The following is a 136,349-nucleotide window of genomic DNA, read 5'->3' as shown; positions in this document are numbered from 1 at the left end:
TGAAAATTCAGGGCTATAACGTATAGATGAAGCACTAACAGGAGGCTTTAAAATTTTCATTCTAGTGTCCTTCGTTTGGGAGAAAAATGCAAAGGTACAATACAGCTTTTCCTTGCCGATATCTCTCTTTTGCAAAGAGATAGGCATTGGAAAATTCAGGGCTATAACGTGTAGATGAAGCACTAATAGGAGGCTTTAAAATTTTCATTCTAGTGTCCTTCGTTTGGGAGAAAAATGCAAAGGTACAATACAGCTTTTCCTTGCCGATATCTCTCTTTTGCAAAGAGATAGGCATTGGAAAATTCAGGGCTATAACGTGTAGATGAAGCACTAACAGGAGGCTTTAAAATTTTCATTCTAGTGTCTTTCGTTTGGGAGAAAAATGCAAAGGTACAATACAGCTTTTCCTTGCCGATATCTCTCTTTTGCAAAGAGCTAGGCATTGGAAAATTCAGGGCTATAACGTGTAGATGAAGCACTAACAGGAGGCTTTAAATTTTTCATTCTAGTGTCCTTCGTTTGGGAGAAAAATGCAAAGGTACAATACAGCTTTTCCTTGCCGATATCTCTCTTTTGCAAAGAGATAGGCATTGGAAAATTCAGGGCTATAACGTGTAGATGAAGCACTAACAGGAGGCTTTAAAATTTTCATTCTAGTGTCTTTCGTTTGGGAGAAAAATGCAAAGGTACAATACAGCTTTTCCTTGCCGATATCTCTCTTTTGCAAAGAGATAGGCATTGGAAAATTCAGGGCTATAACGTGTAGATGAAGCACTAACAGGAGGCTTTAAATTTTTCATTCTAGTGTCCTTCGTTTGGGAGAAAAATGCAAAGGTACAATACAGCTTTTCCTTGCCGATATCTCTCTTTTGCAAAGAGATAGGCATTGGAAAATTCAGGGCTATAACGTGTAGATGAAGCACTAACAGGAGGCTTTAAAATTTTCATTCTAGTGTCTTTCGTTTGGGAGAAAAATGCAAAAGTACAATGCAGCTTTTCCTTGCCGATATCTCTCTTTTGCAAAGAGATAGGCATTGGAAAATGCAGGGCTATAACGTGTAGATGAAGCACTAACAGGAGGCTTTAACATTTTCATTCTAGTGTACTTCGTTTGGGAGAAAAATGCAAAGGTACAATACAGCTTTTCCTTGCCGATATCTCTCTTTTGCAAAGAGATAGGCATTGGAAAATTCAGGGCTATAACGTGTAGATGAAGCACTAATAGGAGGTTATAAAATTTTCATGCTAGTGTCCTTCGTTTGGGAGAAAAATGCAAAGGTACAATACAGCTTTTCCTTGCCGATATCTCTCTTTTGCAAAGAGATAGGCATTGGAAAATTCAGGGCTATAACGTGTAGATGAAGCACTAACAGGAGGCTTTAAAATTTTCATTCTAGTGTCTTTCGTTTGGGAGAAAAATGCAAAGGTACAATACAGCTTTTCCTTGCCGATATCTCTCTTTTGCAAAGAGCTAGGCATTGGAAAATTCAGGGCTATAACGTGTAGAAGAAGCACTAACAGGAGGCTTTAAAATTTTCATTCTAGTGTCTTTCGTTTGGGAGAAAAATGCAAAGGTACAATACAGCTTTTCCTTGCCGATATCTCTCTTTTGCAAAGAGATAGGCATTGGAAAATTCAGGGCTATAACGTGTATATGAAGCACTAACAGGAGGCTTTAAAATTTTCATTCTAGTGTCTTTCGTTTGGGAGAAAAATGCAAAGGTACAATACAGCTTTTCCTTGCCGATATCTCTCTTTTGCAAAGAGATAGGCATTGGAAAATTCAGGGCTATAACGTGTAGATGAAGCACTAACAGTAGACTTTAAAATTTTCATTCTAGTGTCTTTCGTTTGGGAGAAAAATGCAAAGGTACAATACAGCTTTTCCTTGCCAATATCTCTCTTTTGCAAAGAGCTAGGCATTGGAAAATTCAGGGCTATAACGTGTAGATGAAGCACTAACAGGAGGCTTTAAAATTTTCATTCTAGTGTCTTTCGTTTGGGAGAAAAATGCAAAGGTACAATACAGCTTTTCCTTGCCGATATCTCTCTTTTGCAAAGAGATAGGCATTGGAAAATTCAGGGCTATAACGTGTAGATGAAGCACTAACAGTAGACTTTAAAATTTTCATTCTAGTGTCTTTCGTTTGGGAGAAAAATGCAAAGGTACAATACAGCTTTTCCTTGCCAATATCTCTCTTTTGCAAAGAGCTAGGCATTGGAAAATTCAGGGCTATAACGTGTAGATGAAGCACTAACAGGAGGCTTTAAAATTTTCATTCTAGTGTCTTTCGTTCGGGAGAAAAATGCAAAGGTACAATACAGTTTTTCCTTGCCGATATCTCTCTTTTGCAAAGAGATAGGCATTGGAAAATTCAGGGCTATAACGTGTAGATGAAGCACTAACAGGAGGCTTTAAAATTTTCATTCTAGTGTCCTTCGTTTGGGAGAAAAATGCAAAGGTACAATACAGCTTTTCCTTGCCAATATCTCTCTTTTGCAAAGAGTAAGGCATTGGAAAATTCAGGGCTATAACGTGTAGATGAAGCACTAACAGGAGGCTTTAAAATTTTCATTCTAGTGTCTTTCGTTTGGGAGAAAAATGCAAAGGTACAATACAGCATTTCCTTGCCGATATCTCTCTTTTGCAAAGAGATAGGCATTGGAAAATTCAGGGCTATTACGTGTAGATGAAGCACTAAAAGGAGGCTTTAAAATTTTCATTCTAGTGTCTTTCGTTTGGGAGAAAAATGTAAAAGTACAATGCAGCTTTTCCTTGCCGATATCTCTCTTTTGCAAAGAGATAGGCATTGGAAAATTCAGGGCTATAACGTGTAGATGAAGCACTAACAGGAGGCTTTAAAATTTTCATTCTAGTGTCTTTCGTTTGGGAGAAAAATGTAAAAGTACAATGCAGCTTTTCCTTGCCGATATCTCTCTTTTGCAAAGAGATAGGCATTGGAAAATTCAGGGCTATAACGTGTATATGAAGCACTAACAGGAGGCTTTAAAATTTTCATTCTAGTGTCTTTCGTTTGGGAGAAAAATGCAAAGGTACAATACAGCTTTTCTTTGCCGATATCTCTCTTTTGCTAAGAGATAGGCATTGGAAAATTCAGGGCTATAACGTGTAGATGAAGCACTAAAAGGAGGCTTTAAAATTTTCATTCTAGTGTCCTTCGTTTGGGAGAAAAATGCAAAGGTACAATACAGCTTTTCCTTGCCGATATCTCTCTTTTGCAAAGAGATAGGCATTGGAAAATTCAGGGCTATAACGTGTAGATGAAGCACTAATAGGAGGCTTTAAAATTTTCATTCTAGTGTCCTTCGTTTGGGAGAAAAATGCAAAGGTACAATACAGCTTTTCCTTGCCGATATCTCTCTTTTGCAAAGAGATAGGCATTGGAAAATTCAGGGCTATAACGTGTAGATGAAGCACTAACAGGAGGCTTTAAAATTTTCATTCTAGTGTCTTTCGTTTGGGAGAAAAATGCAAAGGTACAATACAGCTTTTCCTTGCCGATATCTCTCTTTTGCAAAGAGCTAGGCATTGGAAAATTCAGGGCTATAACGTGTAGATGAAGCACTAACAGGAGGCTTTAAAATTTTCATTCTAGTGTCTCTCGTTTGGGAGAAAAATGCAAAGGTACAATACAGCATTTCCTTGCCGATATCTCTCTTTTGCAAAGAGATAGGCATTGGAAAATTCAGGGCTATTACGTGTAGATGAAGCACTAAAAGGAGGCTTTAAAATTTTCATTCTAGTGTCTTTCGTTTGGGAGAAAAATGTAAAAGTACAATGCAGCTTTTCCTTGCCGATATCTCTCTTTTGCAAAGAGATAGGCATTGGAAAATTCAGGGCTATAACGTGTAGATGAAGCACTAATAGGAGGCTTTAAAATTTTCATTCTAGTGTCCTTCGTTTGGGAGAAAAATGCAAAGGTACAATACAGTTTTTCCTTGCCGATATCTCTCTTTTGCAAAGAGATAGGCATTGGAAAATTCAGGGCTATAACGTGTAGATGAAGCACTAACAGGAGGCTTTAAAATTTTCATTCTAGTGTCTTTCGTTTGAGAGAAAAATGCAAAGGTACAATACAGCTTTTCCTTGCCGATATCTCTCTTTTGCAAAGAGATAGGCATTTGAAAATTCAGGGCTATAACGTGTAGATGAAGCACTAACAGGAGGCTTTAAAATTTTCATTCTAGTGTCCTTCGTTTGGGAGAAAAATGCAAAGGTACAATACAGCTTTTCCTTGCCGATATCTCTCTTTTGCAAAGAGATAGGCATTGGAAAATTCAGGGCTATAACGTGTAGATGAAGCACTAATAGGAGGCTTTAAAATTTTCATTCTAGTGTCCTTCGTTTGGGAGAAACATGCAAAGGTACAATACAGCTTTTCCTTGCCGATATCTCTCTTTTGCAAAGAGATAGGCATTGGAAAATTCAGGGCTATAACGTGTAGATGAAGCACTAACAGGAGGCTTTAAAATTTTCATTCTAGTGTCTTTCGTTTGGGAGAAAAATGCAAAGGTACAATACAGCTTTTCCTTGCCGATATCTCTCTTTTGCAAAGAGCTAGGCATTGGAAAATTCAGGGCTATAACGTGTAGATGAAGCACTAATAGGAGGCTTTAAAATTTTCATTCTAGTGTCTTTCGTTTGGGAGAAAAATGCAAAAGTACAATGCTGCTTTTCCTTGCCGATATCTCTCTTTTGCAAAGAGATAGGCATTGGAAAATTCAGGGCTATAACGTGTAGATGAAGCACTAACAGGAGGCTTTAAAATTTTCATTCTAGTGTCCTTCGTTTGGGAGAAAAATGCAAAGGTACATTACAGCTTTTCCTTGCCAATATCTCTCTTTTGCAAAGAGCTAGGCATTGGAAAATTCAGGGCTATAACGTGTAGATGAAGCACTAACAGGAGGCTTTAAAATTTTCATTCTAGTGTCTTTCGTTTGGGAGAAAAATGCAAAGGTACAATACAGCTTTTCCTTGCCGATATCTCTCTTTTGCAAAGAGATAGGCATTGGAAAATTCAGGGCTATAACGTGTAGATGAAGCACTAACAGGAGGCTTTAAAATTTTCATTCTAGTGTCCTTCGTTTGGGAGAAAAATGCAAAGGTACAATACAGCTTTTCCTTGCCGATATCTCTCTTTTGCAAAGAGATAGGCATTGGACAATTCAGGGCTATAACGTGTAGATGAAGCACTAACAGGAGGCTTTAAAATTTTCATTCTAGTGTCTTTCGTTTGGGAGAAAAATGCAAAGGTACAATACAGCTTTTCCTTGCCGATATCTCTCTTTTGCAAAGAGCTAGGCATTGGAAAATTCAGGGCTATAACGTGTAGATGAAGCACTAACAGGAGGCTTTAAAATTTTCATTCTAGTGTCTTTCGTTTGGGAGAAAAATGCAAAGGTACAATACAGCTTTTCCTTGCCAATATCTCTCTTTTGCAAAGAGCTAGGCATTGGAAAATTCAGGGCTATAACGTGTAGATGAAGCACTAACAGGAGGCTTTAAAATTTTCATTCTAGTGTCTTTCGTTTGGGAGAAAAATGCAAAGGTACAATACAGCTTTTCCTTGCCAATATCTCTCTTTTGCAAAGAGCTAGGCATTGGAAAATTCAGGGCTATAACGTGTAGATGAAGCACTAACAGGAGGCTTTAAAATTTTCATTCTAGTGTCTTTCGTTTGGGAGAAAAATGCAAAGGTACAATACAGTTTTTCCTTGCCGATATCTCTCTTTTGCAAAGAGATAGGCATTGGAAAATTCAGGGCTATAACGTGTAGATGAAGCACTAACAGGAGGCTTTAAAATTTTCATTCTAGTGTCCTTCGTTTGGGAGAAAAATGCAAAGGTACAATACAGCTTTTCCTTGCCAATATCTCTCTTTTGCAAAGAGCTAGGCATTGGACAATTCAGGGCTATAACGTGTAGATGAAGCACTAACAGGAGGCTTTAAAATTTTCATTCTAGTGTCTTTCGTTTGGAAGAAAAATGCAAAGGTACAATACAGCTTTTCCTTGCCGATATCTCTCTTTTGCAAAGAGCTAGGCATTGGAAAATTCAGGGCTATAACGTGTAGATGAAGCACTAACAGGAGGCTTTAAAATTTTCATTCTAGTGTCTTTCGTTTGGGAGAAAAATGCAAAGGTACAATACAGCTTTTCCTTGCCAATATCTCTCTTTTGCAAAGAGCTAGGCATTGGAAAATTCAGGGCTATAACGTGTAGATGAAGCACTAACAGGAGGCTTTAAAATTTTCATTCTAGTGTCTTTCGTTTGGGAGAAAAATGCAAAGGTACAATACAGCTTTTCCTTGCCAATATCTCTCTTTTGCAAAGAGCTAGGCATTGGAAAATTCAGGGCTATAACGTGTAGATGAAGAACTAACAGGAGGCTTTAAAATTTTCATTCTAGTGTCTTTCGCTTGGGAGAAAAATGCAAAGGTACAATACAGTTTTTCCTTGCCGATATCTCTCTTTTGCAAAGAGATAGGCATTGGAAAATTCAGGGCTATAACGTGTAGATGAAGCACTAACAGGAGGCTTTTACATTTTCATTCTAGTGTCCTTTGTTTGGGAGAAAAATGCAAAGGTACAATACAGCTTTTCCTTGCCGATATCTCTCTTTTGCAAAGAGATAGGCATTGGAAAATTCAGGGCTATAACGTGTAGATGAAGCACTAACAGGAGGCTTTAAAATTTTCATTCTAGTGTCTTTCGTTTGGGAGAAAAATGCAAAGGTACAATACAGCTTTTCCTTGCCGATATTGCTCTTTTGCAAAGAGATAGGCATTTGAAAATTCAGGGCTATAACGTATAGATGAAGCACTAACAGGAGGCTTTAAAATTTTCATTCTAGTGTCCTTCGTTTGGGAGAAAAATGCAAAGGTACAATACAGCTTTTCCTTGCCGATATCTCTCTTTTGCAAAGAGATAGGCATTGGAAAATTCAGGGCTATAACGTGTAGATGAAGCACTAATAGGAGGCTTTAAAATTTTCATTCTAGTGTCCTTCGTTTGGGAGAAAAATGCAAAGGTACAATACAGCTTTTCCTTGCCGATATCTCTCTTTTGCAAAGAGATAGGCATTGGAAAATTCAGGGCTATAACGTGTAGATGAAGCACTAACAGGAGGCTTTAAAATTTTCATTCTAGTGTCTTTCGTTTGGGAGAAAAATGCAAAGGTACAATACAGCTTTTCCTTGCCGATATCTCTCTTTTGCAAAGAGCTAGGCATTGGAAAATTCAGGGCTATAACGTGTAGATGAAGCACTAACAGGAGGCTTTAAATTTTTCATTCTAGTGTCCTTCGTTTGGGAGAAAAATGCAAAGGTACAATACAGCTTTTCCTTGCCGATATCTCTCTTTTGCAAAGAGATAGGCATTGGAAAATTCAGGGCTATAACGTGTAGATGAAGCACTAACAGGAGGCTTTAAAATTTTCATTCTAGTGTCTTTCGTTTGGGAGAAAAATGCAAAGGTACAATACAGCTTTTCCTTGCCGATATCTCTCTTTTGCAAAGAGATAGGCATTGGAAAATTCAGGGCTATAACGTGTAGATGAAGCACTAACAGGAGGCTTTAAATTTTTCATTCTAGTGTCCTTCGTTTGGGAGAAAAATGCAAAGGTACAATACAGCTTTTCCTTGCCGATATCTCTCTTTTGCAAAGAGATAGGCATTGGAAAATTCAGGGCTATAACGTGTAGATGAAGCACTAACAGGAGGCTTTAAAATTTTCATTCTAGTGTCTTTCGTTTGGGAGAAAAATGCAAAAGTACAATGCAGCTTTTCCTTGCCGATATCTCTCTTTTGCAAAGAGATAGGCATTGGAAAATGCAGGGCTATAACGTGTAGATGAAGCACTAACAGGAGGCTTTAACATTTTCATTCTAGTGTACTTCGTTTGGGAGAAAAATGCAAAGGTACAATACAGCTTTTCCTTGCCGATATCTCTCTTTTGCAAAGAGATAGGCATTGGAAAATTCAGGGCTATAACGTGTAGATGAAGCACTAATAGGAGGTTATAAAATTTTCATTCTAGTGTCCTTCGTTTGGGAGAAAAATGCAAAGGTACAATACAGCTTTTCCTTGCCGATATCTCTCTTTTGCAAAGAGATAGGCATTGGAAAATTCAGGGCTATAACGTGTAGATGAAGCACTAACAGGAGGCTTTAAAATTTTCATTCTAGTGTCTTTCGTTTGGGAGAAAAATGCAAAGGTACAATACAGCTTTTCCTTGCCGATATCTCTCTTTTGCAAAGAGCTAGGCATTGGAAAATTCAGGGCTATAACGTGTAGAAGAAGCACTAACAGGAGGCTTTAAAATTTTCATTCTAGTGTCTTTCGTTTGGGAGAAAAATGCAAAGGTACAATACAGCTTTTCCTTGCCGATATCTCTCTTTTGCAAAGAGATAGGCATTGGAAAATTCAGGGCTATAACGTGTATATGAAGCACTAACAGGAGGCTTTAAAATTTTCATTCTAGTGTCTTTCGTTTGGGAGAAAAATGCAAAGGTACAATACAGCTTTTCCTTGCCGATATCTCTCTTTTGCAAAGAGATAGGCATTGGAAAATTCAGGGCTATAACGTGTAGATGAAGCACTAACAGTAGACTTTAAAATTTTCATTCTAGTGTCTTTCGTTTGGGAGAAAAATGTAAAGGTACAATACAGCTTTGCCTTGCCAATATCTCTCTTTTGCAAAGAGCTAGGCATTGGAAAATTCAGGGCTATAACGTGTAGATGAAGCACTAACAGGAGGCTTTAAAATTTTCATTCTAGTGTCTTTCGTTCGGGAGAAAAATGCAAAGGTACAATACAGTTTTTCCTTGCCGATATCTCTCTTTTGCAAAGAGATAGGCATTGGAAAATTCAGGGCTATAACGTGTAGATGAAGCACTAACAGGAGGCTTTAAAATTTTCATTCTAGTGTCCTTCGTTTGGGAGAAAAATGCAAAGGTACAATACAGCTTTTCCTTGCCAATATCTCTCTTTTGCAAAGAGCTAGGCATTGGAAAATTCAGGGCTATAACGTGTAGATGAAGCACTAACAGGAGGCTTTAAAATTTTCATTCTAGTGTCTTTCGTTTGGGAGAAAAATGCAAAGGTACAATACAGCATTTCCTTGCCGATATCTCTCTTTTGCAAAGAGATAGGCATTGGAAAATTCAGGGCTATTACGTGTAGATGAAGCACTAAAAGGAGGCTTTAAAATTTTCATTCTAGTGTCTTTCGTTTGGGAGAAAAATGTAAAAGTACAATGCAGCTTTTCCTTGCCGATATCTCTCTTTTGCAAAGAGATAGGCATTGGAAAATTCAGGGCTATAACGTGTAGATGAAGCACTAACAGGAGGCTTTAAAATTTTCATTCTAGTGTCTTTCGTTTGGGAGAAAAATGTAAAAGTACAATGCAGCTTTTCCTTGCCGATATCTCTCTTTTGCAAAGAGATAGGCATTGGAAAATTCAGGGCTATAACGTGTATATGAAGCACTAACAGGAGGCTTTAAAATTTTCATTCTAGTGTCTTTCGTTTGGGAGAAAAATGCAAAGGTACAATACAGCTTTTCCTTGCCGATATCTCTCTTTTGCTAAGAGATAGGCATTGGAAAATTCAGGGCTATAACGTGTAGATGAAGCACTAAAAGGAGGCTTTAAAATTTTCATTCTAGTGTCCTTCGTTTGGGAGAAAAATGCAAAGGTACAATACAGCTTTTCCTTGCCGATATCTCTCTTTTGCAAAGAGATAGGCATTGGAAAATTCAGGGCTATAACGTGTAGATGAAGCACTAATAGGAGGCTTTAAAATTTTCATTCTAGTGTCCTTCGTTTGGGAGAAAAATGCAAAGGTACAATACAGCTTTTCCTTGCCGATATCTCTCTTTTGCAAAGAGATAGGCATTGGAAAATTCAGGGCTATAACGTGTAGATGAAGCACTAACAGGAGGCTTTAAAATTTTCATTCTAGTGTCTTTCGTTTGGGAGAAAAATGCAAAGGTACAATACAGCTTTTCCTTGCCGATATCTCTCTTTTGCAAAGAGCTAGGCATTGGAAAATTCAGGGCTATAACGTGTAGATGAAGCACTAACAGGAGGCTTTAAAATTTTCATTCTAGTGTCTTTCGTTTGGGAGAAAAATGCAAAGGTACAATACAGCTTTGCCTTGCCAATATCTCTCTTTTGCAAAGAGCTAGGCATTGGAAAATTCAGGGCTATAACGTGTAGATGAAGCACTAACAGGAGGCTTTAAAATTTTCATTCTAGTGTCTTTCGTTCGGGAGAAAAATGCAAAGGTACAATACAGTTTTTCCTTGCCGATATCTCTCTTTTGCAAAGAGATAGGCATTGGAAAATTCAGGGCTATAACGTGTAGATGAAGCACTAACAGGATGCTTTAAAATTTTCATTCTAGTGTCCTTCGTTTGGGAGAAAAATGCAAAGGTACAATACAGCTTTTCCTTGCCAATATCTCTCTTTTGCAAAGAGCTAGGCATTGGAAAATTCAGGGCTATAACGTGTAGATGAAGCACTAACAGGAGGCTTTAAAATTTTCATTCTAGTGTCTTTCGTTTGGGAGAAAAATGCAAAGGTACAATACAGCATTTCCTTGCCGATATCTCTCTTTTGCAAAGAGATAGGCATTGGAAAATTCAGGGCTATTACGTGTAGATGAAGCACTAAAAGGAGGCTTTAAAATTTTCATTCTAGTGTCTTTCGTTTGGGAGAAAAATGTAAAAGTACAATGCAGCTTTTCCTTGCCGATATCTCTCTTTTGCAAAGAGATAGGCATTGGAAAATTCAGGGCTATAACGTGTAGATGAAGCACTAACAGGAGGCTTTAAAATTTTCATTCTAGTGTCTTTCGTTTGGGAGAAAAATGTAAAAGTACAATGCAGCTTTTCCTTGCCGATATCTCTCTTTTGCAAAGAGATAGGCATTGGAAAATTCAGGGCTATAACGTGTATATGAAGCACTAACAGGAGGCTTTAAAATTTTCATTCTAGTGTCTTTCGTTTGGGAGAAAAATGCAAAGGTACAATACAGCTTTTCCTTGCCGATATCTCTCTTTTGCTAAGAGATAGGCATTGGAAAATTCAGGGCTATAACGTGTAGATGAAGCACTAAAAGGAGGCTTTAAAATTTTCATTCTAGTGTCCTTCGTTTGGGAGAAAAATGCAAAGGTACAATACAGCTTTTCCTTGCCGATATCTCTCTTTTGCAAAGAGATAGGCATTGGAAAATTCAGGGCTATAACGTGTAGATGAAGCACTAATAGGAGGCTTTAAAATTTTCATTCTAGTGTCCTTCGTTTGGGAGAAAAATGCAAAGGTACAATACAGCTTTTCCTTGCCGATATCTCTCTTTTGCAAAGAGATAGGTATTGGAAAATTCAGGGCTATAACGTGTAGATGAAGCACTAACAGGAGGCTTTAAAATTTTCATTCTAGTGTCTTTCGTTTGGGAGAAAAATGCAAAGGTACAATACAGCTTTTCCTTGCCGATATCTCTCTTTTGCAAAGAGCTAGGCATTGGAAAATTCAGGGCTATAACGTGTAGATGAAGCACTAACAGGAGGCTTTAAAATTTTCATTCTAGTGTCTCTCGTTTGGGAGAAAAATGCAAAGGTACAATACAGCATTTCCTTGCCGATATCTCTCTTTTGCAAAGAGATAGGCATTGGAAAATTCAGGGCTATTACGTGTAGATGAAGCACTAAAAGGAGGCTTTAAAATTTTCATTCTAGTGTCTTTCGTTTGGGAGAAAAATGTAAAAGTACAATGCAGCTTTTCCTTGCCGATATCTCTCTTTTGCAAAGAGATAGGCATTGGAAAATTCAGGGCTATAACGTGTAGATGAAGCACTAACAGTAGACTTTAAAATTTTCATTCTAGTGTCTTTCGTTTGGGAGAAAAATGCAAAGGTACAATACAGCTTTTCCTTGCCAATATCTCTCTTTTGCAAAGAGCTAGGCATTGGAAAATTCAGGGCTATAACGTGTAGATGAAGCACTAACAGGAGGCTTTAAAATTTTCATTCTAGTGTCTTTCGTTCGGGAGAAAAATGCAAAGGTACAATACAGTTTTTCCTTGCCGATATCTCTCTTTTGCAAAGAGATAGGCATTGGAAAATTCAGGGCTATAACGTGTAGATGAAGCACTAACAGGAGGCTTTAAAATTTTCATTCTAGTGTCCTTCGTTTGGGAGAAAAATGCAAAGGTACAATACAGCTTTTCCTTGCCAATATCTCTCTTTTGCAAAGAGCTAGGCATTGGAAAATTCAGGGCTATAACGTGTAGATGAAGCACTAACAGGAGGCTTTAAAATTTTCATTCTAGTGTCTTTCGTTTGGGAGAAAAATGCAAAGGTACAATACAGCATTTCCTTGCCGATATCTCTCTTTTGCAAAGAGATAGGCATTGGAAAATTCAGGGCTATTACGTGTAGATGAAGCACTAAAAGGAGGCTTTAAAATTTTCATTCTAGTGTCTTTCGTTTGGGAGAAAAATGTAAAAGTACAATGCAGCTTTTCCTTGCCGATATCTCTCTTTTGCAAAGAGATAGGCATTGGAAAATTCAGGGCTATAACGTGTAGATGAAGCACTAACAGGAGGCTTTAAAATTTTCATTCTAGTGTCTTTCGTTTGGGAGAAAAATGTAAAAGTACAATGCAGCTTTTCCTTGCCGATATCTCTCTTTTGCAAAGAGATAGGCATTGGAAAATTCAGGGCTATAACGTGTATATGAAGCACTAACAGGAGGCTTTAAAATTTTCATTCTAGTGTCTTTCGTTTGGGAGAAAAATGCAAAGGTACAATACAGCTTTTCCTTGCCGATATCTCTCTTTTGCTAAGAGATAGGCATTGGAAAATTCAGGGCTATAACGTGTAGATGAAGCACTAAAAGGAGGCTTTAAAATTTTCATTCTAGTGTCCTTCGTTTGGGAGAAAAATGCAAAGGTACAATACAGCTTTTCCTTGCCGATATCTCTCTTTTGCAAAGAGATAGGCATTGGAAAATTCAGGGCTATAACGTGTAGATGAAGCACTAATAGGAGGCTTTAAAATTTTCATTCTAGTGTCCTTCGTTTGGGAGAAAAATGCAAAGGTACAATACAGCTTTTCCTTGCCGATATCTCTCTTTTGCAAAGAGATAGGCATTGGAAAATTCAGGGCTATAACGTGTAGATGAAGCACTAACAGGAGGCTTTAAAATTTTCATTCTAGTGTCTTTCGTTTGGGAGAAAAATGCAAAGGTACAATACAGCTTTTCCTTGCCGATATCTCTCTTTTGCAAAGAGCTAGGCATTGGAAAATTCAGGGCTATAACGTGTAGATGAAGCACTAACAGAAGGCTTTAAAATTTTCATTCTAGTGTCTCTCGTTTGGGAGAAAAATGCAAAGGTACAATACAGCATTTCCTTGCCGATATCTCTCTTTTGCAAAGAGATAGGCATTGGAAAATTCAGGGCTATTACGTGTAGATGAAGCACTAAAAGGAGGCTTTAAAATTTTCATTCTAGTGTCTTTCGTTTGGGAGAAAAATGTAAAAGTACAATGCAGCTTTTCCTTGCCGATATCTCTCTTTTGCAAAGAGATAGGCATTGGAAAATTCAGGGCTATAACGTGTAGATGAAGCACTAATAGGAGGCTTTAAAATTTTCATTCTAGTGTCCTTCGTTTGGGAGAAAAATGCAAAGGTACAATACAGTTTTTCCTTGCCGATATCTCTCTTTTGCAAAGAGATAGGCATTGGAAAATTCAGGGCTATAACGTGTAGATGAAGCACTAACAGGAGGCTTTAAAATTTTCATTCTAGTGTCTTTCGTTTGGGAGAAAAATGCAAAGGTACAATACAGCTTTTCCTTGCCGATATCTCTCTTTTGCAAAGAGATAGGCATTTGAAAATTCAGGGCTATAACGTGTAGATGAAGCACTAACAGGAGGCTTTAAAATTTTCATTCTAGTGTCCTTCGTTTGGGAGAAAAATGCAAAGGTACAATACAGCTTTTCCTTGCCGATATCTCTCTTTTGCAAAGAGATAGGCATTGGAAAATTCAGGGCTATAACGTGTAGATGAAGCACTAATAGGAGGCTTTAAAATTTTCATTCTAGTGTCCTTCGTTTGGGAGAAACATGCAAAGGTACAATACAGCTTTTCCTTGCCGATATCTCTCTTTTGCAAAGAGATAGGCATTGGAAAATTCAGGGCTATAACGTGTAGATGAAGCACTAACAGGAGGCTTTAAAATTTTCATTCTAGTGTCTTTCGTTTGGGAGAAAAATGCAAAGGTACAATACAGCTTTTCCTTGCCGATATCTCTCTTTTGCAAAGAGCTAGGCATTGGAAAATTCAGGGCTATAACGTGTAGATGAAGCACTAATAGGAGGCTTTAAAATTTTCATTCTAGTGTCTTTCGTTTGGGAGAAAAATGCAAAAGTACAATGCTGCTTTTCCTTGCCGATATCTCTCTTTTGCAAAGAGATAGGCATTGGAAAATTCAGGGCTATAACGTGTAGATGAAGCACTAACAGGAGGCTTTAAAATTTTCATTCTAGTGTCCTTCGTTTGGGAGAAAAATGCAAAGGTACATTACAGCTTTTCCTTGCCAATATCTCTCTTTTGCAAAGAGCTAGGCATTGGAAAATTCAGGGCTATAACGTGTAGATGAAGCACCAACAGGAGGCTTTAAAATTTTCATTCTAGTGTCTTTCGTTTGGGAGAAAAATGCAAAGGTACAATACAGCATTTCCTTGCCGATATCTCTCTTTTGCAAAGAGATAGGCATTGGAAAATTCAGGGCTATTACGTGTAGATGAAGCACTAAAAGGAGGCTTTAAAATTTTCATTCTAGTGTCTTTCGTTTGGGAGAAAAATGTAAAAGTACAATGCAGCTTTTCCTTGCCGATATCTCTCTTTTGCAAAGAGATAGGCATTGGAAAATTCAGGGCTATAACGTGTAGATGAAGCACTAATAGGAGGCTTTAAAATTTTCATTCTAGTGTCTTTCGTTTGGGAGAAAAATGTAAAAGTACAATGCAGCTTTTCCTTGCCGATATCTCTCTTTTGCAAAGAGATAGGCATGAGAAAATTCAGGGCTATAAAGTGTATATGAAGCACTAACAGGAGGCTTTAAAATTGTCATTCTAGTGTCTTTCGTTTGGGAGAAAAATGCAAAGGTACAATACAGCTTTTCCTTGCCGATATCTCTCTTTTGCTAAGAGATAGGCATTGGAAAATTCTGGGCTATAACGTGTAGATGAAGCACTAACAGGAGGCTTTAAAATTTTCATTCTAGTGTCCTTCGTTTGGGAGAAAAATGCAAAGGTACAATACAGCTTTTCCTTGCCGATATCTCTCTTTTGCAAAGAGATAGGCATTGGAAAATTCAGGGCTATAACGTGTAGATGAAGCACTAATAGGAGGCTTTAAAATTTTCATTCTAGTGTCCTTCGTTTGGGAGAAAAATGCAAAGGTACAATACAGCTTTTCCTTGCCGATATCTCTCTTTTGCAAAGAGATAGGCATTGGAAAATTCAGGGCTATAACGTGTAGATGAAGCACTAACAGGAGGCTTTAAAATTTTCATTCTAGTGTCTTTCGTTTGGGAGAAAAATGCAAAGGTACAATACAGCTTTTCCTTGCCGATATCTCTCTTTTGCAAAGAGCTAGGCATTGGAAAATTCAGGGCTATAACGTGTAGATGAAGCACTAACAGGAGGCTTTAAAATTTTCATTCTAGTGTCTTTCGTTTGGGAGAAAAATGCAAAGGTACAATACAGTTTTTCCTTGCCGATATCTCTCTTTTGCAAAGAGATAGGCATTGGAAAATTCAGGGCTATAACGTTTAGATGAAGCACTAACAGGAGGCTTTAAAATTTTCATTCTAGTGTCCTTCGTTTGGGAGAAAAATGCAAAGGTACAATACAGCTTTTCCTTGCCAATATCTCTCTTTTGCAAAGAGCTAGGCATTGGAAAATTCAGGGCTATAACGTGTAGATGAAGCACTAACAGGAGGCTTTAAAATTTTCATTCTAGTGTCTTTCGTTTGGGAGAAAAATGCAAAGGTACAATACAGCATTTCCTTGCCGATATCTCTCTTTTGCAAAGAGATAGGCATTGGAAAATTCAGGGCTATTACGTGTAGATGAAGCACTAAAAGGAGGCTTTAAAATTTTCATTCTAGTGTCTTTCGTTTGGGAGAAAAATGTAAAAGTACAATGCAGCTTTTCCTTGCCGATATCTCTCTTTTGCAAAGAGATAGGCATTGGAAAATTCAGGGCTATAACGTGTAGATGAAGCACTAACAGGAGGCTTTAAAATTTTCATTCTAGTGTCTTTCATTTGGGAGAAAAATGTAAAAGTACAATGCAGCTTTTCCTTGCCGATATCTCTCTTTTGCAAAGAGATAGGCATTGGAAAATTCAGGGCTATAACGTGTATATGAAGCACTAACAGGAGGCTTTAAAATTTTCATTCTAGTGTCTTTCGTTTGGGAGAAAAATGCAAAGGTACAATACAGCTTTTCCTTGCCGATATCTCTCTTTTGCTAAGAGATAGGCATTGGAAAATTCAGGGCTATAACGTGTAGATGAAGCACTAAAAGGAGGCTTTAAAATTTTCATTCTAGTGTCCTTCGTTTGGGAGAAAAATGCAAAGGTACAATACAGCTTTTCCTTGCCGATATCTCTCTTTTGCAAAGAGATAGGCATTGGAAAATTCAGGGCTATAACGTGTAGATGAAGCACTAACAGGAGGCTTTAAAATTTTCATTCTAGTGTCTTTCGTTTGGGAGAAAAATGCAAAGGTACAATACAGCATTTCCTTGCCGATATCTCTCTTTTGCAAAGAGATAGGCATTGGAAAATTCAGGGCTATTACGTGTAGATGAAGCACTAAAAGGAGGCTTTAAAATTTTCATTCTAGTGTCTTTCGTTTGGGAGAAAAATGTAAAAGTACAATGCAGCTTTTCCTTGCCGATATCTCTCTTTTGCAAAGAGATAGGCATTGGAAAATTCAGGGCTATAACGTGTAGATGAAGCACTAACAGGAGGCTTTAAAATTTTCATTCTAGTGTCTTTCATTTGGGAGAAAAATGTAAAAGTACAATGCAGCTTTTCCTTGCCGATATCTCTCTTTTGCAAAGAGATAGGCATTGGAAAATTCAGGGCTATAACGTGTATATGAAGCACTAACAGGAGGCTTTAAAATTTTCATTCTAGTGTCTTTCGTTTGGGAGAAAAATGCAAAGGTACAATACAGCATTTCCTTGCCGATATCTCTCTTTTGCAAAGAGATAGGCATTGGAAAATTCAGGGCTATTACGTGTAGATGAAGCACTAAAAGGAGGCTTTAAAATTTTCATTCTAGTGTCTTTCGTTTGGGAGAAAAATGTAAAAGTACAATGCAGCTTTTCCTTGCCGATATCTCTCTTTTGCAAAGAGATAGGCATTGGAAAATTCAGGGCTATAACGTGTAGATGAAGCACTAACAGGAGGCTTTAAAATTTTCATTCTAGTGTCTTTCATTTGGGAGAAAAATGTAAAAGTACAATGCAGCTTTTCCTTGCCGATATCTCTCTTTTGCAAAGAGATAGGCATTGGAAAATTCAGGGCTATAACGTGTATATGAAGCACTAACAGGAGGCTTTAAAATTTTCATTCTAGTGTCTTTCGTTTGGGAGAAAAATGCAAAGGTACAATACAGCTTTTCCTTGCCGATATCTCTCTTTTGCTAAGAGATAGGCATTGGAAAATTCAGGGCTATAACGTGTAGATGAAGCACTAAAAGGAGGCTTTAAAATTTTCATTCTAGTGTCCTTCGTTTGGGAGAAAAATGCAAAGGTACAATACAGCTTTTCCTTGCCGATATCTCTCTTTTGCAAAGAGATAGGCATTGGAAAATTCAGGGCTATAACGTGTAGATGAAGCACTAACAGGAGGCTTTAAAATTTTCATTCTAGTGTCTTTCGTTTGGGAGAAAAATGCAAAGGTACAATACAGCATTTCCTTGCCGATATCTCTCTTTTGCAAAGAGATAGGCATTGGAAAATTCAGGGCTATTACGTGTAGATGAAGCACTAAAAGGAGGCTTTAAAATTTTCATTCTAGTGTCTTTCGTTTGGGAGAAAAATGTAAAAGTACAATGCAGCTTTTCCTTGCCGATATCTCTCTTTTGCAAAGAGATAGGCATTGGAAAATTCAGGGCTATAACGTGTAGATGAAGCACTAACAGGAGGCTTTAAAATTTTCATTCTAGTGTCTTTCATTTGGGAGAAAAATGTAAAAGTACAATGCAGCTTTTCCTTGCCGATATCTCTCTTTTGCAAAGAGATAGGCATTGGAAAATTCAGGGCTATAACGTGTATATGAAGCACTAACAGGAGGCTTTAAAATTTTCATTCTAGTGTCTTTCGTTTGGGAGAAAAATGCAAAGGTACAATACAGCTTTTCCTTGCCGATATCTCTCTTTTGCTAAGAGATAGGCATTGGAAAATTCAGGGCTATAACGTGTAGATGAAGCACTAAAAGGAGGCTTTAAAATTTTCATTCTAGTGTCCTTCGTTTGGGAGAAAAATGCAAAGGTACAATACAGCTTTTCCTTGCCGATATCTCTCTTTTGCAAAGAGATAGGCATTGGAAAATTCAGGGCTATAACGTGTAGATGAAGCACTAACAGGAGGCTTTAAAATTTTCATTCTAGTGTCTTTCGTTTGGGAGAAAAATGCAAAGGTACAATACAGCATTTCCTTGCCGATATCTCTCTTTTGCAAAGAGATAGGCATTGGAAAATTCAGGTGTATTACGTGTAGATGAAGCACTAAAAGGGGGCTTTAAAATTTTCATTCTAGTGTCTTTCGTTTGGGAGAAAAATGTAAAAGTACAATGCAGCTTTTCCTTGCCGATATCTCTCTTTTGCAAAGAGATAGGCATTGGAAAATTCAGGGCTATAACGTGTAGATGAAGCACTAACAGGAGGCTTTAAAATTTTCATTCTAGTGTCTTTCGTTTGGGAGAAAAATGTAAAAGTACAATGCAGCTTTTCCTTGCCGATATCTCTCTTTTGCAAAGAGATAGGCATTGGAAAATTCAGGGCTATAACGTGTATATGAAGCACTAACAGGAGGCTTTAAAATTTTCATTCTAGTGTCTTTCGTTTGGGAGAAAAATGCAAAGGTACAATACAGCTTTTCCTTGCCGATATCTCTCTTTTGCAAAGAGATAGGCATTGGAAAATTCAGGGCTATAACGTGTAGATGAAGCACTAACAGGAGGCTTTAAAATTTTCATTCTAGTGTCTTTCGTTTGGGAGAAAAATGCAAAGGTACAATACAGCTTTTCCTTGCCGATATCTCTCTTTTGCAAAGAGCTAGGCATTTGAAAATTCAGGGCTATAACGTGTAGATGAAGCACTAACAGAAGACTTTAAAATTTTCATTCTAGTGTCTTTCGTTTGGGAGAAAAATGCAAAGGTACAATACAGCTTTTCCTTGCCGATATCTCTCTTTTGCTAAGAGATAGGCATTGGAAAATTCAGGGCTATAACGTGTAGATGAAGCACTAAAAGGAGGCTTTAAAATTTTCATTCTAGTGTCCTTCGTTTGGGAGAAAAATGCAAAGGTACAATACAGCTTTTCCTTGCCGATATCTCTCTTTTGCAAAGAGATAGGCATTGGAAAATTCAGGGCTATTACGTGTAGATGAAGCACTAAAAGGAGGCTTTAAAATTTTCATTCTAGTGTCTTTCGTTTGGGAGAAAAATGTAAAAGTACAATGCAGCTTTTCCTTGCCGATATCTCTCTTTTGCAAAGAGATAGGCATTGGAAAATTCAGGGCTATAACGTGTAGATGAAGCACTAACAGGAGGCTTTAAAATTTTCATTCTAGTGTCTTTCGTTTGGGAGAAAAATGTAAAAGTACAATGCAGCTTTTCCTTGCCGATATCTCTCTTTTGCAAAGAGATAGGCATTGGAAAATTCAGGGCTATAACGTGTATATGAAGCACTAACAGGAGGCTTTAAAATTTTCATTCTAGTGTCTTTCGTTTGGGAGAAAAATGCAAAGGTACAATACAGCTTTTCCTTGCCGATATCTCTCTTTTGCTAAGAGATAGGCATTGGAAAATTCAGGGCTATAACGTGTAGATGAAGCACTAAAAGGAGGCTTTAAAATTTTCATTCTAGTGTCCTTCGTTTGGGAGAAAAATGCAAAGGTACAATACAGCTTTTCCTTGCCGATATCTCTCTTTTGCAAAGAGATAGGCATTGGAAAATTCAGGGCTATAACGTGTAGATGAAGCACTAATAGGAGGCTTTAAAATTTTCATTCTAGTGTCCTTCGTTTGGGAGAAAAATGCAAAGGTACAATACAGCTTTTCCTTGCCGATATCTCTCTTTTGCAAAGAGATAGGCATTGGAAAATTCAGGGCTATAACGTGTAGATGAAGCACTAACAGGAGGCTTTAAAATTTTCATTCTAGTGTCTTTCGTTTGGGAGAAAAATGCAAAGGTACAATACAGCTTTTCCTTGCCGATATCTCTCTTTTGCAAAGAGCTAGGCATTGGAAAATTCAGGGCTATAACGTGTAGATGAAGCACTAACAGTAGACTTTAAAATTTTCATTCTAGTGTCTTTCGTTTGGGAGAAAAATGCAAAGGTACAATACAGCTTTTCCTTGCCAATATCTCTCTTTTGCAAAGAGCTAGGCATTGGAAAATTCAGGGCTATAACGTGTAGATGAAGCACTAACAGGAGGCTTTAAAATTTTCATTCTAGTGTCTTTCGTTTGGGAGAAAAATGCAAAGGTACAATACAGTTTTCCTTGCCGATATCTCTCTTTTGCAAAGAGATAGGCATTGGAAAATTCAGGGCTATAACGTGTAGATGAAGCACTAACAGGAGGCTTTAAAATTTTCATTCTAGTGTCTTTCGTTTGGGAGAAAAATGCAAAGGTACAATACAGCTTTTCCTTGCCGATATCTCTCTTTTGCAAAGAGATAGGCATTTGAAAATTCAGGGCTATAACGTGTAGATGAAGCACTAACAGAAGGCTTTAAAATTTTCATTCTAGTGTCCTTCGTTTGGGAGAAAAATGCAAAGGTACAATACAGCTTTTCCTTGCCGATATCTCTCTTTTGCAAAGAGATAGGCATTGAAAAATTCAGGGCTATAACGTGTAGATGAAGCACTAATAGGAGGCTTTAAAATTTTCATTCTAGTGTCCTTCGTTTGGGAGAAACATGCAAAGGTACAATACAGCTTTTCCTTGCCGATATCTCTCTTTTGCAAAGAGATAGGCATTGGAAAATTCAGGGCTATAACGTGTAGATGAAGCACTAACAGGAGGCTTTAACATTTTCATTCTAGTGTCTTTCGTTTGGGAGAAAAATGCAAAGGTACAATACAGCTTTTCCTTGCCGATATCTCTCTTTTGCAAAGAGCTAGGCATTGGAAAATTCAGGGCTATAACGTGTAGATGAAGCACTAATAGGAGGCTTTAAAATTTTCATTCTAGTGTCTTTCGTTTGGGAGAAAAATGCAAAAGTACAATGCTGCTTTTCCTTGCCGATATCTCTCTTTTGCAAAGAGATAGGCATTGGAAAATTCAGGGCTATTACGTGTAGATGAAGCACTAACAGGAGGCTTTAAAATTTTCATTCTAGTGTCCTTCGTTTGGGAGAAAAATGCAAAGGTACAATACAGCTTTTCCTTGCCAATATCTCTCTTTTGCAAAGAGCTAGGCATTGGAAAATTCAGGGCTATTACGTGTAGATGAAGCACTAACAGGAGGCTTTAAAATTTTCATTCTAGTGTCTTTCGTTTGGGAGAAAAATGCAAAGGTACAATACAGCATTTCCTTGCCGATATCTCTCTTTTGCAAAGAGATAGGCATTGGAAAATTCAGGGCTATTACGTGTAGATGAAGCACTAAAAGGAGGCTTTAAAATTTTCATTCTAGTGTCTTTCGTTTGGGAGAAAAATGTAAAAGTACAATGCAGCTTTTCCTTGCCGATATCTCTCTTTTGCAAAGAGATAGGCATTGGAAAATTCAGGGCTATAACGTGTAGATGAAGCACTAACAGGAGGCTTTAAAATTTTCATTCTAGTGTCTTTCGTTTGGGAGAAAAATGTAAAAGTACAATGCAGCTTTTCCTTGCCGATATCTCTCTTTTGCAAAGAGATAGGCATGAGAAAATTCAGGGCTATAACGTGTATATGAAGCACTAACAGGAGGCTTTAAAATTTTCATTCTAGTGTCTTTCGTTTGGGAGAAAAATGCAAAGGTACAATACAGCTTTTCCTTGCCGATATCTCTCTTTTGCTAAGAGATAGGCATTGGAAAATTCAGGGCTATAACGTGTAGATGAAGCACTAACAGGAGGCTTTAAAATTTTCATTCTAGTGTCCTTCGTTTGGGAGAAAAATGCAAAGGTACAATACAGCTTTTCCTTGCCGATATCTCTCTTTTGCAAAGAGATAGGCATTGGAAAATTCAGGGCTATAACGTGTAGATGAAGCACTAATAGGAGGCTTTAAAATTTTCATTCTAGTGTCCTTCGTTTGGGAGAAAAATGCAAAGGTACAATACAGCTTTTCCTTGCCGATATCTCTCTTTTGCAAAGAGATAGGCATTGGAAAATTCAGGGCTATAACGTGTAGATGAAGCACTAACAGGAGGCTTTAAAATTTTCATTCTAGTGTCTTTCGTTTGGGAGAAAAATGCAAAGGTACAATACAGCTTTTCCTTGCCGATATCTCTCTTTTGCAAAGAGCTAGGCATTGGAAAATTCAGGGCTATAACGTGTAGATGAAGCACTAACAGTAGACTTTAAAATTTTCATTCTAGTGTCTTTCGTTTGGGAGAAAAATGCAAAGGTACAATACAGCTTTTCCTTGCCAATATCTCTCTTTTGCAAAGAGCTAGGCATTGGAAAATTCAGGGCTATAACGTGTAGATGAAGCACTAACAGGAGGCTTTAAAATTTTCATTCTAGTGTCTTTCGTTTGGGAGAAAAATGCAAAGGTACAATACAGTTTTTCCTTGCCGATATCTCTCTTTTGCAAAGAGATAGGCATTGGAAAATTCAGGGCTATAACGTTTAGATGAAGCACTAACAGGAGGCTTTAAAATTTTCATTCTAGTGTCTTTCGTTTGGGAGAAAAATGCAAAGGTACAATACAGCTTTTCCTTGCCGATATCTCTCTTTTGCAAAGAGATAGGCATTTGAAAATTCAGGGCTATAACGTGTAGATGAAGCACTAACAGGAGGCTTTAAAATTTTCATTCTAGTGTCCTTCGTTTGGGAGAAAAATGCAAAGGTACATTACAGCTTTTCCTTGCCGATATCTCTCTTTTGCAAAGAGATAGGCATTGGAAAATTCAGGGCTATAACGTGTAGATGAAGCACTAACAGGAGGCTTTAAAATTTTCATTCTAGTGTCTTTCGTTTGGGAGAAAAATGCAAAGGTACAATACAGCTTTTCCTTGCCAATATCTCTCTTTTGCAAAGAGCTAGGCATTGGAAAATTCAGGGCTATAACGTGTAGATGAAGCACTAACAGGAGGCGAACATCCCCAAAGGGGAGTTCCTAAGATTAAAGAGGAACTGTTCGGATGAGGCAACCTACCGACACAAAAGTGAGGAGGTAGCGGCCCGTCTCAAGGAACTAGGCTACAGCAATAGATCCATTAAAAAGCCACGGAACTCCCTTTTGAAAACAACTAGGAATTCCCTCATCTTCCAAGAAAAGAAAGTGAAGGATCAAGATGACCTGAGATTTGTGGGAGACTTCTGTCAGGAGTGGAGACAACTTAAAGAAGGTATACAAAAACACTGGCATGTTCTGTTGTCTGACTCAGACCTAGCAACTAGCCTGGGAGACAAGGTCTCGATGAGCTGGAGAAGGTCACCCAACCTAAAGGACTATTGGGTACAAAGTCATTACCAACGACTCCCTTCCGTCTCTCCTTCAGTAAGAGGCACATACCCTTGTGGGACCTGCAGGGCCTGTGACTATATGAAGCCAACACAAGAAATCACAGACAAATTTGGTAACCAACACAGGATCTCCGATTACTTCAACTGCAAAACAACCAATGTGGTGTATTGCCTACAGTGCCTGTGTGGCAAAAGATATGTGGGAATAACCACACGGATGTTTAAACAACGGATTTTGGAACATGCAGGAACAATCCGAAACGTGGATAGGGATATGCAGAACTTCCGACAAATAACCACGGTGGCCAGACATTTTCATCTCCACCATAATGACAACACCCATCGAATGCAAGCTTTTGGCCTGGAAAAGGTCAAACTTGGAATCAGAGGGGGCGATGTAATGCAGGAACTACTCAAAAAGGAGAGCCAGTGGACCTACCTATTGGGAAGTTTAGCTCCATCAGGTCTCAACGAACACATAAACTATACGGTGTTCCTATGATGATTATTTACATGTGATATTGAGACACGCCATTTAGATCTCGATGGCGCCAATGTATGCGCTCTCTCTCTTTCTCTCTTTCCCCTTTCTTAACTCAACCTTTCCTTAGGCTCCAACAAATTCGTGCTACCCCGGCCTGCAAGACCTATTTTCATTACATGCTGTGTATCAGGCCACTTTTCATTAGATGTATCAACATAATAATTGCAATAGCAAATTAAATCACCAGTATATTTCAACAATATACAACTATTACCCCAATTTTTAACCTACTCCCCCCTTGGTGTCCTCCTTGACTCACCGTCCTTTCCCTTTCCTCCCCACTTTTCACCAGTTCTATTATTATCATTATTTTTATTTCTATAATTCTTACACATTCTGTACTCACTAGTATTCTTATTATTTGAATATACACACTCTTTAGACCGTTTTGAACAACAACTAGGTACACTTTTTGACATTACCTATCAAGGTAACATCTTTATCACCCACAAACATTTGTTTTGTGTTTTCTCACATGTGCACTTTTAATTTTGTGTTTAATGTCACTTTTTTCAATTTTGTCACTTTTATTCACATATTTTTCATCTCTGATACCACAACCATCAGGTCACAATTACATCTGCTCGATGATTTTTCGAGCAGACCTACACATAGAACCTAAATTAATCACCTGCAGTCAATTTCTACACAATCAGGTTTCATAACATTCACAATACAGAGCACCAACACTAATGATACACAACAACCAAACAAGCCTCCCCTGCACTGTAGTCACCCATTTCCCATTATTTAACCCTTTTTTTCCCCATTCTGTCATCCCTTCCCCCTCCCCTTCCAATTTTCCCTTCCCTCAATTACACCCCCCTTTTCTCCTCCCCCTTTTGTTTTCACTTCCCTCCCCCCCCCTCCCCCTTTCCCCCCTCTTTTTCCCCCCTCCCCCCCCCCTCCCTTTTCCTCCCCCCCCCCCTCCCCCGCTTTTTTCCCCCTGGTCCCTCCATACCCATTTCCCCCCCCCCCCTCCCAAACCCCCGCCCCCCCCACCCCCCTTTTATAAAAAAAAAAAATTTTTATATTTATATTTATCTTTATAATCTCTAATCCTTAATTTTCATGTTTCATTTTTAATTTCTAATTTTATATTTATATTTATTCTTATTTTTACATTCTTTATATTTATTTTTATTTTACAGTTATATTTATTGTCTTATCTATACCTATCTCATACCCATTTACATTTATCATTATTATTACTATTATTTTCAAATTTATACTCATTTTTATTCTTATTTATTATTTTTTATTATTATCATTATTACTTTTATTTATTTTGCATTTTTCTCTCCTCCGTATTTCCCCAAATTTCAACTTCGTATTCATCAGTGCATAATTTTACTCTATACGGACTTTGGCGGGAAAGCCTAAACTTTAAGGTTATATTATCAAAGATGAATATTCGGCGAGGATAATGCACAATATTTCCATCTCCAGAACAAGATTTGTTCCTCTAAATAGAGTTTTATTTATTTATTATTTATCATAACCGTCTATTAATTAGTAAATTACAGTCACTTTTATCTTACTTACGACGATTGGGTCACCAACCTCTGTCACTGGCATATTTTGATTAACAGGTCGGTCATGTTTATATCTATTTTCATTATTTTTTATTATTATTTCCTATTATCCCTATTATGATTATTACTTTTATTTTGATATCACTATTATTATTAGTATTATCACAGGAGATATTTCCTCTTACTAATCAATTAATTTCTGCATTAAGAATGTCATAGCTTAAATCTCCTGAAACATATTGTCGATTCTAATTATGTTAAATGTATGTTTAGAAAACGCACATTGTCTTTAATCTTATTTTTCTGTTGGATTTTCAGCTTATATAACTGTGATTTGATTAACCATTATCCTCCATAAAAAAATTCTGTTTATTAATTAAACCGTTATTCGATATTTTTGATCTAACACACCATACGCTTTGAACATTACTTTAATTGATTCCATTGTGATCCACATATATTAACTTTCATTTATGGAGGTTTAATAGAATAAGCACTGCCTGGTGGATAGAATTGTTTAACAAAAATTATGCCATAATTAGTGGTCTACGTATATTAACTATTACTTATGGAGCTTCAATAGAATAAGCACAGCCAGGTGGATGGAAGCGCTGAACAAACCTATGCCATAATTAGGCAATTAAGAACTCAGGAAAGGGATTGGTTGATGATCCCCTTTTTAAATGCACCATCTGAACACCACCATAGGCTGCCAGGTGAGCAAGCCCAGGTGGTGAAACGTACGTCCAACTAACGGCCTCACGCACGGACTCCTCACTGCAGGAGGAGCCGTGACCAACAGCAGTCATTCAGAACGGCTGAGCGGCAATGATCCATCGAGTTCGGGGAGATCGCGAGTGGTAATGTACAATAACCTACGGGTCAGACTCACTCACCCGACACTCCCCACACACTCTCTCTCTTCCTGTCAACTTTCACTTTCACGGACAGACACCCGGTCTCCGGTGGCGCATCCGGACCCTGCAAGGCAAGTGGCAACAGGGTCCGCCTAACACCACATACGGCTTCTCAGGCTGCCGTCCGCTGCCTTTCTTTCCACGGCACAACCCACGATCCCACTCTCATCTGTCCTCCGCTCCAATGATGAGGTCAGACAGCAGATGGGATCAGTGAACTGGAGTGCCGACTATCCTTTGCCCTCAGAGTTACAGTCTCACACTTGACCAGTTACCTGCAGGTAATTTTGATAAAATAACAAGTACCAACGCATACAAAAACATGGCAATAAACAAGGCGCAATTATTGGGGATATAAACACCTGTGATTTTGTTTTAACTTGTGCCTATTAAGATAATATCAATTGTTACCTAGCAACAGCAATGTTTTTTATTAGGAGCAGGTCTGTTTTGTGCAATCTCATTGCACAATAAATGTTGTTAAATGATGCAGTGTTATTAACACAATTGTGATTTAGTCTATTACTGTGGGCCTTTTTATTTCATTTTCGGACTCTGGCTCAGACCCAAGTGGCGCATTTAGGACCCTGCAAGGCTCATAAGCATCAGGGCCCATCTAACACCACGTTGGGGTCTCTAGCCAGTGTGCCAGTTCTATCTTTTTTCTGTGACACAGTCGACGGTCCTACTCTCATCTTTCCTCCGCTCATGAATGAGGTTAGACAGCAGATGGGACTAGCAGACTAGAGTGTCACTATCTAATTTTCTACTATCCATGCCAGCATAATCTTGTTTTTTCTTTATTTGCATTTGTTACATACCTGACAAACAACACTAATGTGTCAGTTTTTCATTCAAGATACAAATGAATCATTTTGGAGACAGAATGTTGCAGTAAAACCCAATTGTAACTATGTATTCTCTAACAGACATGGATATTATTTTCTCTTTAACATGGAAGAGATGTTAAAACACAGATTTACTCTGTGAAATATGGGGAGAAGCTGATCTCACATACACAGCAGTATTTTTCTGCAAGGTGTAATTAATTATATCACCAATATCATCTCTGCTGCTCACAGGATATTTTTGATAGATTACTATCATTTTTTGTCATTAATTTCTGTGATTACTGCTGTTCATTGGATAAGTTTGATAGATTACTATCATTTTTCTTATCATCCATTGTTGAGCAAAATATACAAATAATTTTAAGATGATGATATTTGCTCTTTTTTGAATTATTCATATTTTTACCACTGTTTAAAAGGGGAATAAGTAATTGATACGTCTAATATACCCCTGTTATTTTATTTTAGTTGAGTATTGGATAAATAAAAGCTAAGTTTTAATTATAGACAGTTTTCATCTTTTTCACATCATTAATCATCAAAAGAGTGCTCCAAATATAGGAATTTCTTCTATTTGGTAAGATGTGGGCTCTTCCACACCCACCAAATCATTCTGTATCTGGTACACTATTCCTGGGAGCACCTCCAACGTCAGAATAGTTGCCCACTTGGGCTTGATATATTTTTTCTGTTTAGTTGGTTGTTTGAGATTTAGTCATTCAATTATAACCAGTCTGGTGCAGGGTAAACCAAGTTTTGCCACAAAAGTCAATACTGACAAAGGCTAATAATCATTCATCTAGAACGTTTCCTAGAAAAACTTTAAAAAGTCAATAATCTGGAGAATTTTTGTAAGAAACACATTGGTACTTTCCCATGATGAGTGAGTGCTTCAGGATTTCTTGCACTTACATGGGCTATTAACCAAAAGGTTGGTGGTTCAATCCCACCCAGGGATGTAATTGACCTTGTCATCAGATTTTGGTGATCTTTAAGTAGACAAGTCAAAATTTCAAACCCCCTCTTATGGTGTAGGGTACCTGGCCTTCTCTGACGTAATCAGAGTTAGATTTAATTAAGTGATTTTATAAAAAACAGCTAGGAAGCACAATTTAGCAGTGGGTTGCAGAGAAAACAATAACATTTTAAACCTACCGGTAATTTTTTTTTTCTCGTAGTCCGTAGAGGATGATGGGGACTCCGTAAGGACCATGGGGGATAGACGGGCTCCGCAGCAGACATGGGCACTTTAAGAAAGACTTTAGATCTGGGTGTGCACTGGCTCCTCCCTCTATGCCCCTCCTCCATACCTCAGTTAGAGAAACTGTGCCCAGAGGAGACGGACAGTACGAGGAAAGGATTTTTGTTAATCCAAGGTCAAGATTCATACCAGCCACACCAATCACACCGTATAACTTGTGATATACTACCCAGTTAACAGTATGAATCAAATCTAACTCTGATTACATCAGAGAAGGCCAGGTACCCTACACCATAGCAGGGGTTTTCGAAATTTTGACTTGTCTACTTAAAGATCAACAAAATCTGATAATAAGTTCAATTACATCCCTGGGTGGGATTGAACCACCAACCTTTTGGTTAATAGCCGTATACACTAACTGATTGCGCCACAGCGAAACTTTGCAAAAGTACATACTGACAAAGGCTAATAAGCATTCATCTAGAACGTTTCCTATAAAAACTTTAAATAGTCAATAATCTGGAGAGTTTTTGTAAGATGTTTCTTCCATCAACCAATGAAGAAACACATTGGTACTTTCCCATGATGAGTGAGTGCTTCAGGATCTCTTGCACTTACATGTGCAGCAGAGTACTGTAATGGAAGCATGCTGGGTCCATAACCCAGAGGTAGGCAGATTGAAACTATCCTCTGCTATATGACTTGTCTACTTAAATATTACCAAAATTTGATCACAAGGTCAATTACGTCCCTGGATGGGATTGAACCACCAACCTTTTGATTAATAGCTGAACACACTAACCGATTGCGCCACAGAGAAACTTTGCAAAAAGTACATACTGACAAAGACTAATAAGCATTCATCTAGAACGTTTCCTAGAAAAACTTTAAAAAGTCAATAACCTGGAGAGTTTTTGTAAGATGTTTCTTCCAGCAACCAATGAAGAAACACATTGGTACTTTCCCATGATGAGTGAGTGCTTCAGGATCTCTTGCACTTACATGTGCAGCAGAGTACTGCAATGGAAGCATGCTGGGCCCATAACCCAGAGGTAGGCAGATTGATACTATCCTTTGCTATATGCATTTTTTTTGTTCATTAAAGTAATCCAAAACTGGGATTGATATTTTAGCTTTTATTTTTACTTAAAGTACAATAACTTTTACCATTTTAATTTGTTTTAATAGTATATTGACAGTGTTGTTTTCTTTCAAAAATCCAATTAATTTTCTTTACCCGATTATTAAAATGGTAAGTGACAAAAACAAACTACATTGTCACCAGAAGAGCAATACAAAATGTACAAGTGATATATTAAAATCATCTTTCCAGCTTGAATTTCAATGATGCATTGGGGCAACGATTTTGTGAGAAACATCTTCACCCTTAAATAAAGATTTTCTTAATTCCTTACCTGTGTGCTAATTAGATATCACCTTGTTTTCACATTAAACAGACTTCCACATGAGAAAGCAGCAAGGATGCAGTGGCGTTAATGTTTCCTGGTGTCAACCTGTATTATTTCAGTAGATATTGAAATGAGGATGCATCTTGCTGCCTTTCCAATGAAGCAAGTTTAATTTAGTAATAGGTGAAAAACCATCCCTACAAATATGTTAATCAGATACTTGGCTTTGTGGACACTTTTTAGAGAACAAATTAGTTAGCATAAAAATAAAGCCAGAAAATGAAGAGCTGTTTAATCACTCAATTGGATTTTTCTGCCAGCATATTTCTTTTTCTCTGCAACCCACTGCTAAATTGTGCTTCCTAGCTGTTTTTTTTATAAAATCACTGATTCAAATCTAACTCTGATTACATCAGAGTAGGCCAGGTACCCTACACCATAAGAAGGGGGTTTGAAATTTTGACTTGTCTACTTAAAGATCACCAAAATCTGATAACAAGGTCAATTACATCGCTGGGTGGGATTGAACCACCAACCCTTTGATTAATAACCAAACACACTAACCGATTGCGCCACAGAGACACTTTACAAACATACATACTGACAAAGGCTAATAAGCATTCATCTAGAACGTTTCCTAGAAAAACTTTAAAAAGTCAATAATCTGGAGAGTTTTTGTAAGATGTTTCTTCCATCAACCAACGAAGAAACACATTGGTACTTTCCCATGATGAGTGAGTGCTTCAGGATCTCTTGCACTTACATGTGCAGCAGAGTACTGCAATGGAAACATGCTGGGCCCATAACCCAGAGGTAGGCAGATTGAAACTATCCTCTGCTATATGCATTTTTTTTTGTTAATTAAAGTAATCCAAAACTGGGATTGATATTTTTGCTCTTTTATTTTTACTTAAAGTACAATAACTTTTACCATTTTAATTTGTTTTAATAGTATATTGACAGTATTGTTTTCTTTCAAAAATCCACTTAATTTTCTTTACCCTATTATTAAAATGGTAATTGACAAAAACAAACTACATTGTCACCAGAAGAGCAATACAAAATGTACAAGTGATATATTAAAATCATCTTTCCAGCTTGAATTTCAATGATGCATTGGGGCAACGATTTTGTGAGAAACACCTTCACCCTTAAATAAAGATTTTCTTAATTCCTTACCTGTGTGCTAATTAGATATCACCTTGTTTTCACATTAAACAGACTTCCACATGCGAAAGCAGCAAGGATGCAGTGGCGTTAATGTTTCCTGGTGTCAACCTGTATTATTTCAGTAGACATTGAAATGAGGATGCATCTTGCTGCCTTTCCAATGAAGCAAGTTTAATTCAGTAATAGGTGAAAAACCATTCCTACAAAGGTGTTAATCAGAGACTTGGCTTTGTGGACACTTTTCAGAGAGCAAATTTGTTAGCATAAACATAAAATCAGAAAATGAAGAGCTGTTTAAACAGCTACTGCCTGAGGGTCTCTTGACCTGGTGCAATACCTCTGTAGCTTTTTGTTGAGGCGGGACGCCATCATGTCTATCTGGAACAGTCCCCACCGACTTGCAATCTGTGCGAAGACTTCCTGATGGAGTCCCCACTCTCCTGGATGTAGGTCGTGTCTGCTGAGGAAGTCTGCTTCCCAGTTGTCCACTCCCGGAATGAACACTGCTGACAGTGCGCTTACATGATTCTCCACCCAGCGAAGAATTCTGGTGGCTTCCGCCATCGCCACTCTGCTCCTTGTGCCGCCTTGGCGGTTTACATGAACTACTGCGGTGACGTTGTCTGACTGGATCAGAACTGGTTGGTCGCGAAGTAAGGTCTCCGCTTGACATAGGGCGTTGTATATGGCCCTTAGCTCCAGGATGTTGATGTGAAGACAAGTCTCCTGACTTGACCAAAGACCTTGGAAATTTCTTCCCTGTGTGGCTGCTCCCCAACCTCGGAGGCTCGCGTTCGTGGTCACCAGGATCCAGTCCTGAATGCCGAACCTGCGGCCCTCTAGAAGGTGAGCACTCTGCAGCCACCACAGGAGAGATACCCTGGCCCTGGGGGACAGGGTGATCAACTGATGAATCTGTAGATGTGACCCGGACCACTTGTCCAGTAGGTCCCATTGCAAGATCCTCGCATGGAACCTGCCGAAGGGAATGGCCTCGTATGATGCCACCATCATTCCCAGGACTCGAGTGCAGTGATGCACTGACACCTGTTTTGGTTTCAATAGGTTCCTGACCAGAGTCATGAGTTCCTGGGCCTTTTCTATCGGAAGATAAACCCTTTTCTGGTCCGTATCCAGAATAATGCCCAAGCAAAGTCAGACGAGTCGTAGGAACCAACTGCGACTTCGGGATATTGAGAATCCAGCCGTTTTGCTGTAACACCTTCAATGAAAGTTATACGCTGTTCAGCAACTGCTCTCTTGATCTCGCTTTTATGAGGAGATCGTTCAAGTACGGGATAATTGTGACACCTTGCTTTCGCAGGAGCACCATAATTTCTGTCATTACCTTGGTGAAAATTCTCGGAGAAAATTCTGGAGAGACCAAACGGCAACGTCTGAAATTGGTAATGACAATACTGTACCGCAAATCTTAGGTACGCCTGATGAGGTGGATAAATGAGTACATGAAGGTATGCATCCTTTATGTCCAGAGATATCATAAAATCCCCCCCTTCTAGGCTGGCGATGACCGCTCTTAGCGATTCCATCTTGAACTTGAACCTTTTCAAGTATAGGTTCAGGGATTTTAAATTTAATATGGGTCTGACCAAACCGTCCGGTTTTGGGACTACAAACAGGGTCGAATAATTTCCCTTTCCTTGTTGAAGCAGGGGAACCTTGACCACCACCTGTTGAAGATACAATTTGTGAATTGCATTTAACACTATCTCCCTTTCCTGGGGAGAAGATGGTAGGGCCGATTTGAAAAACCGGCGAGGAGGCACCTCTTCGAATTTCAGCTTGTAACCCTGAGAAACAATTTCTATTGCCTAGGGATCCACCTGCGAATGAACCCAGATGTGGCTGAAAACTCGAAGACGTGCCCCCAACTGGGCGGACTCCTTTAGCGGAGCCCCAGCGTCATGCGGTGGATTTTGTAGAGGCCGGGGAGGACTTCTGTTCCTGGGAACTTGCTGTGTTGTGCAGCTTCTTCCCTCTGCCCTTACCTCTGGCAAGAAAGGACGCACCTCGTACTTTCTTGTTTCTCTGTGATCGAAAGGACTGCATTTGATAATGTGGTGCTTTCTTAGGCTGTGAGGGAATATAAGGCAAAAAATTTGATTTACCAGCTGTAGCTGTGGAGACAAGGTCCGAGAGACCTTCCCCAAACAATTCCTCACCCCTGTAAGGTAAAACCTCCATATGCCTTTTTGAGTCGGCATCACCTGTCCATTGCCGGGTCCATAGGACTCGTCTAGCAGAAATCGACATAGCGTTTATTCTAGAACCCAGTAGACTAATGTCACTTTGAGCATCTCTCATATATAGGACAGCATCTTTTATATGCCCTATGGTCAATAACATAGCATCCTTATCTAGGGTCTCAATCTCTGCTGATAAGGTATCTGTCCATGCTGCCACCGCGCTACAACCTCGGCCGACGCAATTGCCGGTCTGAGTAAGGTACCAGAATGTGTGTAAATGGACTTTAGGGTAACCTCCTGCTTGCGGTCAGCAGGGTCCCTGATGGTAGCCGTATCCTGGGATGGCAGCGCTACCTTTTTGGATAAGCGTGTCAATGCTTTATCCACCCTAGGGGAGGATTCCCACCGTATCCTGTCCATTGGCGGGAAAGGATACGCCATAAGAATCCTTTTGGGAATCTGCAGCTTTTTGTCTGGAGATTCCCAAGCTTTTTCACATAATTCGTTCAACTCATGTGAGGGGGGAAAGGTTATCTCAGGTTTCTTTCCCTTATACATGTGTACCCTCGTGTCAGGGACAGGGGACTCTGTGATGTGCAAAACATCTTTTATTGCAATAATCATATATCGAATACATTTAGCCAATTTTGGTTGTAACTTTGCATCATCGTAGTCGACACTGGAGTCAGAATCCGTGTCGGTATCTGTGTCAACTATTTGGGATAGTGGGCGCTTTTGAGACCCCGAAGGTCCCTGCGACATAGGGACAGGCATGGGTTGACTCCCTGACTGTTCCCTAGCTTCAGCTTTGTCTAATCTCTTGTGTAATAAGTTTACATTAGCACTTAAAACATTCCACATATCCATCCAGTCAGGTGTCGGCGTTGTCGATGGAGACACCACATTAATTTGCTCCTGCTCCTCTCTAGGAGAGCCTTCTACCTCAGACATGTCGACACACGTGTACCGACACACCATACACTCAGGGAATCCTCTTATCTGAGGACAGTTCCCCAACAAGGCCCTTTGGAGAGACAGAGAGAGAAAGTATGCCAGCACACACCCCAGCGCTATATGACCCAGGAAAAAAACACAATCATTTTATGTTTACCCAGTAGCGCTGTATTTCCATATATATATGCGCCTAATTATGTGCCCTCTCTTCTTTAAGACCCTCTTTCTACCGTGGTATAAGCAGGGGAGAGTCCATGGAGCTTCCCCTCAGCGGTGCTGTGGAGAAAATGGCGCTGGTGAGTGCTGAGGGAGAAGCCCCACCCCCTCAGCGACGGGCTTCTGTCCCGCTCAAATATAGTAAAAAAATGGCGGGGGCTCTTATATATATATACAGTGCCTAGCTGCATATATATTTATTTTGCCAAAGAGAGGTCTATATTGCTGCCCAGGGCGTCCCCCCTGCGCCCTTCACCCTTACACTGACTGCCGTGTGTGAGGTGTATGGGAGCAATGGAGCACAGCTTTACTGCTGTGCGTTACCTCAGTGAAGATCATGAAGTCTTCCGCCGCCTCTGAAGTCTTCTTTTCTTCTCATACTCACCCGGCTTCTATCTTCCGGCTCTGCGAGGGGGACGGCGGCGCGGCTCTGGGACGGACGGCGAGGGTGAGACCTGCGTACCGATCCCTCTGGAGCTAATGCTGTACAGTAGCCTAAGAAGCAGAGCCTATCAACTCACAGAAGTAGGTGTGCATCTCTCCCCTCCGCCCCTCGATGCAGGGAGTCTGTTGCCAGCAGGCTCCCTGAAAATAAAAAAATCTAACAAATATACTTTCTGTCAGGAAACTCAGGAGAGCTCCCTGAAAAGCACCCAGTCTCCTCTGGGCACAGTAGTAAACTGAGGTCTGGAGGAGGGGCATAGAGGGAGGAGCCAGTGCACACCCAGATCTAAAGTCTTTCTTAAAGTGCCCATGTCTCCTGCGGAGCCCGTCTATCCCCCATGGTCCTTACGGAGTCCCCAGCATCCTCTAGGACGTAAGAGAAAAATTATGCTTGCAGAAAAATCCAATTGAGTGATTAAACAGCTCCAGAGCTGCTCTGTAAGGCAAGTAAAAGGGTGTGGGCCCTGCAGCACTACCTGTAGTTTGCATTGTGCATTGGAAGCCTAGTTTGCTGTCTGTTTCCACTTCTTTTTTCTTGAGCCCCTCCCGTCTATACCCTTGTGCACTATCCTGACTTCTCCTCCCGTCTGCTTACTTTGTGCCTTCCAATGCACAATGCAAACTACAGGTAGTGCTGCAGGGCCCACACCCTTTTACTTGCCTTACAGAGCAGCTCTTGAGCTGTTACAGTGCCCAGCTGCTGCAAGAAATCAGCGTGAATGCTTCAGGGGCTGGGGCATGGCCAACATGAGCCCCACACCGAAGGAGGGTGGGGGTGTTTAATGCGAACTAGGGGTCTCGCACAATGCGAACTACAGGTAGTGCTGCAGGGCCCACACCCTTTTACTTGCATTACAGAGCAGCTCTGGAGCTGTTACAGTGCCCAGCTGCTGCAAGAAATCAGCTTGAATCCTTCAGGGGCTGGGGCATAGCCAACATGAGCCCCACACCGACGGAGGGTGGAGGTGTTTAATGCGAACTAGGGGTCATCCAAGTGCCGCAAAAGGCCGCCATGCCCTGCACGCCCCTTTTCTCTTTTCATATGCAGACGAGGGTTGAAGCCAACTTTGACCCACTGCTTGGATGACATCGCCATATGCAAATCCATCTGCTGCAGGCCTTCCCCCAGGAATGCTTGCACTAGTTGTTGCATTTGGTTTGTTGTTTGGGGGTGCTTCAGTATTAGGCAGCCTTCTGCCCTCCCATGTTCATCTGAAAATATGTGTTCTCCCTGCAGTTGTTGTCCCCAGATGAGAGTTCCCTTGTGCTGCCTCAGTTGAATCTCCTTTACTTGACAGAGATGTGCCTGAGCAGCGGCCCTCCCCAGCCCTATCCCAAATCATACTTATTTTGCATAGGAGATACCATGGTCATGAAGACTGTTCTCCCAGGGTGCGGTTCATTCATTGCATTCTGGGTATGCTGACCCCTGTGATTTCCCCAAATGTGGGAAACTCGACTGCATTATTTAATGCGAACTAGGGGTCATCCAAGCACCGCAAAAGGCCGCCATGCCCTGCATACCCCTTTTCTCTTTTCATAAGCAGACGAGGTTTGAAGCCAACCTTGACCCACTGCTTGGATGACATCACTTGCTGCCTTTCCAATGAAGCAAGTTTAATTTAATAATAGGTGAAAAACCATCCCTACAAAGGTGATAATCAGATACTTGGCTTTGTGGACACTTTTCAGAGCACAAATTTGTTAGCATAAAAATAAAGCCAGAAAATGAAGAGCTGTTTAATCACTCAATTGGATTTTTCTGCCAGCATATTTCTTTTTCTCTGCAACCCACTGCTAAATTGTGCTTTGTGGCTGTTTTTTTTATAAAATCACTTAATCAAATCTAACTCTGATTACATCAGAGAAGGCCAGGTTCCCTACACCATAAGAGGTGGTTTGAAATTTTTACTTGTCTACTTAAAGATCACCAAAATCTGATAACAAGGTCAATTACGTCCCTAGGTGGGATTGAACCACCAACCTTTTGGTTAACAACTGAACACGCTAACTGTTTGTGCCTCAGAGACACTTTGCGAAAGTACATACTGACAAAGGCTAATAAGCATTCATCTAGAACGTTTCCTAGAAAAACTTTAAAAAGTCAATAATCTGGAGAGTTTTTGTAAGATGTTTCTTCCATCAACCAATGAAGAAACACATTGGTACTTTCCCATGATGAGTGAGTGCTTCAGGATCTCTTGCACTTACATGTGCAGCAGAGTACTGTAATGGAAGCATGCTGGGTCCATAACCCAGAGGTAGGCAGATTGAAACTATCCTCTGCTATATGCATTGTTTTTTGTTAATTAAAGTAATCCAAAACTGGGATTGATATTTTTGCTCTTTTATTTTTACTTAAAGTACAATAACTTTTACCATTTTAATTTGTTTTAATAGTATATTGACAGTATTGTTTTCTTTCAAAAATCCACTTAATTTTCTTTACCCTATTATTAAAATGGTAATTGACAAAAACAAACTACATTGTCACCAGAAGAGCAGTACAAAATATACAAGTGATATATTAAAATCATCTTTCCAGCTTTAATTTCAATGATGCCTTGGTGCAACAATTTTGTGAGAAACATCTTCACCCATAAAGAAAGATTTTCTTAATTCCTTACCTGTGTGCTGATTAGATATCACCTTGTTTTCACATTAAACAGACTTCCCCTTGAGGAAGCAGCAAGGATGCAGTGACGTTTATGTTTCCTGGTGTCAACCTGTATTATTTCAGTAGACATTGAAATGAGGATGCATCTTGCTGCCTTTCCAATGAAGCAAGTTTAATTCAGTAATAGGTGAAAAACCATTCCTACTAAAGGTGTTAATCAGAGACTTGGCTTTGTGGACACTTTTCAGAGAGCAAATTTGTTAGCATAAACATAAAATCAGAAAATGAAGAGCTGTTTAATCACTTAATTGGACTTTTCTGCCAGCATAATTTTTTTTCTCTGCAACCCACTGCTAAATTGTGCTTCCTAGCTGTTTTTTATAAAATCACTTAATCAAATCTAACTCTGATTACATCAGAGAAGGCCGGGTACCCTACACCATAAGAGGGGGTTTGAAATTTTGACTTGTCTACTTAAAGATCACCAAAATCTGATAACAAGGTCAATTACGTCCCTGGGTGGGATTGAATCACCAACCTTTAGGTTAATAGCCATACACACTAACTGATTGCGCCATAGCGACACTTTGCGAAAGTACATACTGACAAAGGCTAATAAGCATTCATCTAGAACGTTTCCTAGAAAAACTTTAAAAAGTCAATAATCTGGAGAATTTTTGTAAGAAACACATTGGTACTTTCCCATGATGAGTGAGTGCTTCAGGATCTCTTGCACTTACATGGGCTATTAACCAAAAGGTTCCCACCCAGTGATGTAATTGACCTTGTGATCAGATTTTGGTGATCTTTAAGTAGACAAGTCAAAATTTCAAACCCCCTCTTATGGTGTAGGGTACCTGGCCTTCTCTGACGTAATCAGAGTTAGATTTAATTAAGGTGCGCAAGGGCATAGAAGGGAGCGGTTTAAGAAAAGAGAAGTGGAAACAGACAGCAAACTAGGCTGGAGAGAGACCTGAGACAAAGAGATCTGAATTATACGAGAGCCGACCAGGGGAAACACAAATTATGCAGTCAAGTTTCCCACATTTGGGGAAATCGCAGGAGCAGCACACCCAGAGTGCAATGGGTGAGCCTTGCCCTGGGAGAAGCACCTTCATGATCATAGTATCTCACCTGGCAGGTAAGTAGGAGTTGGGCTAGTGCTGGGGAGGGTCGCTGCTCGGGTACGCCCCTGTCAAGTGAAGGAGATCCAACTGAGGCAGCACAAGGGAACTCTCGAAAGAAGAACAAGGCTAGAGGAAGATCTGAGACAAAGAAATCTGACTTTTACCAGAGCTGACCAGAGGAAAGCACAAACACAGTCCCCCACTACCACCAGGAAACATTAACGCCACTGCATCCTTGCTGCTTTCTCATGTGGTAGTCTATTTAATGTGAAAACAAGGTGATATCTAATTAGCACACAGAAAAGAAAATTAAGTGAATTTTTGAAAGAAAACAATACTGTCAATATACTATTAAAACAAATTAAAATGGTAAAAGTTATTGTACTTTAAGTAAAAATAAAAGAGCAAAAATGTCAATCCCAGTTTTGGATTACTTTAATTAACAAAAAAAATGCATATAGCAGAGGATAGTTTCAATCTGCCTACCTCTGGGTTATGGACCCAGCATGCTTCCATTACAGTACTCTGCTGCACATGTATGTGCAAGAGATCCTGAAGCACTCACTCATCATGGGAAAGTACCAATGTGTTTCTTCATTGGTTGATGGAAGAAACATCTTACAAAAACTCTCCACATTATTGACTTTTTAAAATGTTTCTAGGAAACGTTCTAGATGAATGCTTATTAGCCTTTTTCAGTATATGCTTTTGCAAAGTGTCGCTGTGGCGCAATCAGTTAGTGTGTAAGGCTATTAACCAAAAGGTTGGTGGTTCAATCCCACCCAGGGACGTAATTGACCTTGTTATCAGATTTTGGTGATCTTTATGTAGACAAGTCAAAATTTCAAACCCCCTCTTATGGTGTAGGGTACCTGGCCTTCTCTGATGTAATCAGAGTTAGATTTGATTCAGTGATTTTATAAAAACAGCTAGGAAGCACAATTTAGCAGTGGGTTGCAGAGAAAAAGAAATATGCTGGCAAAAAAATCCAATTGAGTGATTAAACAGCTCTTCATTTTCTGGCTTTATTTTTATGCTAACAAATTTGTTCTCTGAAAAGTGTCCACAAAGCCAAGTCTCTGATTAACACCTTTGTAGGGATGGTTTTTCACCTATTACTAAATTAAACTTGCTTCATTGGAAAGGCAGCAAGATGCATCCTCATTTCAATATCTACAGAAATAATACAGGTTGACACCAGGAAACATTAACGCCACTGCATCCTTGCTGCTTTCTCATGTGGAAGTCTGTTTAATGTGAAAACAAGGTGATATCTAATTAGCACACAGGTAAGGAATTAAGAAAATCTTTATTTAAGGGTGAAGATGTTTCTCACAAAATCGTTGCCCCAATGCATCATTGAAATTCAAGCTGGAACGATGATTTTAATATATCACTTGTACATTTTGTATTGCTCTTCTGGTGACAATGTAGTTTGTTTTTGTCAATTACCATTTTAATAATAGGGTAAAGAAAATTAATTGGATTTTTGAAAGAAAACAATACTGTCAATATACTATTAAAACAAATTAAAATGGTAAAAGTTATTGTACTTTAAGTAAAAATAAAAGAGCAAAAATATCAATCCCAGTTTTGGATTACTTTAATTAACAAAAAAAAATGCATATAGCAAAGGATAGTTTCAATCTGCCTACCTCTGGGTTATGGACCCAGCATGCTTCCATTACAGTACTCTGCTGCACATGTAAGTGCAAGAGGTCCTGAAGCACTCACTTATCATGGGAAAGTACCAATGTGTTTCTTCATTGGTTGATGGAAGAAACATCTTACAAAAACTCTCCACATTATTGACTTTTTAAAATGTTTCTAGGAAACGTTCTAGATATATGCTTATTAGCCTTTGTCAGTATGTACTTTTGCAAAGTGTCGCTGTGGCGCAATCAGTTAGTGTGTATGGTTATTAACCAAAAGGTTGGTGGTTCAATCCCACCCAGGGACGTAATTGACCTTGTTATCAGATTTTGGTGATCTTTAAGTAGACAAGTCAAAATTTCAAACCCCCTGTTATGGTGTAGGGTACCTGGCCTTCTCTGATGTAATCAGAGTTAGATTTGATTCAGTGATTTTATAAAAACAGCTAGGAAGCACAATTTAGCAGTGGGTTGCAGAGAAAAAGAAATATGCTGGCAAAAAAATCCAATTGAGTGATTAAACAGCTCTTCATTTTCTGGCTTTATTTTTATGCTAACAAATTTGTTCTCTGAAAAGTGTCCACAAAGCCAAGTCTCTGATTAACACCTTTGTAGGGATGGTTTTTCACCTATTACTAAATTAAACTTGCTTCATTGGAAAGGCAGCAAGATGCATCCTCATTTCAATGTCTACTGAAATAATACAGGTTGACACCAGGAAACATTAACGCCACTGCATCCTTGCTGCTTTCGCATGTGGAAGTCTGTTTAATGTGAAAACAAGGTGATATCTAATTAGCACACAGGTAAGGAATTAAGAAAATCTTTATTTAAGGGTGAAGGTGTTTCTCACAAAATCGTTGCCCCAATGCATCATTGAAATTCAAGCTGGAAAGATGATTTTAATATATCACTTGTACATTTTGTATTGCTCTTCTGGTGACAATGTCGTTTGTTTTTGTCAATTACCATTTTAATAATAGGGTAAAGAAAATTAAGTGGATTTTTGAAAGAAAACAATACTGTCAATATACTATTAAAACAAATTAAAATGGTAAAAGTTATTGTACTTTAAGTAAAAATAAAAGAGCAAAAATATCAATCCCAGTTTTGGATTACTTTAATTAACAAAAAAAAATGCATATAGCAGAGGATAGTTTCAATCTGCCTACCTCTGGGTTATGGGCCCAGCATTTTTCCATTGCAGTACTCTGCTGCACATGTAAGTGCAAGAGATCCTGAAGCACTCACTCATCATGGGAAAGTACCAATGTGTTTCTTCGTTGGTTGATGGAAGAAACATCTTACAAAAACTCTCCAGATTATTGACTTTTTAAAGTTTTTCTAGGAAACGTTCTAGATGAATGCTTATTAGCCTTTGTCAGTATGTACGTTTGTAAAGTGTCTCTGTGGCGCAATCTGTTAGTGTGTTTGGTTATTAATCAAAGGGTTGGTGGTTCAATCCCACCCAGGGATGTAATTGACCTTGTTATCAGATTTTGGTGATCTTTAAGTAGACAAGTCAAAATTTCAAACCCCCTTCTTATGGTGTAGGGTACCTGGCCTACTCTGATGTAATCAGAGTTAGATTTGAATAAGTGATTTTATAAAAAAAACAGCTAGGAAGCACAATTTAGCAGTGGGTTGCAGAGAAAAAGAAATATGCTGGCAGAAAAATCCAATTGAGTGATTAAACAGCTCTTCATTTTCTGGCTTTATTTTTATGCTAACGAATTTGTTCTCTGAAAAGTGTCCACAAAGCCAAGTATCTGATTAACATATTTGTAGGGATGGTTTTTCACCTATTACTAAATTAAACTTGCTTCATTGGAAAGGCAGCAAGATGCATCCTCATTTCAATATCTACTGAAATAATACAGGTTGACACCAGGAAACATTAACGCCACTGCATCCTTGCTGCTTTCTCATGTGGAAGTCTGTTTAATGTGAAAACAAGGTGATATCTAATTAGCACACAGGTAAGGAATTAAGAAAATCTTTATTTAAGGGTGAAGATGTTTCTCACAAAATCGTTGCCCCAATGCATCATTGAAATTCAAGCTGGAAAGATGATTTTAATATATCACTTGTACATTTTGTATTGCTCTTCTGGTGACAATGTAGTTTGTTTTTGTCAATTACCATTTTAATAATCGGGTAAAGAAAATTAATTGGATTTTTGAAAGAAAACAATACTGTCAATATACTATTAAAACAAATTAAAATGGTAAAAGTTATTGTACTTTAAGTAAAAATAAAAGCTAAAATATCAATCCCAGTTTTGGATTACTTTAATGAACAAAAAAAAAATGCATATAGCAAAGGATAGTTTCAATCTGCCTACCTCTGGGTTATGGGCCCAGCATGCTTCCATTGCAGTACTCTGCTGCACATGTAAGTGCAAGAGATCCTGAAGCACTCACTCATCATGCGAAAGTACCAATGTGTTTCTTCATTGGTTGCTGGAAGAAACATCTTACAAAAACTCTCCAGATTATTGACTTTTTAAAGTTTTTCTAGGAAACGTTCTAGATGAATGCTTATTAGTCTTTGTCAGTATGTACTTTTCGCAAAGTGTCTCTGTGGCGCAATCGGTTAGTGTGTTCAGCTATTAATCAAAAGGTTGGTGGTTCAATCCCATCCAGGGACGTAATTGACCTTGTGATCAGATTTTGGTAATATTTAAGTAGACAAGTCAAAATTGCAAACCCCCTCTTATGGTGTAGGGTACCTGGCCTTCTCTGATGTAATCAGAGTTAGATTTCATTAAGTGATTTTATAAAAAAACAGCTAGGAAGCACAATTTAGCAGTGGGTTGCAGAGAAAAAGAAAAATGCTGGCAGAAAAATCCAATTGAGTGATTAAACAGCTCTTCATTTTCTGGCTTTATTTTTATGATAACAAATTTGTTCTCTGAAAAGTGTCCACAAAGCCAAGTATCTGATTAACATCTTTGTAGGGATGGTTTTTCACCTATTACTAAATTAAACTTGCTTCATTGGAAAGGCAGCAAGATGCATCCTCATTTCAATATCTACGGAAATAATACAGGTTGACACCAGGAAACATTAACGCCACTGCATCTTTGCTGTTTTCTCATGTGGAAGTCTGTTTAATGTGAAAACAAGGTGATATCTAATTAGCACACAGGTAAGGAATTAAGAACATCTTTATTTAAGGGTGAAGATGTTTCTCACAAAATCGTTGCCCCAATGCATCATTGAAATTCAAGCTGGAAAGATGATTTTAATATATCACTTGTACATTTTGTATTGCTCTTCTGGTGACAATGTAGTTTGTTTTTGTCAATTACCATTTTAATAATCGGGTAAAGAAAATTAATAGGATTTTTGAAAGAAAACAATACTGTCAATATACTATTAAAACAAATTAAAATGGTAAAAGTTATTGTACTTTAAGTAAAAATAAAAGAGCAAAAATATCAATCCCAGTTTTGGATTACTTTAATTAACAAAAAAAATGCATATAGCAGAGGATAGTTTCAATCTGCCTACCTCTGGGTTATGGACCCAGCATGCTTCCATTACAGTACTCTGCTGCACATGTAAGTGCAAGAGATCCTGAAGCACTCACTCATCATGGGAAAGTACCAATGTGTTTCTTCATTGGTTGATGGAAGAAACATCTTACAAAAACTCTCCACATTATTGACTTTTTAAAATGTTTCTAGGAATCGTTCTAGATGAATGCTTATTAGCCTTTGTCAGTATGTTCTTTTGCAAAGTGTCGCTGTGGCGCAATCAGTTAGTGTGTAAGGCTATTAACCAAAAGGTTGGTGATTCAATCCCACCAAGGGACTTAATTGACCTTGTTATCAGATTTTGGTGATCTTTAAGTAGACAAGTCAAAATTTCAAACCCCCTATTATGGTGTAGGGTACCTGGCCTTCTCTGATGTAATCAGAGTTAGATTTGATTCAGTGATTTTATAAAAACAGCTAGGAAGAACAATTTAGCAGTGGGTTGCAGAGAAAAAGAAATATGCTGGCAGAAAAATCCAATTGAGTGATTAAACAGCTCTTCATTTTCTGGCTTTATTTTTATACTAACAAATTTGTTCTCTGAAAAGTGTCCACAAAGCCAAGTCTCTGATTAACACCTTTGTAGGGATGGTTTTTCACCTATTACTAAATTAAACTTGCTTCATTGGAAAGGCAGCAAGATGCATCTTCATTTCAATGTCTACTGAAATAATACAGGTTGACACCAGGAAACATTAACGCCACTGCATCCTTGCTGCTTTCGCATGTGGAAGTCTGTTTAATATGAAAACAAGGTGATATCTAATTAGCACACAGGTAAGGAATTAAGAAAATCTTTATTTAAGGGTGAAGATGTTTCTCACAAAATCGTTGCCCCAATGCATCATTGAAATTCAAGCTGGAAAGATGATTTTAATATATCACTTGTACATTTTGTATTGCTCTTCTGGTGACAATGTAGTTTGTTTTTGTCAATTACCATTTTAATAATCGGGTAAAGAAAATTAAGTGGATTTTTGAAAGAAAACAATACTGTCAATATACTATTAAAACAAATTAAAATGGTAAAAGTTATTGTACTTTAAGTAAAAATAAAAGAGCAAAAATATCAATCCCAGTTTTGGATTACTTTAATTAACAAAAAAAAATGCATATAGCAGAGGATAGTTTCAATCTGCCTACCTCTGGGTTATGGACCCAGCATGCTTCCATTACAGTACTCTGCTGCACATGTAAGTGCAAGAGGTCCTGAAGCACTCACTTATCATGGGAAAGTACCAATGTGTTTCTTCATTGGTTGATGGAAGAAACATCTTACAAAAACTCTCCACATTATTGACTTTTTAAAATGTTTCTAGGAATCGTTCTAGATGAATGCTTATTAGCCTTTGTCAGTATGTACTTTTGCAAAGTGTAGCTGTGGCGCAATCAGTTAGTGTGTAAGGCTATTAACCAAAAGGTTGGTTATTCAATCCCACCCAGGGACTTAATTGACCTTGTTATCAGATTTTGGTGATCTTTAAGTAGACAAGTCAAAATTTCAAACCCCCTGTTATGGTGTAGGGTACCTGGCCTTCTCTGATGTAATCAGAGTTAGATTTGATTCAGTGATTTTATAAAAACAGCTAGGAAGCACAATTTGGCAGTGGGTTGCAGAGAAAAAGAAATATGCTGGCAGAAAAATCCAATTGAGTGATTAAACAGCTCTTCATTTTCTGGCTTTATTTTTATGCTAACTAATTTGTTCTCTGAAAAGTGTCCACAAAGCCAAGTATCTGATTAACATATTTGTAGGGATGGTTTTTCACCTATTACTAAATTAAACTTGCTTCATTGGAAAGGCAGCAAGATGCATCCTCATTTCAATATCTACTGAAATAATACAGGTTGACACCAGGAAACATTAACGCCACTGCATCCTTGCTGCTTTCTCATGTGGAAGTCTGTTTAATGTGAAAACAAGGTGATATCTAATTAGCACACAGGTAAGGAATTAAGAAAATCTTTATTTAAGGGTGAAGATGTTTCTCACAAAATCGTTGCCCCAATGCATCATTGAAATTCAAGCTGGAAAGATGATTTTAATATATCACTTGTACATTTTGTATTGCTCTTATGGTGACAATGTAGTTTGTTTTTGTCAATTACCATTTTAATAATAGGGTAAAGAAAATTAAGTGGATTTTTGAAAGAAAACAATACTGTCAATATACTATTAAAACAAATTAAAATGGTAAAAGTTATTGTACTTTAAGTAAAAATAAAAGCTAAAATATCAATCCCAGTTTTGGATTACTTTAATGAACAAAAAAAAAATTCATATAGCAAAGGATAGTTTCAATCTGCCTACCTCTGGGTTATGGGCCCAGCATGCTTCCATTGCAGTACTCTGCTGCACATGTAAGTGCAAGAGATCCTGAAGCACTCACTCATCATGCGAAAGTACCAATGTGTTTCTTCATTGGTTGCTGGAAGAAACATCTTACAAAAACTCTCCAGATTATTGACTTTTTAAAGTTTTTCTAGGAAACGTTCTAGATGAATGCTTATTAGTCTTTGTCAGTATGTGCTTTTTGCAAAGTGTCTCTGTGGCGCAATCGGTTAGTGTGTTCAGCTATTTATCAAAAGGTTGGTGGTTCAATCCCACCCAGGGACGTAATTGACCTTGTGATCAGATTTTGGTGATATTTAAGTAGACAAGTCAAAATTGCAAACCCCCTCTTATGGTATAGGGTACCAGGCCTTCTCTGATGTAATCAGAGTTAGATTTGATTAAGTGATTTTATAAAAAAACAGCTAGGAAGCACAATTTAGCAGTGGGTTGCAGAGAAAAAGAAAAATGCTGGCAGAAAAATCCAATTGAGTGATTAAACAGCTCTTCATTTTCTGGCTTTATTTTTATGATTACAAATTTGTTCTCTGAAAAGTGTCCACAAAGCCAAGTATCTGATTAACATCTTTGTAGGGATGGTTTTTCACCTATTACTAAATTAAACTTGCTTCATTGGAAAGGCAGCAAGATGCATCCTCATTTCAATATCTACGGAAATAATACAGGTTGACACCAGGAAACATTAACGCCACTGCATATTTGCTGTTTTCGCATGTGAAAGTCTGTTTAATGTGAAAACAAGGTGATATCTAATTAGCACACAGGTAAGGAATTAAGAAAATCTTTATTTAAGGGTGAAGGTGTTTCTCACAAAATCGTTGCCCCAATGCATCATTGAAATTCAAGCTGGAAAGATGATTTTAATATATCACTTGTACATTTTGTATTGCTCTTCTGGTGACAATGTAGTTTGTTTTTGTCAATTACCATTTTAATAATAGGGTAAAGAAAATTAAGTGGATTTTTGAAAGAAAACAATACTGTCAATATACTATTAAAACAAATTAAAATGGTAAAAGTTATTGTACTTTAAGTAAAAATAAAAGAGCAAAAATATCAATCCCAGTTTTGGATTACTTTAATTAACAAAAAAAAATGCATATAGCAGAGGATAGTTTCAATCTGCCTACCTCTGGGTTATGGGCCCAGCATTTTTCCATTGCAGTACTCTGCTGCACATGTAAGTGCAAGAGCTCCTGAAGCACTCACTCATCATGGGAAAGTACCAATGTGTTTCTTCGTTGGTTGATGGAAGAAACATCTTACAAAAACTCTCCAGATTATTGACTTTTTAAAGTTTTTCTAGGAAACGTTCTAGATGAATGCTTATTAGCCTTTGTCAGTATGTACGTTTGTAAAGTGTCTCTGTGGCGCAATCTGTTAGTGTGTTTGGTTATTAATCAAAGGGTTGGTGGTTCAATCCCACACAGGGATGTAATTGACCTTGTTATCAGATTTTGGTGATCTTTAAGTAGACAAGTCAAAATTTCAAACCCCCTTCTTATGGTGTAGGGTACCTGGCCTACTCTGATGTAATCAGAGTTAGATTTGAATAAGTGATTTTATAAAAAAAACAGCTAGGAAGCACAATTTAGCAGTGGGTTGCAGAGAAAAAGAAATATGCTGGCAGAAAAATCCAATTGAGTGATTAAACAGCTCTTCATTTTCTGGCTTTATTTTTATGCTAACGAATTTGTTCTCTGAAAAGTGTCCACAAAGCCAAGTATCTGATTAACATATTTGTAGGGATGGTTTTTCACCTATTACTAAATTAAACTTGCTTCATTGGAAAGGCAGCAAGATGCATCCTCATTTCAATATCTACTGAAATAATACAGGTTGACACCAGGAAACATTAACGCCACTGCATCCTTGCTGCTTTCTCATGTGGAAGTCTGTTTAATGTGAAAACAAGGTGATATCTAATTAGCACACAGGTAAGGAATTAAGAAAATCTTTATTTAAGGGTGAAGATGTTTCTCACAAAATCGTTGCCCCAATGCATCATTGAAATTCAAGCTGGAAAGATGATTTTAATATATCCCTTGTACATTTTGTATTGCTCTTCTGGTGACAATGTAGTTTGTTTTTGTCAATTACCATTTTAATAATCGGGTAAAGAAAATTAATTGGATTTTTGAAAGAAAACAATACTGTCAATATACTATTAAAACAAATTAAAATGGTAAAAGTTATTGTACTTTAAGTAAAAATAAAAGCTAAAATATCAATCCCAGTTTTGGATTACTTTAATGAACAAAAAAAAAAATGCATATAGCAAAGGATAGTTTCAATCTGCCTACCTCTGGGTTATGGGCCCAGCATGCTTCCATTGCAGTACTCTGCTGCACATGTAAGTGCAAGAGATCCTGAAGCACTCACTCATCATGCGAAAGTACCAATGTGTTTCTTCATTGGTTGCTGGAAGAAACATCTTACAAAAACTCTCCAGATTATTGACTTTTTAAAGTTTTTCTAGGAAACGTTCTAGATGAATGCTTATTAGTCTTTGTCAGTATGGACTTTTCGCAAAGTGTCTCTGTGGCGCAATCGGTTAGTGTGTTCAGCTATTAATCAAAAGGTTGGTGGTTCAATCCCATCCAGGGACGTAATTGACCTTGTGATCAGATTTTGGTAATATTTAAGTAGACAAGTCAAAATTGCAAACCCCCTCTTATGGTGTAGGGTACCTGGCCTTCTCTGATGTAATCAGAGTTAGATTTGATTAAGTGATTTTATAAAAAAACAGCAAGGAAGCACAATTTAGCAGTGGGTTGCAGAGAAAAAGAAAAATGCTGGCAGAAAAATCCAATTGAGTGATTAAACAGCTCTTCATTTTCTGGCTTTATTTTTATGATAACAAATTTGTTCTCTGAAAAGTGTCCACAAAGCCAAGTATCTGATTAACATCTTTGTAGGGATGGTTTTTCACCTATTACTAAATTAAACTTGCTTCATTGGAAAGGCAGCAAGATGCATCCTCATTTCAATATCTACGGAAATAATACAGGTTGACACCATGAAACATTAACGCCACTGCATCTTTGCTGTTTTCTCATGTGGAAGTCTGTTTAATGTGAAAACAAGGTGATATCTAATTAGCACACAGGTAAGGAATTAAGAACATCTTTATTTAAGGGTGAAGATGTTTCTCACAAAATCGTTGCCCCAATGCATCATTGAAATTCAAGCTGGAAAGATGATTTTAATATATCACTTGTACATTTTGTATTGCTCTTCTGGTGACAATGTAGTTTGTTTTTGTCAATTACCATTTTAATAATCGGGTAAAGAAAATTAATAGGATTTTTGAAAGAAAACAATACTGTCAATATACTATTAAAACAAATTAAAATGGTAAAAGTTATTGTACTTTAAGTAAAAATAAAAGAGCAAAAATATCAATCCCAGTTTTGGATTACTTTAATTAACAAAAAAAAATGCATATAGCAGAGGATAGTTTCAATCTGCCTACCTCTGGGTTATGGACCCAGCATGCTTCCATTACAGTACTCTGCTGCACATGTAAGTGCAAGAGATCCTGAAGCACTCACTCATCATGGGAAAGTACCAATGTGTTTCTTCATTGGTTGATGGAAGAAACATCTTACAAAAACTCTCCACATTATTGACTTTTTAAAATGTTTCTAGGAATCGTTCTAGATGAATGCTTATTAGCCTTTGTCAGTATGTTCTTTTGAAAAGTGTCGCTGTGGCGCAATCAGTTAGTGTGTAAGGCTATTAACCAAAAGGTTGGTGGTTCAATCCCACCAAGGGACTTAATTGACCTTGTTATCAGATTTTGGTGATCTTTAAGTAGACAAGTCAAAATTTCAAACCCCCTGTTATGGTGTAGGGTACCTGGCCTTCTCTAATGTAATCAGAGTTAGATTTGATTCAGTGATTTTATAAAAACAGCTAGGAAGAACAATTTAGCAGTGGGTTGCAGAGAAAAAGAAATATGCTGGCAGAAAAATCCAATTGAGTGATTAAACAGCTCTTCATTTTCTGGCTTTATTTTTATACTAACAAATTTGTTCTCTGAAAAGTGTCCACAAAGCCAAGTCTCTGATTAACACCTTTGTAGGGATGGTTTTTCACCTATTACTAAATTAAACTTGCTTCATTGGAAAGGCAGCAAGATGCATCTTCATTTCAATGTCTACTGAAATAATACAGGTTGACACCAGGAAACATTAACGCCACTGCATCCTTGCTGCTTTCGCATGTGGAAGTCTGTTTAATGTGAAAACAAGGTGATATCTAATTAGCACACAGGTAAGGAATTAAGAAAATCTTTATTTAAGGGTGAAGATGTTTCTCACAAAATCGTTGCCCCAATGCATCATTGAAATTCAAGCTGGAAAGATGATTTTAATATATCACTTGTACATTTTGTATTGCTCTTCTGGTGACAATGTAGTTTGTTTTTGTCAATTACCATTTTAATAATCGGGTAAAGAAAATTAAGTGGATTTTTGAAAGAAAACAATACTGTCAATATACTATTAAAACAAATTAAAATGGTAAAAGTTATTGTACTTTAAGTAAAAATAAAAGAGCAAAAATATCAATCCCAGTTTTGGATTACTTTAATTAACAAAAAAAAATGCATATAGCAGAGGATAGTTTCAATCTGCCTACCTCTGGGTTATGGACCCAGCATGCTTCCATTACAGTACTCTGCTGCACATGTAAGTGCAAGAGGTCCTGAAGCACTCACTTATCATGGGAAAGTACCAATGTGTTTCTTCATTGGTTGATGGAAGAAACATCTTACAAAAACTCTCCACATTATTGACTTTTTAAAATGTTTCTAGGAATCGTTCTAGATGAATGCTTATTAGCCTTTGTCAGTATGTACTTTTGCAAAGTGTAGCTGTGGCGCAATCAGTTAGTGTGTAAGGCTATTAACCAAAAGGTTGGTTGTTCAATCCCACCCAGGGACTTAATTGACCTTGTTATCAGATTTTGGTGATCTTTAAGTAGACAAGTCAAAATTTCAAACCCCCTGTTATGGTGTAGGGTACCTGGCCTTCTCTGATGTAATCAGAGTTAGATTTGATTCAGTGATTTTATAAAAACAGCTAGGAAGCTCAATTTGGCAGTGGGTTGCAGAGAAAAAGAAATATGCTGGCAGAAAAATCCAATTGAGTGATTAAACAGCTCTTCATTTTCTGGCTTTATTTTTATGCTAACTAATTTGTTCTCTGAAAAGTGTCCACAAAGCCAAGTATCTGATTAACATATTTGTAGGGATGGTTTTTCACCTATTACTAAATTAAACTTGCTTCATTGGAAAGGCAGCAAGATGCATCCTCATTTCAATATCTACTGAAATAATACAGGTTGACACCAGGAAACATTAACGCCACTGCATCCTTGCTGCTTTCTCATGTGGAAGTCTGTTTAATGTGAAAACAAGGTGATATCTAATTAGCACACAGGTAAGGAATTAAGAAAATCTTTATTTAAGGGTGAAGATGTTTCTCACAAAATCGTTGCCCCAATGCATCATTGAAATTCAAGCTGGAAAGATGATTTTAATATATCACTTGTACATTTTGTATTGCTCTTATGGTGACAATGTAGTTTGTTTTTGTCAATTACCATTTTAATAATAGGGTAAAGAAAATTAAGTGGATTTTTGAAAGAAAACAATACTGTCAATATACTATTAAAACAAATTAAAATGGTAAAAGTTATTGTACTTTAAGTAAAAATAAAAGCTAAAATATCAATCCCAGTTTTGGATTACTTTAATGAACAAAAAAAAAAATCATATAGCAAAGGATAGTTTCAATCTGCCTACCTCTGGGTTATGGGCCCAGCATGCTTCCATTGCAGTACTCTGCTGCACATGTAAGTGCAAGAGATCCTGAAGCACTCACTCATCATGCGAAAGTACCAATGTGTTTCTTCATTGGTTGCTGGAAGAAACATCTTACAAAAACTCTCCAGATTATTGACTTTTTAAAGTTTTTCTAGGAAACGTTCTAGATGAATGCTTATTAGTCTTTGTCAGTATGTGCTTTTTGCAAAGTGTCTCTGTGGCGCAATCGGTTAGTGTGTTCAGCTATTTATCAAAAGGTTGGTGGTTCAATCCCACCCAGGGACGTAATTGACCTTGTGATCAGATTTTGGTGATATTTAAGTAGACAAGTCAAAATTGCAAACCCCCTCTTATGGTATAGGGTACCTGGCCTTCTCTGATGTAATCAGAGTTAGATTTGATTAAGTGATTTTATAAAAAAACAGCTAGGAAGCACAATTTAGCAGTGGGTTGCAGAGAAAAAGAAAAATGCTGGCAGAAAAATCCAATTGAGTGATTAAACAGCTCTTCATTTTCTGGCTTTATTTTTATGATTACAAATTTGTTCTCTGAAAAGTGTCCACAAAGCCAAGTATCTGATTAACATCTTTGTAGGGATGGTTTTTCACCTATTACTAAATTAAACTTGTTTCATTGGAAAGGCAGCAAGATGCATCCTCATTTCAATATCTACGGAAATAATACAGGTTGACACCAGGAAACATTAACGCCACTGCATATTTGCTGTTTTCTCATGTGGAAGTCTGTTTAATGTGAAAACAAGGTGATATCTAATTAGCACACAGGTAAGGAATTAAGAAAATCTTTATTTAAGGGTGAAGATGTTTCTCACAAAATCGTTGCCCCAATGCATCATTGAAATTCAAGCTGGAAAGATGATTTTAATATATCACTTGTACATTTTGTATTGCTCTTCTGGTGACAATGTAGTTTGTTTTTGTCAATTACCATTTTAATAATCGGGTAAAGAAAATTAATTGGATTTTTGAAAGAAAACAATACTGTCAATATACTATTAAAACAAATTAAAATGGTAAAAGTTATTGTACTTTAAGTAAAAATAAAAGAGCAAAAATATCAATCCCAGTTTTGGATTACTTTAATTAACAAAAAAAAATGCATATAGCAGAGGATAGTTTCAATCTGCCTACCTCTGGGTTATGGACCCAGCATGCTTCCATTACAGTACTCTGCTGCACATGTAAGTGCAAAAGATCCTGAAGCACTCACTCATCATGGGAAAGTACCAATGTGTTTCTTCATTGGTTGATGGAAGAAACATCTTACAAAAACTCTCCACATTATTGACTTTTTAAAATGTTTCTAGGAATCGTTCTAGATGAATGCTTATTAGCCTTTGTCAGTATGTACTTTTGCAAAGTGTCGCTGTGGCGCAATCAGTTAGTGTGTAAGGCTATTAACCAAAAGGTTGGTGGTTCAATCCCACCCAGGGACTTAATTGACCTTGTTATCAGATTTTGGTGATCTTTAAGTAGACAAGTCAAAATTTCAAACCCCCTGTTATGGTGTAGGGTACCTGGCCTTCTCTGATGTAATCAGAGTTAGATTTGATTCAGTGATTTTATAAAAACAGCTAGGAAGCACAATTTAGCAGTGGGTTGCAGAGAAAAAGAAATATGCTGGCAGAAAAATCCAATTGAGTGATTAAACAGCTCTTCATTTTCTGGCTTTATTTTTATGCTAACAAATTTGTGCTCTGAAAAGTGTCCACAAAGCCAAGTATCTGATTAACACCTTTGTAGGGATGGTTTTTCACCTATTATTAAATTAAACTTGCTTCATTGGAAAGGCAGCAAGTGATGTCATCCAAGCAGTGGGTCAAAGTTGGCTTCAAACCTCGTCTGCTTATGAAAAGAGAAAAGGGGTATGCAGGGCATGGCGGCCTTTTGCGGTGCTTGGATGACCCCTAGTTCGCATTAAATAATGCAGTCGAGTTTCCCACATTTGGGGAAATCACAGGGGTGAGCATACCCAGAATGCAATGAATGAACCGCACCCTGGGAGAACAGTCTTCATGACCATGGTATCTCCTATGCAAAATAAGTATGATTTGGGATAGGGCTGGGGAGGGCCGCTGCTCAGGCACATCTCTGTCAAGTAAAGGAGATTCAACTGAGGCAGCACAAGGGAACTCTCATCTGGGGACAACAACTGCAGGGAGAACACATATTTTCAGATGAACATGGGAGGGCAGAAGGCTGCCTAATACTGAAGCACCCCCAAACAACAAACCAAATGCAACAACTAGTGCAAGCATTCCTGGGGGAAGGCCTGCAGCAGATGGATTTGCATATGGCGATGTCATCCAAGCAGTGGGTCAAAGTTGGCTTCAACCCTCGTCTGCATATGAAAAGAGAAAAGGGGCGTGCAGGGCATGGCGGCCTTTTGCGGCACTTGGATGACCCCTAGTTCGCATTAAACACCTCCACCCTCCGTCGGTGTGGGGCTCATGTTGGCTATGCCCCAGCCCCTGAAGGATTCAAGCTGATTTCTTGCAGCAGCTGGGCACTGTAACAGCTCCAGAGCTGCTCTGTAAGGCAAGTAAAAGGGTGTGGGCCCTGCAGCACTACCTGTAGTTCGCATTGTGCGAGACCCCTAGTTCGCATTAAACACCCCCACCCTCCTTCGGTGTGGGGCTCATGTTGGCCATGCCCCAGCCCCTGAAGCATTCACGCTGATTTCTTGCAGCAGCTGGGCACTGTAACAGCTCAAGAGCTGCTCTATAAGGCAAGTAAAAGGGTGTGGGCCCTGCAGCACTACCTGTAGTTTGCATTGTGCATTGGAAGGCACAAAGTAAGCAGACGGGAGGAGAAGTCAGGATAGTGCACAAGGGTATAGACGGGAGGGGCTCAAGAAAAAAGAAGTGGAAACAGACAGCAAACTAGGCTTCCAATGCACAATGCAAACTACAGGTAGTGCTGCAGGGCCCACACCCTTTTACTTGCCTTACAGAGCAGCTCTGGAGCTGTTTAATCACTCAATTGGATTTTTCTGCCAGCATAATTTTTCTCTTACGTCCTAGAGGATGCTGGGGACTCCGTAAGGATAGACGGGCTCCGCAGGAGACATGGGCACTTTAAGAAAGACTTTAGATCTGGGTGTGCACTGGCTCCTCCCTCTATGCCCCTCCTCCAGACCTCAGTTTACTACTGTGCCCAGAGGAGACTGGGTGCTTTTCAGGGAGCTCTCCTGAGTTTCCTGACAGAAAGTATATTTGTTAGATTTTTTTATTTTCAGGGAGCCTGCTGGCAACAGACTCCCTGCATCGAGGGGCGGAGGGGAGAGATGCACACCTACTTCTGTGAGTTGATAGGCTCTGCTTCTTAGGCTACTGTACAGCATTAGCTCCAGAGGGATCGGTACGCAGGTCTCACCCTCGCCGTCCGTCCCAGAGCCGCGCCGCCGTCCCCCTCGCAGAGCCGGAAGATAGAAGCCGGGTGAGTATGAGAAGAAAAGAAGACTTCAGAGGCGGCGGAAGACTTCATGATCTTCACTGAGGTAACGCACAGCAGTAAAGCTGTGCTCCATTGCTCCAATACACCTCACACACGGCAGTCAGTGTAAGGGTGAAGGGCGCAGGGGGGACGCCCTGGGCAGCAATATAGACCTCTCTTTGGCAAAATAAATATATATGCAGCTAGGCACTGTATATATATATAAGAGCCCCCGCCATTTTTTTACTATATTTGAGCGGGACAGAAGCCCGTCGCTGAGGGGGTGGGGCTTCTCCCTCAGCACTCACCAGCGCCATTTTCTCCACAGCACCGCTGAGGGGAAGCTCCACGGACTCTCCCCTGCTTATACCACGGTAGAAAGAGGGTCTTAAAGAAGAGGGGGGCACATAATTAGGCGCATATATATATGGAAATACAGCGCTACTGGGTAAACATAAAATTATTGTGTTTTTTTCCGGGGTCATATAGCGCTGGGGTGTGTGCTGGCATACTCTCTCTCTCTGTCTCTCCAAAGGGCCTTGTTGGGGAACTGTCCTCAGATAAGAGGATTCCCTGAGTGTATGGTGTGTCGGTACACGTGTGTCGACATGTCTGAGGTAGAAGGCTCTCCTAGAGAGGAGCAGGAGCAAATTAATGTGGTGTCTCCATCGACAACGCCGACACCTGACTGGATGGCTATGTGGAATGTTTTAAGTGCTAATGTAAACTTATTACACAAGAGATTAGACAAAGCTGAAGCTAGGGAACAGTCAGGGAGTCAACCCATGCCTGTCCCTATGTCGCAGGGACCTTCGGGGTCTCAAAAGCGCCCACTATCCCAAATAGTTGACACAGATACCGACACAGATTCTGACTCCAGTGTCGACTACGATGATGCAAAGTTACAGCCAAAATTGGCTAAATGTATTCGATATATGATTATTGCAATAAAAGATGTTTTGCACATCACAGAGTCCCCTGTCCCTGACACGAGGGTACACATGTATAAGGGAAAGAAACCTGAGATAACCTTTCCCCCCTCACATGAGTTGAACGAATTATGTGAAAAAGCTTGGGAATCTCCAGACAAAAAGCTGCAGATTCCCAAAAGGATTCTTATGGCGTATCCTTTCCCGCCAATGGACAGGATACGGTGGGAATCCTCCCCTAGGGTGGATAAAGCATTGACACGCTTATCCAAAAAGGTAGCGCTGCCATCCCAGGATACGGCTACCATCAGGGACCCTGCTGACCGCAAGCAGGAGGTTACCCTAAAGTCCATTTACACACATTCTGGTACCTTACTCAGACCGGCAATTGCGTCGGCCGGGGTTGTAGCGCGGTGGCAGCATGGACAGATACCTTATCAGCAGAGATTGAGACCCTAGATAAGGATGCTATGTTATTGACCATAGGGCATATAAAAGATGCTGTCCTATATATGAGAGATGCTCAAAGTGACATTAGTCTACTGGGTTCTAGAATAAACGCTATGTCGATTTCTGCTAGACGAGTCCTATGGACCCGGCAATGGACAGGTGATGCCGACTCAAAAAGGCATATGGAGGTTTTACCTTACAGGGGTGAGGAATTGTTTGGGAAAGGTCTCTCGGACCTAGTCTCCACAGCTACAGCTGGTAAATCAAATTTTTTGCCTTATATTCCCTCACAGCCTAAGAAAGCACCACATTATCAAATGCAGTCCTTTCGATCACAGAGAAACAAGAAAGTACGAGGTGCGTCCTTTCTTGCCAGAGGTAAGGGCAGAGGGAAGAAGCTGCACAACACAGCTAGTTCCCAGGAACAGAAGTCCTCCCCGGCCTCTACAAAATCCACCGCATGACGCTGGGGCTCCGCTAAAGGAGTCCGCCCAGTTGAGGGCACGTCTTCGAGTTTTCAGCCACATCTGGGTTCATTCGCAGGTGGATCCCTAGGCAATAGAAATTGTTTCTCAGGGTTACAAGCTGAAATTCGAAGAGGTGCCTCCTCGCCGGTTTTTCAAATCGGCCCTACCATCTTCTCCCCAGGAAAGGGAGATAGTGTTAAATGCAATTCACAAATTGTATCTTCAACATATGCAGATGAGGGTTCCAGCCAACTTTGGCCCACTGCTTGGATGACATCACCGTATGTAAATCCGTCTTCTGCAGACCTTCTCCCAGGAATGCTTGTACTAGTTGTTGCATTTGGTTTGTTGTTTGGGCGTGCTTCAGTATTAGGCAGCCTTCTGCCCTCCCATGTTCATCTGAAAATATGTGTTCTCCCGGCAGTTGTTGTCCCCAGATGAGAGTTCCCTTGTGCTGCCTCAGTTGAATCTCCTTTACTTGACAGAGATGTGCCTGAGCAGCGGCCCTCCCCAGCCCTATCTCAAATCATACTTATTTTGCATAGGAGATACCATGGTCATAAAGATTGTTCTCCCAGGGTGAGGTTCATTCATTGCATTCTGGGTATGCTGACCCCTGTGATTTCCCCAAATGTGGGAAACTCAACTGCATTATTTGTGGTAGTGGGGCACTGTGTTTGTGTTTTCCTCTTGTCAGCTCTGGTAAAAGTCAGATTTCTTTGTCTCAGATCTTCCTCTAGCCTTGTTCTTCTTTCGAGAGTTCCATTGTGCTGCCTCAGTTTGATCTCCTTCACTTGACAGGGGGGTACCCGAGCAGCGACCCTCCCCAGCTCTAGCCCAACTCCTACATACCTGCCAGGTGAGATACTATGATCATGAAGGTGCTTCTCCCAGGGCAAGGCTCACCCATTGCACTCTGGGTGTGCTGCTCCTGCGATTTCCCCAAATGTGGGAAACTTGACTGCATAATTTGTGTTTCCCCTGGTCGGCTCTCGTATAATTCAGATCTCTTTGTCTCAGGTCTCTCTCCAGCCTAGTTTGCTGTCTGTTTCCACTTCTGTTTTCTTGAGCCGCTCCCTTCTATGCCCTTGCGCACTATCCTGACTTCTCCCGTCTGCTTACTTTGTGCCTTCCAACGCACAATGCGAACTACAGGTAGTGCTGCAGGGCCCACACCCTTTTACTTGCCGTACAGAGCAGCTCTGGAGCTGTTACAGTGCCCAGCTGCTGCAAGAAATCAGCTTGAATGCTTCAGGGGCTGGGGCATAGCCAACATGAGCCCCACACCGAAGGAGGGTGGAGGTATTTAATGCGAACTAGGGGTCATCCAAGCACCGCAAAAGGCCGCCATGCCCTGCATAACCCTTTTCTCTTTTCATATGCAGATGAGGGTTCCAGCCAACTTTGGCCCACTGCTTGGATGACATCACCATATGCAAATCCGTCTTCTGCAGACCTTCTCCCAGGAATGCTTTTACTAGTTGTTACATTTGGTTTGTTGTTTGGGGGTGCTTCAGTATTAGGCAGCCTTCTGCCCTCCCATGTTCATCTGAAAATATGTGTTCTCCCTGCAGTTGTTGTCCCCAGATGAGAGTTCCCTTGTGCTGCCTCAGTTGAATCTCCTTTACTTGACAGAGATGTGCCTGAGCAGCGGCCCTCCCCAGCCCTATCCCAAATCATACTTATTTTGCATAGGAGTTTCCATGGTCATGAAGATTGTTCTCCCAGGGTGAGGTTCATTCATTGCATTCTGGGTATGCTGACCCCTGTGATTTCCCCAAATGTGGGAAACTCGACTGCATTAATTGTGGTAGTGGGGGACTGTGTTTGTGCTTTCCTCTGGTCAGCTCTGGTAAAAGACAGATTTCTTTGTCTCAGATCTTCCTCTAGCCTTGTTCTTTTTTCGAGAGTTTCCTTGTGCTGCCTCAGTTGGATCTCCTTCACTTGACAGGGGGGTGCCCGAGCAGCGACCCTCCCCATCTCTAGCCCAACTCCTACTTACCTGCCAGGTGAGATACTATGATCATGAAGGTGCTTCTCCCAGGGCAAGGCTCACCCATTGCACTCTGGGTGTGCTGCTCCTACGATTTCCCCAAATGTGGGACACTTGACTGCATAATTTGTGTTTCCTCTAGTCGGCTACTCGTATAATTCAGATCTCTTTGTCTCAGGTCTCTCTCCAGCCTAGTTTGCTGTCTGTTTCCACTTCTCTTTTCTTGAGCCGCTGCCTTCTATGCCCTTGTGCACTCTCCTGACTTCTCCTGTCTGCTTACTTTGTGCCTTCCAACGCACAATGCAAACTACAGGTAGTGCTGCAGGGCCCACACCCTTTTACTTGCCTTTCAGAGCAGCTCTGGAGCTGTTACAGTGCCCAGCTGCTGCAAGAAATCAGCTTGAATGCTTCAGGGGCTGGGGCATAGCCAACATGAGCCCCACACCGACAGGGGGGGAAGATGTTTAATGCGAACTAAGGGTCATCCAAGCGCCGCAAAAGGCCGCCATGCCCTGCATACCCCTTTTCTCTTTTCATATGCAGATGAGGGTTCCAGCCAACTTTGGCCCACTGCTTGGATGACATCACCGTATGCAAATCCGTCTTCTGCAGACCTTCCCCCAGGAATGCTTGTACTAGTTGTTGCATTTGGTTTGTTGTTTGGGGTGCATTAGGCAGCCTTCTGCTCTCCCATGTTCATCTGAAAATATGTGTTCTCCCTGCAGTTGTTGTCCCCAGATGAGAGTTCCCTTGTGCTGCCTCAGTTGAATCTCCTTTACTTGACAGAGATGTGCCTGAGCAGCGGCCCTCCCCAGCCCTATCCCAAATCATACTTATTTTGCATAGGAGATACCATGGTCATGAAGATTGTTCTCCCAGGGTGAGGTTCATTCATTGCATTCTGGGTATGCTGACCCCTGTGATTTCCCCAAATGTGGGAAACTCGACTGCATTATTTGTGGTAGTGGGGGACTGTGTTTGTGCTTTCCTCTGGTCAGCTCTGGTAAAAGTCAGATTTCTTTGTCTCAGATCTTCCTCTAGCCTTGTTTTTTTTCGAGAGTTTCCTTGTGCTGCCTCAGTTGGATCTCCTTCACTTGACAGGGGGGTATCCGAGCAGCGACCCTCCCCAGCTCAAGCCCAACTCCTACTTACCTGCCAAGTGAGATACTATGATCAGGAAGGTGCTTCTACCAGGGCAAGGCTCACCCATTGCACTCTGGGTGTGCTGCTCCTACGATTTCCCCAAATGTGGGACACTTGACTGCATAATTTGTGTTTCCTCTGGTCGGCTACTCGTATAATTCAGATCTCTTTGTCTCAGGTCTCTCTCCAGCCTAGTTTGCTGTCTGTTTCCACTTCTCTTTTCTTGAGCCCCTGCCTTCTATGCCCTTGTGCACTCTCCTGACTTCTCCTGTCTGCTTACTTTGTGCCTTCCAACGCACAATGCAAACTACAGGTAGTGCTGCAGGGCCAACACCCTTTTACTTGCCTTACAGAGCAGCTCTGGAGCTGTTACAGTGCCCAGCTGCTGCAAGAAATCAGCTTGAATGCTTCAGGGGCTGGGGCATAGCCAACATGAGCAGCAAGATGCAGCACTGGACTATTAGTAATGTACTGTTGTATGCTGAGCACCACAATGCAGCACAAGACAATGAGCAGTGATACTGAGCACTGATGAGGATACTACAGAGAACTGACACTGAGCAGGAGAGACACACTACTAGTATTACTGAGCAGCAATAAGTAACCACTGATACTGGGCACTGATATTGAGATTTCCACTGAGAGAACATAGCCACGTCCTCTCCGCTCTCTCTTCAATGCACGAGTAAAAATGGCGGCAACGCGCAGCTCTTTATATGGAATCCGAATCTCGCGAGAATCCGACAGCGGGATGATGACATTTTCCCTTGTTCAGGTTTTCCGAGTCAGGCGGGAACAACCGAGCCTGCCTCGGACCAGTGTAAACCACGTGGAGTTCGTCGGGAATTCGGTTCTCGGAGAACCGAACCCGCTCCTCTATATATACTATATTACTATGTTACTGTAGTATACAGAACACCACAATGCAATGAGCAGTGATAGTGAGCACTGATGAGGATACTAGAACTGACACTGAGCAGCAAGATGCAGCACTGGACTATTAGTAATGTACTGTAGTATGCTGAGCACCACAATGCAGCACAAGACAATGAGCAGTGATACTGAGCACTGATGAGGATACTACTGAGAACTGACACTGAGCAGGAGAGACACACTACTAGTATTACTGAGCAGCAATAAGTAACCACTGATACTGAGCACTGATATTGAGATTTCCACTGAGAGAACATAGCCACGTCCTCTCCGCTCTCTCTTCAATGCACGAGTAAAAATGGCAGCAACGCGCAGCTCTTTATATGGAATCCGAATCTCACGAGAATCTGACAGCGGGATGATGACATTTTCCCTTGTTCAGGTTTTCCGAGTCAGGCAGGAACAACCGAGCCTGCCTCGGACCAATGTAAACCACGTGGAGTTCGTGGGGAATTCGGTTCTCGGAGAACCGAACCCGCTCCTCTCTACCTTATACCCATCAATTGTTTTTATTTTCAATCTAAGCCCCTGCAGTTTTCTGTAAGCATCTGCTTCGCTATGATGATCAACAAGTCACAAGGGCAAACACTCAGGGCTTGAGGCGTAGATCTTAGGACCAGCTGCTACAAGCATGGCAGAGGTGTCACTATCACTGGTGACACCCAGAGAGGTGGCGAGGGAGATTGTAATGCAGTGCGCGCAGATAAACAGCGCAATGGTAAAAAGGAGGCATGGTTTCATAGGTAGGGGCGTGGCCTGGTGGCCTGAATCTACATTTTGTTGCTCCGGGTGTCCCGGGGGTTGGGGGCTGCACCCGGGGACTAGTGTGTGAGCGGTGCTGGCTCCTGCACAGTGACAGGGCATGGCCACCCAGCATGACGCCTCCCTTCTTGACCATGCTGTAATTGCAGTCGCACTGCAGTTCAGCGTGATCATAAAAAATGGTGTAGGCTCCTGTTTGTGCAGACTGTAGAGAAAAGCTGCTGTGACCACGCCCCCTGTGTCTCCTCCGTTGCAGACCCCATTTTGAAGCCTTGCCCCCGGACTAAGAGAAAAGAATGCCCTTGCGCACTATCCTGACTTCTCCTCCCGTCTGCTTAATTTGTGCCTTCCAACGCACAATGCGAACAACAGGTGGTGCTGCAGGGCCCACACACTTTTACTTGCCTTACAGAACAGCTCTGGAGCTGTTACAGTGCCCAGCTGCTGCAAGAAATCAGCTTGAATGCATCAGGGGATGGGGCATGGCCAACATGAGCCCCACACCAAAGGAGGGTGGAGGTGTTTAATGCGAACTAGGGGTCATCCAAGCACTGCAAAAGGCCGCCATGCCCTGCATGCCCCTTTTCTCTTTTCATATGCAGATGAGGGTTCCAGTCAACTTTGGCCCACTGCTTGGATTTACATCACCGTATGCAAATCCGTCTGCTGCAGACCTTCCCCCAGGAGTGCTTGTACTAGTTGTTGCATATGGGCCCTCATTCCGAGTCGTTCGCTCTGTAAATTTCATCGCATCGCAGTGAAATTCTGCTTAGTACGCATGCGCAATATTCGCACTGCGACTGCGCCAAGTAATTTTACAATGAAGAAAGTATTTTTACTCACGGCTTTTTCTTCGCTCCGGCGATCGTAATGTGATTGACAGGAAATGGGTGTTACTGGGCGGAAACAGGCCGTTTTATGGGCGTGTGGGAAAAAACGCTACATTTTCCGGAAAAAACGCAGGAGTGGCCGGAGAAACGGGGGAGTGTCTGGGCGAACTCTGGGAGTGTTTGTGACGTCAAACCAGGAACGACAAGCACTGAACTGATCGCAGATGCCGTGTAAGTCTGAAGCTACTCTGAAACTGCTAAGTAGTTTGTAATCGCAATATTGCGAATACATCGGTCGCAATTTTAAGAAGCTAAGATTCACTCCCAGTAGGCGGCGGCTTAGCGTGTGTAACTCTGCTAAAATCGCCTTGCGAGCGATCAACTCGGAATGAGGGCCATGGTTTGATATTTGATGGTGCTTCAGTATTAGGCTGCCTTCCGCCCTCCCATGTTCATCTGAAAAGATGTGGTCTCCCTGCAGTTGTTGTCCCAAGATGAGAGTTCCCTTGTGCTGCCTCAGTTGAATCTCCTTTACTTGACAGAGATGTGCCTGAGCAGCGGCCCTCACCAGCCCTATCCCAAATCATACTTATTTTGCATAGGAGATACCATGGTCATGAAGATTGTTCTCCCAGGGTGAGGTTCATTCATTGCATTCTGGGTATGCTGACCCCTGTGATTTTCCCAAATGTGGGAAACTCGACTGCATTATTTGTGGTAGTGGCGGACTGTGTTTGTGCTTTCCTCTGGTCAGCTCTGGTAAAAGTCAGATTTCTTTGTCTCAGATCTTCCTCTAGCCTTGTTCTTCTTTCGAGAGTTCCCTGGTGCTGCTTCAGTTGGATCTCCTTCACTTCACAGGGGGGAACCCGAGCAGCGACCCTCCCCAGCTCTAGCCCAACTCCTACTTACCTGCCAGGTGAGATACTATGATCATGAAGGTGCTTCTCCCAGGGCAAGGCTCAACCATTGCACTCTGGGTGTGCTGCTCTTGCGATTTCCCCAAATGTGGGAAACTTGACTGCATAATTTGTGTTTCCCCTCGTCGGCTCTCGTATAATTCAGATCTCTTTGTCTCAGGTCTCTCTCCAGCCTAGTTTGCTGTCTGTTTCCACTTCTCTTTTCTTGAGCCGCTCCCTTCTATGCCCTTGCGCACTATCCTGACTTCTCCCGTCTGCTTACTTCGTGCCTTCCAACGCACAATGCGAACTACAGGTAGTGCTGCAGGGCCCACACCCTTTTACTTGCCTTACAGAGTAGCTCTGGAGCAGTTACAGTGCCCAGCTGCTGCAAGAAATCAGCTTGAATGCTTCAGGGGCTGGGGCATAGCCAACATGAGCCCCACACCGAAGGAGGGAGGAGGTGTGTAATGCAAACTAGGGGTCATCCAAGCGCTGCAAAAGGCCGCCATGCCCTGCACGCCCCTTTTCTCTTTTCATATGCAGACGAGGGTTGAAGCCAACTTTGACCCACTGCTTGGATGACATCACCATATGCAAATCCATCTGCTGCAGGCCTTCCCCCAGGAATGCTTGCACTAGTTGTTGCATTTGGTTTGTTGTTTGGGGGTGCTTCAGTATTAGGCAGCCTTCTGCCCTCACATGTTCATCTGAAAATATGTGTTCTCCCTGCAGTTGTTGTCCCCAGATGAGAGTTCCCTTGTGCTGCCTCAGTTGAATCTCCTTTACTTGACAGAGATGTGCCTGAGAAGCGGCCCTCCCCAGCCCTATCCCAAATCATACTTATTTTGCATAGGCGATACCATGGTCATGAAGATTGTTCTCCCAGGGTGAGGTTCATTCATTGCATTCTGGGTATGCTGACCCCTGTGATTTCCCCAAATGTGGGAAACTCGACTGCATTATTTGTGGTAGTGGGGGACTGTGTTTGTGCTTTCCTCTGGCCAGCTCTGGAAAAAGTCAGATTTCTTTGTCTCAGATCTTCCTCTAGCCTTGTTCTTCTTTCGAGAGTTCCCTTGTGCTGCCTCAGTTGGATCTCTTTCACTTGACAGGGGGGTGCCCGAACAGCGACCCTCCCCAGCTCTAGCCCAACTCCTACTTACCTGCCAGGTGAGATACTATGATCATGAAGGTGCTTCTCCCAGGGCAAGGCTCACCCATTGCACTCTGGGTGTGCTGCCCCTGCGATTTCCCCAAATGTGGGAAACTTGACTGCATAATTTGTGTTTCCCTTGGTCGGCTCTCGTATAATTCAGATCTCTTTGTCTCAGGTCTCTCTCCAGCCTAGTTTGCTGTCTGTTTCCACTTCTCTTTTCTTCAGCCGCTCCCTTCTATACCCTTGTGCACTATCCTGACTTCTCCTCCCGTCTGCTTACTTTGTGCCTTCCAATGCACAATGCAAACTACAGGTAGTGCTGCAGGGCCCACACCCTTTTACTTGCCTTACAGAGCAGCTCTGGAGCTGTTACAGTGCCCAGCTGCTGCAAGAAATCAGCTTGAATGCTTCAGGGGATGGGGCATGGCCAACATGAGCCCCACACCAAAGGAGGGTGGAGGTGTTTAATGCGAACTAGGGGTCATCCAAGCAGCGCAAAAGGCCGCCATGCCCTGCACGCCCCTTTTCTCTTTTCATATGCAGATGAGGGTTGAAGCCAACTTTGACCCACTGCTTGGATGACATCACCGTATGCAAATCCGTCTTCTGCAGAACTTCCCCCAGGAATGCTTGCACTAGTTGTTGCATTTGGTTTGTTGTTTGGGGGTGCTTCAGTATTAGGCAGCCTTCTGCCCTCCCATGTTCATCTGAAAATATGTGTTCTCCCTGCAGTTGTTGTCCCCAGATGAGAGTTCCCTTGTGCTGCCTCAGTTAAATCTCCTTTACTTGACAGAGATGTGCATGAGCAGCGGCCCTCCCCAGCCCTATTCCAAATCATACTTATTTTGCATAGGAGATACCATGGTCATGAAGATTTTTCTCCCAGGGTGAGGTTCATTCATTGCATTTTGGGTATGCTGACCCCTGTGATTTCCCCAAATGTGGGAAACTCAGCTGCATTATTTGTGGTAGTGGGGGACTGTGTTTGTGCTTTCCTCTGGTCAGCTCTGGTAAAAGTCAGATTTCTTTGTCTCAGATTTTCCTCTAGCCTTGTTCTTCTTTCGAGAGTTCCCTTGTGCTGCCTTAGTTGGATCTCCTTCACTTGACAGGGGGGTACCCGAGCAGCGACCCTCCCCAGCTCTAGCCCAACTCCTACTTACCTGCCAGGTGAGATACTATGATCATGAAGGTGCTTCTCCCAGGGCAAGGCTAACCCATTGCACTCTGGGTGTGCTGCTCCTGCGATTTCCCCAAATGTGGGAAACTTGACTGTATAATTTGTGTTTCCCCTGGTCGGCTCTCGTATAATTCAGATCTCTTTGTCTCAGGTCTCTCTCCAGCCTAGTTTGCTGTCTGTTTCCACTTCTCTTTTCTTGAGCCGCTCCCTTCTATGCCCTTGCGCACTATCCTGACTTCTCCTCCTGTCTGCTTACTTTGTGCCTTCCAACGCACAATGCGAACTACAGGTAGTGCTGCAGGGCCCACACCCTTTTACTTGCCTTACAGAGCAGCTCTGGAGCTGTTACAGTGCCCAGCTGCTGCAAGAAATCAGCTTGAATGCTTCAGGGGCTGGGGCATAGCCAACATGAGCCCCACACCAAAGGAGGGTGGAGGTGTTTAATGCAAACTAGGGGTCAGCCAAGCGCCGCAAAAGGCCACCATGCCCTGCACGCCCCTTTTCTCTTTTCATATGCAGACGAGGGTTGAAGCCAACTTTGACCAACTGCTTGGATGACATCACCATATGCAAATCCATCTGCGGCAGGCCTTCCCCCAGGAATGCTTGCACTAGTTGTTGCATTTGGTTTGTTGTTTGGGGGTGCTTCAGTATTAGGCAGTCTTCTGCCCTCCCATGTTCATCTGAAAATATATGTTCTCCCTGCAGTTGTTGTCCCAAGATGAGAGTTCCCTTGTGCTGCCTCAGTTGAATCTCCTTTACTTGACAGAGATGTGCATGAGCAGCGGCCCTCCCCAGCCCTATTCCAAATCATACTTATTTTGCATAGGAGATACCATGGTCATGAAGATTTTTCTCCCAGGGTGAGGTTCATTCATTGCATTTTGGGTATGCTGACCCCTGTGATTTCCCCAAATGTGGGAAACTTGACTGCATTATTTGTGGTAGTGGGAGACTGTGTTTGTGCTTTCCTCTGGTCAGCTCTGGTAAAAGTCAGATTTCTTTGTCTCAGATCTTCCTCTAGCCTTGTTCTTCTTTCAAGAGTTCCCTGGTGCTGCCTCAGTTGGATCTCCTTCACTTCACAGGGGGGAACCCGAGCAGCGACCCTCCCCAGCTCTAGCCCAACTCCTACTTACCTGCCAGGTGAGATACTATGATCATGAAGGTGCTTCTCCCAGGGCAAGGCTCAACCATTGCACTCTGGGTGTGCTGCTCCTGCGATTTCCCCAAAATGTGGGAAACTTGACTGCATAATTTGTGTTTCCCCTCGTCGGCTCTCGTATAATTCAGATCTCTTTGTCTCAGGTCTCTCTCCAGCCTAGTTTGCTGTCTGTTTCCACTTCTCTTTTCTTGAGCCGCTCCCTTCTATGCCCTTGCGCACTATCCTGACTTCTCCCGTCTGCTTACTTCGTGCCTTCCAACGCACAATGCGAACTACAGGTAGTGCTGCAGGGTCCACACCCTTTTACTTGCCTTACAGAGTAGCTCTGGAGCAGTTACAGTGCCCAGCTGCTGCAAGAAATCAGCTTGAATGCTTCAGGGGCTGGGGCATAGCCAACATGAGCCCCACACCGAAGGAGGGTGGAGGTGTGTAATGCGAACTAGGAGTCATCCAAGCGCTGCAAAAGGCCGCCATGCCCTGCACGCCCCTTTTCTCTTTTCATATGCAGACGAGGGTTGAAGCCAACTTTGACCCACTGCTTGGATGACATCACCATATGCAAATCCATCTGCTGCAGGCCTTCCCCCAGGAATGCTTGCACTAGTTGTTGCATTTGGTTTGTTGTTTGGGGGTGCTTCAGTATTAGGCAGCCTTCTGCCCTCACATGTTCATCAGAAAATATGTGTTCTCCCTGCAGTTGTTGTCCCCAGATGAGAGTTCCCTTGTGCTGCCTCAGTTGAATCTCCTTTACTTGACAGAGATGTGCCTGAGCAGCGGCCCTCCCCAGCCCTATCCCAAATCATACTTATTTTGCATAGGCGATACCATGGTCATGAAGATTGTTCTCCCAAGGTGAGGTTCATTCATTGCATTCTGGGTATGCTGACCCCTGTGATTTCCCCAAATGTGGGAAACTCGACAGCATTATTTGTGGTAGTGGGGGACTGTGTTTGTGCTTTCCTCTGGTCAGCTCTGGAAAAAGTCAGATTTCTTTGTCTCAGATCTTCCTCTAGCCTTGTTCTTCTTTCGAGAGTTCCCTTGTGCTACCTCAGTTGGATCTCTTTCACTTGACAGGGGGGTGCCCGAACAGCGACCCTCCCCAGCTCTAGCCCAACTCCTACTTACCTGCCAGGTGAGATACTATGATTATGAAGGTGCTTCTCCCAGGGCAAGGCTCACCCATTGCACTCTGGGTGTGCTGCCCCTGCGATTTCCCCAAATGTGGGAAACTTGACTGCATAATTTGTGTTTCCCCTGGTCGGCTCTCGTATAATTCAGATCTCTTTGTCACAGGTCTCTCTCCAGCCTAGTTTGCTGTCTGTTTCCACTTCTCTTTTCTTGAGCCGCTCCCTTCTATGCCCTTGCGCACTATCCTGACTTCTCCTCCTGTCTGCTTACTTTGTGCCTTCCAACGCACAATGCGATCTACAGGTAGTGCTGCAGGGCCCAGACCCTTTTACTTGCCTTACAGAGCAGCTCTGGAGCTGTTACAGTGCCCAGCTGCTGCAAGAAATCAGCTTGAATGCTTCAGGGGCTGGGGCATAGCCAACATGAGCCCCACACCAAAGGAGGGTGGAGGTGTTTAATGCAAACTAGGGGTCAGCCAAGCGCCGCAAAAGGCCACCATGCCCTGCACGCCCCTTTTCTCTTTTCATATGCAGACGAGGGTTGAAGCCAACTTTGACCCACTGCTTGGATGACATCACCATATGCAAATCCCTCTGCGGAAGGCCTTCCCCCAGGAATGCTTGCACTAGTTGTTGCATTTGGTTTGTTGTTTGGGGGTGCTTCAGTATTAGGCAGCCTTCTGCCCTCCCATGTTCATCTGAAAATATATGTTCTCCCTGCAGTTGTTGTCCCAAGATGAGAGTTCCCTTGTGCTGCCTCAGTTGAATCTCCTTTACTTGACAGAGATGTGCATGAGCAGCGGCCCTCCCCAGCCCTATTCCAAATCATACTTATTTTGCATAGGAGATACCATGGTCATGAAGATTTTTCTCCCAGGGTGAGGTTCATTCATTGCATTTTGGGTATGCTGACCCCTGTGATTTCCCCAAATGTGGGAAACTTGACTGCATTATTTGTGGTAGTGGGAGACTGTGTTTGTGCTTTCCTCTGGTCAGCTCTGGTAAAAGTCAGATTTCTTTGTCTCAGATTTTCCTTTAGCCTTGTTCTTCTTTCGAGAGTTCCCTTGTGCTGCCTCAGTTGGATCTCCTTCACTTTACAGGGGGGTGCCCGAGCAGCGACCCTCCCCAGCTCTAGCCCAACTCCTACTTACCTGCCAGGTGAGATACTATGATCATGAAGGTGCTTCTCCAAGGGCAAGGCTCACCCATTGTACTCTGGGTGTGCTGCTCCTGCGATTTCCCCAAATGTGGGAAACTTGACTGCATAATTTGTGTTTCCCCTGGTCGGCTCTCGTATAATTCAGATCTCTTTGTCTCAGGTCTCTCTCCAGCCTAGTTTGCTGTCTGTTTCCACTTCTCTTTTCTTCAGCCGCTCCCTTCTATACCCTTGTGCACTATCCTGACTTCTCCTCCCGTCTGCTTACTTTGTGCCTTCCAATGCACAATGCAAACTACAGGTAGTGCTGCAGGGCCCACACCCTTTTACTTGCCTTACAGAGCAGCTCTGGAGCTGTTGCAGTGCCAAGCTGCTGCAAGAAATCAGCTTGAATGCTTCAGGGGCTGGGGCATAGCCAACATGAGCCCCACACCGAAGGAGGGTGGAGGTGTTTAATGCAAACTAGGGGTCAGACAAGCGCAGCAAAAGGCCACCATGCCCTGCACGCCCCTTTTCTGTTTTCATATGCAGACGAGGGTTGAAGCCAACTTTGACCCACTGCTTGGATGACATCACCATATGCAAATCCATCTGCGGCAGGCCTTCCCCCAGGAATGCTTGCACTAGTTGTTGCATTTGGTTTGTTGTTTGGGGGTGCTTCAGTATTAGGCAGCCTTCTGCCCTCCCATGTTCATCTGAAAATATGTGTTCTCCCTGCAGTTGTTGTCCCTAGATGAGAGTTCCCTTGTGCTGCCTCAGTTGAATCTCCTTAACTTGACAGAGATGTGCCTGAGCAGCGGCCCTCCCCAGCTCTATCCCAAATCATACTTATTTTGCATAGGAGATACCATGGTCATGAAGATTATTCTCCCAGGGTGAGGTTCATTCATTGCATTCTGGGTATGCTGACCCCTGTGATTTCCCCAAATGTGGGAAACTCGACTGCTTTATTTGTGGTAGTGGGGGACTGTGTTTGTGTTTTCCTCTGGTCAGCTCTGGTAAAAGTCAGATTTCTTTGTTTCAGAGCCTTGTTCTTCTTTTGAGAGTTCCCTTGTGCTGCCTCAGTTGGATCTCCTTCACTTGACAGGGGGGTGCCCGAGCAGAGACCCTCCCCAGCTCTAGCCCAACTCCTACTTACCTGCCAGGTGAGATACTATGATCATGAAGGTGCTTCTCCCAGGGCAAGGCTCACCCATTGCACTCTGGGTGTGCTGCCCCTGCGATTTCCCCAAATGTGGGAAACTTGACTGCATAATTTGTGTTTCCCCTGGTCGGCTCTCGTATAATTCAGATCTCTTTGTCTCAGGTCTCTCTCCAGCCTAGTTTGCTGTCTGTTTCCACTTCTCTTTTCTTCAGCCGCTCCCTTCTATGCCCTTGTGCACTATCCTGACTTCCCCGTCTGCTTACTTTGTGCCTTCCAACGCACAATGCAAACTACAGGTAGTGCTGCAGGGCCCACACCCTTTTACTTGCTTTACAGAGCAGCTCTGGAGCTGTTACAGTGCCCAGCTGCTGCAAGAAATCAGCTTGAATGCTTCAGGGGCTGGGGCATAGCCAACATGAGCCCCACACCGAAGGAGGGTGGAGGTGTTTAATGCGAACTAGGGGTCATCCAAGCGCCGCAAAAGGCAGCCATGCCCTGCACACCCCTTTTTTATTTTCATATGCAGACGAGGGTTGAAGCCAACTTTGACCCACTGCTTGGATGACATCACCATATGCAAATCCGTCTGCTGCAGGCCTTCCCCCAGGAATGCTTGCACTAGTAGTTGCATTTGGTTTGTTGTTTGGGGGTGCTTCAGTATTAGGCAGCCTTCTGCCCTCCCATGTTCATCTGAAAATATGTGTTCTCCCTGCAGTTGTTGTCCCCAGATGAGAGTTCCCTTGTGCTGCCTCAGTTGAATCTCCTTTACTTGACAGAGATGTGCCTGAGCAGCGGCCCTCCCCAGCCCTATCCCAAATCATACTTATTTTGCATAGGAGATACCATGGTCATGAAGATTGTTCTCCCAGGGTGAGGTTCATTCATTGCACTCTGGGTATGCTGACCCCTGTGATTTCCCCAAATGTGGGAAACTCGACTGCATTATTTGTGGTAGTGGGGGACTGTGTTTGTGCTTTCCTCTGGTCAGCTCTGGTAAAAGTCAGATTTCTTTGTCTCAGATCTTCCTCTAGCCTTGTTCTTCTTTCGAGAGTTCCCTTGTGCTGCCTCAGTTGGATCTCCTTCACTTGACAGGGGGTGCCCGAGCAGCAATCCTCCACAGCTCTAGCCCAACTCCTACTTACCTGCCAGGTGAGATACTATGATCTTCACTGTTAGGGCAATCAGGATGTGGAATTCCCTGCCAGGGAAGGTGGTAATGGCGGACTCTGTAATTGGATTTAAAAAAGGAATGGATACATTTCTGAATGAAAAAGCTATCCAAGGTTATAATACTTAAAATATCAACATGGTTAATCCGGGGGTAACATGAGTTATAGTAGCTAACTAGTCATAAAACATTATTCAGCAAGTATGTAGAATCATCACAACTTAAAACAGGTTGAACACGATGGGCAATTTGCCTCTATTCAACCTCAAAAACTATGTTACCATATGTTACTATATTACTATGTTACTGTAGTATACAGAACACCACAATGTAATGAGCAGTGATAGTGAGCACTGATGAGGATACTAGAACTGACACTGAGCAGCAAGATGCAGCACTGGACTATTAGTAATGTACTGTAGTATGCTGAGCACCACAATGCAGCACAAGACAATGAGCAGTGATACTGAGCACTGATGAGGATACTACTGAGAACTGACACTGAGCAGGAGAGACACACTACTAGTATTACTGAGCAGCAATAAGTAACCACTGATACTGAGCACTGATATTGAGATTTCCACTGAGAGAACATAGCCACGTCCTCTCCGCTCTCTCTTCAATGCACGAGTAAAAATGGCGGCAACGCGCAGCTCTTTATATGGAATCCGAATCTCGCGAGAATCCGACAGCGGGATGATGACATTTTCCCTTGTTCAGGTTTTCCGAGTCAGGCAGGAACAACCGAGCCTGCCTCGGACCAGTGTAAACCACGTGGAGTTCGTCGGGAATTCGGTTCTCGGAGAACCGAACCCGCTCCTCTATATATACTATATTACTATGTTACTGTAGTATACAGAACACCACAATGCAATGAGCAGTGATAGTGAGCACTGATGAGGATACTAGAACTGACACTGAGCAGCAAGATGCAGCACTGGACTATTAGTAATGTACTGTAGTATGCTGAGCACCACAATGCAGCACAAGACAATGAGCAGTGATACTGAGCACTGATGAGGATACTACTGAGAACTGACACTGAGCAGGAGAGACACACTACTAGTATTACTGAGCAGCAATAAGTAACCACTGATACTGAGCACTGATATTGAGATTTCCACTGAGAGAACATAGCCACGTCCTCTCCGCTCTCTCTTCAATGCACGAGTAAAAATGGCAGCAACGCGCAGCTCTTTATATGGAATCCGAATCTCACGAGAATCTGACAGCGGGATGATGACATTTTCCCTTGTTCAGGTTTTCCGAGTCAGGCAGGAACAACCGAGCCTGCCTCGGACCAATGTAAACCACGTGGAGTTCGTGGGGAATTCGGTTCTCGGAGAACCGTACCCACTCCTCTCTACCTTATACCCATCAATTGTTTTTATTTTCAATCTAAGCCCCTGCAGTTTTCTGTAAGCATCTGCTTCGCTATGATGATCAACAAGTCACAAGGGCAAACACTCAGGGCTTGAGGCGTAGATCTTAGGACCAGCTGCTACAAGCATGGCAGAGGTGTCACTATCACTGGTGACACCCAGAGAGGTGGCGAGGGAGATTGTAATGCAGTGCGCGCAGATAAACAGCGCAATGGTAAAAAGGAGGCATGGTTTCATAGGTAGGGGCGTGGCCTGGTGGCCTGAATCTACATTTTGTTGCTCCGGGTGTCCCGGGGGTTGGGGGCTGCACCCGGGGACTAGTGTGTGAGCGGTGCTGGCTCCTGCACAGTGACAGGGCATGGCCACCCAGCATGACGCCTCCCTTCTTGACCATGCTGTAATTGCAGTCGCACTGCAGTTCAGCGTGATCATAAAAAATGGTGTAGGCTCCTGCTGGTGCAGACTGTAGAGAAAAGCTGCTGTGACCACGCCCCCTGTGTCTCCTCCGTTGCAGACCCCATTTTGAAGCCTTGCCCCCGGACTAAGAGAAAAGAATGCCCTTGCGCACTATCCTGACTTCTCCTCCCGTCTGCTTAATTTGTGCCTTCCAACGCACAATGCGAACAACAGGTGGTGCTGCAGGGCCCACACACTTTTACTTGCCTTACAGAACAGCTCTGGAGCTGTTACAGTGCCCAGCTGCTGCAAGAAATCAGCTTGAATGCATCAGGGGATGGGGCATGGCCAACATGAGCCCCACACCAAAGGAGGGTGGGGGTGTTTAATGCGAACTAGGGGTCATCCAAGCACTGCAAAAGGCCGCCATGCCCTGCATGCCCCTTTTCTCTTTTCATATGCAGATGAGGGTTCCAGTCAACTTTGGCCCACTGCTTGGATTTACATCACCGTATGCAAATCCGTCTGCTGCAGACCTTCCCCCAGGAGTGCTTGTACTAGTTGTTGCATATGGGCCCTCATTCCGAGTCGTTCGCTCTGTAAATTTCATCGCATCGCAGTGAAATTCTGCTTAGTACGCATGCGCAATATTCGCACTGCGACTGCGCCAAGTAATTTTACAATGAAGAAAGTATTTTTACTCACGGATTTTTCTTCGCTCCGGCGATCGTAATGTGATTGACAGGAAATGGGTGTTACTGGGCGGAAACAGGCCGTTTTATGGGCGTGTGGGAAAAAACGCTACAGTTTCCGGAAAAAACGCAGGAGTGGCCGGAGAAACGGGGGAGTGTCTGGGCGAACTCTGGGAGTGTTTGTGACGTCAAACCAGGAACGACAAGCACTGAACTGATCGCAGATGCAGAGTAAGTCTGAAGCTACTCTGAAACTGCTAAGTAGTTTGTAATCGCAATATTGCGAATACATCGGTCGCAATTTTAAGAAGCTAAGATTCACTCCCAGTAGGCGGCGGCTTAGCGTGTGTAACTCTGCTAAAATCGCCTTGCGAGCGATCAACTCGGAATGAGGGCCATGGTTTGATATTTGATGGTGCTTCAGTATTAGGCAGCCTTCGCCCTCCCATGTTCATCTGAAAAGATGTGGTCTCCCTGCAGTTGTTGTCCCCAGATGAGAGTTCCCTTGTGCTGCCTCAGTTGAATCTCCTTTACTTGACAGAGATGTGCCTGAGCAGCGGCCCTCACCAGCCCTATCCCAAATCATACTTATTTTGCATAGGAGATACCATGGTCATGAAGATTGTTCTCCCAGGGTTAGGTTCATTCATTGCATTCTGGGTATGCTGACCCCTGTGATTTTCCCAAATGTGGGAAACTCGACTGCATTATTTGTGGTAGTGGGGGACTGTGTTTGTGCTTTCCTCTGGTCAGCTCTGGTAAAAGTCAGATTTCTTTGTCTCAGATCTTCCTCTAGCCTTGTTCTTCTTTCGAGAGTTCCCTGGTGCTGCTTCAGTTGGATCTCCTTCACTTCACAGGGGGGAACCCGAGCAGCGACCCTCCCCAGCTCTAGCCCAACTCCTACTTACCTGCCAGGTGAGATACTATGATCATGAAGGTGCTTCTCCCAGGGCAAGGCTCAACCATTGCACTCTGGGTGTGCTGCTCCTGCGATTTCCCCAAATGTGGGAAACTTGACTGCATAATTTGTGTTTCCCCTCGTCGGCTCTCGTATAATTCAGATCTCTTTGTCTCAGGTCTCTCTCCAGCCTAGTTTGCTGTCTGTTTCCACTTCTCTTTTCTTGAGCCGCTCCCTTCTATGCCCTTGCGCACTATCCTGACTTCTCCCGTCTGCTTACTTCGTGCCTTCCAACGCACAATGCGAACTACAGGTAGTGCTGCAGGGCCCACACCCTTTTACTTGCCTTACAGAGTAGCTCTGGAGCAGTTACAGTGCCCAGCTGCTGCAAGAAATCAGCTTTAATGCTTCAGGGGCTGGGGCATAGCCAACATGAGCCCCACACCGAAGGAGGGAGGAGGTGTGTAATGCAAACTAGGGGTCATCCAAGCGCTGCAAAAGGCCGCCATGCCCTGCACGCCCCTTTTCTCTTTTCATATGCAGACGAGGGTTGAAGCCAACTTTGACCCACTGCTTGGATGACATCACCATATGCAAATCCATCTGCTGCAGGCCTTCCCCCAGGAATGCTTGCACTAGTTGTTGCATTTGGTTTGTTGTTTGGGGGTGCTTCAGTATTAGGCAGCCTTCTGCCCTCACATGTTCATCTGAAAATATGTGTTCTCCCTGCAGTTGTTGTCCCCAGATGAGAGTTCCCTTGTGCTGCCTCAGTTGAATCTCCTTTACTTGACAGAGATGTGCCTGAGCAGCGGCCCTCCCCAGCCCTATCCCAAATCATACTTATTTTGCATAGGCGATACCATGGTCATGAAGATTGTTCTCCCAGGGTGAGGTTCATTCATTGCATTCTGGGTATGCTGACCCCTGTGATTTCCCCAAATGTGGGAAACTCGACTGCATTATTTGTGGTAGTGGGGGACTGTGTTTGTGCTTTCCTCTGGCCAGCTCTGGAAAAAGTCAGATTTCTTTGTCTCAGATCTTCCTCTAGCCTTGTTCTTCTTTCGAGAGTTCCCTTGTGCTGCCTCAGTTGGATCTCTTTCACTTGACAGGGGGGTGCCCGAACAGCGACCCTCCCCAGCTCTAGCCCAACTCCTACTTACCTGCCAGGTGAGATACTATGATCATGAAGGTGCTTCTCCCAGGGCAAGGCTTACCCATTGCACTCTGGGTGTGCTGCCCCTGCGATTTCCCCAAATGTGGGAAACTTGACTGCATAATTTGTGTTTCCCTTGGTCGGCTCTCGTATAATTCAGATCTCTTTGTCTCAGGTCTCTCTCCAGCCTAGTTTGCTGTCTGTTTCCACTTCTCTTTTCTTCAGCCGCTCCCTTCTATACCCTTGTGCACTATCCTGACTTCTCCTCCCGTCTGCTTACTTTGTGCCTTCCAATGCACAATGCAAACTACAGGTAGTGCTGCAGGGCCCACACCCTTTTACTTGCCTTACAGAGCAGCTCTGGAGCTGTTACAGTGCCCAGCTGCTGCAAGAAATCAGCTTGAATGCTCCAGGGGATGGGGCATGGCCAACATGAGCCCCACACCAAAGGAGGGTGGAGGTGTTTAATGCGAACTAGGGGTCATCCAAGCACCGCAAAAGGCCGCCATGCCCTGCACGCCCCTTTTCTCTTTTCATATGCAGATGAGGGTTGAAGCCAACTTTGACCCACTGCTTGGATGACATCACCGTATGCAAATCCGTCTTCTGCAGAACTTCCCCCAGGAATGCTTGCACTAGTTGTTGCATTTGGTTTGTTGTTTGGGGGTGCTTCAGTATTAGGCAGCCTTCTGCCCTCCCATGTTCATCTGAAAATATGTGTTCTCCCTGCAGTTGTTGTCCCCAGATGAGAGTTCCCTTGTGCTGCCTCAGTTAAATCTCCTTTACTTGACAGAGATGTGCATGAGCAGCGGCCCTCCCCAGCCCTATTCCAAATCATACTTATTTTGCATAGGAGATACCATGGTCATGAAGATTTTTCTCCCAGGGTGAGGTTCATTCATTGCATTTTGGGTATGCTGACCCCTGTGATTTCCCCAAATGTGGGAAACTCAACTGCATTATTTGTGGTAGTGGGGGACTGTGTTTGTGCTTTCCTCTGGTCAGCTCTGGTAAAAGTCAGATTTCTTTGTCTCAGATTTTCCTCTAGCCTTGTTCTTCTTTCGAGAGTTCCCTTGTGCTGCCTTAATTGGATCTCCTTCACTTTACAGGGGGGTACCCTAGCAGCGACCCTCCCCAGCTCTAGCCCAACTCCTACTTACCTGCCAGGTGAGATACTATGATCATGAAGGTGCTTCTCCCAGGGCAAGGCTAACCCATTGCACTCTGGGTGTGCTGCTCCTGCGATTTCCCCAAATGTGGGAAACTTGACTGTATAATTTGTGTTTCCCCTGGTCGGCTCTCGTATAATTCAGATCTCTTTGTCTCAGGTCTCTCTCCAGCCTAGTTTGCTGTCTGTTTCCACTTCTCTTTTCTTGAGCCGCTTACTTCTATGCCCTTGCGCACTATCCTGACTTCTCCTCCTGTCTGCTTACTTTGTGCCTTCCAACGCACAATGCGAACTACAGGTAGTGCTGCAGGGCCCACACCCTTTTACTTGCCTTACAGAGCAGCTCTGGAGCTGTTACAGTGCCCAGCTGCTGCAAGAAATCAGCTTGAATGCTTCAGGGGCTGGGGCATAGCCAACATGAGCCCCACACCAAAGGAGGGTGGAGGTGTTTAATGCAAACTAGGGGTCAGCCAAGCGCCGCAAAAGGCCACCATGCCCTGCACGCCCCTTTTCTCTTTTCATATGCAGACGAGGGTTGAAGCCAACTTTGACCCACTGCTTGGATGACATCACCATATGCAAATCCATCTGCGGCAGGCCTTCCCCCAGGAATGCTTGCACTAGTTGTTGCATTTGGTTTGTTGTTTGGGGGTGCTTCAGTATTAGGCAGTCCTCTGCCCTCCCATGTTCATCTGAAAATATATGTTCTCCCTGCAGTTGTTGTCCCAAGATGAGAGTTCCCTTGTGCTGCCTCAGTTGAATCTCCTTTACTTGACAGAGATGTGCATGAGCAGCGGCCCTCCCCAGCCCTATTCCAAATCATACTTATTTTGCATAGGAGATACCATGGTCATGAAGATTTTTCTCCCAGGGTGAGGTTCATTCATTGCATTTTGGGTATGCTGACCCCTGTGATTTCCCCAAATGTGGGAAACTTGACTGCATTATTTGTGGTAGTGGGAGACTGTGTTTGTGCTTTCCTCTGGTCAGCTCTGGTAAAAGTCAGATTTCTTTGTCTCAGATCTTCCTCTAGCCTTGTTCTTCTTTCGAGAGTTCCCTGGTGCTGCCTCAGTTGGATCTCCTTCACTTCACAGGGGGGAACCCGAGCAGCGACCCTCCCCAGCTCTAGCCCAACTCCTACTTACCTGCCAGGTGAGATACTATGATCATGAAGGTGCTTCTCCCAGGGCAAGGCTCAACCATTGCACTCTGGGTGTGCTGCTCCTGCGATTTCCCCAAATGTGGGAAACGTGACTGCATAATTTGTGTTTCCCCTCGTCGGCTCTCGTATAATTCAGATCTCTTTGTCTCAGGTCTCTCTCCAGCCTAGTTTGCTGTCTGTTTCCACTTCTCTTTTCTTGAGCCGCTCCCTTCTATGCCCTTGCGCACTATCCTGACTTCTCCCGTCTGCTTACTTCGTGCCTTCCAACGCACAATGCGAACTACAGGTAGTGCTGCAGGGCCCACACCCTTTTACTTGCCTTACAGAGTAGCTCTGGAGCAGTTACAGTGCCCAGCTGCTGCAAGAAATCAGCTTGAATGCTTCAGGGGCTGGGGCATAGCCAACATGAGCCCCACACCGAAGGAGGGTGGAGGTGTGTAATGCGAACTAGGGGTCATCCAAGCGCTGCAAAAGGCCGCCATGCCCTGCACGCCCCTTTTCTCTTTTCATATGCAGACGAGGGTTGAAGCCAACTTTGACCCACTGCTTGGATGACATCACCATATGCAAATCCATCTGCTGCAGGCCTTCCCCCAGGAATGCTTGCACTAGTTGTTGCATTTGGTTTGTTGTTTGGGGGTGCTTCAGTATTAGGCAGCCATCTGCCCTCACATGTTCATCTGAAAATATGTGTTCTCCCTGCAGTTGTTGTCCCCAGATGAGAGTTCCCTTGTGCTGCCTCAGTTGAATCTCCTTTACTTGACAGAGATGTGCCTGAGCAGCGGCCCTCCCCAGCCCTATCCCAAATCATACTTATTTTGCATAGGCGATACCATGGTCATGAAGATTGTTCTCCCAAGGTGAGGTTCATTCATTGCATTCTGGGTATGCTGACCCCTGTGATTTCCCCAAATGTGGGAAACTCGACTGCATTATTTGTGGTAGTGGGGGACTGTGTTTGTGCTTTCCTCTGGTCAGCTCTGGAAAAAGTCAGATTTCTTTGTCTCAGATCTTCCTCTAGCCTTGTTCTTCTTTCGAGAGTTCCCTTGTGCTGCCTCAGTTGGATCTCTTTCACTTGACAGGGGGGTGCCCGAACAGCGACCCTCCCCAGCTCTAGCCCAACTCCTACTTACCTGCCAGGTGAGATACTATGATCATGAAGGTGCTTCTCCCAGGGCAAGGCTCACCCATTGCACTCTGGGTGTGCTGCCCCTGCGATTTCCCTAAATGTGGGAAACTTGACTGCATAATTTGTGTTTCCCCTGGTCGGCTCTCGTATAATTCAGATCTCTTTGTCTCAGGTCTCTCTCCAGCCTAGTTTGCTGTCTGTTTCCACTTCTCTTTTCTTGAGCCGCTCCCTTCTATGCCCTTGCGCACTATCCTGACTTCTCCTCCTGTCTGCTTACTTTGTGCCTTCCAACGCACAATGCGATCTACAGGTAGTGCTGCAGGGCCCAGACCCTTTTACTTGCCTTACAGAGCAGCTCTGGAGCTGTTACAGTGCCCAGCTGCTGCAAGAAATTAGCTTGAATGCTTCAGGGGCTGGGGCATAGCCAACATGAGCCCCACACCAAAGGAGGGTGGAGGTGTTTAATGCAAACTAGGGGTCAGCCAAGCGCCGCAAAAGGCCACCATGCCCTGCACGCCCCTTTTCTCTTTTCATATGCAGACGAGGGTTGAAGCCAACTTTGACCCACTGCTTGGATGACATCACCATATGCAAATCCATCTGCGGCAGGCCTTCCCCCAGGAATGCTTGCACTAGTTGTTGCATTTGGTTTGTTGTTTGGGGGTGCTTCAGTATTAGGCAGCCTTCTGCCCTCCCATGTTCATCTGAAAATATATGTTCTCCCTGCAGTTGTTGTCCCAAGATGAGAGTTCCCTTGTGCTGCCTCAGTTGAATCTCCTTTACTTGACAGAGATGTGCCTGAGCAGCGGCCCTCCCCAGCCCTATCCCAAATCATACTTATTTTGCATAGGCGATACCATGGTCATGAAGATTGTTCTCCCAAGGTGAGGTTCATTCATTGCATTCTGGGTATGCTGACCCCTGTGATTTCCCCAAATGTGGGAAACTCGACAGCATTATTTGTGGTAGTGGGGGACTGTGTTTGTGCTTTCCTCTGGTCAGCTCTGGAAAAAGTCAGATTTCTTTGTCTCAGATCTTCCTCTAGCCTTGTTCTTCTTTCGAGAGTTCCCTTGTGCTACCTCAGTTGGATCTCTTTCACTTGACAGGGGGGTGCCCGAACAGCGACCCTCCCCAGCTCTAGCCCAACTCCTACTTACCTGCCAGGTGAGATACTATGATTATGAAGGTGCTTCTCCCAGGGCAAGGCTCACCCATTGCACTCTGGGTGTGCTGCCCCTGCGATTTCCCTAAATGTGGGAAACTTGACTGCATAATTTGTGTTTCCCCTGGTCGGCTCTCGTATAATTCAGATCTCTTTGTCTCAGGTCTCTCTCCAGCCTAGTTTGCTGTCTGTTTCCACTTCTCTTTTCTTGAGCCGCTCCCTTCTATGCCCTTGCGCACTATCCTGACTTCTCCTCCTGTCTGCTTACTTTGTGCCTTCCAACGCACAATGCGATCTACAGGTAGTGCTGCAGGGCCCAGACCCTTTTACTTGCCTTACAGAGCAGCTCTGGAGCTGTTACAGTGCCCAGCTGCTGCAAGAAATCAGCTTGAATGCTTCAGGGGCTGGGGCATAGCCAACATGAGCCCCACACCAAAGGAGGGTGGAGGTGTTTAATGCAAACTAGGGGTCAGCCAAGCGCCGCAAAAGGCCACCATGCCCTGCACGCCCCTTTTCTCTTTTCATATGCAGACGAGGGTTGAAGCCAACTTTGACCCACTGCTTGGATGACATCACCATATGCAAATCCCTCTGCGGCAGGCCTTCCCCCAGGAATGCTTGCACTAGTTGTTGCATTTGGTTTGTTGTTTGGGGGTGCTTCAGTATTAGGCAGCCGTCTGCCCTCCCATGTTCATCTGAAAATATGTGTTCTCCCTGCAGTTGTTGTCCCTAGATGAGAGTTCCCTTGTGCTGCCTCAGTTGAATCTCCTTAACTTGACAGAGATGTGCCTGAGCAGCGGCCCTCCCCAGCTCTATCCCAAATCATACTTATTTTGCATAGGAGATACCATGGTCATGAAGATTATTCTCCCAGGGTGAGGTTCATTCATTGCATTCTGGGTATGCTGACCCCTGTGATTTCCCCAAATGTGGGAAACTCGACTGCTTTATTTGTGGTAGTGGGGGACTGTGTTTGTGTTTTCCTCTGGTCAGCTCTGGTAAAAGTCAGATTTCTTTGTTTCAGAGCCTTGTTCTTCTTTTGAGAGTTCCCTTGTGCTGCCTCAGTTGGATCTCCTTCACTTGACAGGGGGGTGCCCGAGCAGAGACCCTCCCCAGCTCTAGCCCAACTCCTACTTACCTGCCAGGTGAGATACTATGATCATGAAGGTGCTTCTCCCAGGGCAAGGCTCACCCATTGCACTCTGGGTGTGCTGCCCCTGCGATTTCCCCAAATGTGGGAAACTTGACTGCATAATTTGTGTTTCCCCTGGTCGGCTCTCGTATAATTCAGATCTCTTTGTCTCAGGTCTCTCTCCAGCCTAGTTTGCTGTCTGTTTCCACTTCTCTTTTCTTCAGCCGCTCCCTTCTTTACCCTTGTGCACTATCCTGACTTCTCCTCCCGTCTGCTTACTTTGTGCCTTCCAATGCACAATGCAAACTACAGGTAGTGCTGCAGGGCCCACACCCTTTTACTTGCCTTACAGAGCAGCTCTGGAGCTGTTACAGTGCCCAGCTGCTGCAAGAAATCTGCTTGAATGCTTCAGGGGATGGTGCATGGCCAACATGAGCCCCACACCAAAGGAGGGTGGAGGTGTTTAATGCGAACTAGGGGTCATCCAAGCACCGCAAAAGGCCGCCATGCCCTGCACGCCCCTTTTCTCTTTTCATATGCAGATGAGGGTTGAAGCCAACTTTGACCCACTGCTTGTATGACATCACCGTATGCAAATCCGTCTTCTGCAGAACTTCCCCCAGGAATGCTTGCACTAGTTGTTGCATTTGGTTTGTTGTTTGGGGGTGCTTCAGTATTAGGCAGCCTTCTGCCCTCCCATGTTCATCTGAAAATATGTGTTCTCCCTGCAGTTGTTGTCCCCAGATGAGAGTTCCCTTGTGCTGCCTCAGTTGAATCTCCTTTACTTGACAGAGATGTGCATGAGCAGCGGCCCTCCCCAGCCCTATTCCAAATCATACTTATTTTGCATAGGAGATACCATGGTCATGAAGATTGTTCTCCCAGGGTGAGGTTCATTCATTGCATTTTGGGTATGCTGACCCCTGTGATTTCCCCAAATGTGGGAAACTCAACTGCATTATTTGTGGTAGTGGGGGACTGTGTTTGTGCTTTCCTCTGGTCAGCTCTGGTAAAAGTCAGATTTCTTTGTCTCAGATTTTCCTCTTGCCTTGTTCTTCTTTCGAGAGTTCCCTTGTGCTGCCTCAGTTGGATCTCCTTCACTTGACAGGGGGGTACCCGAGCAGCGACCCTCCCCAGCTCTAGCCCAACTCCTACTTACCTGCCAGGTGAGATACTATGATCATGAAGGTGCTTCTCCCAGGGCAAGGCTCACCCATTGCACTCTGGGTGTGCTGCTCCTGCGATTTCCCCAAATGTGGGAAACTTGACTGCATAATTTGTGTTTCCCCTGGTCGGCTCTCGTATAATTCAGATCTCTTTGTCTCAGGTCTCTCTCCAGCCTAGTTTGCTGTCTGTTTCCACTTCTCTTTTCTTCAGCCGCTCCCTTCTATACCCTTGTGCACTATCCTGACTTCTCCTCCCGTCTGCTTACTTTGTGCCTTCCAATGCACAATGCAAACTACAGGTAGTGCTGCAGGGCCCACACCCTTTTACTTGCCTTACAGAGCAGCTCTGGAGCTGTTAAAGTGCCCAGCTGCTGCAAGAAATCAGCTTGAATGCTTCAGGGGCTGGGGCATAGCCAACATGAGCCCCACACCGAAGGAGGGTGGAGGTGTTTAATGCAAACTAGGGGTCGGTCAAGCGCCGCAAAAGGCCACCATGCCCTGCACGCCCCTTTTCTGTTTTCATATGCAGACGAGGGTTGAAGCCAACTTTGACCCACTGCTTGGATGACATCACCATATGCAAATCCATCTGCGGCAGGCCTTCCCCCAGGAATGCTTGCACTAGTTGTTGCATTTGGTTTGTTGTTTGGGGGTGCTTCAGTATTAGTCAGCCTTCTGCTCCACCCTCCTTTGGTGTGGGGCTCATGTTGGCCATGTCCCATCCCCTGAAGCATTCAAGCAGATTTCTTGCAGCAGCTGGGCACTGTAACAGCTCCAGAGCTGCTCTGTAAGGCAAGTAAAAGGGTGTGGGCCCTGCAGCACTACCTGTAGTTTGCATTGTGCATTGGAAGGCACAAAGTAAGCAGACGGGAGGAGAAGTCAGGATAGTGCACAAGGGTATAGAAGGGAGCGGCTGAAGAAAAGAGAAGTGGAAACAGACAGCAAACTAGGCTGGAGAGAGATCTGAGACAAAGAGATCTGAATTATACGAGAGCCGACCAGGGGAAACACAAATTATGCAGTCAAGTTTCCCACATTTGGGGAAATCGCAGGGGCTGCACACCCAGAGTGCAATGGGTGAGCCTTGCCCTGGGAGAAGCACCTTCATGATCATAGTATCTCACCTGGCAGGTAAGTAGGAGTTGGGCTAGAGCTGGGGAGGGTCGCTGCTCGGGCACCCCCCTGTTAAGTGAAGGAGATCCAACTGAGGCAGCACAAGGGAACTCTCAAAAGAAGAACAAGGCTAGAGGAAGATCTGAAACAAAGAAATCTGACTTTTACCAGAGCTGACCAGAAGAAAACACAAACACAGTCCCCCACTACCACAAATAAAGCAGTCGAGTTTCCCACATTTGGGGAAATCACAGGGGTCAGCATACCCAAAATGCAATGAATGAACCTCACCTCGACTGCTTTATTTGTGGTAGTGGGGGACTGTGTTTGTGTTTTCTTCTGGTCAGCTCTGGTAAAAGTCAGATTTCTTTGTTTCAGATCTTCCTCTAGCCTTGTTCTTCTTTTGAGAGTTCCCTTGTGCTGCCTCAGTTGGATCTCCTTCACTTAACAGGGGGGTGCCCGAGCAGCGACCCTCCCCAGCTCTAGCCCAACTCATACTTACCTGCCAGGTGAGATACTATGATCATGAAGGTGCTTCTCCCAGGGCAAGGCTCACCCATTGCACTCTGGGTGTGCTGCCCCTGCGATTTCCCCAAATGTGGGAAACTTGACTGCATAATTTGTGTTTCCCCTGGTCGGCTATCGTATAATTCAGATCTCTTTGTCTCAGATCTCTCTCCAGCCTAGTTTGCTGTCTGTTTCCACTTCTCTTTTCTTCAGCCGCTCCCTTCTATACCCTTGTGCACTATCCTGACTTCTCCTCCCGTCTGCTTACTTTGTGCCTTCCAATGCACAATGCAAACTACAGGTAGTGCTGCAGGGCCCACACCCTTTTACTTGCCTTACAGAGCAGCTCTTGAGCTGTTACAGTGCCCAGCTGCTGCAAGAAATCTGCTTGAAAGCTTCAGGGGATGGGGCATGGCCAACATGAGCCCCACACCAAAGCAGGGTGCAGCAGAAGGCTGCCTAATACTGAAGCACCCCCAAACAACAAACCAAATGCAACAACTAGTGCAAGCATTCCTGGGGGAAGGCCTGCCGCAGATGGATTTGCATATGGTGATGTCATCCAAGCAGTGGGTCAAAGTTGGCTTCAACCCTCATCTGCATATGAAAACAGAAAAGGGGCGTGCAGGGCATGGTGGCCTTTTGCGGCGCTTGACTGACCCCTAGTTTGCATTAAACACCTCCACCCTCCTTCGGTGTGGGGCTGATGTTGGCTATGCCCCAGCCCCTGAAGCATTCAAGCTGATTTCTTGCAGCAGCTGGGCACTGTAACAGCTCCAGAGCTGCTCTGTAAGGCAAGTAAAAGGGTGTGGGCCCTGCAGCACTACCTGTAGTTTGCATTGTGCATTGGAAGGCACAAAGTAAGCAGACGGGAGGAGAAGTCAGGATAGTGCACAAGGGTATAGAAGGGAGCGGCTGAAGAAAAGAGAAGTGGAAACAGACAGCAAACTAGGCTGGAGAGAGACCTGAGACAAAGAGATCTGAATTATACGAGAGCCGACGAGGGGAAACACAAATTATGCAGTCAAGTTTCCCACATTTGGGGAAATCGCAGGAGCAGCACACCCAGAGTACAATGGGTGAGCCTTGCCCTGGGAGAAGCACCTTAATGATCATAGTATCTCACCTGGCAGGTAAGTAGGAGTTGGGCTAGAGCTGGGGAGGGTCGCTGCTCGGGTACCCCCCTGTAAAGTGAAGGAGATCCAACAAAGGCAGCACAAGGGAACTCTCGAAAGAAGAACAAGGCTAGAGGAAAATGTGAGACAAAGAAATCTGACTTTTACTAGAGCTGACCAGAGGAAAGCACAAACACAGTCCCCCACTACCACAAATAATGCAGTTGAGTTTCCCACATTTGGGGAAATCACAGGGGTCAGCATACCCAAAATGCAATGAATGAACCTCACCCTGGGAGAAAAATCTTCATGACCATGGTATCTCCTATGCAAAATAAGTATGATTTGGAATAGGGCTGGGGAGGGCCGCTGCTCGTGCACATCTCTGTCAAGTAAAGGAGATTCAACTGAGGCAGCACAAGGGAACTCTCATCTGGGGACAACAACTGCAGGGAGAACATATATTTTCAGATGAACATGGGAGGGCAGAAAGCTGCCTAATACTGAAGCACCCCCAAACAACAAACCAAATGCAACAACTAGTGCAAGCATTCCTGGGGGAAGGCCTGCCGCAGATGGATTTGCATATGGTGATGTCATCCAAGCAGTGGGTCAAAGTTGGCTTCAACCCTCGTCTGCATATGAAAAGAGAAAAGGGGCGTGCAGGGCATGGTGGCCTTTTGCGGCACTTGGCTGACCCCTAGTTTGCATTAAACACCTCCACCCTCCTTTGGTGTGGGGCTCATGTTGGCTATGCCCCAGCCCCTGAAGCATTCAAGCTGATTTCTTGCAGCAGCTGGGCACTGTAACAGCTCCAGAGCTGCTCTGTAAGGCAAGTAAAAGGGTGTGGGCCCTGCAGCACTACCTGTAGTTCGCATTGTGCGTTGGAAGGCACAAAGTAAGCAGACAGGAGGAGAAGTCAGGATAGTGCGCAAGGGCATAGAAGGGAGCGGCTCAAGAAAAGAGAAGTGGAAACAGACAGCAAACTAGGCTGGAGAGAGACCTGAGACAAAGAGATCTGAATTATACGAGAGCCGACCAGGGGAAACACAAATTATGCAGTCAAGTTTCCCACATTTGGGGAAATCGCAGGAGCAGCACACCTAGAGTGCAATGGGTGAGCCTTGCCCTGGGAGAAGCACCTTCATGATCATAGTATCTCACCTGGCAGGTAAGTAGGAGTTGGGCTAGAGCTGGGGAGGATCGCTGCTCGGGTACCCCCCTGTAAACTGAAGGAGATCCAACTGAGGCAGCACAAGGGAACTCTCGAAAGAAGAACAAGGCTAGAGGAAAATCTGAGACAAAGAAATCTGACTTTTACCAGAGCTGACCAGAGGAAAGCACAAACACAGTCCCCCACTACCACAAATAATGCAGTCAAGTTTCCCACATTTGGGGAAATCACAGGGGTCAGCATACCCAAAATGCAATGAATGAACCTCACCCTGGGAGAACAATCTTCATGACCATGGTATCTCCTATGCAAAATAAGTATGATTTGGAATAGGGCTGGGGAGGGCCGCTGCTCATGCACATCTCTGTCAAGTAAAGGAGATTCAACTGAGGCAGCACAAGGGAACTCTCATCTGGGGACAACAACTGCAGGGAGAACACATATTTTCAGATGAACATGGGAGGGCAGAAGGCTGCCTAATACTGAAGCACCCCCAAACAACAAACCAAATGCAACAACTAGTGCAAGCATTCCTGGGGGAAGTTCTGCAGAAGACGGATTTGCATACGGTGATGTCATCCAAGCAGTGGGTCAAAGTTGGCTTCAACCCTCATCTGCATATGAAAAGAGAAAAGGAGCGTGCAGGGCATGGCGGCCTTTTGCGGTGCTTGGATGACCCCTAGTTCGCATTAAACACCTCCACCCTCCTTTGGTGTGGGGCTCATGTTGGCCATGCCCCATCCCCTGAAGCATTCAAGCTGATTTCTTGCAGCAGCTGGGCACTGTAACATCTCCAGAGCTGCTCTGTAAGGCAAGTAAAAGGGTGTGGGCCCTGCAGCACTACCTGTAGTTTGCATTGTGCATTGGAAGGCACAAAGTAAGCAGACGGGAGGAGAAGTCAGGATAGTGCACAAGGGTATAGAAGGGAGCGGCTGAAGAAAAGAGAAGTGGAAACAGACAGCAAACTAGGTTGGAGAGAGACCTGAGACAAAGAGATCTGAATTACACGAGAGCCGACCAGGGGAAACACAAATTATGCAGTCAAGTTTCCCACATTTGGGGAAATCGCAGGGGCAGCACACCCAGAGTGCAATGGGTGAGCCTTGCCCTGGGAGAAGCACCTTCATGATCATAGTATCTCACCTGGCAGGTAAGTAGGAGTTGGGCTAGAGCTGGGGAGGGTCTCTGCTTGGGCACCCCCCTGTCAAGTGAAGGAGATCCAACTGAGGCAGCACAAGGGAACTCTCGAAAGAAGAACAAGGCTAGAGGAAGATCTGAACAAAGAAATCTGACTTTTACCAGAGCTGACCAGAGGAAAACACAAACACAGTCCCCCACTACCACAAATAAAGCAGTCGAGTTTCCCACATTTGGGGAAATCACAGGGGTCAGCATACCCATAATGCAATGAATGAACCTCACCCTGGGAGAATAATCTTCATGACCATGGTATCTCCTATGCAAAATAAGTATGATTTGGGATAGAGCTGGGGAGGGCCGCTGCTCAGGCACATCTCTGTCAAGTAAAGGAGATTCAACTGAGGCAGCACAAGGGAACTCTCATCTGGGGACAACAACTGCAGGGAGAACACATATTTTCAGATGAACATGGGAGGGCAGAAGGCTGCCTAATACTGAAGCACCCCCAAACAACAAACCAAATGCAACAACTAGTGCAAGCATTCCTGGGGGAAGTTCTGCAGAAGACGGATTTGCATACGGTGATGTCATCCAAGCAGTGGGTCAAAGTTGGCTTCAACCCTCATCTGCATATGAAAAGAGAAAAGGGGCGTGCAGGGCATGGCGGCCTTTTGCGGTGCTTGGATGACCCCTAGTTCGCATTAAACACCTCCACCCTCCTTTGGTGTGGGGCTCATGTTGGCCATGCCCCATCCCCTGAAGCATTCAAGCTGATTTCTTGCAGCAGCTGGGCACTGTAACAGCTCCAGAGCTGCTCTGTAAGGCAAGTAAAAGGGTGTGGGCCCTGCAGCACTACCTGTAGTTTGCATTGTGCATTGGAAGGCACAAAGTAAGCAGACGGGAGGAGAAGTCAGGATAGTGCACAAGGGTATAGAAGGGAGCGGCTGAAGAAAAGAGAAGTGGAAACAGACAGCAAACTAGGCTGGAGAGAGACCTGAGACAAAGAGATCTGAATTATACGAGAGCCGACCAGGGGAAACACAAATTATGCAGTCAAGTTTCCCACATTTGGGGAAATCACAGGAGCAGCACACCCAGAGTACAATGGGTGAGCCTTGCCCTGGGAGAAGCACCTTCATGATCATAGTATCTCACCTGGCAGGTAAGTAGGAGTTGGGCTAGAGCTGGGGAGGGTCGCTGCTCGGGTACCCCCCTGTAAAGTGAAGGAGATCCAACTGAGGCAGCACAAGGGAACTCTCGAAAAAAGAACAAGGCTAAAGGAAAATCTGAGACAAAGAAATCTGACTTTTACCAGAGCTGACCAGAGGAAAGCACAAACACAGTCTCCCACTACCACAAATAATGCAGTCAAGTTTCCCACATTTGGGGAAATCACAGGGGTCAGCATACCCAAAATGCAATGAATGAACCTCACCCTGGGAGAAAAATCTTCATGACCATGGTATCTCCTATGCAAAATAAGTATGATTTGGAATAGGGCTGGGGAGGGCCGCTGCTCATGCACATCTCTGTCAAGTAAAGGAGATTCAACTGAGGCAGCACAAGGGAACTCTCATCTTGGGACAACAACTGCAGGGAGAACATATATTTTCAGATGAACATGGGAGGGCAGAAGGCTGCCTAATACTGAAGCACCCCCAAACAACAAACCAAATGCAACAACTAGTGCAAGCATTCCTGGGGGAAGGCCTGCCGCAGATGGATTTGCATATGGTGATGTCATCCAAGTAGTGGGTCAAAGTTGGCTTCAACCCTCGTCTGCATATGAAAAGAGAAAAGGGGCGTGCAGGGCATGGTGGCCTTTTGCGGCGCTTGGCTGACCCCTAGTTTGCATTAAACACCTCCACCCTCCTTTGGTGTGGGGCTCATGTTGGCTATGCCCCAGCCCCTGAAGCATTCAAGCTGATTTCTTGCAGCAGCTGGGCACTGTAACAGCTCCAGAGCTGCTCTGTAAGGCAAGTAAAAGGGTGTGGGCCCTGCAGCACTACCTGTAGTTTGCATTGTGCATTGGAAGGCACAAAGTAAGCAGACGGGAGGAGAAGTCAGGATAGTGCACAAGGGTATAGAAGGGAGCGGCTGAAGAAAAGAGAAGTGGAAACAGACAGCAAACTAGGCTGGAGAGAGACCTGAGACAAAGAGATCTGAATTATACGAGAGCCGACGAGGGGAAACACAAATTATGCAGTCAAGTTTCCCACATTTGGGGAAATCGCAGGAGCAGCACACCCAGAGTGCAATGGTTGAGCCTTGCCCTGGGAGAAGCACCTTCATGATCATAGTATCTCACCTGGCAGGTAAGTAGGAGTTGGGCTAGAGCTGGGGAGGGTCGCTGCTCGGGTTCCCCCCTGTGAAGTGAAGGAGATCCAACTGAGGCAGCACCAGGGAACTCTCGAAAGAAGAACAAGGCTAGAGGAAGATCTGAGACAAAGAAATCTGACTTTTACCAGAGCTGACCAGAGGAAAGCACAAACACAGTCCCCCACTACCACAAATAATGCAGTCGAGTTTCCCACATTTGGGAAAATCACAGGGGTCAGCATACCCAGAATGCAATGAATGAACCTCACCCTGGGAGAACAATCTTCATGACCATGGTATCTCCTATGCAAAATAAGTATGATTTGGGATAGGGCTTGTGAGGGCAGCTGCTCAGGCACATCTCTGTCAAGTAAAGGAGATTCAACTGAGGCAGCACAAGTGAACTCTCATCTGGGGACAACAACTGCAGGGAGACCACATCTTTTCAGATGAACATGGGAGGGCGGAAGGCTGCCTAATACTGAAGCACCATCAAATATCAAACCATATGCAACAACTAGTACAAGCACTCCTGGGGGAAGGTCTGCAGCAGACGGATTTGCATACGGTGATGTTATCCAAGCAGTGGGCCAAAGTTGACTGGAACCCTCATCTGCATATGAAAAGAGAAAAGGGGCATGCAGGGCATGGCGGCCTTTTGCAGTGCTTGGATGACCCCTAGTTCGCATTAAACACCTCCCCCCTCCTTTGGTGTGGGGCTCATGTTGGCCATGCCCCATCCCCTGAAGCATTCAAGCTGATTTCTTGCAGCAGCTGGGCACTGTAACAGCTCCAGAGCTGCTCTGTAAGGCAAGTAAAAGGGTGTGGGCCCTGCAGCACTACCTGTAGTTTGCATTGTGCATTGGAAGGCACAAAGTAAGCAGACGGGAGGAGAAGTCAGGATAGTGCACAAGGGTATAGAAGGGAGCGGCTGAAGAAAAGAGAAGTGGAAACAGACAGCAAACTAGGCTGGAGAGAGACCTGAGACAAATAGATCTGAATTATACGAGAGCCGACCAGGGGAAACACAAATTATGCAGTCAAGTTTCCCACATTTGGGGAAATCGCAGGGGCAGCACACCCAGAGTGCAATGGGTGAGCCTTGCCCTGGGAGAAGCACCTTCATGATCATAGTATCTCACCTGGCAGGTAAGTAGGAGTTGGGCTAGAGCTGGGGAGGGTCGCTGTTCGGGCACCCCCCTGTCAAGTGAAAGAGATCCAACTGAGGCAGCACAAGGGAACTCTCGAAAGAAGAACAAGGCTAGAGGAAGATCTGAGACAAAGAAATCTGACTTTTACCAGAGCTGACCAGAGGAAAGCACAAACACAGTCCCCCACTACCACAAATAATGCAGTCGAGTTTCCCACATTTGGGAAAATCACAGGGGTCAGCATACCCAGAATGCAATGAATGAACCTCACCCTGGGAGAACAATCTTCATGACCATGGTATCTCCTATGCAAAATAAGTATGATTTGGGATAGGGCTGGTGAGGGCCGCTGCTCAGGCACATCTCTGTCAAGTAAAGGAGATTCAACTGAGGCAGCACAAGGGAACTCTCATCTGGGGACAACAACTGCAGGGAGACCACATCTTTTCAGATGAACATGGGAGGGCGGAAGGCTGCCTAATACTGAAGCACCATCAAATATCAAACCATATGCAACAACTAGTACAAGCACTCCTTGGGGAAGGTCTGCAGCAGACGGATTTGCATACGGTGATGTTATCCAAGCAGTGGGCCAAAGTTGACTGGAACCCTCATCTGCATATGAAAAGAGAAAAGGGGCATGCAGGGCATGGCGGCCTTTTGCAGTGCTTGGATGACCCCTAGTTCGCATTAAACACCCCCACCCTCCTTTGGTGTGGGGCTCATGTTGGCCATGCCCCATCCCCTGAAGCATTCAAGCTGATTTCTTGCAGCAGCTGGGCACTGTAACAGCTCCAGAGCTGTTCTGTAAGGCAAGTAAAAGGGTGTGGGCCCTGCAGCACCACCTGTTGTTCGCATTGTGCGTTGGAAGGCACAAATTAAGCAGACGGGAGGAGAAGTCAGGATAGTGCGCAAGGGCATACTTTTCTCTTAGTCCGGGGGCAAGGCTTCAAAATGGGGTCTGCAACGGAGGAGACACAGGGGGCGTGGTCACAGCAGCTTTTCTCTACAGCCTGCACCAGCAGGAGCCTACACCATTTTTTATGATCACGCTGAACTGCAGTGCGACTGCAATTACAGCATGGTCAAGAAGGGAGGCGTCATGCTGGGTGGCCATGCCCTGTCACTGTGCAGGAGCCAGCACAGCTCACACACTAGTCCCCGGGTGCAGCCCCCAACCCCCGGGACACCCGGAGCAACAAAATGTAGATTCAGGCCACCAGGCCACGCCCCTACCTATGAAACCATGCCTCCTTTTTACCATTGCGCTGTTTATCTGCGCGCACTGCATTACAATCTCCCTCGCCACCTTTCTGGGTGTCACCAGTGATAGTGACACCTCTGCCATGCTTGTAGCAGCTGGTCCTAAGATCTACGCCTCAAGCCCTGAGTGTTTGCCCTTGTGACTTGTTGATCATCATAGCGAAGCAGATGCTTACAGAAAACTGCAGGGGCTTAGATTGAAAATAAAAAAATTGATGGGTATAAGGTAGAGAGGAGCGGGTTCGGTTCTCCGAGAACCGAATTCCCCACGAACTCCACGTGGTTTACACTGGTCCGAGGCAGGCTCGGTTGTTCCCGCCTGACTCGGAAAACCTGAACAAGGGAAAATGTCATCATCCCGCTGTCGGATTCTTGCGAGATTCGGATTCCATATAAAGAGCTGCGCGTTGCTGCCATTTTTACTCGTGCATTGAAGAGAGAGCGGAGAGGACGTGGCTATGTTCTCTCAGTGGAAATCTCAATATCAGTGCTCAGTATCAGTGGTTACTTATTGCTGCTCAGTAATACTAGTAGTGTGTCTCTCCTGCTCAGTGTCAGTTCTCAGTAGTATCCTCATCAGTGCTCAGTATCACTGCTCATTGTCTTGTGCTGCATTGTGGTGCTCAGCATACTACAGTACATTACTAATAGTCCAGTGCTGCATCTTGCTGCTCAGTGTCAGTTCTAGTATCCTCATCAGTGCTCACTATCACTGCTCATTGCATTGTGGTGTTCTGTATACTACAGTAACATAGTAATATAGTATATATAGAGGAGCGGGTTCGGTTCTCCGAGAACCGAATTCCCGACGAACTCCACGTGGTTTACACTGGTCCGTGGCAGGCTCGGTTGTTCCCGCCTGACTCGGAAAACCTGAACAAGGGAAAATGTCATCATCCCGCTGTCGGATTCTCGCGAGATTCGGATTCCATATAAAGAGCTGCGCGTTGCCGCCATTTTTACTCGTGCATTGAAGAGAGAGCGGAGAGGACGTGGCTATGTTCTCTCAGTGGAAATCTCAATATCAGTGCCCAGTATCAGTGGTTACTTATTGCTGCTCAGTAATACTAGTAGTGTGTCTCTCCTGCTCAGTGTCAGTTCTCAGTAGTATCCTCATCAGTGCTCAGTATCACTGCTCATTGTCTTGTGCTGCATTGTGGTGCTCAGCATACAACAGTACATTACTAATAGTCCAGTGCTGCATCTTGCTGCTCATGTTGGCTATGCCCCAGCCCCTGAAGCATTCAAGCTGATTTCTTGCAGCAGCTGGGCACTGTAACAGCTCCAGAGCTGCTCTGTAAGGCAAGTAAAAGGGTGTTGGCCCTGCAGCACTACCTGTAGTTTGCATTGTGCGTTGGAAGGCACAAAGTAAGCAGACAGGAGAAGTCAGGAGAGTGCACAAGGGCATAGAAGGCAGGGGCTCAAGAAAAGAGAAGTGGAAACAGACAGCAAACTAGGCTGGAGAGAGACCTGAGACAAAGAGATCTGAATTATACGAGTAGCCGACCAGAGGAAACACAAATTATGCAGTCAAGTGTCCCACATTTGGGGAAATCGTAGGAGCAGCACACCCAGAGTGCAATGGGTGAGCCTTGCCCTGGTAGAAGCACCTTCCTGATCATAGTATCTCACTTGGCAGGTAAGTAGGAGTTGGGCTTGAGCTGGGGAGGGTCGCTGCTCGGGCACCCCCCTGTCAAGTGAAGGAGATCCAACTGAGGCAGCACAAGGAAACTCTCAAAAAAAGAACAAGGCTAGAGGAAGATCTGAGACAAAGAAATCTGACTTTTACCAGAGCTGACCAGAGGAAAGCACAAACACAGTCCCCCACTACCACAAATAATGCAGTCGAGTTTCCCACATTTGGGGAAATCACAGGGGTCAGCATACCCAGAATGCAATGAATGAACCTCACCCTGGGAGAACAATCTTCATGACCATGGTATCTCCTATGCAAAATAAGTATGATTTGGGATAGGGCTGGGGAGGGCCGCTGCTCAGGCACATCTCTTTCAAGTAAAGGAGATTCAACTGAGGCAGCACAAGGGAACTCTCATCTGGGGACAACAACTGCAGGGAGAACACATATTTTCAGATGAACATGGGAGAGCTGAAGGCTGCCTAATACTGAAGCACCCCAAACAACAAACCAAATGCAACAACTAGTACAAGCATTCCTGGGGGAAGGTCTGCAGAAGACGGATTTGCATACGGTGATGTCATCCAAGCAGTGGGCCAAAGTTGGCTGGAACCCTCATCTGCATATGAAAAGAGAAAAGGGGTATGCAGGGCATGGCGGCCTTTTGCGGCGCTTGGATGACCCTTAGTTCGCATTAAACACCTCCACCCTCCGTCGGTGTGGGGCTCATGTTGGCTATGCCCCAGCCCCTGAAGCATTCAAGCTGATTTCTTGCAGCAGCTGGGCACTGTAACAGCTCCAGAGCTGCTCTGAAAGGCAAGTAAAAGGGTGTGGGCCCTGCAGCACTACCTGTAGTTTGCATTGTGCGTTGGAAGGCACAAAGTAAGCAGACAGGAGAAGTCAGGAGAGTGCACAAGGGCATAGAAGGCAGCGGCTCAAGAAAAGAGAAGTGGAAACAGACAGCAAACTAGGCTGGAGAGAGACCTGAGACAAAGAGATCTGAATTATACGAGTAGCCGACTAGAGGAAACACAAATTATGCAGTCAAGTGTCCCACATTTGGGGAAATCGTAGGAGCAGCACACCCAGAGTGCAATGGGTGAGCCTTGCCCTGGGAGAAGCACCTTCCTGATCATAGTATCTCACCTGGCAGGTAAGTAGGAGTTGGGCTAGAGATGGGGAGGGTCGCTGCTCGGGCACCCCCCTGTCAAGTGAAGGAGATCCAACTGAGGCAGCACAAGGAAACTCTCAAAAAAAGAACAAGGCTAGAGGAAGATCTGAGACAAAGAAATCTGACTTTTACCAGAGCTGACCAGAGGAAAGCACAAACACAGTCCCCCACTACCACAAATAATGCAGTCGAGTTTCCCACATTTGGGGAAATCACAGGGGTCAGCATACCCAGAATGCAATGAATGAACCTCACCCTGGGAGAACAATCTTCATGACCATGGTATCTCCTATGCAAAATAAGTATGATTTGGGATAGGGCTGGGGAGGGCCGCTGCTCAGGCACATCTCTTTCAAGTAAAGGAGATTCAACTGAGGCAGCACAAGGGAACTCTCATCTGGGGACAACAACTGCAGGGAGAACACATATTTTCAGATGAACATGGGAGAGCTGAAGGCTGCCTAATACTGAAGCACCCCAAACAACAAACCAAATGCAACAACTAGTACAAGCATTCCTGGGGGAAGGTCTGCAGAAGACGGATTTGCATACGGTGATGTCATCCAAGCAGTGGGCCAAAGTTGGCTGGAACCCTCATCTGCATATGAAAAGAGAAAAGGGGTATGCAGGGCATGGCGGCCTTTTGCGGCGCTTGGATGACCCTTAGTTCGCATTAAACACCTCCACCCTCCGTCGGTGTGGGGCTCATGTTGGCTATGCCCCAGCCCCTGAAGCATTCAAGCTGATTTCTTGCAGCAGCTGGGCACTGTAACAGCTCCAGAGCTGCTCTGAAAGGCAAGTAAAAGGGTGTGGGCCCTGCAGCACTACCTGTAGTTTGCATTGTGCGTTGGAAGGCACAAAGTAAGCAGACAGGAGAAGTCAGGAGAGTGCACAAGGGCATAGAAGGCAGCGGCTCAAGAAAAGAGAAGTGGAAACAGACAGCAAACTAGGCTGGAGAGAGACCTGAGACAAAGAGATCTGAATTATACGAGTAGCCGACTAGAGGAAACACAAATTATGCAGTCAAGTGTCCCACATTTGGGGAAATCGTAGGAGCAGCACACCCAGAGTGCAATGGGTGAGCCTTGCCCTGGGAGAAGCACCTTCCTGATCATAGTATCTCACCTGGCAGGTAAGTAGGAGTTGGGCTAGAGATGGGGAGGGTCGCTGCTCGGGCACCCCCCTGTCAAGTGAAGTTCTGCAGAAGACGGATTTGCATACGGTGATGTCATCCAAGCAGTGGGTCAAAGTTGGCTTCAACCCTCATCTGCATATGAAAAGAGAAAAGGGGCGTGCAGGGCATGGCGGCCTTTTGCGGTGCTTGGATGACCCCTAGTTCGCATTAAACACCTCCACCCTCCTTTGGTGTGGGGCTCATGTTGGCCATGCCCCATCCCCTGAAGATGAACATGGGAGGGCAGAAGGCTGCCTAATACTGAAGCACCCCCAAACAACAAACCAAATGCAACAACTAGTGCAAGCATTCCTGGGGGAAGGCCTGCCGCAGATGGATTTGCATATGGTGATGTCATCCAAGCAGTGGGTCAAAGTTGGCTTCAACCCTCGTCTGCATATGAAAAGAGAAAAGGGGCGTGCAGGGCATGGTGGCCTTTTGCGGCGCTTGGCTGACCCCTAGTTTGCATTAAACACCTCCACCCTCCTTTGGTGTGGGGCTCATGTTGGCTATGCCCCAGCCCCTGAAGCATTCAAGCTGATTTCTTGCAGCAGCTGGGCACTGTAACAGCTCCAGAGCTGCTCTGTAAGGCAAGTAAAAGGGTGTGGGCCCTGCAGCACTACCTGTAGTTTGCATTGTGCATTGGAAGGCACAAAGTAAGCAGACGGGAGGAGAAGTCAGGATAGTGCACAAGGGTATAGAAGGGAGCGGCTGAAGAAAAGAGAAGTGGAAACAGACAGCAAACTAGGCTGGAGAGAGACCTGAGACAAAGAGATCTGAATTATACAAGAGCCGACGAGGGGAAACACAAATTATGCAGTCAAGTTTCCCACATTTGGGGAAATCGCAGGAGCAGCACACCCAGAGTGCAATGGTTGAGCCTTGCCCTGGGAGAAGCACCTTCATGATCATAGTATCTCACCTGGCAGGTAAGTAGGAGTTGGGCTAGAGCTGGGGAGGGTCGCTGCTCGGGTTCCCCCCTGTGAAGTGAAGGAGATCCAACTGAGGCAGCACCAGGGAACTCTCGAAAGAAGAACAAGGCTAGAGGAAGATCTGAGACAAAGAAATCTGACTTTTACCAGAGCTGACCAGAGGAAAGCACAAACACAGTCCCCCACTACCACAAATAATGCAGTCGAGTTTCCCACATTTGGGAAAATCACAGGGGTCAGCATACCCAGAATGCAATGAATGAACCTCACCCTGGGAGAACAATCTTCATGACCATGGTATCTCCTATGCAAAATAAGTATGATTTGGGATAGGGCTGGTGAGGGCAGCTGCTCAGGCACATCTCTGTCAAGTAAAGGAGATTCAACTGAGGCAGCACAAGTGAACTCTCATCTGGGGACAACAACTGCAGGGAGACCACATCTTTTCAGATGAACATGGGAGGGCGGAAGGCTGCCTAATACTGAAGCACCATCAAATATCAAACCATATGCAACAACTAGTACAAGCACTCCTGGGGGAAGGTCTGCAGCAGACGGATTTGCATACGGTGATGTTATCCAAGCAGTGGGCCAAAGTTGACTGGAACCCTCATCTGCATATGAAAAGAGAAAAGGGGCATGCAGGGCATGGCGGCCTTTTGCAGTGCTTGGATGACCCCTAGTTCGCATTAAACACCTCCCCCCTCCTTTGGTGTGGGGCTCATGTTGGCCATGCCCCATCCCCTGAAGCATTCAAGCTGATTTCTTGCAGCAGCTGGGCACTGTAACAGCTCCAGAGCTGCTCTGTAAGGCAAGTAAAAGGGTGTGGGCCCTGCAGCACTACCTGTAGTTTGCATTGTGCATTGGAAGGCACAAAGTAAGCAGACGGGAGGAGAAGTCAGGATAGTGCACAAGGGTATAGAAGGGAGCGGCTGAAGAAAAGAGAAGTGGAAACAGACAGCAAACTAGGCTGGAGAGAGACCTGAGACAAATAGATCTGAATTATACGAGAGCCGACCAGGGGAAACACAAATTATGCAGTCAAGTTTCCCACATTTGGGGAAATCGCAGGGGCAGCACACCCAGAGTGCAATGGGTGAGCCTTGCCCTGGGAGAAGCACCTTCATGATCATAGTATCTCACCTGGCAGGTAAGTAGGAGTTGGGCTAGAGCTGGGGAGGGTCGCTGCTCGGGTACCCCCCTGTCAAGTGAAGGAGATCCAACTGAGGCAGCACAATGGAACTCTCGAAAGAAGAACAAGGCTAGAGGAAAATCTGAGACAAAGAAATCTGACTTTTACCAGAGATGACCAGAGGAAAGCACAAACACAGTCCCCCACTACCACAAATAATGCAGTCAAGTTTCCCACATTTGGGGAAATCACAGGGGTCAGCATACCCAAAATGCAATGAATGAACCTCACCCTGGGAGAACAATCTTCATGACCATGGTATCTCCTATGCAAAATAAGTATGATTTGGAATAGGGCTGGGGAGGGCCGCTGCTCATGCACATCTCTGTCAAGTAAAGGAGATTCAACTGAGGCAGCACAAGGGAACTCTCATCTGGGGACAACAACTGCAGGGAGAACACATATTTTCAGATGAACATGGGAGGGCAGAAGGCTGCCTAATACTGAAGCACCCCCAAACAACAAACCAAATGCAACAACTAGTGCAAGCATTCCTGGGGGAAGTTCTGCAGAAGACGGATTTGCATACGGTGATGTCATCCAAGCAGTGGGTCAAAGTTGGCTTCAACCCTCATCTGCATATGAAAAGAGAAAAGGGGCGTGCAGGGATGGCGGCCTTTTGCGGTGCTTGGATGACCCCTAGTTCGCATTAAACACCTCCACCCTCCTTTGGTGTGGGGCTCATGTTGGCCATGCCCCATCCCCTGAAGCATTCAAGCTGATTTCTTGCAGCAGCTGGGCACTGTAACAGCTCCAGAGCTGCTCTGTAAGGCAAGTAAAAGGGTGTGGGCCCTGCAGCACTACCTGTAGTTTGCATTGTGCATTGGAAGGCACAAAGTTAGCAGACGGGAGGAGAAGTCAGGATAGTGCACAAGGGTATAGAAGGGAGCGGTTGAAGAAAAGAGAAGTGGAAACAGACAGCAAACTAGGCTGGAGAGAGACCTGAGACAAAGAGATCTGAATTATACGAGAGCCGACCAGGGGAAACACAAATTATGCAGTCAAGTTTCCCACATTTGGGGAAATCGCAGGGGCAGCACACCCAGAGTGCAATGGGTGAGCCTTGCCCTGGGAGAAGCACCTTCATGATCATAGTATCTCACCTGGCAGGTAAGTAGGAGTTGGGCTAGAGCTGGGGAGGGTCGCTGTTCGGGCACCCCCCTGTCAAGTGAAAGAGATCCAACTGAGGCAGCACAAGGGAACTCTCGAAAGAAGAACAAGGCTAGAGGAAGATCTGAGACAAAGAAATCTGACTTTTACCAGAGCTGACCAGAGGAAAGCACAAACACAGTCCCCCACTACCACAAATAATGCAGTCGAGTTTCCCACATTTGGGAAAATCACAGGGGTCAGCATACCCAGAATGCAATGAATGAACCTCACCCTTGGAGAACAATCTTCATGACCATGGTATCTCCTATGCAAAATAAGTATGATTTGGGATAGGGCTGGTGAGGGCAGCTGCTCAGGCACATCTCTGTCAAGTAAAGGAGATTCAACTGAGGCAGCACAAGTGAACTCTCATCTGGGGACAACAACTGCAGGGAGACCACATCTTTTCAGATGAACATGGGAGGGCGGAAGGCTGCCTAATACTGAAGCACCATCAAATATCAAACCATATGCAACAACTAGTACAAGCACTCCTGGGGGAAGGTCTGCAGCAGACGGATTTGCATACGGTGATGTTATCCAAGCAGTGGGCCAAAGTTGACTGGAACCCTCATCTGCATATGAAAAGAGAAAAGGGGCATGCAGGGCATGGCGGCCTTTTGCAGTGCTTGGATGACCCCTAGTTCGCATTAAACACCTCCCCCCTCCTTTGGTGTGGGGCTCATGTTGGCCATGCCCCATCCCCTGAAGCATTCAAGCTGATTTCTTGCAGCAGCTGGGCACTGTAACAGCTCCAGAGCTGCTCTGTAAGGCAAGTAAAAGGGTGTGGGCCCTGCAGCACTACCTGTAGTTTGCATTCTAGTGTCTTTCGTTTGGGAGAAAAATGCAAAGGTACAATACAGCTTTTCCTTGCCGATATCTCTCTTTTGCAAAGAGCTAGGCATTGGAAAATTCAGGGCTATACCGTGTAGATGAAGCACTAACAGGAGGCTTTTAAATTTTCATTCTAGTGTCTTTCGTTTGGGAGAAAAATGCAAAGGTACAATACAGCTTTTCCTTGCCAATATCTCTCTTTTGCAAAGAGCTAGGCATTGGAAAATTCAGGGCTATAACGTGTAGATGAAGCACTAACAGGAGGCTTTAAAATTTTCATTCTAGTGTCTTTCGTTTGGGAGAAAAATGCAAAAGTACAATGCAGCTTTTCCTTGCCGATATCTCTCTTTTGCAAAGAGATAGGCATTGGAAAATTCAGGGCTATAACGTGTAGATGAAGCACTAACAGGAGGCTTTAAAATTTTCATTCTAGTGTCTTTCGTTTGGGAGAAAAATGCAAAGGTACAATACAGCTTTTCCTTGCCGATATCTCTCTTTTGCAAAGAGCTAGGCATTGGAAAATTCAGGGCTATAACGTGTAGATGAAGCACTAACAGTAGGCTTTAAAATTTTCATTCTAGTGTCTTTCGTTTGGGAGAAAAATGCAAAGGTACAATACAGCTTTTCCTTGCCAATATCTCTCTTTTGCAAAGAGCTAGGCATTGGAAAATTCAGGGCTATAACGTGTAGATGAAGCACTAACAGGAGGCTTTAAAATTTTCATTCTAGTGTCTTTCGTTTGGGAGAAAAATGCAAAAGTACAATGCAGCTTTTCCTTGCCGATATCTCTCTTTTGCAAAGAGATAGGCATTGGAAAATTCAGGGCTATAACGTGTAGATGAAGCACTAACAGGAGGCTTTAAAATTTTCATTCTAGTGTCTTTCGTTTGGGAGAAAAATGCAAAGGTACAATACAGCATTTTCTTGCCGATATCTCTCTTTTGCAAAGAGATAGGCATTGGAAAATTCAGGGCTATAACGTGTAGATGAAGCACTAACAGGAGGCTTTAAAATTTTCATTCTAGTGTCTTTCGTTTGGGAGAAAAATGCAAAGGTACAATACAGCTTTTCCTTGCCGATATCTCTCTTTTGCAAAGAGATAGGCATTGGAAAATTCAGGGCTATAACGTGTAGATGAAGCACTAACAGGAGGCTTTAACATTTTCATTCTAGTGTACTTCGTTTGGGAGAAAAATGCAAAGGTACAATACAGCTTTTCCTTGCCGATATCTCTCTTTTGCAAAGAGATAGGCATTGGAAAATTCAGGGCTATAACGTGTAGATGAAGCACTAACAGGAGGCTTTAAAATTTTCATTCTAGTGTCTTTCGTTTGGGAGAAAAATGCAAAGGTACAATACAGTTTTTCCTTGCCGATATCTCTCTTTTGCAAAGAGATAGGCATTGGAAAATTCAGGGCTATAACGTGTAGATGAAGCACTAACAGGAGGCTTTAAAATTTTCATTCTAGTGTCTTTCGTTTGGGAGAAAAATGCAAAGGTACAATACAGCTTTTCCTTGCCAATATCTCTCTTTTGCAAAGAGCTAGGCATTGGAAAATTCAGGGCAATAACGTGTAGATGAAGCACTAACAGGAGGCTTTAAAATTTTCATTCTAGTGTCTTTCGTTTGGGAGAAAAATGCAAAAGTACAATGCAGCTTTTCCTTGCCGATATCTCTCTTTTGCAAAGAGATAGGCATTGGAAAATGCAGGGCTATAACGTGTAGATGAAGCACTAACAGGAGGCTTTAAAATTTTCATTCTAGTGTCTTTCGTTTGGGAGAAAAATGCAAAGGTACAATACAGCATTTCCTTGCCGATATCTCTCTTTTGCAAAGAGATAGGCATTGGAAAATTCAGGGCTATAACGTGTAGATGAAGCACTAACAGGAGGCTTTAAAATTTTCATTCTAGTGTCTTTCGTTTGGGAGAAAAATGCAAAGGTACAATACAGCTTTTCCTTGCCGATATCTCTCTTTTGCAAAGAGCTAGGCATTGGAAAATTCAGGGCTATACCGCGTACATGAAGCACTAACAGGAGGCTTTTAAATTTTCATTCTAGTGTCTTTCGTTTGGGAGAAAAATGCAAAGGTACAATACAGCTTTTCCTTGCCAATATCTCTCTTTTGCAAAGAGCTAGGCATTGGAAAATTCAGGGCTATAACGTGTAGATGAAGCACTAACAGGAGGCTTTAAAATTTTCATTCTAGTGTCTTTCGTTTGGGAGAAAAATGCAAAAGTACAATGCAGCTTTTCCTTGCCGATATCTCTCTTTTGCAAAGAGATAGGCATTGGAAAATGCAGGGCTATAACGTGTAGATGAAGCACTAATAGGAGGCTTTAAAATTTTCATTCTAGTGTCTTTCGTTTGGGAGAAAAAAGCAAAGGTACAATACAGCTTTTCCTTGCCGATATCTCTCTTTTGCAAAGAGATAGGCATTGGAAAATTCAGGGCTATAACGTGTAGATGAAGCACTAACAGGAGGCTTTAAAATTTTCATTCTAGTGTCTTTCGTTTGGGAGAAAAATGCAAAGGTACAATACAGCTTTTCCTTGCCGATATCTCTCTTTTGCAAAGAGCTAGGCATTGGAAAATTCAGGGCTATAACGTGTAGATGAAGCACTAACAGTAGGCTTTAAAATTTTCATTCTAGTGTCTTTCGTTTGGGAGAAAAATGCAAAGGTACAATACAGCTTTTCCATGCCGATATCTCTCTTTTGCAAAGAAATAGGCATTGGAAAATTCAGGGCTATAACGTGTAGATGAAGCACTAACAGGAGGCTTTAAAATTTTCATTCTAGTGTCCTTCGTTTGGGAGAAAAATGCAAAGGTACAATACAGCTTTTCCTTGCCGATATCTCTCTTTTGCAAAGAGATAGGCATTGGAAAATTCAGGGCTATATCGTGTAGATGAAGCACTAACAGGAGGCTTTAAAATTTTCATTCTAGTGTCTTTCGTTTGGGAGAAAAATGCAAAGGTACAATACAGCTTTTCCTTGCCAATATCTCTCTTTTGCAAAGAGCTAGGCATTGGAAAATTCAGGGCTATAACGTGTAGATGAAGCACTAACAGGAGGCTTTAAAATTTTCATTCTAGTGTCTTTCGTTTGGGAGAAAAATGCAAAAGTACAATGCAGCTTTTCCTTGCCGATATCTCTCTTTTGCAAAGAGATAGGCATTGGAAAATGCAGGGCTATAACGTGTAGATGAAGCACTAACAGGAGGCTTTAAAATTTTCATTCTAGTGTCTTTCGTTTGGGAGAAAAATGCAAAGGTACAATACAGCATTTCCTTGCCGATATCTCTCTTTTGCAAAGAGATAGGCATTGGAAAATTCAGGGCTATAACGTGTAGATGAAGCACTAACAGGAGGCTTTAAAATTTTCATTCTAGTGTACTTCGTTTGGGAGAAAAATGCAAAGGTACAATACAGCTTTTCCTTGCCGATATCTCTCTTTTGCAAAGAGATAGGCATTGGAAAATTCAGGGCTATAACGTGTAGATGAAGCACTAATAGGAGGCTTTAAAATTTTCATTCTAGTGTCCTTCGTTTGGGAGAAAAATGCAAAGGTACAATACAGCTTTTCCTTGCCGATATCTCTCTTTTGCAAAGAGATAGGCATTGGAAAATTCAGGGCTATAACGTGTAGATGAAGCACTAACAGGAGGCTTTAAAATTTTCATTCTAGTGTCTTTCGTTTGGGAGAAAAATGCAAAGGTACAATACAGCTTTTCCTTGCCGATATCTCTCTTTTGCAAAGAGCTAGGCATTGGAAAATTCAGGGCTATAACGTGTAGATGAAGCACTAACAGGAGGCTTTAAAATTTTCATTCTAGTGTCTTTCGTTTGGGAGAAAAATGCAAAGGTACAATACAGCTTTTCCTTGCCGATATCTCTCTTTTGCAAAGAGATAGGCATTGGAAAATTCAGGGCTATAACGTGTAGATGAAGCACTAACAGTAGGCTTTAACATTTTCATTCTAGTGTCTTTCGTTTGGGAGAAAAATGCAAAGGTACAATACAGCTTTTCCTTGCCGATATCTCTCTTTTGCAAAGAGATAGGCATTGGAAAATGCAGGGCTATAACGTGTAGATGAAGCACTAACAGGAGGCTTTACAATTTTCATTCTAGTGTCTTTCGTTTGGGAGAAAAATGCAAAAGTACAATGCAACTTTTCCTTGCCGATATCTCTCTTTTGCAAAGAGATAGGCATTGGAAAATGCAGGGCTATAACGTGTAGATGAAGCACTAACAGGAGGCTTTAAAATTTTCATTCTAGTGTCTTTCGTTTGGGAGAAAAATGCAAAGGTACAATACAGCATTTCCTTGCCGATATCTCTCTTTTGCAAAGAGATAGGCATTGGAAAATTCAGGGCTATTACGTGTAGATGAAGCACTAACAGGAGGCTTTAAAATTTTCATTCTAGTGTCCTTCGTTTGGGAGAAAAATGCAAAGGTACAATACAGCTTTTCCTTGCCGATATCTCTCTTTTGCAAAGAGATAGGCATTGGAAAATTCAGGGCTATAACGTGTAGATGAAGCACTAACAGGAGGCTTTAAAATTTTCATTCTAGTGTCTTTCGTTTGGGAGAAAAATGCAAAGGTACAATACAGCTTTTCCTTGTCGATATCTCTCTTTTGCAAAGAGCTAGGCATTGGAAAATTCAGGGCTATAACGTGTAGATGAAGCACTAACAGTAGGATTTAAAATTTTCATTCTAGTGTCTTTCGTTTGGGAGAAAAATGCAAAGGTACAATACAGCTTTTCCTTGCCGATATCTCTCTTTTGCAAAGAGATAGGCATTGGAAAATTCAGGGCTATAACGTGTAGATGAAGCACTAACAGGAGGCTTTAACATTTTCATTCTAGTGTCTTTCGTTTGGGAGAAAAATGCAAAGGTACAATACAGTTTTTCCTTGCCGATATCTCTCTTTTGCAAAGAGATAGGCATTGGAAAATTCAGGGCTATAACGTGTAGATGAAGCACTAATAGGAGGATTTAACATTTTCATTCTAGTGTCCTTCGTTTGGGAGAAAAATGCAAAGGTACAATACAGCTTTTCCTTGCCGATATCTCTCTTTTGCAAAGAGATAGGCATTGGAAAATTCAGGGCTATAACGTGTAGATGAAGCACTAACAGGAGGCTTTAAAATTTTCATTCTAGTGTCTTTCGTTTGGGAGAAAAATGCAAAGGTACAATACAGCTTTTCCTTGCCGATATCTCTCTTTTGCAAAGAGCTAGGCATTGGAAAATTCAGGGCTATAACGTGTAGATGAAGCACTAACAGTAGGCTTTAACATTTTCATTCTAGTGTCTTTCGTTTGGGAGAAAAATGCAAAGGCACAATACAGCTTTTCCTTGCCGATATCTCTCTTTTGCAAAGAGATAGGCATTGGAAAATTCAGGGCTATAACGTGTAGATGAAGCACTAACAGTAGGCTTTAACATTTTCATTCTAGTGTCTTTCGTTTGGGAGAAAAATGCAAAGGCACAATACAGCTTTTCCTTGCCGATATCTCTCTTTTGCAAAGAGATAGGCATTGGAAAATTCAGGGCTATAACGTGTAGATGAAGCACTAACAGGAGGCTTTAAAATTATCATTCTAGTGTCTTTCGTTTGGGAGAAAAATGCAAAAGTACAATACACTTTTCCTTGCCGATATCTCTCTTTTGCAAAGAGATAGGCATTGGAAAATTCAGGGCTATAACGTGTAGATGAAGCACTAATAGGAGGCTTTAACATTTTCATTCTAGTATCCTTCGTTTGGGAGAAAAATGCAAAGGTACAATACAGCTTTTCCTTGCCGATATCTCTCTTTTGCAAAGAGCTAGGCATTGGAAAATTCAGGGCTATAACGTGTAGATGAAGCACTAACAGTAGGCTTTAAAATTTTCATTCTAGTGTCTTTCGTTTGGGAGAAAAATGCAAAGGTACAATACAGCTTTTCCTTGCCGATATCTCTCTTTTGCAAAGAGCTAGGCATTGGAAAATTCAGGGCTATAACGTGCAGATGAAGCACTAACAGTAGGATTTAAAATTTTCATTCTAGTATCTTTCGTTTGGGAGAAAAATGCAAAGGTACAATACAGCTTTTCCTTGCCGATATCTCTCTTTTGCAAAGAGATAGGCATTGGAAAATTCAGGGCTATAACGTGTAGATGAAGCACTAACAGGAGGCTTTAAAATTTTCATTTTAGTGTCTTTCGTTTGGGAGAAAAATGCAAAGGTACAATACAGCTTTTCCTTGCCGATATCTCTCTTTTGCAAAGAGATAGGCATTGGAAAATTCAGGGTTATAACGTGTAGATGAAGCACTAACAGGAGGCTTTAAATTTTTCATTCTAGTGTCCTTCGTTTGGGAGAAAAATGCAAAGGTACAATACAGCTTTTCCTTGCCGATATCTCTCTTTTGCAAAGAGATAGGCATTGGAAAATTCAGGGCTATAACGTATAGATGAAGCACTAACAGGAGGCTTTAAAATTTTCATTCTAGTGTCTTTCGTTTGGGAGAAAAATGCAAAAGTACAATGCAGCTTTTCCTTGCCGATATCTCTCTTTTGCAAAGAGATAGGCATTGGAAAATGCAGGGCTATAACGTGTAGATGAAGCACTAACAGGAGGCTTTAAAATTTTCATTCTAGTGTCTTTCGTTTGGGAGAAAAATGCAAAGGTACAATACAGCTTTTCCTTGCCGATATCTCTCTTTTGCAAAGAGATAGGCATTGGAAAATTCAGGGCTATAACGTGTAGATGAAGCACTAACAGGAGGCTTTAACATTTTCATTCTAGTGTACTTCGTTTGGGAGAAAAATGCAAAGGTACAATACAGCTTTTCCTTGCCGATATCTCTCTTTTGCAAAGAGATAGGCATTGGAAAATTCAGGGCTATAACGTGTAGATGAAGCACTAATAGGAGGTTTTAAAATTTTCATTCTAGTGTCCTTCGTTTGGGAGAAAAATGCAAAGGTACAATACAGCTTTTCCTTGCCGATATCTCTCTTTTGCAAAGAGATAGGCATTGGAAAATTCAGGGCTATAACGTGTAGATGAAGCACTAACAGGAGGCTTTAAAATTTTCATTCTAGTGTCTTTCGTTTGGGAGAAAAATGCAAAGGTACAATACAGCTTTTCCTTGCCGATATCTCTCTTTTGCAAAGAGCTAGGCATTGGAAAATTCAGGGCTATAACGTGTAGATGAAGCACTAACAGGAGGCTTTAAAATTTTCATTCTAGTGTCTTTCGTTTGGGAGAAAAATGCAAAGGTACAATACAGCTTTTCCTTGCCGATATCTCTCTTTTGCAAAGAGATAGGCATTGGAAAATTCAGGGCTATAACGTGTATATGAAGCACTAACAGGAGGCTTTAAAATTTTCATTCTAGTGTCTTTCGTTTGGGAGAAAAATGCAAAGGTACAATACAGCTTTTCCTTGCCGATATCTCTCTTTTGCAAAGAGATAGGCATTGGAAAATTCAGGGCTATAACGTGTAGACTTTAAAATTTTCATTCTAGTGTCTTTCGTTTGGGAGAAAAATGCAAAGGTACAATACAGCTTTTCCTTGCCAATATCTCTCTTTTGCAAAGAGCTAGGCATTGGAAAATTCAGGGCTATAACGTGTAGATGAAGCACTAACAGGAGGCTTTAAAATTTTCATTCTAGTGTCTTTCGTTCGGGAGAAAAATGCAAAGGTACAATACAGTTTTTCCTTGCCGATATCTCTCTTTTGCAAAGAGATAGGCATTGGAAAATTCAGGGCTATAACGTGTAGATGAAGCACTAACAGGAGGCTTTAAAATTTTCATTCTAGTGTCCTTCGTTTGGGAGAAAAATGCAAAGGTACAATACAGCTTTTCCTTGCCAATATCTCTCTTTTGCAAAGAGCTAGGCATTGGAAAATTCAGGGCTATAACGTGTAGATGAAGCACTAAAAGGAGGCTTTAAAATTTTCATTCTAGTTTCTTTCGTTTGGGAGAAAAATGTAAAAGTACAATGCAGCTTTTCCTTGCCGATATCTCTCTTTTGCAAAGAGATAGCCATTGGAAAATTCAGGGCTATAACGTGTAGATGAAGCACTAACAGGAGGCTTTAAAATTTTCATTCTAGTGTCTTTCGTTTGGGAGAAAAATGTAAAAGTACAATGCAGCTTTTCCTTGCCGATATCTCTCTTTTGCAAAGAGATAGGCATTGGAAAATTCAGGGCTATAACGTGTATATGAAGCACTAACAGGAGGCTTTAAAATTTTCATTCTAGTGTCTTTCGTTTGGGAGAAAAATGCAAAGGTACAATACAGCTTTTCCTTGCCGATATCTCTCTTTTGCTAAGAGATAGGCATTGGAAAATTCAGGGCTATAACGTGTAGATGAAGCACTAAAAGGAGGCTTTAAAATTTTCATTCTAGTGTCCTTCGTTTGGGAGAAAAATGCAAAGGTACAATACAGCTTTTCCTTGCCGATATCTCTCTTTTGCAAAGAGATAGGCATTGGAAAATTCAGGGCTATAACGTGTAGATGAAGCACTAATAGGAGGCTTTAAAATTTTCATTCTAGTGTCCTTCGTTTGGGAGAAAAATGCAAAGGTACAATACAGCTTTTCCTTGCCGATATCTCTCTTTTGCAAAGAGATAGGCATTGGAAAATTCAGGGCTATAACGTGTAGATGAAGCACTAACAGGAGGCTTTAAAATTTTCATTCTAGTGTCTTTCGTTTGGGAGAAAAATGCAAAGGTACAATACAGCTTTTCCTTGCCGATATCTCTCTTTTGCAAAGAGCTAGGCATTGGAAAATTCAGGGCTATAACGTGTAGATGAAGCACTAACAGTAGACTTTAAAATTTTCATTCTAGTGTCTTTCGTTTGGGAGAAAAATGCAAAGGTACAATACAGCTTTTCCTTGCCAATATCTCTCTTTTGCAAAGAGCTAGGCATTGGAAAATTCAGGGCTATAACGTGTAGATGAAGCACTAACAGGAGGCTTTAAAATTTTCATTCTAGTGTCTTTCGTTTGGGAGAAAAATGCAAAGGTACAATACAGTTTTTCCTTGCCGATATCTCTCTTTTACAAAGAGATAGGCATTGGAAAATTCAGGGCTATAACGTGTAGATGAAGCACTAACAGGAGGCTTTAAAATTTTCATTCTAGTGTCTTTCGTTTGGGAGAAAAATGCAAAGGTACAATACAGCTTTTCCTTGCCGATATCTCTCTTTTGCAAAGAGATAGGCATTTGAAAATTCAGGGCTATAACGTGTAGATGAAGCACTAACAGGAGGCTTTAAAATTTTCATTCTAGTGTCCTTCGTTTGGGAGAAAAATGCAAAGGTACAATACAGCTTTTCCTTGCCGATATCTCTCTTTTGCAAAGAGATAGGCATTGGAAAATTCAGGGCTATAACGTGTAGATGAAGCACTAATAGGAGGCTTTAAAATTTTCATTCTAGTGTCCTTCGTTTGGGAGAAACATGCAAAGGTACAATACAGCTTTTCCTTGCCGATATCTCTCTTTTGCAAAGAGATAGGCATTGGAAAATTCAGGGCTATAACGTGTAGATGAAGCACTAACAGGAGGCTTTAAAATTTTCATTCTAGTGTCTTTCGTTTGGGAGAAAAATGCAAAGGTACAATACAGCTTTTCCTTGCCGATATCTCTCTTTTGCAAAGAGCTAGGCATTGGAAAATTCAGGGCTATAACGTGTAGATGAAGCACTAATAGGAGGCTTTAAAATTTTCATTCTAGTGTCTTTCGTTTGGGAGAAAAATGCAAAAGTACAATGCTGCTTTTCCTTGCCGATATCTCTCTTTTGCAAAGAGATAGGCATTGGAAAATTCAGGGCTATAACGTGTAGATGAAGCACTAACAGGAGGCTTTAAAATTTTCATTCTAGTGTCCTTCGTTTGGGAGAAAAATGCAAAGGTACATTACAGCTTTTCCTTGCCAATATCTCTCTTTTGCAAAGAGCTAGGCATTGGAAAATTCAGGGCTATAACGTGTAGATGAAGCACTAACAGGAGGCTTTAAAATTTTCATTCTAGTGTCCTTCGTTTGGGAGAAAAATGCAAAGGTACAATACAGCTTTTCCTTGCCGATATCTCTCTTTTGCAAAGAGATAGGCATTGGAAAATTCAGGGCTATAACGTGTAGATGAAGCACTAACAGGAGGCTTTAAAATTTTCATTCTAGTGTCTTTCGTTTGGGAGAAAAATGCAAAGGTACAATACAGCTTTTCCTTGCCGATATCTCTCTTTTGCAAAGAGCTAGGCATTGGAAAATTCAGGGCTATAACGTGTAGATGAAGCACTAACAGTAGACTTTAAAATTTTCATTCTAGTGTCTTTCGTTTGGGAGAAAAATGCAAAGGTACAATACAGCTTTTCCTTGCCAATATCTCTCTTTTGCAAAGAGCTAGGCATTGGAAAATTCAGGGCTATAACGTGTAGATGAAGCACTAACAGGAGGCTTTAAAATTTTCATTCTAGTGTCTTTCGTTTGGGAGAAAAATGCAAAGGTACAATACAGTTTTTCCTTGCCGATATCTCTCTTTTGCAAAGAGATAGGCATTGGAAAATTCAGGGCTATAACGTGTAGATGAAGCACTAACAGGAGGCTTTAAAATTTTCATTCTAGTGTCTTTCGTTTGGGAGAAAAATGCAAAGGTACAATACAGCTTTTCCTTGCCGATATCTCTCTTTTGCAAAGAGATAGGCATTTGAAAATTCAGGGCTATAACGTGTAGATGAAGCACTAACAGGAGGCTTTAAAATTTTCATTCTAGTGTCCTTCGTTTGGGAGAAAAATGCAAAGGTACAATACAGCTTTTCCTTGCCGATATCTCTCTTTTGCAAAGAGATAGGCATTGGAAAATTCAGGGCTATAACGTGTAGATGAAGCACTAATAGGAGGCTTTAAAATTTTCATTCTAGTGTCCTTCGTTTGGGAGAAACATGCAAAGGTACAATACAGCTTTTCCTTGCCGATATCTCTCTTTTGCAAAGAGATAGGCATTGGAAAATTCAGGGCTATAACGTGTAGATGAAGCACTAACAGGAGGCTTTAAAATTTTCATTCTAGTGTCTTTCGTTTGGGAGAAAAATGCAAAGGTACAATACAGCTTTTCCTTGCCGATATCTCTCTTTTGCAAAGAGCTAGGCATTGGAAAATTCAGGGCTATAACGTGTAGATGAAGCACTAATAGGAGGCTTTAAAATTTTCATTCTAGTGTCTTTCGTTTGGGAGAAAAATGCAAAAGTACAATGCTGCTTTTCCTTGCCGATATCTCTCTTTTGCAAAGAGATAGGCATTGGAAAATTCAGGGCTATAACGTGTAGATGAAGCACTAACAGGAGGCTTTAAAATTTTCATTCTAGTGTCCTTCGTTTGGGAGAAAAATGCAAAGGTACATTACAGCTTTTCCTTGCCAATATCTCTCTTTTGCAAAGAGCTAGGCATTGGAAAATTCAGGGCTATAACGTGTAGATGAAGCACTAACAGGAGGCTTTAAAATTTTCATTCTAGTGTCTTTCGTTTGGGAGAAAAATGCAAAGGTACAATACAGCATTTCCTTGCCGATATCTCTCTTTTGCAAAGAGATAGGCATTGGAAAATTCAGGGCTATTACGTGTAGATGAAGCACTAAAAGGAGGCTTTAAAATTTTCATTCTAGTGTCTTTCGTTTGGGAGAAAAATGTAAAAGTACAATGCCGCTTTTCCTTGCCGATATCTCTCTTTTGCAAAGAGATAGGCATTGGAAAATTCAGGGCTATAACGTGTAGATGAAGCACTAACAGGAGGCTTTAAAATTTTCATTCTAGTGTCTTTCGTTTGGGAGAAAAATGTAAAAGTACAATGCAGCTTTTCCTTGCCGATATCTCTCTTTTGCAAAGAGATAGGCATGAGAAAATTCAGGGCTATAAAGTGTATATGAAGCACTAACAGGAGGCTTTAAAATTTTCATTCTAGTGTCTTTCGTTTGGGAGAAAAATGCAAAGGTACAATACAGCTTTTCCTTGCTGATATCTCTCTTTTGCTAAGAGATAGGCATTGGAAAATTCAGGGCTATAACGTGTAGATGAAGCACTAACAGGAGGCTTTAAAATTTTCATTCTAGTGTCCTTCGTTTGGGAGAAAAATGCAAAGGTACAATACAGCTTTTCCTTGCCGATATCTCTCTTTTGCAAAGAGATAGGCATTGGAAAATTCAGGGCTATAACGTGTAGATGAAGCACTAATAGGAGGCTTTAAAATTTTCATTCTAGTGTCCTTCGTTTGGGAGAAAAATGCAAAGGTACAATACAGCTTTTCCTTGCCGATATCTCTCTTTTGCAGAGATAGGCATTGGAAAATTCAGGGCTATAACGTGTAGATGAAGCACTAACAGGAGGCTTTAAAATTTTCATTCTAGTGTCTTTCGTTTGGGAGAAAAATGCAAAGGTACAATACAGCTTTTCCTTGCCGATATCTCTCTTTTGCAAAGAGCTAGGCATTGGAAAATTCAGGGCTATAACGTGTAGATGAAGCACTAACAGGAGGCTTTAAAATTTTCATTCTAGTGTCTTTCGTTTGGGAGAAAAATGCAAAGGTACAATACAGTTTTTCCTTGCCGATATCTCTCTTTTGCAAAGAGATAGGCATTGGAAAATTCAGGGCTATAACGTGTAGATGAAGCACTAACAGGAGGCTTTAAAATTTTCATTCTAGTGTCTTTCGTTTGGGAGAAAAATGTAAAAGTACAATTCAGCTTTTCCTTGCCGATATCTCTCTTTTGCAAAGAGATAGGCATTGGAAAATTCAGGGCTATAACGTGTAGATGAAGCACTAACAGGAGGCTTTAAAATTTTCATTCTAGTGTCTTTCGTTTGGGAGAAAAATGCAAAGGTACAATACAGCTTTTCCTTGCCGATATCTCTCTTTTGTTAAGAGATAGGCATTGGAAAATTCAGGGCTATAACGTGTAGATGAAGCACTAAAAGGAGGCTTTAAAATTTTCATTCTAGTGTCCTTCGTTTGGGAGAAAAATGCAAAGGTACAATACAGCTTTTCCTTGCCGATATCTCTCTTTTGCAAAGAGATAGGCATTGGAAAATTCAGGGCTATAACGTGTAGATGAAGCACTAACAGGAGGCTTTAAAATTTTCATTCTAGTGTCTTTCGTTTGGGAGAAAAATGCAAAGGTACAATACAGCATTTCCTTGCCGATATCTCTCTTTTGCAAAGAGATAGGCATTGGAAAATTCAGGGGTATTACGGGTAGATGAAGCACTAAAAGGAGGCTTTAAAATTTTCATTCTAGTGTCTTTCGTTTGGGAGAAAAATGTAAAAGTACAATGCAGCTTTTCCTTGCCGATATCTCTCTTTTGCAAAGAGATAGGCATTGGAAAATTCAGGGCTATAACGTGTAGATGAAGCACTAACAGGAGGCTTTAAAATTTTCATTCTAGTGTCTTTCGTTTGGGAGAAAAATGCAAAGGTACAATACAGCTTTTCCTTGCCGATATCTCTCTTTTGCAAAGAGATAGGCATTGGAAAATTCAGGGCTATAACGTGTAGATGAAGCACTAACAGGAGGCTTTAAAATTTTCATTCTAGTGTCTTTCGTTTGGGAGAAAAATGCAAAGGTACAATACAGCTTTTCCTTGCCGATATCTCTCTTTTGCAAAGAGCTAGGCATTTGAAAATTCAGGGCTATAACGTGTAGATGAAGCACTAACAGTAGACTTTAAAATTTTCATTCTAGTGTCTTTCGTTTGGGAGAAAAATGCAAAGGTACAATACAGCTTTTCCTTGCCGATATCTCTCTTTTGCTAAGAGATAGGCATTGGAAAATTCAGGGCTATAACCTGTAGATGAAGCACTAAAAGGAGGCTTTAAAATTTTCATTCTAGTGTCCTTCGTTTGGGAGAAAAATGCAAAGGTACAATACAGCTTTTCCTTGCCGATATCTCTCTTTTGCAAAGAGATAGGCATTGGAAAATTCAGGGCTATTACGTGTAGATGAAGCACTAAAAGGAGGCTTTAAAATTTTCATTCTAGTGTCTTTCGTTTGGGAGAAAAATGTAAAAGTACAATGCAGCTTTTCCTTGCCGATATCTCTCTTTTGCAAAGAGATAGGCATTGGAAAATTCAGGGCTATAACGTGTAGATGAAGCACTAACAGGAGGCTTTAAAATTTTCATTCTAGTGTCTTTCGTTTGGGAGAAAAATGTAAAAGTACAATGCAGCTTTTCCTTGCCGATATCTCTCTTTTGCAAAGAGATAGGCATTGGAAAATTCAGGGCTATAACGTGTAGATGAAGCACTAACAGGAGGCTTTAAAATTTTCATTCTAGTGTCTTTCGTTTGGGAGAAAAATGCAAAGGTACAATACAGCTTTTCCTTGCCGATATCTCTCTTTTGCTAAGAGATAGGCATTGGAAAATTCAGGGCTATAACGTGTAGATGAAGCACTAAAAGGAGGCTTTAAAATTTTCACTCTAGTGTCCTTCGTTTGGGAGAAAAATGCAAAGGTACAATACAGCTTTTCCTTGCCGATATCTCTCTTTTGCAAAGAGATAGGCATTGGAAAATTCAGGGCTATAACGTGTAGATGAAGCACTAATAGGAGGCTTTAAAATTTTCATTCTAGTGTCCTTCGTTTGGGAGAAAAATGCAAAGGTACAATACAGCTTTTCCTTGCCGATATCTCTCTTTTGCAAAGAGATAGGCATTGGAAAATTCAGGGCTATAACGTGTAGATGAAGCACTAACAGGAGGCTTTAAAATTTTCATTCTAGTGTCTTTCGTTTGGGAGAAAAATGCAAAGGTACAATACAGCTTTTCCTTGCCGATATCTCTCTTTTGCAAAGAGCTAGGCATTGGAAAATTCAGGGCTATAACGTGTAGATGAAGCACTAACAGTAGACTTTAAAATTTTCATTCTAGTGTCTTTCGTTTGGGAGAAAAATGCAAAGGTACAATACAGCTTTTCCTTGCCAATATCTCTCTTTTGCAAAGAGCTAGGCATTGGAAAATTCAGGGCTATAACGTGTAGATGAAGCACTAACAGGAGGCTTTAAAATTTTCATTCTAGTGTCTTTCGTTTGGGAGAAAAATGCAAAGGTACAATACAGTTTTTCCTTGCCGATATCTCTCTTTTGCAAAGAGGTAGGCATTGGAAAATTCAGGGCTATAACGTGTAGATGAAGCACTAACAGGAGGCTTTAAAATTTTCATTCTAGTGTCTTTCGTTTGGGAGAAAAATGCAAAGGTACAATACAGCTTTTCCTTGCCGATATCTCTCTTTTGCAAAGAGATAGGCATTTGAAAATTCAGGGCTATAACGTGTAGATGAAGCACTAACAGAAGGCTTTAAAATTTTCATTCTAGTGTCCTTCGTTTGGGAGAAAAATGCAAAGGTACAATACAGCTTTTCCTTGCCGATATCTCTCTTTTGCAAAGAGATAGGCATTGGAAAATTCAGGGCTATAACGTGTAGATGAAGCACTAATAGGAGGCTTTAAAATTTTCATTCTAGTGTCCTTCGTTTGGGAGAAACATGCAAAGGTACAATACAGCTTTTCCTTGCCGATATCTCTCTTTTGCAAAGAGATAGGCATTGGAAAATTCAGGGCTATAACGTGTAGATGAAGCACTAACAGGAGGCTTTAACATTTTCATTCTAGTGTCTTTCGTTTGGGAGAAAAATGCAAAGGTACAATACAGCTTTTCCTTGCCGATATCTCTCTTTTGCAAAGAGCTAGGCATTGGAAAATTCAGGGCTATAACGTGTAGATGAAGCACTAATAGGAGGCTTTAAAATTTTCATTCTAGTGTCTTTCGTTTGGGAGAAAAATGCAAAAGTACAATGCTGCTTTTCCTTGCCGATATCTCTCTTTTGCAAAGAGATAGGCATTGGAAAATTCAGGGCTATTACGTGTAGATGAAGCACTAACAGGAGGCTTTAAAATTTTCATTCTAGTGTCCTTCGTTTGGGAGAAAAATGCAAAGGTACAATACAGCTTTTCCTTGCCAATATCTCTCTTTTGCAAAGAGCTAGGCATTGGAAAATTCAGGGCTATTACGTGTAGATGAAGCACTAACAGGAGGCTTTAAAATTTTCATTCTAGTGTCTTTCGTTTGGGAGAAAAATGCAAAGGTACAATACAGCATTTCCTTGCCGATATCTCTCTTTTGCAAAGAGATAGGCATTGGAAAATTCAGGGCTATTACGTGTAGATGAAGCACTAAAAGGAGGCTTTAAAATTTTCATTCTAGTGTCTTTCGTTTGGGAGAAAAATGTAAAAGTACAATGCAGCTTTTCCTTGCCGATATCTCTCTTTTGCAAAGAGATAGGCATTGGAAAATTCAGGGCTATAACGTGTAGATGAAGCACTAACAGGAGGCTTTAAAATTTTCATTCTAGTGTCTTTCGTTTGGGAGAAAAATGTAAAAGTACAATGCTGCTTTTCCTTGCCGATATCTCTCTTTTGCAAAGAGATAGGCATGAGAAAATTCAGGGCTATAACGTGTATATGAAGCACTAACAGGAGGCTTTAAAATTTTCATTCTAGTGTCTTTCGTTTGGGAGAAAAATGCAAAGGTACAATACAGCTTTTCCTTGCCGATATCTCTCTTTTGCTAAGAGATAGGCATTGGAAAATTCAGGTCTATAACGTGTAGATGAAGCACTAACAGGAGGCTTTAAAATTTTCATTCTAGTGTCCTTCGTTTGGGAGAAAAATGCAAAGGTACAATACAGCTTTTCCTTGCCGATATCTCTCTTTTGCAAAGAGATAGGCATTGGAAAATTCAGGGCTATAACGTGTAGATGAAGCACTAATAGGAGGCTTTAAAATTTTCATTCTAGTGTCCTTCGTTTGGGAGAAAAATGCAAAGGTACAATACAGCTTTTCCTTGCCGATATCTCTCTTTTGCAAAGAGATAGGCATTGGAAAATTCAGGGCTATAACGTGTAGATGAAGCACTAACAGGAGGCTTTAAAATTTTCATTCTAGTGTCTTTCGTTTGGGAGAAAAATGCAAAGGTACAATACAGCTTTTCCTTGCCGATATCTCTCTTTTGCAAAGAGCTAGGCATTGGAAAATTCAGGGCTATAACGTGTAGATGAAGCACTAACAGTAGACTTTAAAATTTTCATTCTAGTGTCTTTCGTTTGGGAGAAAAATGCAAAGGTACAATACAGCTTTTCCTTGCCAATATCTCTCTTTTGCAAAGAGCTAGGCATTGGAAAATTCAGGGCTATAACGTGTAGATGAAGCACTAACAGGAGGCTTTAAAATTTTCATTCTAGTGTCTTTCGTTTGGGAGAAAAATGCAAAGGTACAATACAGTTTTTCCTTGCCGATATCTCTCTTTTGCAAAGAGATAGGCATTGGAAAATTCAGGGCTATAACGTTTAGATGAAGCATTAACAGGATGCTTTAAAATTTTCATTCTAGTGTCTTTCGTTTGGGAGAAAAATGCAAAGGTACAATACAGCTTTTCCTTGCCGATATCTCTCTTTTGCAAAGAGATAGGCATTTGAAAATTCAGGGCTATAACGTGTAGATGAAGCACTAACAGGAGGCTTTAAAATTTTCATTCTAGTGTCCTTCGTTTGGGAGAAAAATGCAAAGGTACATTACAGCTTTTCCTTGCCGATATCTCTCTTTTGCAAAGAGATAGGCATTGGAAAATTCAGGGCTATAACGTGTAGATGAAGCACTAACAGGAGGCTTTAAAATTTTCATTCTAGTGTCTTTCGTTTGGGAGAAAAATGCAAAGGTACAATACAGCTTTTCCTTGCCAATATCTCTCTTTTGCAAAGAGCTAGGCATTGGAAAATTCAGGGCTATAACGTGTAGATGAAGCACTAACAGGAGGCTTTAAAATTTTCATTCTAGTGTCTTTCGTTTGGGAGAAAAATGCAAAGGTACAATACAGCATTTCCTTGCCGATATCTCTCTTTTGCAAAGAGATAGGCATTGGAAAATTCAGGGCTATTACGTGTAGATGAAGCACTAAAAGGAGGCTTTAAAATTTTCATTCTATTGTCTTTCGTTTGGGAGAAAAATGTAAAAGTACAATGCAGCTTTTCCTTGCCGATATCTCTCTTTTGCAAAGAGATAGGCATTGGAAAATTCAGGGCTATAACGTGTAGATGAAGCACTAACAGGAGGCTTTAAAATTTTCATTCTAGTGTCTTTCGTTTGGGAGAAAAATGCAAAGGTACAATACAGTTTTTCCTTGCCGATATCTCTCTTTTGCAAAGAGATAGGCATTGGAAAATTCAGGGCTATAACGTGTAGATGAAGCACTAACAGGAGGCTTTAAAATTTTCATTCTAGTGTCTTTCGTTTGGGAGAAAAATGTAAAAGTACAATGCAGCTTTTCCTTGCCGATATCTCTCTTTTGCAAAGAGATAGGCATGAGAAAATTCAGGGCTATAACGTGTATATGAAGCACTAACAGGAGGCTTTAAAATTTTCATTCTAGTGTCTTTCGTTTGGGAGAAAAATGCAAAGGTACAATACAGCTTTTCCTTGCCGATATCTCTCTTTTGCTAAGAGATAGGCATTGGAAAATTCAGGGCTATAACGTGTAGATGAAGCACTAACAGGAGGCTTTAAAATTTTCATTCTAGTGTCCTTCGTTTGGGAGAAAAATGCAAAGGTACAATACAGCTTTTCCTTGCCGATATCTCTCTTTTGCAAAGAGATAGGCATTGGAAAATTCAGGGCTATAACGTGTAGATGAAGCACTAACAGGAGGCTTTAAAATTTTCATTCTAGTGTCTTTCGTTTGGGAGAAAAATGCAAAGGTACAATACAGCTTTTCCTTGCCGATATCTCTCTTTTGCAAAGAGCTAGGCATTGGAAAATTCAGGGCTATAACGTGTAGATGAAGCACTAACAGTAGACTTTAAAATTTTCATTCTAGTGTCTTTCGTTTGGGAGAAAAATGCAAAGGTACAATACAGCTTTTCCTTGCCAATATCTCTCTTTTGCAAAGAGCTAGGCATTGGAAAATTCAGGGCTATAACGTGTAGATGAAGCACTAACAGGAGGCTTTAAAATTTTCATTCTAGTGTCTTTCGTTTGGGAGAAAAATGCAAAGGTACAATACAGTTTTTCCTTGCCGATATCTCTCTTTTGCAAAGAGATAGGCATTGGAAAATTCAGGGCTATAACGTTTAGATGAAGCACTGACAGGAGGCTTTAAAATTTTCATTCTAGTGTCTTTCGTTTGGGAGAAAAATGCAAAGGTACAATACAGCTTTTCCTTGCCGATATCTCTCTTTTGCAAAGAGATAGGCATTTGAAAATTCAGGGCTATAACGTGTAGATGAAGCACTAACAGGAGGCTTTAAAATTTTCATTCTAGTGTCCTTCGTTTGGGAGAAAAATGCAAAGGTACATTACAGCTTTTCCTTGCCGATATCTCTCTTTTGCAAAGAGCTAGGCATTGGAAAATTCAGGGCTATAACGTGTAGATGAAGCACTAACAGGAGGCTTTAAAATTTTCATTCTAGTGTCTTTCGTTTGGGAGAAAAATGCAAAGGTACAATACAGCATTTCCTTGCCGATATCTCTCTTTTGCAAAGAGATAGGCATTGGAAAATTCAGGGCTATTACGTGTAGATGAAGCACTAAAAGGAGGCTTTAAAATTTTCATTCTAGTGTCTTTCGTTTGGGAGAAAAATGTAAAAGTACAATGCAGCTTTTCCTTGCCGATATCTCTCTTTTGCAAAGAGATAGGCATTGGAAAATTCAGGGCTATAACGTGTTGATGAAGCACTAACAGGAGGCTTTAAAATTTTCATTCTAGTGTCTTTCGTTTGGGAGAAAAATGCAAAGGTACAATACAGTTTTTCCTTGCCGATATCTCTCTTTTGCAAAGAGATAGGCATTGGAAAATTCAGGGCTATAACGTGTAGATGAAGCACTAATAGGAGGCTTTAAAATTTTCATTCTAGTGTCCTTCGTTTGGGAGAAAAATGCAAAGGTACAATACAGCTTTTCCTTGCCGATATCTCTCTTTTGCAAAAAGATAGGCATTGGAAAATTCAGGGCTATAACGTGTAGATGAAGCACTAACAGGAGGCTTTAAAATTTTCATTCTAGTGTCTTTCGTTTGGGAGAAAAATGCAAAGGTACAATACAGCTTTTCCTTGCCGATATCTCTCTTTTGCAAAGAGATAGGCATTGGAAAATTCAGGGCTATAACGTGTAGATGAAGCACTAACAGGAGGCTTTAAAATTTTCATTCTAGTGTCTCTCGTTTGGGAGAAAAATGCAAAGGTACAATACAGCATTTCCTTGCCGATATCTCTCTTTTGCAAAGAGATAGGCATTGGAAAATTCAGGGCTATTACGTGTAGATGAAGCACTAAAAGGAGGCTTTAAAATTTTCATTCTAGTGTCTTTCGTTTGGGAGAAAAATGTAAAAGTACAATGCAGCTTTTCCTTGCCGATATCTCTCTTTTGCAAAGAGATAGGCATTGGAAAATTCAGGGCTATAACGTGTAGATGAAGCACTAACAGGAGGCTTTAAAATTTTCATTCTAGTGTCTTTCGTTTGGGAGAAAAATGCAAAGGTACAATACAGTTTTTCCTTGCCGATATCTCTCTTTTGCAAAGAGATAGGCATTGGAAAATTCAGGGCTATAACGTGTAGATGAAGCACTAATAGGAGGCTTTAAAATTTTCATTCTAGTGTCCTTCGTTTGGGAGAAAAATGCAAAGGTACAATACAGCTTTTCCTTGCCGATATCTCTCTTTTGCAAAAAGATAGGCATTGGAAAATTCAGGGCTATAACGTGTAGATGAAGCACTAACAGGAGGCTTTAAAATTTTCATTCTAGTGTCTTTCGTTTGGGAGAAAAATGCAAAGGTACAATACAGCTTTTCCTTGCCGATATCTCTCTTTTGCAAAGAGATAGGCATTGGAAAATTCAGGGCTATAACGTGTAGATGAAGCACTAACAGGAGGCTTTAAAATTTTCATTCTAGTGTCTTTCGTTTGGGAGAAAAATGCAAAGGTACAATACAGCTTTTCCTTGCCGATATCTCTCTTTTGCAAAGAGATAGGCATGAGAAAATTCAGGGCTATAACGTGTATATGAAGCACTAACAGGAGGCTTTAAAATTTTCATTCTAGTGTCTTTCGTTTGGGAGAAAAATGCAAAGGTACAATACAGCTTTTCCTTGCCGATATCTCTCTTTTGCTAAGAGAGGCATTGGAAAATTCAGGGCTATAACGTGTAGATGAAGCACTAACAGGAGGCTTTAAAATTTTCATTCTAGTGTCCTTCGTTTGGGAGAAAAATGCAAAGGTACAATACAGCTTTTCCTTGCCGATATCTCTCTTTTGCAAAGAGATAGGCATTGGAAAATTCAGGGCTATAACGTGTAGATGAAGCACTAATAGGAGGCTTTAAAATTTTCATTCTAGTGTCCTTCGTTTGGGAGAAAAATGCAAAGGTACAATACAGCTTTTCCTTGCCGATATCTCTCTTTTGCAAAGAGATAGGCATTGGAAAATTCAGGGCTATAACGTGTAGATGAAGCACTAACAGGAGGCTTTAAAATTTTCATTCTAGTGTCTTTCGTTTGGGAGAAAAATGCAAAGGTACAATACAGCTTTTCCTTGCCGATATCTCTCTTTTGCAAAGAGCTAGGCATTGGAAAATTCAGGGCTATAACGTGTAGATGAAGCACTAACAGTAGACTTTAAAATTTTCATTCTAGTGTCTTTCGTTTGGGAGAAAAATGCAAAGGTACAATACAGCTTTTCCTTGCCAATATCTCTCTTTTGCAAAGAGCTAGGCATTGGAAAATTCAGGGCTATAACGTGTAGATGAAGCACTAACAGGAGGCTTTAAAATTTTCATTCTAGTGTCTTTCGTTTGGGAGAAAAATGCAAAGGTACAATACAGTTTTTCCTTGCCGATATCTCTCTTTTGCAAAGAGCTAGGCATTTGAAAATTCAGGGCTATAACGTGTAGATGAAGCACTAACAGTAGACTTTAAAATTTTCATTCTAGTGTCTTTCGTTTGGGAGAAAAATGCAAAGGTACAATACAGCTTTTCCTTGCCGATATCTCTCTTTTGCTAAGAGATAGGCATTGGAAAATTCAGGGCTATAACCTGTAGATGAAGCACTAAAAGGAGGCTTTAAAATTTTCATTCTAGTGTCCTTCGTTTGGGAGAAAAATGCAAAGGTACAATACAGCTTTTCCTTGCCGATATCTCTCTTTTGCAAAGAGATAGGCATTGGAAAATTCAGGGCTATTACGTGTAGATGAAGCACTAAAAGGAGGCTTTAAAATTTTCATTCTAGTGTCTTTCGTTTGGGAGAAAAATGTAAAAGTACAATGCAGCTTTTCCTTGCCGATATCTCTCTTTTGCAAAGAGATAGGCATTGGAAAATTCAGGGCTATAACGTGTAGATGAAGCACTAACAGGAGGCTTTAAAATTTTCATTCTAGTGTCTTTCGTTTGGGAGAAAAATGTAAAAGTACAATGCAGCTTTTCCTTGCCGATATCTCTCTTTTGCAAAGAGATAGGCATTGGAAAATTCAGGGCTATAACGTGTAGATGAAGCACTAACAGGAGGCTTTAAAATTTTCATTCTAGTGTCTTTCGTTTGGGAGAAAAATGCAAAGGTACAATACAGCTTTTCCTTGCCGATATCTCTCTTTTGCTAAGAGATAGGCATTGGAAAATTCAGGGCTATAACGTGTAGATGAAGCACTAAAAGGAGGCTTTAAAATTTTCACTCTAGTGTCCTTCGTTTGGGAGAAAAATGCAAAGGTACAATACAGCTTTTCCTTGCCGATATCTCTCTTTTGCAAAGAGATAGGCATTGGAAAATTCAGGGCTATAACGTGTAGATGAAGCACTAATAGGAGGCTTTAAAATTTTCATTCTAGTGTCCTTCGTTTGGGAGAAAAATGCAAAGGTACAATACAGCTTTTCCTTGCCGATATCTCTCTTTTGCAAAGAGATAGGCATTGGAAAATTCAGGGCTATAACGTGTAGATGAAGCACTAACAGGAGGCTTTAAAATTTTCATTCTAGTGTCTTTCGTTTGGGAGAAAAATGCAAAGGTACAATACAGCTTTTCCTTGCCGATATCTCTCTTTTGCAAAGAGCTAGGCATTGGAAAATTCAGGGCTATAACGTGTAGATGAAGCACTAACAGTAGACTTTAAAATTTTCATTCTAGTGTCTTTCGTTTGGGAGAAAAATGCAAAGGTACAATACAGCTTTTCCTTGCCAATATCTCTCTTTTGCAAAGAGCTAGGCATTGGAAAATTCAGGGCTATAACGTGTAGATGAAGCACTAACAGGAGGCTTTAAAATTTTCATTCTAGTGTCTTTCGTTTGGGAGAAAAATGCAAAGGTACAATACAGTTTTTCCTTGCCGATATCTCTCTTTTGCAAAGAGGTAGGCATTGGAAAATTCAGGGCTATAACGTGTAGATGAAGCACTAACAGGAGGCTTTAAAATTTTCATTCTAGTGTCTTTCGTTTGGGAGAAAAATGCAAAGGTACAATACAGCTTTTCCTTGCCGATATCTCTCTTTTGCAAAGAGATAGGCATTTGAAAATTCAGGGCTATAACGTGTAGATGAAGCACTAACAGAAGGCTTTAAAATTTTCATTCTAGTGTCCTTCGTTTGGGAGAAAAATGCAAAGGTACAATACAGCTTTTCCTTGCCGATATCTCTCTTTTGCAAAGAGATAGGCATTGGAAAATTCAGGGCTATAACGTGTAGATGAAGCACTAATAGGAGGCTTTAAAATTTTCATTCTAGTGTCCTTCGTTTGGGAGAAACATGCAAAGGTACAATACAGCTTTTCCTTGCCGATATCTCTCTTTTGCAAAGAGATAGGCATTGGAAAATTCAGGGCTATAACGTGTAGATGAAGCACTAACAGGAGGCTTTAACATTTTCATTCTAGTGTCTTTCGTTTGGGAGAAAAATGCAAAGGTACAATACAGCTTTTCCTTGCCGATATCTCTCTTTTGCAAAGAGCTAGGCATTGGAAAATTCAGGGCTATAACGTGTAGATGAAGCACTAATAGGAGGCTTTAAAATTTTCATTCTAGTGTCTTTCGTTTGGGAGAAAAATGCAAAAGTACAATGCTGCTTTTCCTTGCCGATATCTCTCTTTTGCAAAGAGATAGGCATTGGAAAATTCAGGGCTATTACGTGTAGATGAAGCACTAACAGGAGGCTTTAAAATTTTCATTCTAGTGTCCTTCGTTTGGGAGAAAAATGCAAAGGTACAATACAGCTTTTCCTTGCCAATATCTCTCTTTTGCAAAGAGCTAGGCATTGGAAAATTCAGGGCTATTACGTGTAGATGAAGCACTAACAGGAGGCTTTAAAATTTTCATTCTAGTGTCTTTCGTTTGGGAGAAAAATGCAAAGGTACAATACAGCATTTCCTTGCCGATATCTCTCTTTTGCAAAGAGATAGGCATTGGAAAATTCAGGGCTATTACGTGTAGATGAAGCACTAAAAGGAGGCTTTAAAATTTTCATTCTAGTGTCTTTCGTTTGGGAGAAAAATGTAAAAGTACAATGCAGCTTTTCCTTGCCGATATCTCTCTTTTGCAAAGAGATAGGCATTGGAAAATTCAGGGCTATAACGTGTAGATGAAGCACTAACAGGAGGCTTTAAAATTTTCATTCTAGTGTCTTTCGTTTGGGAGAAAAATGTAAAAGTACAATGCTGCTTTTCCTTGCCGATATCTCTCTTTTGCAAAGAGATAGGCATGAGAAAATTCAGGGCTATAACGTGTATATGAAGCACTAACAGGAGGCTTTAAAATTTTCATTCTAGTGTCTTTCGTTTGGGAGAAAAATGCAAAGGTACAATACAGCTTTTCCTTGCCGATATCTCTCTTTTGCTAAGAGATAGGCATTGGAAAATTCAGGTCTATAACGTGTAGATGAAGCACTAACAGGAGGCTTTAAAATTTTCATTCTAGTGTCCTTCGTTTGGGAGAAAAATGCAAAGGTACAATACAGCTTTTCCTTGCCGATATCTCTCTTTTGCAAAGAGATAGGCATTGGAAAATTCAGGGCTATAACGTGTAGATGAAGCACTAATAGGAGGCTTTAAAATTTTCATTCTAGTGTCCTTCGTTTGGGAGAAAAATGCAAAGGTACAATACAGCTTTTCCTTGCCGATATCTCTCTTTTGCAAAGAGATAGGCATTGGAAAATTCAGGGCTATAACGTGTAGATGAAGCACTAACAGGAGGCTTTAAAATTTTCATTCTAGTGTCTTTCGTTTGGGAGAAAAATGCAAAGGTACAATACAGCTTTTCCTTGCCGATATCTCTCTTTTGCAAAGAGCTAGGCATTGGAAAATTCAGGGCTATAACGTGTAGATGAAGCACTAACAGTAGACTTTAAAATTTTCATTCTAGTGTCTTTCGTTTGGGAGAAAAATGCAAAGGTACAATACAGCTTTTCCTTGCCAATATCTCTCTTTTGCAAAGAGCTAGGCATTGGAAAATTCAGGGCTATAACGTGTAGATGAAGCACTAACAGGAGGCTTTAAAATTTTCATTCTAGTGTCTTTCGTTTGGGAGAAAAATGCAAAGGTACAATACAGTTTTTCCTTGCCGATATCTCTCTTTTGCAAAGAGATAGGCATTGGAAAATTCAGGGCTATAACGTTTAGATGAAGCACTAACAGGATGCTTTAAAATTTTCATTCTAGTGTCTTTCGTTTGGGAGAAAAATGCAAAGGTACAATACAGCTTTTCCTTGCCGATATCTCTCTTTTGCAAAGAGATAGGCATTTGAAAATTCAGGGCTATAACGTGTAGATGAAGCACTAACAGGAGGCTTTAAAATTTTCATTCTAGTGTCCTTCGTTTGGGAGAAAAATGCAAAGGTACATTACAGCTTTTCCTTGCCGATATCTCTCTTTTGCAAAGAGATAGGCATTGGAAAATTCAGGGCTATAACGTGTAGATGAAGCACTAACAGGAGGCTTTAAAATTTTCATTCTAGTGTCTTTCGTTTGGGAGAAAAATGCAAAGGTACAATACAGCTTTTCCTTGCCAATATCTCTCTTTTGCAAAGAGCTAGGCATTGGAAAATTCAGGGCTATAACGTGTAGATGAAGCACTAACAGGAGGCTTTAAAATTTTCATTCTAGTGTCTTTCGTTTGGGAGAAAAATGCAAAGGTACAATACAGCATTTCCTTGCCGATATCTCTCTTTTGCAAAGAGATAGGCATTGGAAAATTCAGGGCTATTACGTGTAGATGAAGCACTAAAAGGAGGCTTTAAAATTTTCATTCTATTGTCTTTCGTTTGGGAGAAAAATGTAAAAGTACAATGCAGCTTTTCCTTGCCGATATCTCTCTTTTGCAAAGAGATAGGCATTGGAAAATTCAGGGCTATAACGTGTAGATGAAGCACTAACAGGAGGCTTTAAAATTTTCATTCTAGTGTCTTTCGTTTGGGAGAAAAATGCAAAGGTACAATACAGTTTTTCCTTGCCGATATCTCTCTTTTGCAAAGAGATAGGCATTGGAAAATTCAGGGCTATAACGTGTAGATGAAGCACTAACAGGAGGCTTTAAAATTTTCATTCTAGTGTCTTTCGTTTGGGAGAAAAATGTAAAAGTACAATGCAGCTTTTCCTTGCCGATATCTCTCTTTTGCAAAGAGATAGGCATGAGAAAATTCAGGGCTATAACGTGTATATGAAGCACTAACAGGAGGCTTTAAAATTTTCATTCTAGTGTCTTTCGTTTGGGAGAAAAATGCAAAGGTACAATACAGCTTTTCCTTGCCGATATCTCTCTTTTGCTAAGAGATAGGCATTGGAAAATTCAGGGCTATAACGTGTAGATGAAGCACTAACAGGAGGCTTTAAAATTTTCATTCTAGTGTCCTTCGTTTGGGAGAAAAATGCAAAGGTACAATACAGCTTTTCCTTGCCGATATCTCTCTTTTGCAAAGAGATAGGCATTGGAAAATTCAGGGCTATAACGTGTAGATGAAGCACTAACAGGAGGCTTTAAAATTTTCATTCTAGTGTCTTTCGTTTGGGAGAAAAATGCAAAGGTACAATACAGCTTTTCCTTGCCGATATCTCTCTTTTGCAAAGAGCTAGGCATTGGAAAATTCAGGGCTATAACGTGTAGATGAAGCACTAACAGTAGACTTTCAAATTTTCATTCTAGTGTCTTTCGTTTGGGAGAAAAATGCAAAGGTACAATACAGCTTTTCCTTGCCAATATCTCTCTTTTGCAAAGAGCTAGGCATTGGAAAATTCAGGGCTATAACGTGTAGATGAAGCACTAACAGGAGGCTTTAAAATTTTCATTCTAGTGTCTTTCGTTTGGGAGAAAAATGCAAAGGTACAATACAGTTTTTCCTTGCCGATATCTCTCTTTTGCAAAGAGATAGGCATTGGAAAATTCAGGGCTATAACGTTTAGATGAAGCACTGACAGGAGGCTTTAAAATTTTCATTCTAGTGTCTTTCGTTTGGGAGAAAAATGCAAAGGTACAATACAGCTTTTCCTTGCCGATATCTCTCTTTTGCAAAGAGATAGGCATTTGAAAATTCAGGGCTATAACGTGTAGATGAAGCACTAACAGGAGGCTTTAAAATTTTCATTCTAGTGTCTTTCGTTTGGGAGAAAAATGTAAAAGTACAATGCAGCTTTTCCTTGCCGATATCTCTCTTTTGCAAAGAGATAGGCATTGGAAAATTCAGGGCTATAACGTGTAGATGAAGCACTAACAGGAGGCTTTAAAATTTTCATTCTAGTGTCTTTCGTTTGGGAGAAAAATGCAAAGGTACAATACAGTTTTTCCTTGCCGATATCTCTCTTTTGCAAAGAGATAGGCATTGGAAAATTCAGGGCTATAACGTGTAGATGAAGCACTAACAGGAGGCTTTAAAATTTTCATTCTAGTGTCTTTCGTTTGGGAGAAAAATGTAAAAGTACAATGCAGCTTTTCCTTGCCGATATCTCTCTTTTGCAAAGAGATAGGCATGAGAAAATTCAGGGCTATAACGTGTATATGAAGCACTAACAGGAGGCTTTAAAATTTTCATTCTAGTGTCTTTCGTTTGGGAGAAAAATGCAAAGGTACAATACAGCTTTTCCTTGCCGATATCTCTCTTTTGCTAAGAGATAGGCATTGGAAAATTCAGGGCTATAACGTGTAGATGAAGCACTAACAGGAGGCTTTAAAATTTTCATTCTAGTGTCCTTCGTTTGGGAGAAAAATGCAAAGGTACAATACAGCTTTTCCTTGCCGATATCTCTCTTTTGCAAAGAGATAGGCATTGGAAAATTCAGGGCTATAACGTGTAGATGAAGCACTAACAGGAGGCTTTAAAATTTTCATTCTAGTGTCTTTCGTTTGGGAGAAAAATGCAAAGGTACAATACAGCTTTTCCTTGCCGATATCTCTCTTTTGCAAAGAGCTAGGCATTGGAAAATTCAGGGCTATAACGTGTAGATGAAGCACTAACAGTAGACTTTAAAATTTTCATTCTAGTGTCTTTCGTTTGGGAGAAAAATGCAAAGGTACAATACAGCTTTTCCTTGCCAATATCTCTCTTTTGCAAAGAGCTAGGCATTGGAAAATTCAGGGCTATAACGTGTAGATGAAGCACTAACAGGAGGCTTTAAAATTTTCATTCTAGTGTCTTTCGTTTGGGAGAAAAATGCAAAGGTACAATACAGTTTTTCCTTGCCGATATCTCTCTTTTGCAAAGAGATAGGCATTGGAAAATTCAGGGCTATAACGTTTAGATGAAGCACTGACAGGAGGCTTTAAAATTTTCATTCTAGTGTCTTTCGTTTGGGAGAAAAATGCAAAGGTACAATACAGCTTTTCCTTGCCGATATCTCTCTTTTGCAAAGAGATAGGCATTTGAAAATTCAGGGCTATAACGTGTAGATGAAGCACTAACAGGAGGCTTTAAAATTTTCATTCTAGTGTCCTTCGTTTGGGAGAAAAATGCAAAGGTACATTACAGCTTTTCCTTGCCGATATCTCTCTTTTGCAAAGAGATAGGCATTGGAAAATTCAGGGCTATAACGTGTAGATGAAGCACTAACAGGAGGCTTTAAAATTTTCATTCTAGTGTCTTTCGTTTGGGAGAAAAATGCAAAGGTACAATACAGCTTTTCCTTGCCAATATCTCTCTTTTGCAAAGAGCTAGGCATTGGAAAATTCAGGGCTATAACGTGTAGATGAAGCACTAACAGGAGGCTTTAAAATTTTCATTCTAGTGTCTTTCGTTTGGGAGAAAAATGCAAAGGTACAATACAGCATTTCCTTGCCGATATCTCTCTTTTGCAAAGAGATAGGCATTGGAAAATTCAGGGCTATTACGTGTAGATGAAGCACTAAAAGGAGGCTTTAAAATTTTCATTCTAGTGTCTTTCGTTTGGGAGAAAAATGTAAAAGTACAATGCAGCTTTTCCTTGCCGATATCTCTCTTTTGCAAAGAGATAGGCATTGGAAAATTCAGGGCTATAACGTGTAGATGAAGCACTAACAGGAGGCTTTAAAATTTTCATTCTAGTGTCTTTCGTTTGGGAGAAAAATGCAAAGGTACAATACAGTTTTTCCTTGCCGATATCTCTCTTTTGCAAAGAGATAGGCATTGGAAAATTCAGGGCTATAACGTGTAGATGAAGCACTAATAGGAGGCTTTAAAATTTTCATTCTAGTGTCCTTCGTTTGGGAGAAAAATGCAAAGGTACAATACAGCTTTTCCTTGCCGATATCTCTCTTTTGCAAAAAGATAGGCATTGGAAAATTCAGGGCTATAACGTGTAGATGAAGCACTAACAGGAGGCTTTAAAATTTTCATTCTAGTGTCTTTCGTTTGGGAGAAAAATGCAAAGGTACAATACAGCTTTTCCTTGCCGATATCTCTCTTTTGCAAAGAGATAGGCATTGGAAAATTCAGGGCTATAACGTGTAGATGAAGCACTAACAGGAGGCTTTAAAATTTTCATTCTAGTGTCTCTCGTTTGGGAGAAAAATGCAAAGGTACAATACAGCATTTCCTTGCCGATATCTCTCTTTTGCAAAGAGATAGGCATTGGAAAATTCAGGGCTATTACGTGTAGATGAAGCACTAAAAGGAGGCTTTAAAATTTTCATTCTAGTGTCTTTCGTTTGGGAGAAAAATGTAAAAGTACAATGCAGCTTTTCCTTGCCGATATCTCTCTTTTGCAAAGAGATAGGCATTGGAAAATTCAGGGCTATAACGTGTAGATGAAGCACTAACAGGAGGCTTTAAAATTTTCATTCTAGTGTCTTTCGTTTGGGAGAAAAATGCAAAGGTACAATACAGTTTTTCCTTGCCGATATCTCTCTTTTGCAAAGAGATAGGCATTGGAAAATTCAGGGCTATAACGTGTAGATGAAGCACTAATAGGAGGCTTTAAAATTTTCATTCTAGTGTCCTTCGTTTGGGAGAAAAATGCAAAGGTACAATACAGCTTTTCCTTGCCGATATCTCTCTTTTGCAAAAAGATAGGCATTGGAAAATTCAGGGCTATAACGTGTAGATGAAGCACTAACAGGAGGCTTTAAAATTTTCATTCTAGTGTCTTTCGTTTGGGAGAAAAATGCAAAGGTACAATACAGCTTTTCCTTGCCGATATCTCTCTTTTGCAAAGAGATAGGCATTGGAAAATTCAGGGCTATAACGTGTAGATGAAGCACTAACAGGAGGCTTTAAAATTTTCATTCTAGTGTCTTTCGTTTGGGAGAAAAATGCAAAGGTACAATACAGCTTTTCCTTGCCGATATCTCTCTTTTGCAAAGAGATAGGCATGAGAAAATTCAGGGCTATAACGTGTATATGAAGCACTAACAGGAGGCTTTAAAATTTTCATTCTAGTGTCTTTCGTTTGGGAGAAAAATGCAAAGGTACAATACAGCTTTTCCTTGCCGATATCTCTCTTTTGCTAAGAGAGGCATTGGAAAATTCAGGGCTATAACGTGTAGATGAAGCACTAACAGGAGGCTTTAAAATTTTCATTCTAGTGTCCTTCGTTTGGGAGAAAAATGCAAAGGTACAATACAGCTTTTCCTTGCCGATATCTCTCTTTTGCAAAGAGATAGGCATTGGAAAATTCAGGGCTATAACGTGTAGATGAAGCACTAATAGGAGGCTTTAAAATTTTCATTCTAGTGTCCTTCGTTTGGGAGAAAAATGCAAAGGTACAATACAGCTTTTCCTTGCCGATATCTCTCTTTTGCAAAGAGATAGGCATTGGAAAATTCAGGGCTATAACGTGTAGATGAAGCACTAACAGGAGGCTTTAAAATTTTCATTCTAGTGTCTTTCGTTTGGGAGAAAAATGCAAAGGTACAATACAGCTTTTCCTTGCCGATATCTCTCTTTTGCAAAGAGCTAGGCATTGGAAAATTCAGGGCTATAACGTGTAGATGAAGCACTAACAGTAGACTTTAAAATTTTCATTCTAGTGTCTTTCGTTTGGGAGAAAAATGCAAAGGTACAATACAGCTTTTCCTTGCCAATATCTCTCTTTTGCAAAGAGCTAGGCATTGGAAAATTCAGGGCTATAACGTGTAGATGAAGCACTAACAGGAGGCTTTAAAATTTTCATTCTAGTGTCTTTCGTTTGGGAGAAAAATGCAAAGGTACAATACAGTTTTTCCTTGCCGATATCTCTCTTTTGCAAAGAGATAGGCATTGGAAAATTCAGGGCTATAACGTTTAGATGAAGCACTAACAGGAGGCTTTAAAATTTTCATTCTAGTGTCTTTCGTTTGGGAGAAAAATGCAAAGGTACAATACCGCTTTTCCTTGCCGATATCTCTCTTTTGCAAAGAGATAGGCATTTGAAAATTCAGGGCTATAACGTGTAGATGAAGCACTAACAGGAGGCTTTAAAATTTTCATTCTAGTGTCCTTCGTTTGGGAGAAAAATGCAAAGGTACATTACAGCTTTTCCTTGCCGATATCTCTCTTTTGCAAAGAGATAGGCATTGGAAAATTCAGGGCTATAACGTGTAGATGAAGCACTAACAGGAGGCTTTAAAATTTTCATTCTAGTGTCTTTCGTTTGGGAGAAAAATGCAAAGGTACAATACAGCTTTTCCTTGCCAATATCTCTCTTTTGCAAAGAGCTAGGCATTGGAAAATTCAGGGCTATAACGTGTAGATGAAGCACTAACAGGAGGCTTTAAAATTTTAATTCTAGTGTCTTTCGTTTGGGAGAAAAATGCAAAGGTACAACACAGCATTTCCTTGCCGATATCTCTCTTTTGCAAAGAGATAGGCATTGGAAAATTCAGGGCTATTACGTGTAGATGAAGCACTAAAAGGAGGCTTTAAAATTTTCATTCTAGTGTCTTTCGTTTGGGAGAAAAATGTAAAAGTACAATGCAGCTTTTCCTTGCCGATATCTCTCTTTTGCAAAGAGATAGGCATTGGAAAATTCAGGGCTATAACGTGTAGATGAAGCACTAACAGGAGGCTTTAACATTTTCATTCTAGTGTCTTTCGTTTGGGAGAAAAATGCAAAGGTACAATACAGTTTTTCCTTGCCGATATCTCTCTTTTGCAAAGAGATAGGCATTGGAAAATTCAGGGCTATAACGTGTAGATGAAGCACTAACAGGAGGCTTTAAAATTTTCATTCTAGTGTCTTTCGTTTGGGAGAAAAATGCAAAAGTACAATGCTGCTTTTCCTTGCCGATATCTCTCTTTTGCAAAGAGATAGGCATTGGAAAATGCAGGGCTATAACGTGTATATGAAGCACTAACAGGAGGCTTTAAAATTTTCATTCTAGTGTCTTTCGTTTGGGAGAAAAATGCAAAGGTACAATACAGCTTTTCCTTGCCGATATCTCTCTTTTGCAAAGAGATAGGCATTGGAAAATTCAGGGCTATAACGTGTAGATGAAGCACTAAAAGGAGGCTTTAAAATTTTCATTCTAGTGTCCTTCGTTTGGGAGAAAAATGCAAAGGTACAATACAGCTTTTCCTTGCCGATATCTCTCTTTTGCAAAGAGATAGGCATTGGAAAATGCAGGGCTATAACGTGTATATGAAGCACTAACAGGAGGCTTTAAAATTTTCATTCTAGTGTCTTTCGTTTGGGAGAAAAATGCAAAGGTACAATACAGCTTTTCCTTGCCGATATCTCTCTTTTGCTAAGAGATAGGCATTGGAAAATTCAGGGCTATAACGTGTAGATGAAGCACTAAAAGGAGGCTTTAAAATTTTCATTCTAGTGTCCTTCGTTTGGGAGAAAAATGCAAAGGTACAATACAGCTTTTCCTTGCCGATATCTCTCTTTTGCAAAGAGATAGGCATTGGAAAATTCAGGGCTATAACGTGTAGATGAAGCACTAACAGGAGGCTTTAAAATTTTCATTCTAGTGTCTTTCGTTTGGGAGAAAAATGCAAAGGTACAATACAGCATTTCCTTGCCGATATCTCTCTTTTGCAAAGAGATAGGCATTGGAAAATTCAGGGGTATTACGTGTAGATGAAGCACTAAAAGGAGGCTTTAAAATTTTCATTCTAGTGTCTTTCGTTTGGGAGAAAAATGTAAAAGTACAATGCAGCTTTTCCTTGCCGATATCTCTCTTTTGCAAAGAGATAGGCATTGGAAAATTCAGGGCTATAACGTGTAGATGAAGCACTAACAGGAGGCTTTAAAATTTTCATTCTAGTTTCTTTCGTTTGGGAGAAAAATGTAAAAGTACAATGCAGCTTTTCCTTGCCGATATCTTTCTTTTGCAAAGAGATAGGCATTGGAAAATTCAGGGCTATAACGTGTATATGAAGCACTAACAGGAGGCTTTAAAATTTTTCATTCTAGTGTCTTTCGTTTGGGAGAAAAATGCAAAGGTACAATACAGCTTTTCCTTGCCGATATCTCTCTTTTGCAAAGAGATAGGCATTGGAAAATTCAGGGCTATAACGTGTAGATGAAGCACTAAAAATAAGAATTTACTTACCGATAATTCTATTTCTCGGAGTCCGTAGTGGATGCTGGGGTTCCTGAAAGGACCATGGGGAATAGCGGCTCCGCAGGAGACAGGGCACAAAAAAGTAAAGCTTTTACCAGATCAGGTGGTGTGCACTGGCTCCTCCCCCTATGACCCTCCTCCAGACTCCAGTTAGGTACTGTGCCCGGACGAGCGTACACAATAAGGGAGGCAATTTGAATCCCGGGTAAGACTCATACCAGCCACACCAATCACACCGTACAACTTGTGATCTAAACCCAGTTAACAGTATGATAACAGAAAGAGCCTCTTAAAGATGGCTCCTTAACAATATAACCCGAATTTGTTAACAATAACTATGTACAGTATTGCAGATAATCCGCACTTGGGATGGGCGCCCAGCATCCACTACGGACTCCGAGAAATAGAATTATCGGTAAGTAAATTCTTATTTTCTCTATCGTCCTAAGTGGATGCTGGGGTTCCTGAAAGGACCATGGGGATTATACCAAAGCTCCCAAACGGGCGGGAGAGTGCGGATGACTCTGCAGCACCGAATGAGAGAATTCCAAGTCCTCTTT

General features: G+C 42.1%; 56 non-coding genes and 9 pseudogenes across 56 annotated transcripts; 39 read left to right on the top strand and 26 right to left on the bottom strand.

The window, feature by feature from the left end:
- The first annotated feature begins 36,738 nt into the window (after positions 1-36,738).
- On the top strand, positions 36,739-36,917 carry LOC135005998 (U1 spliceosomal RNA; annotated as a pseudogene).
- Positions 36,918-39,000: 2,083 nt separating this feature from the next.
- LOC135005810 (U1 spliceosomal RNA) lies at positions 39,001-39,163 on the bottom strand. Its single transcript, XR_010206334.1, has one exon. It is a non-coding gene; the product is annotated as a U1 spliceosomal RNA (small nuclear RNA).
- A 15,246-nt stretch (positions 39,164-54,409) lies between these two features.
- Positions 54,410-54,588, bottom strand: LOC135006000 (U1 spliceosomal RNA; annotated as a pseudogene).
- A 3,761-nt stretch (positions 54,589-58,349) lies between these two features.
- On the top strand, positions 58,350-58,513 carry LOC135005655 (U1 spliceosomal RNA). Its single transcript, XR_010206185.1, has one exon. It is a non-coding gene; the product is annotated as a U1 spliceosomal RNA (small nuclear RNA).
- A 152-nt stretch (positions 58,514-58,665) lies between these two features.
- LOC135005869 (U1 spliceosomal RNA) lies at positions 58,666-58,828 on the top strand. Its single transcript, XR_010206388.1, has one exon. It is a non-coding gene; the product is annotated as a U1 spliceosomal RNA (small nuclear RNA).
- Positions 58,829-59,499: 671 nt separating this feature from the next.
- On the top strand, positions 59,500-59,663 carry LOC135005665 (U1 spliceosomal RNA). Its single transcript, XR_010206194.1, has one exon. It is a non-coding gene; the product is annotated as a U1 spliceosomal RNA (small nuclear RNA).
- A 152-nt stretch (positions 59,664-59,815) lies between these two features.
- Positions 59,816-59,979, top strand: LOC135005879 (U1 spliceosomal RNA). Its single transcript, XR_010206398.1, has one exon. It is a non-coding gene; the product is annotated as a U1 spliceosomal RNA (small nuclear RNA).
- Positions 59,980-60,643: 664 nt separating this feature from the next.
- On the top strand, positions 60,644-60,807 carry LOC135005870 (U1 spliceosomal RNA). The gene has a single exon (XR_010206389.1). It is a non-coding gene; the product is annotated as a U1 spliceosomal RNA (small nuclear RNA).
- Positions 60,808-60,958: 151 nt separating this feature from the next.
- Positions 60,959-61,122, top strand: LOC135005986 (U1 spliceosomal RNA). Its single transcript, XR_010206460.1, has one exon. It is a non-coding gene; the product is annotated as a U1 spliceosomal RNA (small nuclear RNA).
- A 2,945-nt stretch (positions 61,123-64,067) lies between these two features.
- On the top strand, positions 64,068-64,231 carry LOC135005647 (U1 spliceosomal RNA). The gene has a single exon (XR_010206177.1). It is a non-coding gene; the product is annotated as a U1 spliceosomal RNA (small nuclear RNA).
- Positions 64,232-64,383: 152 nt separating this feature from the next.
- LOC135005959 (U1 spliceosomal RNA) lies at positions 64,384-64,519 on the top strand (annotated as a pseudogene).
- A 698-nt stretch (positions 64,520-65,217) lies between these two features.
- LOC135005644 (U1 spliceosomal RNA) lies at positions 65,218-65,381 on the top strand. Its single transcript, XR_010206174.1, has one exon. It is a non-coding gene; the product is annotated as a U1 spliceosomal RNA (small nuclear RNA).
- A 152-nt stretch (positions 65,382-65,533) lies between these two features.
- On the top strand, positions 65,534-65,696 carry LOC135005828 (U1 spliceosomal RNA). Its single transcript, XR_010206351.1, has one exon. It is a non-coding gene; the product is annotated as a U1 spliceosomal RNA (small nuclear RNA).
- Positions 65,697-66,370: 674 nt separating this feature from the next.
- Positions 66,371-66,534, top strand: LOC135005594 (U1 spliceosomal RNA). Its single transcript, XR_010206128.1, has one exon. It is a non-coding gene; the product is annotated as a U1 spliceosomal RNA (small nuclear RNA).
- A 152-nt stretch (positions 66,535-66,686) lies between these two features.
- LOC135005896 (U1 spliceosomal RNA) lies at positions 66,687-66,849 on the top strand. Its single transcript, XR_010206414.1, has one exon. It is a non-coding gene; the product is annotated as a U1 spliceosomal RNA (small nuclear RNA).
- A 674-nt stretch (positions 66,850-67,523) lies between these two features.
- On the top strand, positions 67,524-67,687 carry LOC135005729 (U1 spliceosomal RNA). Its single transcript, XR_010206256.1, has one exon. It is a non-coding gene; the product is annotated as a U1 spliceosomal RNA (small nuclear RNA).
- Positions 67,688-67,839: 152 nt separating this feature from the next.
- LOC135005954 (U1 spliceosomal RNA) lies at positions 67,840-67,976 on the top strand (annotated as a pseudogene).
- A 698-nt stretch (positions 67,977-68,674) lies between these two features.
- Positions 68,675-68,838, top strand: LOC135005743 (U1 spliceosomal RNA). Its single transcript, XR_010206269.1, has one exon. It is a non-coding gene; the product is annotated as a U1 spliceosomal RNA (small nuclear RNA).
- Positions 68,839-68,990: 152 nt separating this feature from the next.
- Positions 68,991-69,153, top strand: LOC135005862 (U1 spliceosomal RNA). The gene has a single exon (XR_010206381.1). It is a non-coding gene; the product is annotated as a U1 spliceosomal RNA (small nuclear RNA).
- A 674-nt stretch (positions 69,154-69,827) lies between these two features.
- On the top strand, positions 69,828-69,991 carry LOC135005728 (U1 spliceosomal RNA). The gene has a single exon (XR_010206255.1). It is a non-coding gene; the product is annotated as a U1 spliceosomal RNA (small nuclear RNA).
- Positions 69,992-70,143: 152 nt separating this feature from the next.
- On the top strand, positions 70,144-70,306 carry LOC135005940 (U1 spliceosomal RNA). The gene has a single exon (XR_010206432.1). It is a non-coding gene; the product is annotated as a U1 spliceosomal RNA (small nuclear RNA).
- A 674-nt stretch (positions 70,307-70,980) lies between these two features.
- Positions 70,981-71,144, top strand: LOC135005685 (U1 spliceosomal RNA). The gene has a single exon (XR_010206213.1). It is a non-coding gene; the product is annotated as a U1 spliceosomal RNA (small nuclear RNA).
- Positions 71,145-71,286: 142 nt separating this feature from the next.
- LOC135005785 (U1 spliceosomal RNA) lies at positions 71,287-71,449 on the top strand. The gene has a single exon (XR_010206310.1). It is a non-coding gene; the product is annotated as a U1 spliceosomal RNA (small nuclear RNA).
- Positions 71,450-72,119: 670 nt separating this feature from the next.
- On the top strand, positions 72,120-72,283 carry LOC135005626 (U1 spliceosomal RNA). The gene has a single exon (XR_010206157.1). It is a non-coding gene; the product is annotated as a U1 spliceosomal RNA (small nuclear RNA).
- Positions 72,284-75,522: 3,239 nt separating this feature from the next.
- Positions 75,523-75,686, top strand: LOC135005620 (U1 spliceosomal RNA). The gene has a single exon (XR_010206151.1). It is a non-coding gene; the product is annotated as a U1 spliceosomal RNA (small nuclear RNA).
- A 152-nt stretch (positions 75,687-75,838) lies between these two features.
- LOC135005929 (U1 spliceosomal RNA) lies at positions 75,839-75,974 on the top strand (annotated as a pseudogene).
- A 698-nt stretch (positions 75,975-76,672) lies between these two features.
- Positions 76,673-76,836, top strand: LOC135005643 (U1 spliceosomal RNA). The gene has a single exon (XR_010206173.1). It is a non-coding gene; the product is annotated as a U1 spliceosomal RNA (small nuclear RNA).
- Positions 76,837-76,988: 152 nt separating this feature from the next.
- LOC135005833 (U1 spliceosomal RNA) lies at positions 76,989-77,151 on the top strand. Its single transcript, XR_010206354.1, has one exon. It is a non-coding gene; the product is annotated as a U1 spliceosomal RNA (small nuclear RNA).
- A 674-nt stretch (positions 77,152-77,825) lies between these two features.
- LOC135005583 (U1 spliceosomal RNA) lies at positions 77,826-77,989 on the top strand. Its single transcript, XR_010206117.1, has one exon. It is a non-coding gene; the product is annotated as a U1 spliceosomal RNA (small nuclear RNA).
- A 152-nt stretch (positions 77,990-78,141) lies between these two features.
- Positions 78,142-78,304, top strand: LOC135005895 (U1 spliceosomal RNA). The gene has a single exon (XR_010206413.1). It is a non-coding gene; the product is annotated as a U1 spliceosomal RNA (small nuclear RNA).
- Positions 78,305-78,978: 674 nt separating this feature from the next.
- On the top strand, positions 78,979-79,142 carry LOC135005727 (U1 spliceosomal RNA). The gene has a single exon (XR_010206254.1). It is a non-coding gene; the product is annotated as a U1 spliceosomal RNA (small nuclear RNA).
- A 152-nt stretch (positions 79,143-79,294) lies between these two features.
- Positions 79,295-79,430, top strand: LOC135005971 (U1 spliceosomal RNA; annotated as a pseudogene).
- A 698-nt stretch (positions 79,431-80,128) lies between these two features.
- LOC135005694 (U1 spliceosomal RNA) lies at positions 80,129-80,292 on the top strand. The gene has a single exon (XR_010206222.1). It is a non-coding gene; the product is annotated as a U1 spliceosomal RNA (small nuclear RNA).
- Positions 80,293-80,444: 152 nt separating this feature from the next.
- On the top strand, positions 80,445-80,607 carry LOC135005832 (U1 spliceosomal RNA). The gene has a single exon (XR_010206353.1). It is a non-coding gene; the product is annotated as a U1 spliceosomal RNA (small nuclear RNA).
- A 674-nt stretch (positions 80,608-81,281) lies between these two features.
- Positions 81,282-81,445, top strand: LOC135005741 (U1 spliceosomal RNA). The gene has a single exon (XR_010206267.1). It is a non-coding gene; the product is annotated as a U1 spliceosomal RNA (small nuclear RNA).
- Positions 81,446-81,597: 152 nt separating this feature from the next.
- On the top strand, positions 81,598-81,760 carry LOC135005931 (U1 spliceosomal RNA). The gene has a single exon (XR_010206428.1). It is a non-coding gene; the product is annotated as a U1 spliceosomal RNA (small nuclear RNA).
- Positions 81,761-82,434: 674 nt separating this feature from the next.
- On the top strand, positions 82,435-82,598 carry LOC135005683 (U1 spliceosomal RNA). Its single transcript, XR_010206211.1, has one exon. It is a non-coding gene; the product is annotated as a U1 spliceosomal RNA (small nuclear RNA).
- A 142-nt stretch (positions 82,599-82,740) lies between these two features.
- LOC135005784 (U1 spliceosomal RNA) lies at positions 82,741-82,903 on the top strand. The gene has a single exon (XR_010206309.1). It is a non-coding gene; the product is annotated as a U1 spliceosomal RNA (small nuclear RNA).
- Positions 82,904-83,577: 674 nt separating this feature from the next.
- LOC135005707 (U1 spliceosomal RNA) lies at positions 83,578-83,741 on the top strand. Its single transcript, XR_010206235.1, has one exon. It is a non-coding gene; the product is annotated as a U1 spliceosomal RNA (small nuclear RNA).
- Positions 83,742-83,893: 152 nt separating this feature from the next.
- On the top strand, positions 83,894-84,056 carry LOC135005809 (U1 spliceosomal RNA). The gene has a single exon (XR_010206333.1). It is a non-coding gene; the product is annotated as a U1 spliceosomal RNA (small nuclear RNA).
- Positions 84,057-84,884: 828 nt separating this feature from the next.
- LOC135005839 (U1 spliceosomal RNA) lies at positions 84,885-85,047 on the bottom strand. The gene has a single exon (XR_010206360.1). It is a non-coding gene; the product is annotated as a U1 spliceosomal RNA (small nuclear RNA).
- Positions 85,048-85,515: 468 nt separating this feature from the next.
- Positions 85,516-85,678, top strand: LOC135005755 (U1 spliceosomal RNA). The gene has a single exon (XR_010206281.1). It is a non-coding gene; the product is annotated as a U1 spliceosomal RNA (small nuclear RNA).
- Positions 85,679-86,533: 855 nt separating this feature from the next.
- On the bottom strand, positions 86,534-86,669 carry LOC135005937 (U1 spliceosomal RNA; annotated as a pseudogene).
- Positions 86,670-86,821: 152 nt separating this feature from the next.
- On the bottom strand, positions 86,822-86,985 carry LOC135005582 (U1 spliceosomal RNA). Its single transcript, XR_010206116.1, has one exon. It is a non-coding gene; the product is annotated as a U1 spliceosomal RNA (small nuclear RNA).
- A 674-nt stretch (positions 86,986-87,659) lies between these two features.
- LOC135005947 (U1 spliceosomal RNA) lies at positions 87,660-87,822 on the bottom strand. The gene has a single exon (XR_010206439.1). It is a non-coding gene; the product is annotated as a U1 spliceosomal RNA (small nuclear RNA).
- A 152-nt stretch (positions 87,823-87,974) lies between these two features.
- LOC135005609 (U1 spliceosomal RNA) lies at positions 87,975-88,138 on the bottom strand. Its single transcript, XR_010206142.1, has one exon. It is a non-coding gene; the product is annotated as a U1 spliceosomal RNA (small nuclear RNA).
- A 674-nt stretch (positions 88,139-88,812) lies between these two features.
- Positions 88,813-88,975, bottom strand: LOC135005749 (U1 spliceosomal RNA). The gene has a single exon (XR_010206275.1). It is a non-coding gene; the product is annotated as a U1 spliceosomal RNA (small nuclear RNA).
- Positions 88,976-89,126: 151 nt separating this feature from the next.
- LOC135005686 (U1 spliceosomal RNA) lies at positions 89,127-89,290 on the bottom strand. The gene has a single exon (XR_010206214.1). It is a non-coding gene; the product is annotated as a U1 spliceosomal RNA (small nuclear RNA).
- Positions 89,291-89,964: 674 nt separating this feature from the next.
- LOC135005900 (U1 spliceosomal RNA) lies at positions 89,965-90,127 on the bottom strand. Its single transcript, XR_010206416.1, has one exon. It is a non-coding gene; the product is annotated as a U1 spliceosomal RNA (small nuclear RNA).
- A 152-nt stretch (positions 90,128-90,279) lies between these two features.
- LOC135005726 (U1 spliceosomal RNA) lies at positions 90,280-90,443 on the bottom strand. The gene has a single exon (XR_010206253.1). It is a non-coding gene; the product is annotated as a U1 spliceosomal RNA (small nuclear RNA).
- Positions 90,444-91,144: 701 nt separating this feature from the next.
- LOC135005927 (U1 spliceosomal RNA) lies at positions 91,145-91,280 on the bottom strand (annotated as a pseudogene).
- Positions 91,281-91,432: 152 nt separating this feature from the next.
- On the bottom strand, positions 91,433-91,596 carry LOC135006055 (U1 spliceosomal RNA). The gene has a single exon (XR_010206513.1). It is a non-coding gene; the product is annotated as a U1 spliceosomal RNA (small nuclear RNA).
- A 674-nt stretch (positions 91,597-92,270) lies between these two features.
- Positions 92,271-92,433, bottom strand: LOC135005796 (U1 spliceosomal RNA). Its single transcript, XR_010206320.1, has one exon. It is a non-coding gene; the product is annotated as a U1 spliceosomal RNA (small nuclear RNA).
- A 152-nt stretch (positions 92,434-92,585) lies between these two features.
- LOC135006054 (U1 spliceosomal RNA) lies at positions 92,586-92,749 on the bottom strand. Its single transcript, XR_010206512.1, has one exon. It is a non-coding gene; the product is annotated as a U1 spliceosomal RNA (small nuclear RNA).
- Positions 92,750-95,173: 2,424 nt separating this feature from the next.
- On the bottom strand, positions 95,174-95,337 carry LOC135005985 (U1 spliceosomal RNA). Its single transcript, XR_010206459.1, has one exon. It is a non-coding gene; the product is annotated as a U1 spliceosomal RNA (small nuclear RNA).
- Positions 95,338-95,489: 152 nt separating this feature from the next.
- On the bottom strand, positions 95,490-95,653 carry LOC135005858 (U1 spliceosomal RNA). The gene has a single exon (XR_010206378.1). It is a non-coding gene; the product is annotated as a U1 spliceosomal RNA (small nuclear RNA).
- Positions 95,654-96,323: 670 nt separating this feature from the next.
- LOC135005907 (U1 spliceosomal RNA) lies at positions 96,324-96,487 on the bottom strand. The gene has a single exon (XR_010206423.1). It is a non-coding gene; the product is annotated as a U1 spliceosomal RNA (small nuclear RNA).
- A 152-nt stretch (positions 96,488-96,639) lies between these two features.
- On the bottom strand, positions 96,640-96,803 carry LOC135005847 (U1 spliceosomal RNA). The gene has a single exon (XR_010206367.1). It is a non-coding gene; the product is annotated as a U1 spliceosomal RNA (small nuclear RNA).
- Positions 96,804-97,473: 670 nt separating this feature from the next.
- On the bottom strand, positions 97,474-97,637 carry LOC135005906 (U1 spliceosomal RNA). Its single transcript, XR_010206422.1, has one exon. It is a non-coding gene; the product is annotated as a U1 spliceosomal RNA (small nuclear RNA).
- An 835-nt stretch (positions 97,638-98,472) lies between these two features.
- LOC135005926 (U1 spliceosomal RNA) lies at positions 98,473-98,608 on the bottom strand (annotated as a pseudogene).
- A 152-nt stretch (positions 98,609-98,760) lies between these two features.
- LOC135006043 (U1 spliceosomal RNA) lies at positions 98,761-98,924 on the bottom strand. Its single transcript, XR_010206501.1, has one exon. It is a non-coding gene; the product is annotated as a U1 spliceosomal RNA (small nuclear RNA).
- Positions 98,925-99,598: 674 nt separating this feature from the next.
- Positions 99,599-99,761, bottom strand: LOC135005795 (U1 spliceosomal RNA). Its single transcript, XR_010206319.1, has one exon. It is a non-coding gene; the product is annotated as a U1 spliceosomal RNA (small nuclear RNA).
- Positions 99,762-99,913: 152 nt separating this feature from the next.
- On the bottom strand, positions 99,914-100,077 carry LOC135005608 (U1 spliceosomal RNA). Its single transcript, XR_010206141.1, has one exon. It is a non-coding gene; the product is annotated as a U1 spliceosomal RNA (small nuclear RNA).
- A 673-nt stretch (positions 100,078-100,750) lies between these two features.
- On the bottom strand, positions 100,751-100,913 carry LOC135005783 (U1 spliceosomal RNA). Its single transcript, XR_010206308.1, has one exon. It is a non-coding gene; the product is annotated as a U1 spliceosomal RNA (small nuclear RNA).
- A 152-nt stretch (positions 100,914-101,065) lies between these two features.
- On the bottom strand, positions 101,066-101,229 carry LOC135005599 (U1 spliceosomal RNA). The gene has a single exon (XR_010206133.1). It is a non-coding gene; the product is annotated as a U1 spliceosomal RNA (small nuclear RNA).
- Between the last annotated feature and the right edge of the window lie 35,120 nt (positions 101,230-136,349).

This window comes from Pseudophryne corroboree, unplaced genomic scaffold (genome assembly GCF_028390025.1).
Source record: "Pseudophryne corroboree isolate aPseCor3 unplaced genomic scaffold, aPseCor3.hap2 scaffold_207, whole genome shotgun sequence".
Lineage (NCBI taxonomy): Eukaryota > Metazoa > Chordata > Amphibia > Anura > Myobatrachidae > Pseudophryne > Pseudophryne corroboree.
Note: the sequence above shows the minus strand (reverse complement) of the source record. Positions and strands in the feature narration are given on the sequence as shown.